This window comes from Oncorhynchus nerka, linkage group LG12, assembly GCF_034236695.1.
Source record: "Oncorhynchus nerka isolate Pitt River linkage group LG12, Oner_Uvic_2.0, whole genome shotgun sequence".
Taxonomy (NCBI): domain Eukaryota; kingdom Metazoa; phylum Chordata; class Actinopteri; order Salmoniformes; family Salmonidae; genus Oncorhynchus; species Oncorhynchus nerka.
The window spans coordinates 77,646,730-77,790,908 of record NC_088407.1 but is presented as its reverse complement, the minus strand read 5'-3'; the positions used below and the strand labels follow the sequence as shown (position 1 = coordinate 77,790,908).

The following is a 144,179-nucleotide window of genomic DNA, read 5'->3' as shown; positions in this document are numbered from 1 at the left end:
ACTACCCTCCAGCCCTGCCCTCATACCACCCTCCAGCCCTGCCCTCATACCACCCTCCAGCCCTGCCCTCACACTACCCTCCAGCCCTGACCTCATACCACCTCCCACCCCTGTTCTCATACCACCCTCCAGCCCTGCCCTCATACCACCTCCCACCCCTGTTCTTATACCACCCCCCACCCCTGTTCTCATACCACCCCCACCCCTGTTCTCATACCACCCCCACCCCTGTTCTCATACCACTTCCACCCCTGTTCTCATACCACCCACACCCCTGTTCTCATACCACCCCCCACCCCTGTTCTCATACCACCCCCACCCCTGTTCTCATACCACCCCCACCCCTATTCTCATACCACCCCCACCCCTGTTCTCATACCACCCCCACCCCTGTTCTCATACCACCCCCCACCCCTGTTCTCATACCACCCCCACCCCTGTTCTCATACCACCCCCCACCCCTGTTCTCATACCACCCCCACCCCTGCCCTCATACCACCTCCCACCCCTGTTCTTATACCACCCCCCACCCCTGTTCTCATACCACCCCCCACCCCTGTTCTCATACCATCCCCCACCCCTGTTCTCATACCACCCCCCACCCCTGTTCTCATACCACTCCCCACCCCTGTTCTCATACCACCCCCACCCCTGTTCTCATACCACTTCCACCCCTGTTCTCATACCACCCCCACCCCTGTTCTCATACCACCCCACCCCTGTTCTCATACCACCCCCACCCCTGTTCTCATACCACCCCCACCCCTGTTCTCATACCACCCCCCACCCCTGCCCTCATACCACCCCCACCCCTGTTCTCATACCACCCCCACCCCTATTCTCATACCACCCCCACCCCTGTTCTCATACCACTCCCACTCCTGCCCTCATACCACCCCCACCCCTGTTCTCATACCACTCCCACTCCTGCCCTCATACCACTCCCACCCCTGCCCTCATACCACCCCCACTCCTGTTCTCATACCACCCCCACTCCTGTTCTCATACCACCCCCACCCCTGTTCTCATACCACCCCCACCCCTGTTCTCATACCACCCCCACCCCTATTCTCATACCACCCCCATCCCTGCCCTCATACCACCCCCATCTCTGCCCTCATACCACTCCCACTCCTGCCCTCATACCACCCCCACCCCTGCCCTCATACCACTCCCACTCCTGCCCTTATACCACTCCCACCCCTGCCCTTATACCACCCCCCACCCCTGCCCTCATACCACCCTCCAGCCCTGCCCTCATACCACCCTCCAGCCCTGCCCTCATACCACCCTCCAGCCCTGCCCTCATACCACCCTCCAGCCCTGCCCTTATACCACCCCTCCAGCCTTGCCCTCATACCACCCTCCAGCCCTGCCCTCATACCACCCTCCAGCCCTGCCCTCATACCACCCTCCAGCCCTGCCCTCATACCACCTTCCAGCCCTGCCCTCATACCACCCTCCTAGCCCTGCCCTCATACCACCCTCCAGCCCTGCCCTCATACTACCCTCCAGCCCTGCCCTCATACCACCCTCCAGCCCTGCCCTCATACCACCCTCCAGCCCTGCCCTCATACCACCCTCCAGCCCTGCTTTCATACCACCCTCCAGCCCTCCCCTCATACCACCCCTCCAGCCCTGCCCTCATACCACCCTCCAGCCCTGCCCTCATACTACCCCTCCAGCCCTGCCCTCATACCACCCTCCAGCCCTGCCCTCATACCACCCTCCAGCCCTGCCCTCATACCACCCTCCAGCCCTGCCCTCATACTACCCTCCAGCCCTGCCCTCATACCACCCTCCAGCCCTGCCCTCATACTACCCTCCAGCCCTGCCCTCATACCACCCTCCAGCCCTGCCCTCATACCACCCTCCAGCCCTGCCCTCATACTACCCTCCAGCCCTGCCCTCATACTACCCTCCAGCCCTGCCCTCATACCACCCTCCAGCCCTGCCCTCGTTATGTTCATGCCTTTATAAACCACATGTAATGTGGGAAGGAGGTCTAGTGTTGCTGCGGCTGCTTCCTCCTCGATTCTTGGTTCAATTGAAAACTTGCCATGAATAACTCAAACCCAGAAGGTTTAAAGACAAATACAGTTGCTGCTGGGAAAGTGGATTCCATTAATACAGGTGGATAACACCCCCTTTCCATATTTGAGCTGGACTGTGGTTGGAGGAGAGCTGGTAAGGTAAGGTACAGGTGAAAGAGGGTGGGGCCTGATGTGTGTGTGTGTGTGTGTGTGTGTGTGTGTGTGTGTGTGTGTGTGTGTGTGTGTGTGTGTGTGTGTGTGTGTGTGTGTGTGTGTGTGTGTGTGTGTGTGTGTGTGTGTGTGTGTGTGCGTGCGTGCGTGCGTGCGTGCGTGCGTGCGTGCGTGCGTGCGTGCGTGCGTGCGTGCGTGCATGTCTTCAGGGGCAGAGAGGACACACCCTCTCTCACCTCACCTGTGATTCAAGTGAGCTCATATCTCTACTGGCAGGGCCGTGACTGAACTGAGGGCCAAGCCCTGAGCCCAGGGGCCAGCAACTTAAAGGATCTGTCTAGATAAGTAATAAACCTAGATCCAGGCTTTAAAAACACACACGTAAACACACACAGACACAGAAAAGGTGAGGGATGCAGTGTAAGGAGATGATGAAGAAATCCCTTCAAGGTCGCAATGTCATTGACAATTTAAAAACAGAGGAAAGTAAATTCCCATGAAGATGACGTGAAACAGGAAATTGTCTTAAAGGCCCGTCTGAACATGTGGTATGTATGGTAACTGATATTTCTGCTTGTGCTCAAGCCTAACATCCCTTTTAGAGTACTGCTGTTGCATTCCCCATTGTCTGTTATCTCTGTTAGTTGCCTCTTTTTTCATGCTCAGATGAGAGCTCGCATCTGTATTAGTTAGCGATATTGATTATTTATGTTCATGCTTAGACCGAGGCATCTCTTATTTTTCCTAAAAAAACGGTTTAATTTGTACCATTACTACCGCCATGTCTAGGCCTAGGACAGTGGTTGCCAACCTGTGGTTCCTCTTTTCTTTAAAGAACTCCATTTTGAAAGTTGTAATATTGTAATAAAGTTGTAAAGTTGTAATATTAGAATGCACAAGTGGAAATTGTAGACCATAGAGAGCTCTTTATACCTTGTCAGAAACGTCCAGATCAACGACCCCAAGTCAGCTAACGTTTGTTTTTATCTACGTGTTTAAGCCCATAGATTTTGTAGCAATGTTCGAGTCACTCAAATATCACACGAATACACATAAGACATGGCAAAATGTGTAGAATTCCAAGAAAGTTAGCTTTACAACTGCAAATTGTTCTCTGTACCCCATGACAAAATGTGTAGAATTGCAGGGAATAAACTTTAAACCTGCAAAATGTTCTCTCCACCAACAAGAGAGTTGTGAACAGTTTGTGTCATGAACAGTGCTTGTGCCCTTTGAAACAGACGTGGCGTTTGGGAGCCCCTGGCCTAGGCTACTCACCAGTTTGAGAATCTCATGTTCTAGAGAGCGCGCACTTCACCCACGTAGGCCTAGATCACCGCCCATTCTGAAATGTCAGTGACATAATATTACGTTTTGTACTATTTATTACTTTTTTAAATGTTAAATAAATGCTTATTGTAGCGTATCTAGTTCTAAGGTGATATTTAAGCCATTTGCTCTTGTTGGTCGGGTTGGTTGGTCTGGTATAGAGCTCTTGCTTGAGCTCATGTATCTGTGAGTGTTTAAGTTTTTGCCTCTGCCTACTTTGGATGATTTTTTAAAACTACAACCATTTTTGATGCCAAACTACAACTATTTTTGGAATTGAATTAGTGGGCCTACACTGTAGACCTAAATAAAACCATAAGCCCCCAAACTGTGTGTTCCGAAACCCAACATGCAACTGGCCTCTGACAAAACAACCCCGCTGATCTCATTATTTTGTAGTGAAAGAGTGACACCGTGTGGCAGAATAACATTAATGCACTGCAACACTGTGCAGCTTGAAGTGGGCGAGAATGAGAAATGTCAAATAAAATAAAATTTTATTGTCACATGCACCGAATACAACAGGTGTAGACCTTTCAGTGAAATGCTTACTTACAAGCCCTTAACCAACAATGTCGTTTTAAGAAAAATACCAAAAAATGTAAGATATAAAGTAACAAATAATTCAAGAGCAGCAGTAAAATAACAATAGCGAGGCTATATACAGGGGGTAACCGGTACAGAGTCGATGTGTGGGGGCACCGGTTAGTTGAGATAATTGAGGTAATATATACCTGTGGGTAGAGTGAATAAAGTGAAGTGACTCATGCATAGATAATAACAGAGAGTAGCAGCAGAGTAATGGGGGGGGCAATGCAAGTAGTCTGGGTAGCCATTTGATTAGATGTTCAGTAGTCTTAAGGCTTGGGGCTAGAAGCTGTTTAGAAGCCTCTTGGACCTAGACTTGGCGCTCCGGTACTGCTTGCCGTGTGGTTGTAGAGAGAACAGTCTATGACTGGGGTGGCTGGAGTCTTTGACCATTTTTACAGCCTTCTTCTGACACCGCCTGGTATAGAGGTCCTGGATGGCAGGAAGCTTGGCCCCAGTGATGTACTGGGCCATACGCACTACCCTCTGTAGAGCCTTGCGGTCAGAGGCCGAGCAGTTGCCATTACCAGGCAGTGATGCAACCAGTCAGGATGCTCTCAAACTTTTGATGATCTGAGGACCCATGCCAAATCTATTCAGTCTCTTGAGGGGGAATAGGTGTTGTTGTGCCCTCTTCACGACTGTCTTGGTGTGCTTGGACCATGTTAGTTTGTTGGTGATGTGGACACCAAGGAACTTGAAGCTCTCAACCTGCTCCACTACAGCCCCATCGATGAGAATGGGGGCGTGCTCGGTCCTCCTTTTCCTGTAGTTCACAATCATCCTCCTTGATCACATAAGGGAGAGGTTGTTGTTCTGGCACCACACGGCCAGGTCTCTGACTTTCTCCCTATATGCTGTCTTGTCGTTGTTGGTGATCAGGCCTACCACTGTTGTGTCATCGGCAAACTTAACGATGGTGTTGGAGTCGTGTCTGTCCGTTCAGTCATGAGAGAACAGAGAGTACAGGAGGGAAATGAGCACGCACCCCTGAGTGGCCCCCGTGTTAAGGATCAGCGTGGCGGATGTGTTGTTACATACCCTTACCACCTGGGGGGCGGCCCGTCAGGAAGTCCAGGATCCAGTTGCAGAGGGAGCTGTTTAGTCCCAGGGTCCTTAGCTTAGTGATGAGCTTTGAGGGCACTAGGGTGTTGAATGCTGAGCTGTAGTCAATGAATAGCATTCTCACATAGGTGTTCCTTTTGTCCATGTGGGATAGGGCATCGTGGAGTGCAACAGTGATTGCATCATCTGTGGATCTGTTGGGGCTGTATGCAAATTGGAGTGGGTCTAGGGTTTCTGGGATAATGGTGTTGATGTGAGCCATGACCAGCCATTCGAAGCACTTAATGGCTACATATTTGAGTGCTATGGGTCGGTATAGTGTTCTTGGGCACAGGGACTATTGTGGTTTGAAGACACTTGCCAGTTGGTCAGTGCATGTTCGGAGTACACGTCCTGGTAATCCGTCTGGCCCTGCGGCCTTGTGAATGTTGACCTGTTTAAAGGTCTTACTCACATCGGCTGTGGAGAGCGTGGTCACACAGTCGTCCGGAACAGCTGGTGCTCTCATGCATGTTTCAGTGTTACTTGCCTCGAAGCGAGCATAGAAGTAATTTACCTCATCTGGTAGGCTCATGTCACTGGGACCTCTCAGCTGTGCTTCACTTTGTAGTCTGTCATAGTTTGCAAGCCCTGCCACATCTGACGAGCGTCGCAGCCAATGTAGTACAGTACAATTCTATCTTAGTTCTGTATTGACGCTTTGCCTGTTTGATGGTTCGTCGGAGGGCATAGCAGGGTTTTCCTATAAGCTCCCGGGTTAGAGTCCCACTCCTTGAAAGCGGAAGCTCTACCCTTTAGCTCAGTGTAGATGTTGCCTGTAATCCATGGCTTCGGGTTGGGGTATGTACGTACAGTCACTGTGGGGACGACATCATCGATGCACTTATTGATGAAGTCAGTGACTGATGTGGTGTACTCCTCAATGCCATCGGAAAAGAATCCCGGAACATATGCCAGTCTGTGCAAAACAGTCCTGTAGCTTAGCATCTGCTTCATCTGACCACTTTTCTATTAACCGAGTCACTGGTGCTTCCTGCTTTAATTATTGCTTGTAAGCAGGAATCGGGAGGATAGAATTATGGTCCGATTTGCCAAATGGAGGGGGAGGGAGAGCTTTGTACGCATCTCTGTGTGTGGAGTAAATGTGGTCTACAGATTTTTCCCCCTCTGGTTGCACATTTAACATGCTGATAGATTTAAGTTCCCTGCATTAAAGTCCCTGTCCACTAGGAGCGCCGCCTCTGGATGAGCGTTTTCCTTTTTGCTTATGGCAAACGGAACAGATATAGCCCTTGGTTCTCCCCAGACCTGACTGCCCTTAACCAACACAAAAACATCCTATGGCGTTCTGCATTAGCATCGAACAGTCCCCGTGATATGCAGCTGTTCAGGGAAGCTAGAAACCATTATACACAGGCAGTTAGAAAAGCCAAGGCTAGCTTTTTCAAGCAGAACTTTGCTTCCTGCAACACTAACTCAAAAAAGTTCTGGGACACTGTAAAGTCCATGGAGAATAAGAACACCTCCTCCCAGCTGCCCACTGCACTGAAGATAGGAAACACTGTCACCACTGATAAATCCACCATAATTGAGAATTTCAATAAGCATTTTTCTACGGCTGGCCATGCTTTCCACCTGGCTACTCCTACCCCGGTCAACAGCACAGCACCCCCAACAGCAACTCACCCAAGCCTTCCCCATTTCTCCTTCTCCCAAATCCAAAGAGCTGCAAAATCTGGACCCCTACAAATCAGCCGGGCTAGACAATCTGGACCCTTTCTTTCTAAAATTATCTGCCGAAATTGTTGTCACCCCTATTACTAGCCTGTTCAACCTCTCTTTCGTGTCATCTGAGATTCCCAAAGATTGGAAAGCAGCTGCGGTCATCCCCCTCTTCAAATGGGGGGGACACTCTTGACCCAAACTGCTACAGACCTATATCTATCCTACCATGCCTTTCTAAGGTCTTCGAAAGCCAAGTCAACAAACAGATTTACCGACCATTTCAGCCACGCTCAAGGTCCTAAACAATATCTTAACCGCCATCGATAAGAAACATTACTGTGCAGCCGTATTCATTGATCTGGCCAAGGCTTTCGACTCTGTCAATCACCACATCCTCATCGGCAGACTCGACAGCCTTGGTTTCTCAAATGATTGCCTCGCCTGGTTCACCAACTACTTCTCTGATAGAGTTCAGTGTGTCAAATCGGAGGGTCTGCTGTCCGGACCTCTGGCAGTCTCTATGGGGTGCCACAAGGTTCAATTCTTGGACCAACTCTCTTCTATACATCTCTTGTATACATCAATGAGGTCGCTCTTGCTGCTGGTGAGTCTCTGATCTACCTCTACGCAGACGACACCATTCTGTATACTTCCGGCCCTTCTTTGGACACTGTGTTAACAACCCTCCAGGCAAGCTTCAATGCCATACAACTCTCCTTCCGTGGCCTCCAATTGCTCTTAAATACAAGTAAAACTAAATGCATGCTCTTCAACCGATCGCTACCTGCACCTACCCGCCTGTCCAACATCACTACTCTGGATGGCTCTGACTTAGAATACGTGGACAACTACAAATACTTAGGTGTCTGGTTAGACTGTAAACTCTCCTTCCAGACCCAACATCTCCAATCCAAAGTTAAATCTAGAATTGGCTTCCTATTTCGCAACAAAGCATCCTTCACTCATGCTGCCAAACATACCCTTGTAAAACTGACCATCCTACCAATCCTCGACTTTGGCGATGTCATTTACAAAATAGCCTCCAATACCATACTCAACAAATTGGATGCAGTATATCACAGTGCAATCCGTTTTGTCACCAAAGCCCCATATACTACCCACCATTGCGACCTGTACGCTCTCGTTGGCTGGCCCTCGCTTCATACTCGTCGCCAAACCCACTGGCTCCATATCATCTACAAGACCCTGCTAGGTGAAGTCCCCCCTTATCTCAGCTCGCTGGTCACCATAGCATCTCCCACCTGTAGCACACGCTCCAGCAGGTATATCTCTCTAGTCACCCCCAAAACCAATTCTTTCTTTGGCCGCCTCTCCTTCCAGTTCTCTGCTGCCAATGACTGGAACGAACTACAAAAATCTCTGAAACTGGAAACACTTATCTCCCTCACTAGCTTTAAGCACCAACTGTCAGAGCAGCTCACAGATTACTGCACCTGTACATAGCCCACCTATAATTTAGCCCAAACAACTACCTCTTTCCCAACTGTATTTTATTTATTTATTTATTTTGCTCCTTTGCACCCCATTATTTTTATTTCTACTTTGCACATTCTTCCATTGCAAAACTACCATTCCAGTGTTTTACTTGCTATATTGTATTTACTTTGCCACCATGGCCTTTTTTGCCTTTACCTCCCTTCTCACCTCATTTGCTCATATTGTATATAGACTTGTTTATACTGTATTATTGACTGTATGTTTGTTTTACTCCATGTGTAACTCTGTGTCGTTGTATCTGTCGAACTGCTTTGCTTTATCTTGGCCAGGTCGCAATTGTAAATGAGAACTTGTTCTCAATTTGCCTACCTGGTTAAATAAAGGTGAAATAAATGTATAAAATAAATGGCGGTATACAGCTCATTGAGTGCAATCTTAGTGCCAGCATCAGTCTGTGGTGGTACGTAGACAGCTACGAAAAATACAGATGAAAACTCTCTAGGTAGATAGTGTCGTCTACAGCTTATCATGAGATACTCTTCCTCAGGCGAGCAAAAGCTTGAGACTTCCTTAGATATCGTGCACCAGCTGTTGTTTACAAATATACATAGGCTAACACCCCTTGCCTTACCAGATGCTGCTGTTCTATCCTGCCGATGCAGTGTATAACACGCCAGCTATAGGTTATTCATGTCGTCGTTCTGCCATGACTCTGCGAAATGTCCAGTTGGTAGGATATACATTCTTTTAGATCGTCCAATTTATTTTCCAGCGATTATACGTTGGCCAGTAGTACTGATGGCAAGGGCAGATTAGCCACTCGTCGGCACCCCAATCTCTTTCCGCAATATCTTTTCCGTCTCTTTCTCCTGCGAATGACGGGGATGAGGGCCTGTTCGAGTAAATCCCTCTCGTCCAGAAGCTCTTTTCGGTCATAAGAGACGGTAGCAGCAACATTTATTTCAAAATAAATTACAAAAAATGCTAAAAAACGAACAAAACAATATGGTTGGTTAAAAGATCCCATGAAACGGCAGACTTCCTCTCCGGCGTCATCTTACACAAAGGCTCTTATTAGTCAAGTTCATCATATACTGTAGGTAGGATAACTGCATTGTTTACTTTCTAAATGACCACATGATTTGAGCCGAGGAAATATGACTTTCCCATTTATCCTGTTTCACATCTATCTTTTTTTTTTAATCGTTTTTTACTATTTTCACAAGTATGTGTTAAAATGTCCCAACTCATAGTACAAAACTCAAAACAGATCATCAAAATGCTTGATTTTTTTTCAAAACTTTAAGCACATTTTCAATTGACTAAGTACAACACACCAAATCACACAATAACTTTTTCACCAAAACTAATCAGTGTTTCATCTAGAAAAACTTTTCATATAATGTAATTGCCTTTCACAATGCAATGCTCACAATACTTTCCATATGATTCTCTTCTCATTTGTTAAAACACATTTCACTTAATCCAACTGTGCTTAATGGTTAATCACTTAAACGTTTGGTAAACCTATAGATTATAACCTGGTTTGTCTACTATATATAGATTTTAAACTGGTTTGTCTACTATATGGAGATAGATCCACAGACGACGCAATCGCAACCACACTGCACACTGCCCTAACCCATCTGGACAAGAGGAATACCTATGTGAGAATGTTGATCATCGACTACAGCTCAGTATTTAACACCATAGTACCCTCCAAACTCGACCCCGCCCTGTGCAACTGGGTACTAGACTTCCTGACGGGCCGCCCCCAGGTGGTGAGGGTAGGTAACAACATCTCCACCCCGCTGATCCTTAACACTGGGGCCCCACAAGGGTGCCCTCTCCTGTACTCCCTGTTCACCCACGACTGCGTGGCCATGCACGCCTCCAACTCAATCATCAAGTTTAGGACGACACTAAAGCGGTAGGCTTGATTACCAACAACGACGAGACGGCCTACAGGGAGGAGGTGAGGGCCCTCGGAGTGTGGTGTCAGGAAAATAACCTCACACTCAACGTCAACAAAACAAAGGAGATGATTGTGGACTTCAGGAAAAAGCAGAGGGAGCACCCCCTATCCACATAGACGGGACAGTAGTGGAGAGGGTAGCAAGTTTTAAGTTCCTCGGCGTACACATCACGGACAAACTGAATTGGTCCACCCACACAGACAGCGTCGTGAAGAAGGCGCAGCAGCGCCTCTTCAACCTCAGGAGGCTGAAGAAATTCGACATGTCACCAAAAGCACTCACAAACTTCTACAGATGCACAATCGAGAGCATCCTGTCGGGCTGTATCACCGTCTGGTACGGCAACTGCTCCGCCCACAACCGTAAGGCTCTCCAGATGGTAGTGAGGTCTGCACAACGCATCACCGGGGGCAAACTACCTGCCCTCCACGACACCTACACCACCTGATGCCACAGGAAGGCCATAAAGATCATCAAGGACAACAACCACCCAAGCCACTGCCTGTTCACCCCGCTATCATCCAGAAGGTGAGGTCAGTACAGGTGCATCAAAGCAGGGACCGAGAGACTGAAAAACATATCACAAGGCCATCAGACTGTTAAACAGCCACCACTAACATTGAGTGGCTGCTGCCAACACACTGACTCAACTCCAGCCACTTTAATAATGGAAAATGATGGAAAAATATATCACTAGCCAATTTAAACAATGCTTCTTAATATAATGTTTACATACCCTACATTACTCATCTCATATGTATATGTATATACTGTACTCTATACCATCTACTGCATCTTTATGTAATACATGTATCATTAGCCACTTTCAACTATGCCACTTTGTTTACATACCCTACATTACTCATCTCATATGTATATACTGTACTCGATACCATCTACTGCATCTTGCCTATGCCGTTCTGTACCATCACTCATTCATATATCTTTATGTACATATACTTTATCCCTTCACACTTGTGTGTATAAGGTAGTAGTTTTGGAATTGTTAGGTTAGATTACTCGTATTACTGCATTGTTGGAACTAGAAGCACAAGCATTTCGCTACACTCACATTAACATCTGCTAACCATGTGTATGTGACAAATACATTTGATTTGATCTGAGACTGTAGTGAAGCGAAGTGGTTATTTACCCAACTCACAAATGTATTTTATAAAGTTCTTTTGAAATCACCAGTTGTCATTGAGTGCTTTACAGATGTCCAGCCTAAAACCAAAGAGCAACAGATTTGATGGTCAAATAAATAAATTTATTCCACAAACTATACACAATACATTGTTAAACTGTGTGATATAATACAGTGCAGTATTTCATAATATTTGTTTTTTTTTGTCGAACCAAGAAAACTCAAGTTTGGAAATAAGTACACCTGACAATAACTTTGTTACACTAAGTCTTAGGTTTATGTGGTGAGAGATCAGCCTCTCCCCCACCATCACTAAACATGCAGACACACACACACACACTTTCCATTGCATATTTCATTTGTGTGGCTTGTAAATTCTCATTACTATAATTGTATCATCAAAGCAATGGATGTGTTGTATAAAGACATTAGCAGCACCCAATGTTCATACCGGTAGTTGTAAATGACACTCTAATAACCAGTTAGGACCTACATGTTTGAATACATTTTTAAATAAAAAAATTAAATACCTTTGGTGCAATTTTCACAAATATGTGGTACATTTTCACAACTGTTCAACAAAACTCAAAACAGATCATCAAAAAGGCAAGTTGTTTCAAAACTATAAGCTCATTTTGAATTGCCTAAGTACAACACACAGAATGACACAATCACTTTTTCACCAAACAATCTGTGTTTCATCTAGAACTACATATTTACGCATTGCAAGACATGCTCATATACGGGTAATTTCGTTTCACAATGCAATGCTCACATGACTTTTTATATCATGCTCGTCTAATTTGTTCAAATACATTATACTATTACTTAATCCGACTGCTCTTAATTGCTCATCACTGAACAGTTTGTTAAACCTATAGATTTGAAAGTGTTTTGTCTACCACAGATTTTGTACATAATGAAAATGTATGTCTGTAAACTAGAAACACATAAAGTATGATATACCGTATACTATAACGCACAATAATGATGACTAGGATTTGACTTCACAGTAAGTTTGAAAAAATCTGATATTAACAAGATCAGAGATGTGATAACTGCATCCCCTATACAGTAAATATGTGTTCAGAATGAAGTTGCTGGGGTCTTTTTGATGGGGGGGGGTCACACCGCTTAAATAAAATTGCATTGTAACTGTAATATATTCCATTTACATAGCATGCGTTTTTATCCAAAGTGACAACAGTGAGTCTGAAGATTTTCAACTGTGACCCCAATGGGAATTGAACCCACAACTCTGGTGTTGCTTGTGCCGTGCTCTTATGAACTGAGCCACGTACAGGACCACTATAATACATATAATTACAATTCAATACTGTAAAATACAATACATGATTACAATACAGATAGAAGATGTATGATTGCAATCCCCATGAGCGTACCACCCTCATTCAGGCCATGGATGAGGCATGCAGTGACATCAAGTCCAGAACTAAGGCTTGGATTCACCATGCCAAAATGTTTTTCTCCACGAGCATGAACAATGAGGACATTTACTGCCATGTCGATATGAGCCTATGGCCAAATTCTCAAGACAACCTTTAATGCAAACTAATGCCTGTTAAACATTTTTATTTTATTTTTTTACATTCCTTTCAATTGGTTACAATACACCTACAGTATGTTGTAATGATATTTGAACAATACATTACATTTCTGCATCAATGATTGTGAAAGATGAAAGATGTCTTCCATTTTCACACCTTTGATCACACATGGTATAGAAATGATGGACATTTGAGGTTCAGTACATTTGAATGGGTAGTGCAAGTGTAATGTGAAAACAGTGTAATGTACTGTAATTTATAGTACAGTAGCATGTTACTACATTCAAAGGGCAATTTTTAAACATGTATTTTTGTTATTTTTTACTATTGATTAACTGGTTGTTAAAATAACTAAATTGAGAAGATATCATTGTTGTGTTTTGGTGATTAAGTCAATGTTCTCATGGTATTTCACAGTAAACTGGGATCTTTGGATCAATGGTTGTGTGGTGAAAGATGTCTTCAAACAAAATGAATGCACAAAAAGTGCAGTACAGTTGGAGTTTTGTACGAAGAGTTTTGAAAATTCCCCACATACTTGTTGAAACAGCACCAAAGCGATTGAAAAAAAAAATACTATAATCGTCATCACTTTGCATTCTTGATCTACTGCTTTTGAATCCGCGTGGCTTGAGGTATCCTGGTTGTCCCACAAACAGAATGTAATTCTATCTCTAAGGTCCCACATCTGTTTGTGCTGTCTTGTCAAATCCTATGGTTGTTGTTGGTGCCAATATAATCTCTGAAGGAACCCAGAACCAAATCTCGCACCAACTACAGGATTTGGATGTTGGGAAAGATTTGTGGTAATACAGTATTCATATGACACTTCAGATCAAGCGTCCAGGTGCAGTATCTTATCAATTCCTAGAGCACTACTCTCCTGTAGGTTTTCACCCCAACCCTAATCTACCGCACCTGATAATCTAATAATTAGCTGGTTGCTAAACTGAACCAAGTTCAGCAGGTAGCCTCGTGGATATAGTGTTGGGCCAGTAACTGAAAGGTTGCTAGATCAAATCCCTGGGCCGACAAAGTGAAAATATGTAATTCTGTCCCTGAACAAGGCAGTTAACCCACTGTTCCTAGGCCGTCATTGTAAATAAGAATTTGTTCTTAACTGATTTGCCTAGTTAAATAAAGGTTAAATACAATGACAAGTGGGGTTAGAGTGCAAATCCACAGGAGGGTAACTCTAGTATTTACCAAGGTTCTGGTTCTGAACATAGAAATCCTGATTTCTTTCATTTGGAAGAACAGTAGATACAGCCCACAGTTAATGTAGGTACCTGAGACATCATTCATATAGCATGCTAGGGCATGTGCAATAAATACAGTACATTATAAGAGTACACCTAACTGAGTTGTAGACTAACCTAAATCAATTGCCTTTTGAAACAGACTGCAGTGCATACAGAACTCTATCACTAACGTTAGAAAAACATTCTCCAGATGACAATGAATTGAAGCTATTGCATTGCTTTAGGACCCAGTCAAATTTGATAGTCAATACAGAACTTACTTCAGTTTGCAACCTGAAGCTACATAACTACAGTACTTTGAATGTTGTTCAATAAAAATTCAATGTACATTTCCCAGAAGGAAGAGTTACGATTCAGGGACCGTTTTCTGGACCCAGATTAAGCCTAGTCCTGGACTAAAAAGCACTTTCAATAGAGATTATCCCTTGAGAAGGCTTTTTAGTCCACTATTAGGTTTATCAGTGTCTTTAAAACTGGACCTCAGTGTTCTCAGTCTACTTTCAGGAAACCATTGACCTCTGTACCTCCTTGTTCAACCCGTTGTCTCCTCCCCCCTCCTCCCCCATCTTCTCCCACGCCTGCATCAGACTTGACGTCCTCTGTTCCGTCTGTGTCCATCCTTAGCCGCAGTGTGTTGCGTATAACCAGTTGCTCCGTCATGAACGACGCACAGAACCATGGCAGGGCGTACTCTGCCGTGATCAACCCCATGAAGTTATACTGAAAATGGGAATAATCCCAGGGACATGCCCCGAACTGGGTCAACAACAGCCCTGTACTGAACTCCCAGATGTACGTCCATAGGGTATAGATGAGACATCGCAGCAGCAGGGGGCATTGGAGAGCTCGGAGGGCCAGGTACATGTGCTCCACAATGAGGATGCAGGTCCCGTAGATGAACAGAGCCCACACACTGGTAACACCAGGGAACTTCCAGTCGCGGTTGACCACAAACTCCCAGGCGGCAGTGAACATGACCTCACAGAAGTAGCCGTGGATGGCGTACAGGTACCAGCGACACAGGACAGTCAGAGGCACCGGCGTAGGGGCTGTCTTTGCCATTGTATTAGGGGTTATTTGGAATCGCCACGCCTTCGTGATGAGGTAGTCGTGCCTGAGAGTTTTATACCCAAATGTCACTTTGAGACCTGAAGGATTTTCTCTTGGTCTAATGGTTGGTTTGGTGTGTGAGAGGTCTCCTGTTCAATTACACCATTATGACCATCCCTCTCCTTTTATCCCGTGGACGAGAAATACAGGTCTGAGAGGGATAAAGGAGAGAAAAGTGAGTTAGGCAGTGTGGCGTTGTAAAACGAGACAGGAGTAACAGAGGTTCTCTGGCTCTCTAAAACCTACCTTGTGTCCTTGTGGTGATGGTGCACAGAGTATTACAAGGACTGTTTTAAGTACAGACAATAGGCCTATTGTGGAAAGTACACCGACTGCTAATGATTCAACTGTAGGTGGGTAGAGGACTCTGACCATTCCTTTCTAGTGTTGTTGGCTACCGGTCCTCAATCAACATCCGTTTGCATTTCAAACCATGTCAGTTTTCAATTCTAGAACCGTGAGAAGCAGTAAAACGAAGGATCATAAAGTTCAGAATAACCTTTATTCACCAAATACATTTACACATACTAAAAATGTTTATTGGTGATATGGTGCTGCTAGTGATAGACGACATTCAGAGAGAGAATACAGAGTTTACACAAAGTTTACATACAGTACCAGCCAAAAGTTTGGACACCTACTCAGTCAAGGGTTTTTCTTTATTTTGACTATTTTATGCATTGTTGAATAATAGTGAAGACATCAGAACTATGAAATAACACATATGGAATCATGTAGTAACCAAAAAAAGTGTTAAACAAATCCAAATATATTTTATATTTGAGATTCTTCACACCCTTTGCCTTGATGACAGCTTTGCACACTCTTGGCATTCTCTCAACCAGCTTCATGAGGTAGTCACCTGAAATGCATTTCAATTAACAGGTGTGCCTTGTTAAAAAGTACATTTGTGGAATTGATTTCCTTCTTAATGCGTTTGAGCCAATCAGTTGTGTTGTGACAAGGTAGGGGTGGTATACAGAAGATAGCCCTATTTGGTAAAAGACCAAGTCCATATTATTTATGGCAAGAAGGTCAGTCAATCTGGAACATTTCAAGAGCTTTGAACATTTCTTCAAGTGCAGTCACAAAAACCATCAAGCGCTATGATGAATCTGGCTCTCATGAGGACCGCCACAGGAAAGGAAGACCCAGAGTAACCTCTGCTGCACAGGATAAGTTCATTAGAGTTAACTGCACCTCAGATTGCAACCCAAATAAATGCTTCACAGAGATCAAGTAACAGACACATCTCAACATGAGCTGTTCAGAGGAGACTGTGAATCCGTCCTTCATGGTCAAGTTGCTGCAAAGAAACCACTACTAAAGGACACCAATAAGAAGAAGAGACTTGGTTGGGCCAAGAAACATGAGCAATTGACATTAAACTGGTGGAAATCTGTCCTTTGGTCTCATTAAGATTTTTGGTTCCAACTGCTGTGTCTTTGTGAGGTGCAGAGTACGTGAACGAATGATCTCCGAATGTGTGGTTCCCACCGTGAAGCATGGAGGAGGAGGTGTGATGGTATGGGGGTGCTTTGCTGGTGGCCATGTCAGGGATTTATTTACAATTCAAGGCACACTTAACCAGCAGGGCTACTACAACATTCTGCAACGACATACCATCCCATCTGGTTTGTGCTTAGTGGGACAATAATTTGTTTTTCAACAGGACAATGACCCAAAACACACCTCCAGGCTGTGTAAGGGCTATTTGACCAATGATAGTGATGGAGTGCTGCATCAGATGACCTGGCCTCCACAATCAGCCAACCTCAACCCAATTCAGATTGTTTGGGATGAGTTGGACCGCAGAGTGAGGGAAAAGGAACCAGCAAGTGCTCAGCATATGTGGGAACTCCTTCAAGACTGTTGAAAAAGCATTCCTCATTAAGCTGGTTGAGAGAATGCCAAGAGTGTGCAAAGCTGTCATCAGGGCAAAGGGTGGCTACTTTGAAGAATCTCAAATATAATGATTTTGATTTAATACTTTTTTGATTACTACATGATTCCATTGGGTTATTTCATAGTTTTGACATCTTCACTATTCTACAATGTAGAAAATAGTAAAATAAAGAAAAACCATTGAATGAGTAGGTGTGTCCAAACGTTTGATTGGTACTGTACATTTTATACAACTAAGTAGAGTGAGCATAGAGCTATAGTCCCAAAGTTGACAGTACAGGTCAGAGCATGAAACCAAGCCATGAGGTCGAAGGACTTCTCCATAGAACTCCAAGACAGGATTGTGTCGAGGCACATATCTAGGGAAGGGTACCAAACCATTTCTGCAGACCTGAAGGTCCCCAAGAACACAGTGGCCTTCATCATTCTTAAATGGAAGAAGTTTGGAACCACAAAGACTATTACTGGAGCTGGACGCCCAGCCAAACTGAGCAATCAGGGGAGAAGGGCCTTGGTCAGGGGGTTGACCAAGAATCTGATGGTCACTTTGACAGAGCTCCAAAGTTTCTCTGTGGAAATGGGAGAACCTTCCGGAAGGACAACCACCTTCCGGAAGGACAACCACCATCTGTCAGGCCAAAGTGTTCAATCTTGGTTTCATTAGACCAGAGAACAAGATTCTCTGGTCTAATGAAACCAAGATTGAACACTTTGAGAACAAGATTCTCTGGTCTAATGAAACCAAGATTGAACACTTTGAGAACAAGATTCTCTGGTCTAATGAAACCAAGATTGAACACTTTGAACTGACAGATGGTGGTTGTCCTTCCGGAAGGTGGTTGTCCTTCCGGAAGGTTCTCCAATTTGCTTACCGCCCCAATAGGTCCACAGATGACGCAATCACCATCACACTACCCTATCCCATCTGGACAAGAGGAATACCTATGTAAGAATGCTGTTTGTTGACTACAGCTCAGCATTCAACACCATAGTACCCTCCAAACTCCTCATTAAGCTTGAGACCCTGGGTCTCGACCCGGCCCTGTGCAACTGGGTCCTGGACTTCCTGATGGGCCGCTCCCAGGTGGTGAAGGTAGGAAACATCTCCACTCCACTGATCCACAACACTGGAGCCCCACAATGGTGTGTTCTCAGCACTCTCCTGTACTCCCATGACTGCGTGGCCATGCACGCCTCCAACTCAAATCACCAAGTTTGCAGACGACACTACAGTGGTAGGCTTGATTACCAACAATGACGAGATGGCCTACAGGGAGGAGGTCAGGGCCCTCGGAATGTGGTGTCAGGAAAATAACCTGTCACTCAATGTCAGCAAAACACAAGAGATGATCGTGGACTTCAGGAAACAGCGAAGGGAGCACCCCCCTATCCACATTGATGGGACAGCAGTGTAAAAGGTGGAAAGTTCCTCGGTATACATATCACCGACAAACTGAAATGGTCCACACACAGAGACAGTGTGGTGAAGAAGGCGCAACAGTGCTTCTTCAACCTCAGGAGGCTGAAAAAATGTGGCTTGTCACCGAAAACCCTCACTAACTTTTATCACCACCTGGTATGGCAACTGCACCACCCAAAACCACAGGGCTCTCCAATGGGTGGTGCGGTCTTCACAACGCATCACCAAGGGCAAACTACCTGCCCTCCAGGACACCTACAACATCCGATGTTACAGGAAGACCAAAAAGATCATCAAGGACAACAACCAACCGTGCCACTGCCTGTTTACCCCACTTCCATCCAGAAGGCGAGGTCAGTACAGGTGCATCAAAGCTGGGACAGAGAGGTTGAAAAACTATTTCTATTTCAAGGCCATCAGATTGTTAAACAGCCACCACTAGCACAGAGAGGCGGCTGCCTACCTACAGAATTGATATCATTGGCCACTTAAATAAATGGAACACAAGTCACTTTAATAATGTCACTTCAAGAATGTTTACATATCTCACATTACTCATCTCATATGTATATACTGTATCCATCACTATCTATTCTTTACTATCTATTACATCTTAGCCGCTCTGTCACTGCTCATCCATATATTTTATACTTATATATTCTCATCCCATTCCTTTACTAGATTGTGTGTATTAGGTTTTGTTGTGGAATTAGATATTACCTGTTAGATACTGCTGCACTGTCGGATTTAGAAGCATAAACATTTCGCTAGACTCACAATAACATCTGCTAACCATGTATATGTGACCAATAACATTTGATTTGAGTAACCCACATGATCTGTGTGCATCACGTGCCCTTGCTTTCTGTAGTGTAAATACCCAGGTCAGACCAGAGACTGTATAAATAAGGGATGCCAGGCCAGACACACATAGGCAGTAGGCACCACTAGTATCAGGTGTCTGGAGGCCCTATCATCCTTCAACCACTTTGTCAAAGAACCACTCTGTCATACAACCACATACAGGTACAGTGCCTTGCGAAAGTATTCGGCCCCCTTGAACTTTGCGACCTTTTGCCACATTTCAGGCTTCAAACATAAAGATATAAAACTGTATTTTTTTGTGAAGAATCAACAACAAGTGGGACACAATCATGAAGTGGAACGACATTTACTGGATATTGCAAACTTTTTTAACAAATCAAAAACTGAAAAATTGGGCGTGCAAAATTATTCAGCCCCCTTAAGTTAATACTTTGTAGCGCCACCTTTTGCTGCGATTACAGCTGTAAGTCGCTTGGGGTATGTCTCTATCAGTTTTGCACATCGAGAGACTGAAATTTTTTCCCATTCCTCCTTGCAAAACAGCTCAAGCTCAGTGAGGTTGGATGGAGAGCATTTGTGAACAGCAGTTTTCAGTTCTTTCCACAGATTCTCGATTAGATTCAGGTCTGGACTTTGACTTGGCCATTCTAACACCTGGATATGTTTATTTTTGAACCATTCCATTGTAGATGTTGCTTTATGTTTTGGATCATTGTCTTGTTGGAAGACAAATCTCCGTCCCAGTCTCAGGTCTTTTGCAGACTCCATCAGGTTTTCTTCCAGAATGGTCCTGTATTTGGCTCCATCCATCTTCCCATCAATTTTAACCATCTTCCCTGTCCCTGCTGTCCCTGCTGAAGAAAAGCAGGCCCAAACCATGATGCTGCCACCACCATGTTTGACAGTGGGGATGGTGTGTTCAGGGTGATGAGCTGTGTTGCTTTTACGCCAAACATAACGTTTTGCATTGTTGCCAAAAAGTTCAATTTTGGTTTCATCTGACCAGAGCACCTTCTTCCACATGTTTGGTGTGTCTCCCAGGTGGCTTGTGGCAAACTTTAAACGACACTTTTTATGGATATCTTTAAGAAATGGCTTTCTTCTTGCCACTCTTCCATAAAGGCCAGATTTGTGCACAGAGCTGTTGCAGTGACACTGCCACACTGAGAGTCATGTCATGACCGCAGTAAAATTCCACGTGCCCATTGAGTCACGGTAATGTCCTCTTATGCACTCTGGACTTGCACTGGTAGTATTCAATTCCCTAATGACAATCAGCCAGTCGAACTCTCCATGGACCAACCAGAGTGATGTCATCTGCAAACTTCAGTGGTTTGACAGATGCGATGTTGGAGATGCAGTCGTTGGTGTGGAGTGAGTAGAGTAGAGGTGAGAGCACACATCCTTGCGGCGCTCCGGTGCTGAGGGATAAAGAGTCTGAAAGGGATTTTCCAAGCGTCACGTGTTGCATCCTGTTGGTCAGGAAGTCAGTGATCAACTGACAGATTGAGCTGAACATGTTCAGCTGGGAGAGTTTATCTTGTAGCAGTTCTGGGATGATGGTGTTGAATGCAGAGTCCAATATCCTTGTATACTGTATGTCTTTGGGTTATCGAGGTGTTTGAGGATGTAGTAAAGGCCCATGTTGACAGCGTCGTCCAACAACCTGTTGGCTCTGTAGGCGAACTGCAGTGGGTCGAGGGAGTGCTGGTTTTGTGATGAGAGTACCAGGAGCTCAAAGGTTTTCATGATGAGCGAGGGGAGCGCTACAGGTCCGTAGTCGTTCTGGCAGGACATCTTTTGATTCTTCTGGACTGGAACAACGATGGAAGATTTGAAAAAGGCAAGAACAGTGCATTGCGCTAGTGTCTGGTTGAATACGTCTGTGGAAACCGGGGAGAGCTGGTCAGTGCAGCGCTTAAGTGTGGCTGCATGGAGATACCTTATCTGGGCCAGCAGCCTTCCTGCTGTTCTGTTTTTATAAAGAGTCTGTTGACATCCTGCTCTGTGATGACAAGTGGTTGGGGAAGGGGAGGGCGGCCTTGGACAGGCTGGGGGAGGGAGCGTGGGGGGTTCCTGAGATGGCAGAGAGCTAGAGGAGAGAGGAACCTGGAAAGGAATGGGGAGGTAGGGGTGGGGTAGATGTGTAAGAGGGGGAAGTGGCAAGGAGGGAGATGTGGGTGTTATTGTCTTTGTGATTGAAAAGCCTTTGTGAGTCAAATCTGCAATCTTTAAGCTGGTTTAGTTTATTTTGCAGTGAGGGTGTCTGCTGCCAGGGAAGCTTTTGGTTTATCAACTCAGCAAAAAAAGAAACATCCTCTCACTGTCAACTGTGTTTATTTTCAGCAAACTGAACATGTGTAAATGTTTGTATGAACATAACAAGATTCAACAACTGAGACATAAACTTAACAAGTTCCACAGACACGTGACTAACAGAAATTGAATAATGTGTCCCTGAACAAAGCGAGGGTAAAAATCAAAAGTAACAGTCAGTATCTGGTGTGGCCAGCAGCTGCATTAACTACTGCAGTGCATCTCCTCCTCATGGACTGCACCAGATTTGCCAGTTCTTGCTCTGAGATGTTACTCCATTCTTCCACCAAGGCACCTAAAAGTTCCCGGACATTTCTGGGGGGAATGGCCCTAGCCCTCACCCTCTGATCCAACAGGTCCCAGACGTGCTCAATGGGATTGAGATCCGGGTGCTTCGCTGGCTATAGCAGAACACTGACATTCCTGTCTTGCAGGAAATCACGCACAGAACGAGCAGTATGGCTGGTGGCATTGTCATACTGGAGGGTCATGTCAGGATGAGCCTGCAGGAAGGGTACCACATGAGGGAGGAGGATGTCTTCCCTGTAACGCACAGCGTTGAGATTGCCTGCAAAGACAACAAGCTGAGTCCGATGATGCTGTGACACACCGCCCCAGACCATGACAGACCCTCCACCTCCAAATCTCTCCTGCTCCAGTGTACAGGCGTCGGTGTAATGCTCATTCCTTCAACGATAAACGCAAATCTGACCATCACCCTTGGTGAGACAAAACCAGGACTCGTCAGTGAAGAGCACTTTTTGCCAGTCCTGTCTGGTCCAGCGATGGTGGGTTTGTGCCCATAGGCGACGTTGTTGCCAGTGATGTCTGGTGAGGACCTGCCTTACAACAGGCCTACGAGCCCTCAGTCCAGCCTCTCTCAGCCTATTGCAGACAGTCTGAGCACTGATGGAGGGATTGTGCGTTCCAAAAAAAGACAAAAAGTTGTTGTTGTCATCCTGTACCTGTCCCACAGGTGTGATGTTCGTATGTACAGATCCTGTGCAGGTGTTGTTACACGTGGTCTGCCACTGTGAAGACGATCAGCTGTCCATCCTGTCTCCCTGTAGTGCTGTCTTAGGTGTCTAACAGTACGGACATTGCAATTTATTGCCCTGGCCACATCTGCAGTCTTCATGCCTCCTTGCAGCATGCCTGAGGCACATTCACACAGATGATCAGGGACCCTGGGAATCATTCTTTTGGTGTGTTGTTCAGAGTCAGTAGAAAGGCCTGTTTAGTGTCCTAGGTTTTCATAACTGTGACCTTAATTGCCTACCGTCTGTAAGCTGTTAGTGTCTTAACGACCATTCCACAGGTACTGTACATGTTCAAGCATGGGAAACAGCGTTTAACCTCTCTAGGGTACGTGGGATGCTAACGTCTCACCTGACCAACATCCAGTGAAAGTGCAGGGAGCAAAATTCAAACAGAAATTCTCATAATTAAAATTCCTCAAACATACATGTATTATACACCATTTTCAAGATAAACTTGTTGTTAATCCCACCACAATGTCCGATTTCAAAAAGGCTTTACGACAAAAGCATACCATGCGATTATGTTAGGTCAGTACCTAGTCACAAAAAAACACAGCCATTTTTCCAGCCAAAGAGAGGAGTCACAAAAAGCAGAAATAGAGATTAATCACTAACCTTTGATGATCTTCATCAGATGGCACTCATAGGCCTTCATGTTACACAATACTTGTATGTTTTGTTCGATAAAGTTCATATTTATATCCAAAAATCTCTGTTTACATTGGCGCGTTGTTGTTTTGCCTCCAAAACTTCCGGTGAAAGTGCAGAGAGCCACGTCAATTTACAGAAATACTCATCATAAATATTGATGAAACTACAACTGTTATGCATGGAATTAAAGATATACTTCTCCTTAATGCAACAGCTGTGTCAGATTTCAAAAATGCTTTACGGAAAAAGCACACCATGGAATAATCTGAGTACAGAGACCAAAACAAGCAATACAGATGTTATGGAGTCAACAAAAGTCAGAAATAGCATTATAAATATTCACTTACCTTTGATGATCTTCATCAGAATGCACTCTCAGGAATCCCAGTTCCACAATAAATGTTAGTTTTGTTCAAGGATTTAGTACAGTAATCCAAATGCGCAGCCACAAGGTCCAGACAAAGTCAAAAAAGTTATATTACAGTTCGTAGAAACATGTCAAACGATGTATATAATCAATCTTTAGGATGTTTTATCATAAATCTTCAATAATGTTTCAACCGGAGAATTCCTTTGTCTTTAGAAATGAAAGGGAACGGAACTAACTCTCACGGGCGTGCGCCTGACTGAGCACATGGCCTTCTGGCAGACCTATGACTCAATCAGCTCTCATTCTCTCCCACTTCACAGTAGAAGCCTGAAACAAGGTTCTAAATACTGTTGACATCTAGTGGAAGTCTTAGGAAGTGCAATATGACCCCACAGACAGTGTATATTGGATAGGCTAAGACTTGAAAACCTACAAACCTCAGATTTCCCACTTCCTGGTTGGATTTTTTCTCAGGTTTTTGTCTGCCATGTGAGTTCTGTTATACTCACAGACATCATTCAAACAGTTTTAGAAACGTTAGTGTTTTCTATCCAAAACTACTAATACTATGCATATCCTAGCATATGGGCCTGAGTAGCAGGCAGTTTACTCTGGGAACGCTTTTCATCTGGACATGAAAATACTGCCCCCTACCCCAAAGAAGTTAAACCCTTTACAATGAAGAACTGTGAAGTTATTTGGATGTTTACGATTTATCTTTGAAAGACAGGGTCCTGAAAAAGGGACGTTTCTTTTCTTGCTGAGTTTAGTTGGTAATGTGTTTTAGTCCGAGGCAGTAGGCACCACTGGCAGTAGGCACCACTGGTATCAGGAGACTGGAGGCTCTGGCAGGGATGGCATCCTTCAACCACTCTGGCATACAGCCACTCTGTCATACAACCACTCTGTCATACAACCACTCTGTCATACAGGTACATAGGACTGTTGACACAGCAACACTGGCAGTCATGAGTCATGACCGCAGTCAAATTCCACGTGACCATTGAGTCACGGTAATATCCTCTTATGCATTCTGGACATGCGTTGGTAGTACCCACTCGCTAACGACCATCAGATAGCTAATGGCCTGGTACTCAGGGCTCTATTGTATTCGAAACTCACATCACTGTGATGATCAATTTCAAGAAAGAAGTTCAACAAGAAGTTGAAACTAAGTGGAATACATGGTCCTTGTGGATGTTGTTTCAAAGCCTAACACAAAGATAATGACAGCGCTTTCTACGGTGATGATTCATTCAAAACTCCCATATGCATATTAGCGCCTATATATGAGCCCAAGCCCCACAAAAAAATCTGAAATATAATAATGATTGTGCCATTATATAATACCAGATTGATTTATTTTGGCAGGGATGGCATCTTGTGAAGTTATTTGGATTTTTACGATTTATTACAGACTTTATTTTTTTCAACTGATTTTAAGATGTCTTTAGTACATAATTGGTCTAGCCTATACTCCAGAATTAAACAAATTCTAGTAATCACCTTTGAGTGTGGACTGTATTATTATGCATATTGGATGGACTGGTTACCTTCTGCTACTCTCCAAACGTTCTATTCATGAGTCTGAGGGAGAACTTATAGGCCTATGCTATGCTGTTGGTTCACCTACAATTACATATAATTTGTATTTGATTTTGTATAGCCTAGTAAAAAGGCATATTTCTATAATTAATAGGCTGACACATTACCTTTAGCTGCAGAATATCTATTCTTCGTGCATTTCCATCTCCTCCTCTCTCTCCTTCATTCCTTTCTCCAGCATGCAGAAAGAAGGGCTGTCAAACAGTTTAATGAAATATGTTTTGTAGTGAAAACATGTTACTATTGATGTTCCCAAACAGATTTCACTTGGTTTCCCAAATTAAGCACTGGTTAGTTGCATGAACAGGGTTGGGGAGCCCATGACATACCGAGCACTGGTTAGCTGCATGAACAGGGTTGGAGAGCCCATGACATACAGAACACTGGTTAGCTGCATGAACAGGGTTGGAGAGCCCATGACATACAGAGCACTGGTTAGCTGCATGAACAGGGTTGAAAAGCCCATGATATACAGAGCACTGGTTAGCTGCATGAACAGGGTTGGAAAGCCCATGACATACAGAGCACTGGTTAGCTGCATGAACAGGGTTGGAGAGCCCATGACATACAGAGCACTGGTTAGCTGCATGAACAGGGTTGGAAAGCCCATGACATAATACAGAGCACTGGTTAGCTGCATGAACAGGGTTGGAGAGCCCATGACATACAGAGCACTGGTTAGCTGCATGAACAGGGTTGGAGAGCCCATGACATACAGAGCACTGGTTAGCTGCATGAACAGGGTTGGAGAGCCCATGACATACAGAGCACTGGTTAGCTGCATGAACAGGGTTGGAGAGCCCATGGCATACAGAGCACTGGTTAGCTGCATGAACAGGGTTGGAGAGCCCATGGCATACAGAGCACTGGTTAGCTGCATGAACAGGGTTGGAGAGCTCATGGCATACAGAGTTTGGGGCGAAATATCCCAAGTCCCACAGCAAGAGGCTGCATGCACTTCGAACAGTGGTTGATGCAGGGAGTGAAACAGTAGCATAACTGCATTATTGAAAATGAACCATAGGAAAGTGGACTCCATTTTTCCTCTGCCCCTGTTCCTGCCCATTTGATAATGAGGCATTCTGAATCTAAACTAATTTGACATATTATAAAGACTAGATTAAATTGAGAATAGTCTGATGGGTGAAAATATGATCACTTGATGAGAGAACAGCGACTTTCTCAAATCATCAAGAGCCTATTGTCACATCATGCAGCCCATATATATTTTGATTTAAGACATTCCAGGTAGAATGGCCTTACTGAAGAGCTTAGTGACTTTCATTGTGGCACCATCATAGGATGCAACCTTTCCAACTAGTCACTTCATCAAGTTTCTGCCCTGCTAGAGCTGCCCCGGTCAACTGTAAGTGCTGTTATTGTGAAGTGGAAACGTCTAGGAGCAACAACGGCTCACCCGCGAAGTAGTAGGCCACACAAGCCCACAGAACGGGACCGTTGAGTGCTGAAGCAAGTAAAAATTGTCTGTCCGGTGTTGCAACACTCACTAGCACAAGAACTGTTCATCGGGAGCTTCATGAAATGGGTTTCTATGGCCGAGCAGCCTAACACAAGCCTAAGATCACCATGCACAATGCCAAGCGTTGACTGGAGTGGTGTAAAGCTCGCCGCCATTGGACTCTGGAGCAGTGACATTCTCTGGAGTGATGAATCACACTTCACCATCTGGCAGCAGTCCGGCAGACGAATCTGGGTTTGGTGAATGTCAGGAGAACGCTACCTGCCCGAATGCATAGTGCCAACTATAAAGTTTGGTAGAGGAGGAATAATGGTCTGGGGCTGTTTTTCATGTTTTGGGCGAAGGAAAATATTAATGCTACAACATGCAATGACATTCTAGATGATTCTGTGCTTCCAACTTTGTGACAACAGTTTGGGGATGGCCCTTTCCTGTTTCAGCATGACAATACCCCCATGCACAAAGCAAGCTCCATACAGAAATGGTTTGTCAAGATCAGTGTGGAAGACCTTGACTGGCTTGCACATAACCCTGACCTCAACTCCATCGAACACCTTTGGGATGAATTGGAATGCCAACTGTGAGCCAGGCCTAATCGCTCAACATCCGTGCCCGACCTCACTAATGCTCGTGGCTAAATGGAAGCAAGTCCCTGCAGCAATGTTCCAACATCTAGTGGAAAGCCTTCCCAGAAGAGTGGAGGGTGATATAGCAGCAACGCTGGGACCAACACCATGTTAGTCCATGATTTTGGAATGAGATGTTCAACAAGCAGGTGTCCACATACTGTACACTACATGACCAAAAGTATCTGTTGACTAGGTGAGAATCTTATGACTAAAGAGGCTTCACCTATAGCTTTTATTTTGACCCATAAGAGTAGGATTAGGTTTCTATTCTCAGCAGTTTCCTACTCTGAGACACGTTGTGGATACGCGGCCAAGGTAATGACCCCCGGCCAGTAACAGTTGTATGGCTTCCTAAGTCACTCTTTATTTATCCTGATTTTGGGATGCAGGTACTGGGTTCCTGTCATGTGCTGTATGCAGCAGCGGTTCACACACAGCAGCACAAAACGAAGTTGTTCGATTACTCCTGGACAGTCTCCTATGTGTTTTACAGTAGCTCTGATACAGTGAAGCCCTAGTGGAATACAGAAGGAATAGAAGAAATGAAACAGTGACCTTCCTGAGGTCACTGACTGTGAGAGTCATACCCACTGAGAGAGAATAGCATGGAGGATTATATAGAAAACAACAGAGCGATGCTGATGGAAGAGAGAGAGAGATTTGGAGTGCTTAAAAAACTCATGTAACACTCCAGTAGGCATCAGTGTACTCTCCTCAAGGTGAATCCTAAACAAACACAGAGAGAGAGAGAGAGAGAGAGAGAGAGAGAGAGAGAGAGAGAGAGGGAGGTAAGAGAGAATAGTTAGGTCTATATAATTTAGTCATTCTTTTCTTCATCAGGGGCGTGAGGCACACCATAATCATCACATAAAAATGTCTGCATATCTAAGTATACCTTTTGAGCCTCTGTATCCTCCTGACTGGCGATTCTTTAATTTTAAAGAAACTAAAGAAAAAAATAAAAACAATATATTGCTTCTCTGCATGTCTGCTAAAATCTGGGTAAAACATTGAAAGGAATGTGAGTCTTATTCAGCACATTTAGTTATTTCTTGCTTTTCTAAAGTCTACCAACCTTGCCAGCAGTCATGCCAGCTATGATAGAGTAGCCAGCTTGTCAAACTAACTTGATTGATAGGCTGAAATGTCTTCTTGGTATGTAGTTATGAGGTTGGGAACCTATCTAGACTAGCTAAAGCCAACTTCATAAAATAGGTGGCTAGTAGTATTACAGAGAAACAATATGTATTTAATAGGACAAATCTGAGGGGGAATGTGCCCCCCTTTGGACTTGACACCTCTGCTCTTCATGATGGGTATACAGTACATACATTGTTGCAGCGTGTTAGGGAGAGGTCCACATTTACATAATAGTTATCCGGGGGCAATGGGGCTCATTTCAGTCGGGGAGGTTTTAGTATCTGTTTTATTTTGTCCAGGGGAGGGTCATGTCATTTGTAATCAATTGAATGTCATATTGCTCAGGCTTTGAAAATGAGTTGCTTGTTACAATATCTCATGTGTGCCCAATGATGCCCCTCATCCATGATTTTCTGCTGGGCGTGCAATATGAAGTGCACCTGGTTTGGTCTCAGTAAAATGATCCATAGCCTATACCGGCCTTTCTCTAAACCCTGTGTCTGTGGAGGAATGCGTGTCTGACTGCAGCATATTTGTATTAAATATGATTTGGGTGGGGGGGTTTATGGTCTGCACCCTATCTGACTCAAATAAATACTTGCCATAGGCCTACCTTCGTAATGCACTGAACTATGCATGCCGCAATAAAATAATTGTGTTGCCATGACTAAGTCTAGCTACACCAAAACACACACACACACACACACACACTCTCTCTCTCTCTCTGGATTTGTTTCAAATAACAGCTGCCCACCAAAACCTGTGTGTTATATCATATTTGCCTCAGCAACGACGCCATCGAAAATGCGTTTAGAAACAAAGCATCCATATCCCAAGGATAAACCAGACCATTTAAAAAAATGATTATCAAAAGAGATTAACCAATCTATCAAAAAAGATGCACAATAGTTTCCCAGACAATGAGAGTTTACTGAAGACTTCATACATACTCTGAAAACCTTGTGAAGACTTACAGAAAACGTTTGACCTCTGTCGTTGCCAACAAAGGGTATATAACAAAGTATTGAGAGAAACTTTTGTTATTGACCAAATACTTATTTTCCACCATAATTTGCAAATAAATTCATTAAAAAATCCTACAATGTTGATTTTCTGGATAAAAAAATAAAAAAATGTCAGTCATAGTTGAAGTATACCTATGATGAAAATTACAGGCCTCTCTCATTTTTCTAAGTGGGAGAACTTGCACAATTGGTGGCTGACTAAATACTTTTTTGCCCCACTGTATATTCACTACATGAAGAATGTCTTTGTTTTAAAGAGTTGCCTCAGAATACAAATGCAGGTGAAATATGATGTGTTCTGAATGACTACATAATGGGACATGGATTATGATGGGACTGTTATATCGGGATCTGTAGACTGCGTCTCAACCTATCCATGCAGGGAAGCGCAAGTGACGTAAGTCTACCGACGAGACTGCGTCTCAACCTATCCATGCAGGGAAGCGCAAGTGACGTAAGTCTACCGACGAGACTGCGTCTCAACCTATCCATGCAGGGAAGCCGTAAGTCTACCGACGAGACTGCGTCTCATCCTATCCATGCAGGGAAGTGCAAGTGACGTAAAGTCTACCGACGAGACTGCGTCTCATCCTATCCATGCAGGGAAGCGCAAGTGACGTAAGTCTACCGACGAGACTGCGTCTCAACCTATCCATGAAGGGAAGCCGTAAGTCTACCGACGAGACTGCGTCTCAACCTATCCATGCAGGGAAGCCGTAAGTCTACCGACGAGACTGCGTCTCAACCTATCCATGCAGGGAAGCCGTAAGTCTACCGACGAGACTGCGTCTCAACCTATCCATGCAGGGAAGCCGTAAGTCTACCGACGAGACTGCATCTCAACCTATCCATGCAGGGAAGCCGTAAGTCTACCGACGAGACTGCGTCTCAACCTATCCATGCAGGGAAGCCGTAAGTCTACCGACGACGAGACTGCATCTCAACCTATCCATGCAGGGAAGCCGTAAGTCTACCGACGAGACTGCATCTCAACCTATCCATGCAGGGAAGCCGTAAGTCTACCGACGAGACTGCATCTCAACCTATCCATGCAGGGAAGCCGTAAGTCTACCGACGAGACTGCATCTCAACCTATCCATGCAGGGAAGCCGTAAGTCTACCGACGAGACTGCGTCTCAACCTATCCATGCAGGGAAGCGCAAGTGACAACTTCCCAGCAAACAATAAAAATGCTGATTTCAAGCAAAAAAACTGGGCATCTAGAGAGACCGAGAGGATAGAATCATTTTCGATATGCTCCCCCTATTCTCAATTCTGGCTGACATGGGTTATGTAGAAATGGATCACATTTGTAAATTGATGAGGTCACATCTGAGCCAAACTCTGCTCAAATTCGAGGATTACTTCCCTTCACAATCTGATCTAAGCCCGGGAAAGCAGTGGATGTGTAATCCCTTCACCCACACTTAAGCATGTCACTGGTTCTTGATGATAAACTATTGGAGCTGTCCAGACCAAGTCCTGCGCACTTGTTTTAATGAGATTCGCCTGTCGACATTCTGGCTGTTCAGAAGCAGAGAATACCCGCAACTCAGAGAGATGGCTGTGAAGACGTTAATCCTTTTTCATTCTACCTACTTACAGTGCATTTGGAAAGTATTCAGACCCCTTCTCCTTCTCTACATTTTGTTACGTTACAGCCTTATTCTAAAATGGATTGGACATGATTTGGAAAGGCACACACCTGCCTATATAAAGGTCCCACAGTTGACAGCTCTGGGTTGGCGCCCCCCCTTGGGTTGTGCCGTGGCCGAGATCTTTGTGGGCTTTACTCGGCCTTGTCTCGGGATGATAAGTTGGTGGTTGAAGATATCCCTCTAGTGGTGTGGGGGCTGTGCTTTAGCAAAGTAGGTGGGGTTATATCCTCCCTGTTTGGCCCTGTCCAGGGGTATCGTCGGACGGGGCCACAGTGTCTCCCGACCCCGCCTGCCTTAGCCTCCAGTATTTACGCTGCAGTAGTTTATGTGTCGGGGGGTAGGTTGAGTCTGTTATATCTGGAATATTTCTCCTGTCTTATCCGGTGTCCTGTGTGAGGTTGTATGCTCTCTCTAATTCTCTCTCTCTTTTTCTTTCTTTCTTTCTTTCTTTCTTTCTTTCTTTCTTTCTTTCTTTCTTTCTTTCTTTCTTTCTCTCTCTCTCTGAGGACCATGCCTCAGGACTACCTGGCCTGATGACTCCTTGCTGTCCCCAGTCCATGTGGCCGTGCTGCTGCTCCAGTTTCAACTGTTCTGCCTGCGGCTATGGAACTCTGACCTGTTCACCGGACGTGCCACCTTGTCCCAGACCTGCTGTTTTCAACTCTCTAGAGACAGCAGGAGCGGTAGAGATACTCTAAATGATCGGCTATAAAAAGCCAACTGACATTTACTCCTGAGGTGCTGACCTGTTGCACCCTCGACAACCACTGTGATTATTATTATTTGACCCTGCTGGTCATCTATGAACATTTGAACATCTTGGCCATGTTCTGTTATAATCTTCACTCGGCACAGCCAGAAGAGGACTGGCCACCCCTCATAGCCTGTTTCCTCTCTAGGTTTCTTCCTAGGTTCTGGCCTTTCTAGGGAGTTTTTCCTAGCCACCGTGCTTCTACACCTGTATTGCTTGCTGTTCAGGGTTTTAGGCTGGGTTTCTGTACAGCACTTTGTGACATCAGCTGATGTAAGAAGGGCTTTAAAAATAGATTTGATGATTTGATTTGACAGTGCATGTCAGAGCAAACACCAAACCAATTGTCCGTAGACAGTTCCAAGACAGGATTATGTTGAGACACAGATCTGGGGAAGGTTACCAAACAATTTCTGCAGCATTGAAGGTCCCCTAGAACACATTGGCCTCCATCATTTTTACATGGAAGAAGTTTGGAACCATCAATGAAAATGAAAATAGCTCCCCAAATACAGGTGTGCCAAGCTTGTAGCGTCATACCCAAGAAGACTCAAGGCTGTACATGCTGCCAAAGGTGCTTCAAAAAAGTACTGAGTAAAGGGTTTGAATGGCATGCCCTGCTCTTGCTGATGTAAACCCTTTTTGTGCTGCCTAACCAATGACTGTGCTGTGTATCGTGGCACTTCAGGAGGCGAGTCAATATGTCACCAAAAAAAATGCAATATCTGTGTTCAATGATTAAGCCTACTAATGTCCTGTTCAGCTTGAGAGGGAGAGCGTGAAGAGGAGAAAGAGGACCGGAGGTAAGCTTACTATTGGTAGAATTTATTTTAATAAAAAATATGTTTCATTGCCCATAATGAAGCTATTTATCAGAGTTATTGAACTCACAAATAAACCATATTCAAGTAATTTACATACATTACTATGAAGCGGAAGCCGCAGAGATGGACAGCACATGGGTGCTGAAAGTAGGCTAATTCGAGAAGACCTAATTCATTTAAAACAGTCTAATTTTAATTAGACTTTAGGCTACTAACAACTAGAGTACTTTGTGTTGGCGCCTATTTCTTCCTATTAAATAAAAGGTAGACCGACCTGTTTGACAGAATAAATTATATTCTACTATCCATAGATTTTGTCAGCCTATTCCTTCAGTCACCATGAACTCCTTAAATATCTCAGTGTCAGTTAAGGGCTTAAGGTGTTAAGTTCAAACCAGGGCTCTATTTGAGTGGGTATGTGAGGGTATTGTGGCTTTTGTTTAGGAAAATCGCTAAAAGCATAGGTCTACCCTTTGTTAACTTAAGATTTTAAAAAATGTTTTAACTGATTATATAAAGTGATCTATAACGATGCTGGATGGAAAATGCCGGGGAATGACTTGACTCCGATGCATATCAACAACAGCACTTTGGTTTGCCTCTGTGACATTCAGAGGCTGCGCTACAACCTTCTGTAGCTGAGGAGGAGACAACAAAAAAAAACTTTACTAGGGAAGTAAGGATTTTGTCACTATCAATTGAGGTTCGCCATCTCAACAGGCTATTAAACAACATGCTTGTCAGAAGCAAGCAAGGTAGCCTAAAATTAATTATTTAGGCTATATTATTATTTCAATGATATTGCCTGCCATTTAAGAATTCAATTGTGAAACATTTGTGACACGCTATAGGCTGTCAGGAGCACTCAGCATTTCAACAACACATCAACAACAACACATCAACAACAGCACTTCAACAACAGCACTTCAACAACACATCAACAACAACACATCAACAACAGCACTTCAACAGACGTGCTCAATGGGATTGAGATCCGGGTGCTTCGCTGGCTATGGCAGAACACTGACATTCCTGTCTTGCAGGAAATCACGCACAGAACGAGCAGTATGGCTGGTGGCATTGTCATACTGGAGGGTCATGTCAGGATGAGCCTGCAGGAAGGGTACCACATGAGGGAGGAGGATGTCTTCCCTGTAACGCACAGCGTTGAGATTGCCTGCAAAGACAACAAGCTGAGTCCGATGATGCTGTGACACTCCGCCCCAGACCATGACAGACCCTCCACCTCCAAATCTCTCCTGCTCCAGTGTACAGGCGTCGGTGTAATGCTCATTCCTTCAACGATAAACGCAAATCTGACCATCACCCTTGGTGAGACAAAACCAGGACTCGTCAGTGAAGAGCACTTTTTGCCAGTCCTGTCTGGTCCAGCGATGGTGGGTTTGTGCCCATAGGCGACGTTGTTGCCAGTGATGTCTGGTGAGGACCTGCCTTACAACAGGCCTACGAGCCCTCAGTCCAGCCTCTCTCAGCCTATTGTAGACAGTCTGAGCACTGATGGAGGGATTGTGCGTTCCAAAAAAAGACAAAAAGTTGTTGTTGTCATCCTGTACCTGTCCCACAGGTGTGATGTTCGTATGTACAGATCCTGTGCAAGTGTTGTTACACGTGGTCTGCCACTGTGAAGACGATCAGCTGTCCATCCTGTCTCCCTGTAGTGCTGTCTTAGGTGTCTAACAGTACGGACATTGCAATTTATTGCCCTGGCCACATCTGCAGTCTTCATGCCTCCTTGCAGCATGCCTGAGGCACATTCACACAGATGATCAGGGACCCTGGGAATCATTCTTTTGGTGTGTTGTTCAGAGTCAGTAGAAAGGCCTGTTTAGTGTCCTAGGTTTTCATAACTGTGACCTTAATTGCCTACCGTCTGTAAGCTGTTAGTGTCTTAACGACCATTCCACAGGTACTGTACATGTTCAAGCATGGGAAACAGCGTTTAACCTCTCTAGGGTACGTGGGATGCTAAAGTCTCACCTGACCAACATCCAGTGAAAGTGCAGGGAGCAAAATTCAAACAGAAATTCTCATAATTAAAATTCCTCAAACATACATGTATTATACACCATTTTCAAGATAAACTTGTTGTTAATCCCACCACAATGTCCGATTTCAAAAAGGCTTTACGACAAAAGCATACCATGCGATTATGTTAGGTCAGTACCTAGTCACAAAAAAACACAGCCATTTTTCCAGCCAAAGAGAGGAGTCACAAAAAGCAGAAATAGAGATTAATCACTAACCTTTGATGATCTTCATCAGATGGCACTCATAGGCCTTCATGTTACACAATACTTGTATGTTTTGTTCGATAAAGTTCATATTTATATCCAAAAATCTCTGTTTACATTGGCGCGTTGTTGTTTTGCCTCCAAAACTTCCGGTGAAAGTGCAGAGAGCCACGTCAATTTACAGAAATACTCATCATAAATATTGATGAAAATACAACTGTTATGCATGGAATTAAAGATATACTTCTCCTTAATGCAACAGCTGTGTCAGATTTCAAAAATGCTTTACGGAAAAAGCACACCATGGAATAATCTGAGTACAGAGACCAAAACAAGCAATACAGATGTTATGGAGTCAACAAAAGTCAGAAATAGCATTATAAATATTCACTTACCTTTGATGATCTTCATCAGAATGCACTCTCAGGAATCCCAGTTCCACAATAAATGTTAGTTTTGTTCAAGGATTTAGTACAGTAATCCAAATGCGCAGCCACAAGGTCCAGACAAAGTCAAAAAAGTTATATTACAGTTCGTAGAAACATGTCAAACGATGTATATAATCAATCTTTAGGATGTTTTATCATAAATCTTCAATAATGTTTCAACCGGAGAATTCCTTTGTCTTTAGAAATGAAAGGGAACGGAACTAACTCTCACGGGCGTGCGCCTGACTGAGCACATGGCCTTCTGGCAGACCTATGACTCAATCAGCTCTCATTCTCTCCCACTTCACAGTAGAAGCCTGAAACAAGGTTCTAAATACTGTTGACATCTAGTGGAAGTCTTAGGAAGTGCAATATGACCCCACAGACAGTGTATATTGGATAGGCTAAGACTTGAAAACCTACAAACCTCAGATTTCCCACTTCCTGGTTGGATTTTTTCTCAGGTTTTTGTCTGCCATGTGAGTTCTGTTATACTCACAGACATCATTCAAACAGTTTTAGAAATGTTAGTGTTTTCTATCCAAAGCTACTAATACTATGCATATCCTAGCATATGGGCCTGAGTAGCAGGCAGTTTACTCTGGGAACGCTTTTCATCTGGACATGAAAATACTGCCCCCTACCCCAAAGAAGTTAAACCCTTTACAATGAAGAACTGTGAAGTTATTTGGATGTTTACGATTTATCTTTGAAAGACAGGGTCCTGAAAAAGGGACGTTTCTTTTCTTGCTGAGTTTAGTTGGTAATGTGTTTTAGTCCGAGGCAGTAGGCACCACTGGCAGTAGGCACCACTGGTATCAGGAGACTGGAGGCTCTGGCAGGGATGGCATCCTTCAACCACTCTGGCATACAGCCACTCTGTCATACAACCACTCTGTCATACAACCACTCTGTCATACAGGTACATAGGACTGTTGACACAGCAACACTGGCAGTCATGAGTCATGACCGCAGTCAAATTCCACGTGACCATTGAGTCACGGTAATATCCTCTTATGCATTCTGGACATGCGTTGGTAGTACCCACTCGCTAACGACCATCAGATAGCTAATGGCCTGGTACTCAGGGCTCTATTGTATTCGAAACTCACATCACTGTGATGATCAATTTCAAGAAAGAAGTTCAACAACAAGTTGAAACTAAGTGGAATACATGGTCCTTGTGGATGTTGTTTCAAAGCCTAACACAAAGATAATGACAGCGCTTTCTACGGTGATGATTCATTCAAAACTCCCATATGCATATTAGCGCCTATTTATGAGCCCAAGCCCCACAAAAAAATCTGAAATATAATAATGATTGTGCCATTATATAATACCAGATTGATTTATTTTGGCAGGGATGGCATCTTGTGAAGTTATTTGGATTTTTACGATTTATTACAGACTTTATTTTTTTCAACTGATTTTAAGATGTCTTTAGTACATAATTGGTCTAGCCTATACTCCAGAATTAAACAAATTCTAGTAATCACCTTTGAGTGTGGACTGTATTATTATGCATACTGGATGGACTGGTTACCTTCTGCTACTCTCCAAACGTTCTATTCATGAGTCTGAGGGAGAACTTATAGGCCTATGCTATGCTGTTGGTTCACCTACAATTACATAGAATTTGTATTTGATTTTGTATAGCCTAGTAAAAAGGCATATTTCTATAATTAATAGGCTGACACATTACCTTTAGCTGCAGAATATCTATTCTTCGTGCATTTCCATCTCCTCCTCTCTCTCCTTCATTCCTTTCTCCAGCATGCAGAAAGAAGGGCTGTCAAACAGTTTAATGAAATATGTTTTGTAGTGAAAACATGTTACTATTGATGTTCCCAAACAGATTTCACTTGGTTTCCCAAATTAAGCACTGGTTAGCTGCATGAACAGGGTTGGAGAGCCCATGACATACCGAGCACTGGTTAGCTGCATGAACAGGGTTGGAGAGCCCATGACATACAGAACACTGGTTAGCTGCATGAACAGGGTTGGAGAGCCCATGACATACAGAGCACTGGTTAGCTGCATGAACAGGGTTGAAAAGCCCATGATATACAGAGCACTGGTTAGCTGCATGAACAGGGTTGGAGAGGCCATGGCATACAGAGCACTGGTTAGCTGCATGAACAGGGTTGGAGAGCTCATGGCATACAGAGCACTGGTTAGCTGCATGAACAGGGTTGGAGAGCCCATGACATACAGAGCACTGGTTAGCTGCATGAACAGGGTTGGAGAGCTCATGGCATACAGAGTTTGGGGCGAAATATCCCAAGTCCCACAGCAAGAGGCTTCATGCACTTCGAACAGTGGTTGATGCAGGGAGTGAAACAGTAGCCTACCTGCATTATTGAAAAACAAACCGTAGGAAAGTGGACTCCATTTTTCCTCTGCCCCTGTTCCTGCCCATTTGATAATGGAGCATTCTGAATCTAAACTAATTTGACATATTAGTAAAGACAAGATTAAATTGAGAATAGTCTGATGGGTGAAAATATGATCACTTGATGAGAGAACAGCGACTTTCTCAAATCATCAAGAGCCTATAGTCACATCATGGTGCCCATATATATTTTGATTTAAGACATTTCAGGTAGAATGGCCTTACTGAAGAGCTTAGTGACTTTCAACGTGGCACCGTCATAGGATGCAACCTTTCCAACAAGTCAGTTCATCAAGTTTCTGCCCTGCTAGAGCTGCCCCGGTCAACTGTAAGTGCTGTTATTGTGAAGTGGAAACGTCTAGGAGCAACAACGGCTCACCCGCGAAGTAGTAGGCCACACAAGCCCACAGAACGGGACCGTTGAGTGCTGAAGCAAGTAAAAATTGTCTGTCCGGTGTTGCAACACTCACTACCGAATTCCAAACTGCCTCTGGGAGCAACGTCAGCACAAGAATTGTTCATCTGGAGCTTCATGAAATGGGTTTCTATGGCCGAGCAGCCTAACACAAGCCTAAGATCACCATGCACAATGCCAAGCATCGACTGGAGTGGTGTAAAGCTCGCCGCCATTGGACTCTGGAGCAGTGGAAACACATTCTCTGGAGTGATGAATCACACTTCACCATCTGGCAGCAGTCCGGCAGACGAATCTGGGTTTGGTGAATGTCAGGAGAACGCTACCTGCCCGAACTATAAAGTTTGGTAGAGGAGGAATAATGGTCTAGGGCTGTTTTTCATGTTTTGGGTGAAGGAAAATCTTAATGCTACAACATACAATGACATTCTAGATGATTCTGTGCTTCCAACTTTGTGACAACAGTTTGGGGATGGCCCTTTCCTGTTTCAGCATGACAATACCCCCATGCACAAAGCAAGCTCCATACAGAAATGGTTTGTCAAGATCAGTGTGGAAGACCTTGACTGGCTTGCACATAACCCTGACCTCAACTCCATCGAACACCTTTGGGATGAATTGGAATGCCAACTGTGAACCAGGCCTAATCGCTCAACATCCGTGCCCGACCTCACTAATGCTCGTGGCTAAATGGAAGCAAGTCCCTGCAGCAATGTTCCAACATCTAGTGGAAAGCCTTCCCAGAAAAATTAATTATTTAGGCTATATTATTATTTCAATGATATTGCCTGCCATTTAAGAATTCAATTGTGAAACATTTGTGACACACTATAGGCTGTCAGGAGCACTCAGCATTTCAACAACACATCAACAACAACACATCAACAACAGCACTTCAACAACAGCACTTCAACAACACATCAACAACAGCACTTCAACAACAACACATCAACAACAGCACTTCAACAACACATCAACAACAGCACTTCAACAACAACACATCAACAACACATCAACAACAACACTTCAACAACAATAGCACTTCAACAACACATCAACAACAGCACTTCAACAACAATAGCACTTCAACAACAACACATCAACAACAACACATCAACAACAGCACTTCAACAACACATCAACAACACATCAACAACACATCAGCAACAACACATCAACAACAGCACTTCAACAACACATCAACAACACATCAACAACAGCACGTCAACAACAGCACTTCAACAACACATCAACAACAACACATCAACAACAACAGCACTTCAACAACACATCAACAACAACAACACTTCAACAACAGCACTTCAACAACATGCCCTTCATTTTGCATTTAGGCTGTATTTTTGTTTTTTACAAAATAACCACTTAGAGTTAAATAACAATGAAACGAAAAATGTCTTATTTGCCTTTGAATTGACTTGAAGAAACATGTGTCTGGCCAGTGTTTGGTTTGAGGATCATGTGGTGAGCTAGCTATACATGCCTAGCTTGTTCATTTAGCCTCGCAGATGCTCTTATTGAACCACAGTCAACACAAATCAGTTTTTTAACAACAATAAAATAGAATGAATTAGAAAATGATAGTTGCCAAATGAAAAATAAATTACAAGTGAATACCTGATGATATGTGTCTGCTGTGTTAATCAATTAATGGATTTTTCTCCAATTCATTGACGATCAGATACTTCAGTTGTAACTGGTTCTGTTGCTCTACATTTTTACACTTGATGGACAAATTTTCCAAACTTAGCCTATCCTCTTTTTGAACATTAGCCTGTATAGAAACCACCACGTGTCTGGTGTTGCAGCATGCACTCATTAGTTTTCATGCTCTGTTGTGGTATTAAAAAAGCTTGTCTCCAGTCAGGTAAATGGATGTATAATTACATGAAATGCATGAATAAAAGGTCATTATTTTCTCGGACCGCAAATAAGATGATAGATTCATGCAGTGCTTTTATTATAATGGATATCTTTCTACCCTTGTCGTCTGTGGTCTGCGAATCCACAACCTTCTGGCTACTTTGCCATGTGATGCTTACAAAACCAAGAACAGTTCGTAAAACGGCATACCCAAGGCTCTGGTCTGTCCCAGGAGGAGTGAGGGTAAACCGTAGGCATGTTCTCTGCTATCCACTTCGTTTTAATTGAGGGAGGATCATTTTTTCTCTCCAATTGTTCAGGAAGGGTCGGGAAAATATATATTGTATTTTACTGAAGGGAGGGCCATCCATTATAATTTCCCCCATTATAAAGGGTATCCCTCATTATAAATAATGTACAGTCCCTTAGCAGTCTATCATTTTGCATCTATTTTAGCAGAATTGTTGTTGTTTTTTTAAATGCAAACAAAAAAAATGTATATGACTAAAATAGTATGCAAAGTTTGATGTGAAAATGTGGATGCGATTTGGTTATTTGGTAGGCTACTTTGCTGTGTGGAAATTAATTCAGTAAAATGATTTACTAGCATGTGGCCCCGCCCCCCTCTCTCTCGCTCTCTTCCTCTCTCTGTGTCATTAAGTTCAGGGACCCTGAAAGACCCTGATATGTGGAGTTAAATAACTAAACCATCCAACCTGTGACGTGGTTTATATCCATGGGATTAGGAATCGTGGACACTCAAATTAAAAGAGGAAGAAGAAGGGTTGGCCACGACACCTTGACCAGGCTTGTGAACGAGGGGGAGGGGAGACCGCAGCATTACTGCGCGGATGCAAGATTCTCCATCTCCCCTGTCCCGGTTCTAAATGCTGCATTGGCAAACTCACAAAGCCTAGCTGATAGTGGAGGAAATGTCGATGACATTACACAAATAGGCTACGGTGGCCTACCCTACTGAGTACTCCCCCAAATCAAAATATTGATTGCTGATGATGGCTTTGTGTGCATTCATTTTAGGCTACACTACATAATGCCAATGCGACAAACTGTTCATATAAAATCAGTGTGAGAATAAACATGTGCGAATGTTATCTGGAGAAACTGTAAATATCGGGGAAAACGCTGGTTATAATCCTTATAGATAAACCTGAATAGTCTTGTTCCGTGATGATTGCAGTTTTGTAAAATAAATTGGACAGAGTAAAAAAAAATGACAGCGAACCGCGGACACAAGCTGGCCCATATTTTATTTGGCTACATTTCATTCCATTGGTTCAATATGTCACTGCTGCATACCCATATTATCCTCGGGTCGTTTTGCAAGAGGAGATTTCAGTTAAATAAATATTAATTACTGTAGTGATGAAAAAAGTAGTCTTGCACAATGTCCTGTCCATTAATTTAAAGTGGGACAAAAATGATACAAACCTAAACATCTTACCGTAATATTGTCGCTGCGGTGGTCCCACCGGATGCAGCACAGCCAATAATTGATGTGATATATGGACCAACAGTCCATGCGAAGTCTCACCGTCCTGCTACCGGCGCACCGTTCCCGGTCCCCCCACTGTCCGATCCTTCACCGACTGCAGTAGTAGCCACTAGCCAGGACAGCGGCACATGTTTAGAGACGGCTCGAGCACCGGCTCCACTCACGCGGTTCTTGCATCTTAACTCTTTCGTCACCTAAACGAACAGTGCCTTAAACACTGATTAGCACTCAGAGCTGGGTCTTGTTCAGTAAGGGAGAAACATTTTGAAACTGAGTGAGAGTGGAAAGGGGGGATACCTAGTCTGTTGCACAACGGAATGCCTTCAACAGAAATGGGTCTTCCACATTTAACCCAACCCCTCTGAATCATAGAGATGTGGGGGCTGCTTTAATCGATATCCAAGTTATTGGCTCCCGGGGAGCACTTATTGTTGGCGGTTAACTGCCTTGCTCATGGGAAGAACGGCAGATTTTTCCAACTTGCCGGTTCGGGGATTCGAACCAGTGACATTTCGGTTACTGGCCCGACTCTCTTAACCGCTAAAGTGCTACCGAAACTTGTCCAATTAGAACAAGTGTAGTTTCAATCTCCCGTTGTGAAACGTTTTGCTCCAGTGTGCCCTACTGAACAGGATCCAGGCCTTTCTACCCCAGGTAACCAATTTGTCATGGGATAATTAGAGGACAGAGCAGATCCTTTTTATGGCCACTAACCTCCAGGGACCCTGACCTGAGGTATTATTGATTGATATGATTTATTTAAGTGTCATACACCTACTACTAAACATAGTACCAATTTCCTTGTACTCAAAACATGTTTTTTGTTTTTTACAAATTGTGTAAATATATAATAATTGTACAGCCAAAAACAGTACATTTCTCCTTCTCCTCCAGTCATTGTGAACAAACGGTGCAATCTCAAACACTGAAACAAAAGTTACACCTCTGCTCTTCCCTTAACCAGAATAATTTAGGGTTAGCACCAGAAATGAACAAAAAAAGAATGTCTCAGATCGCCATACAGAGGGCAATAAAACACTAGATCACACCGTAGGAAAATTGTCGCCTCTTCAGGCACTCTGTTGAATGTACCCGTATCTATAGCCAGAGGGAGGGTGACGGATCTGAGTTGTGCACAAACTGACCCATTGGCTTTTTGTTAGGTTCAGTTTGTTAGGTAAACCCATCTAGTACAAGGTCGGTCCCCCCTTCACCTCCAGAACAGCCTGAATGGCACCTGGCCAGCAACAATGTTCAGATACGCTGTGGCGTTCAATAATTGCTCAATTTTTATCAAGTGTCCTAACGTGTACCAGAAAAACATTTACCACACCAGAAGGCTACACCACTGCCACGGATCAATGGACTCCTGCTGGATTCATTGCGGTTTACGCCAAACCCTGACTCTGCCATCAGCATGACGCAACAGGAACCGGGATTCGTCGGACCAGGAGATATTTTTCCACTCAGCCTGTCTAAAAATACAACACCGCCCATTTAAGACAAAAAAAAAGCTCTTTATCTGACAAGCTTTTCAAAGATGTCTAGAAATGTATGTCACTCCCCTACTGCTGACTACAAATGATTTATAACATGGGGCTAACAACTCACATAAACAGCAAAGGATAGGAACAACATGTGCAGGCGTGGCTACATGAAGCTCTCACATTGATCTCAAAACACAAAGGGAAAGGGGGATACCTTGGTTGTGGTCCAAACACTGAAAAGACACACCCTCGTCTTATGCCCCATCACAATCCTTTTTATTTCACCTTTATTTAACCAGGTAGGCCAGGTAGTTGAGAAACAAGTTCTCATTTACAACTGCGACCTGGCCAAGATAAAGCAAAGCAGTGCAACACAAACAACACAGAGTTACACATGGAATAAACAAACATACAGTCAAAAACACAATAGAAAAGTCTATATGCAGTGTGTGCAAATGAAGTAAGATTAGGGAGGTAAGGCAATAAATAGGCCATAGAGGCAAAATAATTACAATTTAGCAATTAAACACCGGAGTGATAGATGTGCAGAAGATGAATGTGCAAGTAGAGATACTGGGGTGCAACGGAGAAAAAAAACAATATGGGGATGAGGTAGTTGGGTGGGCTATTTACAGGTGCAATGATCTGTAAGATGCTCTGACAGCTGATGCTTAAAGTTAGTGAAGGAGATATGAGTCTCCAGCTTCAGTGATTTTTGCAATTCGTTCCAGTCATTGGCAGCAGAGAACTGGAAGGAAAGTGGCCAAAGAGGAGTTGGCTTTGGGGGTGACCAGTGAAATATACTTGCTGGAGCGTGTGCTATGGTGACAAGTGAGCTGAGATAAGGCGGGGCTTTACCTAGCAAAGACTTATAGATGACCTGGAGCCAATGGGTTTGGCGATGAATATGAAGCGAGGGCCAGCCGACGAGAGTATACAGGTCGCAGTGGTGGGTAGTATATGGGGCTTTGGTGACAAAGCGTATGGCACTGTGATAGACTGCATCCAATTGGCTGAGTAGAGTGTTGGAGGCTATTTTGTATATGACATCGCCGAAGTCAAGAATCGGTAGGATAGTCAGTTTTATGAGGGTATGTTTGACAGCATGATTGAAGGATGCTTTGTTGTGAAATAGGAAGCTGATTCTAGATTTAATTTTGGATTGGAGATGCTTAATGTAAGTCTGGAAGGAGAGTTTACAGTCTAACCAGACACCTAGGTATTTGTAGTTGCCCACATATTCTAAGTCAGAACCGTCCAGAGTAGTGATGCTAAACGGGCAGGCAGGTGTGGGCAGCGATTGGTTAAAGAGCATGCATTTAGTTTTACTTGCATTTAAGAGCAGTTGGAGGCCACGGAAGGAGAGTTGTATGGCATTGAAGCTTGTCTGGAGGTTTGTTAACACAGTGTCCAAAGAAGGGCCAGAAGTATACAGAATGTTGTTGTCTGCGTAGAGGTGGATCAGAGAATCACCAGCAGCAAGAGTGACATCATTGATGTATACAGAGAAAATAGTCGGCCCGAGAATTGAACACTGTGACAGCTACATAGAGACTGCCAGAGGTCCGTACAACAGGCCCTCCGATTTGACACACTGAACTCTGTCTGAGAAGTAGTTGATGAACCAGGCGAGGCAGTCATTTGAGAAACCAAGGCTGTTGAGTCTGCCGATAAGAATGCGGTGATTGACAGAGTCAAAAGCCTTGGCCAGGTCGATGAATACGTCTGCACAGTATTGTCTTTTATCGATGGTTATGATATTGTTTAGGACCTTGAGCGTGGCTGAGGTGCACCCGTGACCACCTCGGTTTCATCTCTGGAGGCATCAGTTAACCTAGGTGTGGTCTCTGCATGTGTGGGGGGTGGGACGAAAGAGCTATCTAAGGCATTTTGAGCGGGACTGAGGGCTCTACAGTGAATTTAAACAAAAACTAGCCAAGACAGCAGTAGACAAGGCATATTGGCATTTGAGAGAGGCATAAAGCAATCGCAGGTGTTGATCAGGAGAGTTAAGACAACAACGGGTAAATGGCGATGAATGGGCAGGGCGGGTCAGTTAGGTACATACAGGACCTGAGTTCGAGGCTAGAGCCGACGGGTAAATGGCGATGAATGGGCAGGGCGGATCAGTTAGGTACATACAGGACCTGAGTTCGAGGCTGGAGCCGACGGGTAAATGGCGATGAATGGGCAGGGCGGATCAGTTAGCTACATACAGGACCTGAGTTCGAGGCTGGAGCCGACGGGTAAATGGCGATGAATGGGCAGGGCGGATCAGTTAGGTACATACAGGACCTGAGTTCGAGGCTGGGGCTGGCAGGTAAACAAAACAAGTTACAGTGTATTGAAACAGTCCAGGGGGCATCAGCTGTGTAGCCGACTGATCATGGGGTCAAAAGAGCAGCAATAGGTGAGTCAGGGTGCTGTTCGGTAGTCACTACTACGCTAGGCAAGCAGGGGACACAACGTTCAGAAAAGCTAGCGGGCCGGGGCTAGTAGATGGTTCTTCGGCGATATCGTAACAGAATAGCCTGTTGAGACCACATCGGGCGATCACTTCAGTGGTCCAGTTGTGATGGATCGGCGGGGCTCCGTGTTGACAATACAGGAATCCGGTGATATGGTAGAGAGAAGCAGTCCGAGATGCTCTGGGTTAATATCGCGCCGTGCAGACTGGCAGGTCATTGTCCGAGCTAAGGCTGGCTGATGCCGGGGAAAAGGTGAGGACTGCTAGCCGTGGCTAACAAAGACTAGCAGCTCGTTAGCTGGCTAGCTCCTGATTGAAGTTCCAGTTATAAGGAATAAAAATAGCAGATCCGTACCACATTGGGTGAGGCAGGTTGCAGGAAAGAATATTTAGTTCGTAGATAGAAAGTGAGATTAAGCTATATAGGAAAAAGACAGGCTATTTACATGGGATAAGACAAAGCTGGTCGTCCAAATGATAAGCCAAGCAAGGGAAGTTTGCAACGTAAGGCCCTCAGCCCTAATTTTTAGTCGGCTTTGCGAGTGTATAAGTATGTTCACTCTGGGGCCTGAGACTCCTCATAATTAAAATCGTAACGATTGTAAATCCGCTAAGAAAAGTCAGTGAAAATTTAAAAACAACATAAATGGAGAAGTCAACATACAAGTCAAAAAGAAGGGAAATAAGTTAGACATTGTGCTACTTATGCACATGATGGCACAACCCCATCTAAGTAGACATGCAATCATATATATATATTTTTAAGCTTTATTTAAATAGGCAAGTCAGTTAAGAACAAATTCTTATTTTCAATGACGCCTAGGAACAGTGGGTTAACTGCCTGTTCAGGGGAAGAACAACAGATTTGTACTTTGTCAGCTCAGGGATTCGAACTTGCAACCTTTTGGCTACTAGTCCAACGCTCTAACCATTAGGCTACCATGCCGCCTGTAGCGCATATAAAGCACCCACAAATTACCGGTGGCTGAAAACACAGTCATCACCGGATGAACGAGTGATGCATTTCCGGCTAATGGTGGTCCATTTAAAAATTATTCCTGCCGCCCTTGCCCTGCAAGTGTATACGCGTTACAAGAGTCATCAGAAGTGTCCACTTAAATTGAGGGAATAGGGTGTGCATTTTAAGTGTTTGGACCGTAGCCTCGTCAGTTGTACAACTGAATGCCTTCAACTGAAATGTGTATTCCACATTTAACCCAACCCCTCTGAATCAGAGAGGTGCGGATGGCTGCCTTAATCGATATCCACGTCTTCTGCCCCTCTGTTCTCCTTGTGCGGAAGACATGGATGTCGATTAAGGCAGCCCCTCGCACCTCTCTGATTCAGAGGGTTGGGTTAAATGCGGAAGCGCTTCTACTCACGACCGCTAAAGCTGTAAACACAGGCCAGTGTAAAGTAAATGGCACAGATCATATATAGGAATGGTCTATTTGCATATAGGCCTGCTGCAGCTCTGATTGGTTATGCTGCACCAGTCTGTGTAGAGTACTGGCTGAGTAGTTCGTGTCAATGCAATAGAATCCTTCTCCGATGCGTTCTGCCTACAACCAAATTCTGTTGCATAGTTTGTTTGGTTTCGGTATGTTGTATTTAAAGTGGCTAATATTGAGTGTTACGATAGGCAGAATAAAGGATAACGTTGAGTGTTAACAGGGAAAACTATAGAACAGTGGTCACCAACCTTTTCTGAGTCAAGATCTCTGAGTCAAAATGCAAGCCGAGATCTACCGCTCAGATTATTTTTTAACATTACTTAAAAAACGTAAACCTACGCAACATTAACCAATTAAAACAGTACTGTAACAATGAGGAATGTGCAGGAAACTATAGGTCCAATACATTACCACCGCATATCGGCTTTGCTTGAATTGCCCTGCCAATGCATTGTTGTTCGTGCCATAATTATTATTTTGTCTATATTAAATCTAAATTTGATGCAGACTGTATGATCACACCGGTAATATATCAGTTATTGTATTACTTATGAAGCACAGCTGAGTGAGCATACATTTACATAATTAGCTTTGTATTTTTATTTTACTAGGCTGATGGTGCCTGTATCTGATCGGTCGGTATCAGCGAAGGGAGAGAGCAGCAGACTGAGGGTCAGCCTCTCGACATCCCTCTGCTCTCTTTCCTCAACGGACCAAAAAGGGAGTCTTTCAGCTCATGGCGAAACTGGAGTCGTTATTTCTGCCTCGTGTACAAATGACTGGTGTTACTCCTATGAGCAGAGAAAGTGAAATATTCCTCGACACTCATAAAAAACAGCATCTCTTTGCTGTATTTGTTGACAGTCACTCTCTAGTCGTGGTTTTAAACGTTTTCAAATCTCACAGTATCAACTTTGCTTAATGCCTGCTACTTTATTGCAGACACCGTCATCTGTGCCATCCGATTGGCCAGCGGTAACAATATAATGCACTTGATTTGCTCTCTGGGCCCGCCCGGAAAACAGCGTTTGTGCCTTCTTCAGACACATGAAATGGTTCAAAATAGCAACATTTCGCCAACCCGCGCGCAGAGCAGCTGAATCGGGTGCACCTACATACAACGGACATAGACAAAAAAATAGGAACACAAGGCTTTATCGTTGTTGTTTTTTTACAGAAATGTTTGGCGATGTACTGGGAACGCTTTGGAGATCGACCAGTCGATCGCGATTGACGGGTTGGTGACCACTGCTCTAGAAAGTTGAGTGAAGTTACAATCTCGTGCTTCTCTCTGTGGCCTTATATTTCTGCGCTGCAGTCCCGGGGGAGCTGCACGGCAGCCTCGGTACCACTGCGCGCGCCTGCAGTTTGGCTGTAAGGTCCCAGTCGAACACTTTAGTTTGTCATTCTGTGTTCAGGCATATTTAAAATATGAATATTTTAGTTGTCTGCTGTGTGAACAGTATAGGAATACCAGGTGTTAAAAGCAGAGGTACCCCATCCACAAATTATAGTCACTTTACAAGAGAATGCAGAGTTTAGCTGTTCATTTCATTTCAGAGAAACTTGAATTACAACCTCATCTCTACAACTGTCAAAGACAGAACAGAACCTCTGTCTTTCTCCTTCACACAGACAAATTAGATATTAGGTGACCGCCAAGGCAACATTGATTTTGGAGGGGGCAGGGCTAGACTTCTGGAAGTACTATATTCCAGCAGCATACCAATGCTGGCTTGCTTCTGAAGCTAAGCAGTGTTGGTCCTGGTCAGTCCCTGGATGGAAGACCAGATGCTGCTGGAAGTGGTGTTGGAGGGCCAGTAGGAGGCACTATTTTCACTGGTCTAAAAAATGCCCCAGGGCAGTGATTGGGGATACTGCCCTGTGTAGGGTGCTGTCTTTCGGATGGGATGTTAAACGGGTGTCCTGACTCTCTGAGGTTATTAAAGATCCCATGGCACTTATGGTGAGAGTAGGGGTGTTAACCTAGGTGACCCAAGGTCACCTAACAATCCCCAGTTTACAATAGGCTCATTCATCCCCCTCCTCTCCCCTGTAACTATTCCCCAGGTCGTTGCTGTACATGATAATGTGTTCTCAGTCAACTTACCTGGTAAAAGAATGGATACCTTAAAAAATATATATACAGTTGAAGTCGGAAGTTTACATACACTTTGGTTGGAGTCATTAAAACTACTTTTTCAACCACTCCACAAACTATAGTTTTGGCAAGTTGGTCAAGACAACTACTTTGTGCATGACAAGTAATTTTTCCAACAATTGTTTACAGATTATTAAAATTATTATTCACTGTATCCCAATTCCAGTGGATCAGAAGTTTCCATACACTAAGTTGACTGTGCCTTTAAACAGCTTGGAAAATTCCCAAAAATTATTTCATGGCTTTAGAAGCTTCTGATGGGCCAATTGACATCATTTGAGTCAATTGGAGGTGTACCTGTGGATACATTTCAAGGCCTACCTTCAAACCCAGTGCCTCTTTGCTTGACATCATGGGAAAATCAAAAGTAATCAGCCAAGACCTCAGAAAAAAAATTGTAGACCACAAGTCTGGTTCATCCTTGGGAGCAATTTCCAAATGCCTGAAGGTACCACGTTCATCTGTACAAACAATAGTACGGAAGTATAAACACCATGGGACCACGCAGCCATCATACCGCTCAGGAAGGAGATGCGTTCTGTCTCCTAGAGATCAAATCAAAATCAAATCAAGTTTATTAATATAGCCCTTCGTACCTCAGCTGATATCTCAAAGTGCTGTACAGAAACCCAGCCTAAAACCCCAAACAGCAAGCAATGCAGGTGTTGAAGCACATTGGCTAGGAAAAACTCCCTAGAAAGGCCAAAACCTAGGAAGAAACCTAGAGAGGAACCAGGCTATGAGGGGTGGCCAGTCCTCTTCTGGCTGTGCCGGGTGGAGATTATAACAGAACATGGCCAAGATGTTCAAAAATGACCAGCATGGTCAAATAATAGGTCTGGGATAGGTAGCACGTCCGGTGAACAGGTCAGGAATCCATAGCCGCAGGCAGAACAGTTGAAACTGGAGCAGCAGCACGGCCAGGTGGACTGGGGACAGCAAGGAGTCATCATGCCAGATAGTCCTGAGGCATGGTCCTAGGGCTCAGGTCCTCAGTCAGAGAGAGAGAAAGAAAGAGAGAATTATAGAGAGCATACTTAAATTCACACAGGACACCGGATAAGACAGGAGAAGTACTCCAGATATAACAAACTACTGCAGCATAAATACTGGAGGCTGAGACAGGAGACTGTGGCCCCATCTGATGATACCCCCGGACAGGGCCAAACAGGAAGGATATAACCCCACCAACTTTGCCAAAGCACAGCCCCCACACCACTAGAGGGATATCTTCAACCACCAACATACCATCCTTAGACGAGGCCGAGTATAGCCCACAAAGATCTCCGCCACCGCACAACCCAAGGGGAGATGAACGTACTTTGGTGTGAAAAGTGCAAATCAATCCCAGAACAGCAAAGGACCTTGTGAAATGCTGGAGGAAACATGTACAAAATGATCTATATCCACAGTAAAACAAGTCCTATATCGACATAACCTGAAAGGCCGCTCAGCAAGGAATAAGCCACTGCTCCAAAACCACCATTAAAAAGCCAGACTACGGTTTGCAACTGCACATGTGGACAAAGATCATACTTTTTGGAGAAATGTCCTCTGGTCTGATGAAACAAAAATAGAACTGTTTGGCCATAATGACCATCGTTATGTTTGGAGGAACAAGGGGGAGGCTTGCAAGCTGAAGAACACCATCCCAACCGTGAAGCATGGGGGTGGCATCATCATGTTGTGGGGGTGCTTTGCTGCAGGAGGGACTGGTGCACTTCACAAAATAGATGGCATCGTGAGGGAAGAACAATTATGTGGATATATTGAAGCAACATCTCAAAACATCAGTCAGGAAGTTAAAGCTTGGTCGCAAATGGGTTTTCCAAATGGACAATGACGGCAAGCATACTTCCAATGTTGTGGTAAAATCGCTTAAGGACAACAAAGTCAAGGTATTGGAGTGGCCATCAAAAAGCCCTGACCTCAATCCTATAGAACATTTCTGGGCAGAACTGAAAAAGCATGTGGGAGCAAAGAGGCCTACAAACCTGACTCAGTTACACCAGCTCTGTCAGGAGGAATAGGCCAAAATTCACCCAACTTATTGTGGGAAGGATGTGGAAGGCTAACCGAAACGTTTGACCCAAGTTAAACAATTTAAAGACAATGCTACCAAAAACGAATTGAGTGTATGTAAACTTCTGACCCACTGAAAATGTGATGAAATAAATAAAAGCTGAAATAAATCATTCTCTCTACTATTATCCTGACATTTCAAATTCCTAAAATAAAGTGGTGACCCTAACTGACATAAGACAGGGAATTTTTGCAAGGATTAAATGTCAGGAATTGTGAAAAACTGAGTTTAAATGTATTTGGCTAAGGTGCATGTAAACTTCCGACTTCAACTGTATTCCACGTTTGGCTCCTGAGTGGCGCAGCGATCTAAGGCACTGCATCTCAGTGCTAGAGGCTTAACTACAGACCCTGGTTCGATTCCAGGCTGTATCACAACCGGACGTGATTGGGAGTCCCATACGGCGGCACACAATTGGCCCAACGTCATCCGGGTTATGGTTTGGCCGGGGTAGGTCGTCATTGTAAATAACAATTTCTTCTTAACTTGCCTAGTTAAATAAAGGTTTTTAAAAAAGTAAACTTGGACTCGGCCTTAGCATTGATTTGACTTCACCAGGTAAAAACAGCTCTTATGGAATTGACCCATACCCTGAACCTGACATACAGCCTGGTCTCTAAAAAATCTGTCATCAACAGAACCTGCGTGACCTGGAAGTGGTTTAGGAGAGAGGGGGCAGGGCAAAACCTCTAGCTGTTGTATTTCTGTTAACACAAGCATTGACATCACCACCACTCATAGCACCTCATATAGGGATGCGTCCCAAATGTCATCATATTCCATATATAGTACACTACTTTTGACCAGAACCCTGTGAGCCCTATATAGTGCACTACTTTTGACCAGAGCCATGGTCAAAACGAGTGCACTATATAGGGTGCCATTTGGGACGCCATATAGCAGTTCCAGAACCAGAACAGTAATCCCACACAAGGCAAAAAAAATCTATTATCATTTTAATTACATCATTGAAGCATAGATGCATTACTTGTGAAAAAGGTAGAAAAAACAGCATGTTTCAGTTTTTCTCAATAAGTTAAACCTCTCTGGTCAAATAGGGTCGGGCCTGCTCACAAAACAGAATCAGAATCCTCTTGAAGATTTCAAAATAATAATGAAAATAACCAAGGAAGTATACTTATGTCATTGAAATTAATGTTCATCTCCTTGCCATATGTTTAATAAACCTGTTAAAAAAAGATGCAAGTGGCTTATATTACAATACAGACGGTCCTTCTTTCACCCTTTTCCACAGGGGTTTTCCACGCAACAACGAAAGCAGTTTTCATGAAACTAAGTTTAATCTTTATTTTTATTTTTATTATCAACAATTAAACTTAAGCTTCGGGTTATAGTTGGTAAAAAAAATTAAACAAAAAATAAACAAAATAATAACGATAATAATAATTACAGTAATGACAGTAATAACAAGAAAGGTTAAGTAATAAACACAGTCCTGTACAGTCAGGCAGTCTTCTGATAGGCCACAGCCTTAGTTCTATTCCTTCCATTCCAAAAGACAATTGGTTGGTTGGTCTTTGACAGTTTGCAGGCTCATGCTGATTGTGTGAGATGGTGGCCAATCATTGATGGTGCTGCGGCCTCCAGCCCTGCTCCACTCAAATCCCCCCCAACTCCATCTTTGGATGTGGAAAAATGCCTTCCCATTTCATTTACCTGGGGTAAGAAAACACAAGAAGAGGGTTGAGACTTAATAATCCACTATATGATTGTAGTGCACAATACTGTATTATTTAACACACTGTTAATTGAATACTTTTGGAATATCTAGTATTTTATAAGCCCATATGGACAAATGCATCTTAATATATAATATATTATACAACGGGTGGTTCTAATCCTGAATGATGGTTAAAACCGCATTCCAGCCGGTGTCTATTCCACAAGTTACCACCGGCTAAATCTATGACGTTAAAATGCCTATTTACTCTGTTCCATCTGACTGCGCAATCCACTGTCTCATCAGCCCAGCCAGGCAATTTATAAACTTGATCTCGACTATAACCCTAGACATTATCTCTAATTTATTTTAGACTAACATGTAGTTTTCAACAGCAGAGATTTGTATGAACCTTGCTGTCTGTCTCTCCGACATTTGCAAAATTGTTTCAATGTTCAAATTTGATCTCCAGTTGCCCCATAGTAATGAACGTGTCTGGACGAGACACACAGGCAGGCAGCATTTCTCAGCCAGTCAAAATCATGAATCAGCTGGCATCATTTTTATGGATATAAACAAAGAAATGTCAATTGAAAAAAGGTTAAAAAAACAAGGTGCAGCTAGTTTGCAGTTTTTCTAGCTTCAGTTTGAAGTGTTTGTGTTAGCTGTGTTGTTGGATAGCTCCTCTGAACAACAGCGTCCTAATGAGAGAGCACATTTTCTATGCCAGGCAAAATCGCACCTCATTAGGTCATTATTATGGATGTATCCAAATAAATGTCACTAGAAAACAGCTTAAACAAATGAAAATGTATTAATTTTATTTTTTATTTCACCTTTATTTAACCATGTAGGCCAGTTGAGAACAAGTTCTCATTTACAACTGCGACCTGGCCAAGATAAAGCAAAGCAGTGCGACAAAAACAACAACATAGAGTTACACATTAAAAAAAGTAGTCAATAACAAAAAAGAAAAGAAAAATAGAAAGATATATGTACAGTGTGTGCAAATGTAGAAGAGTAGGGAGGTAGGCAATAAATAGGCCATAGAGGTCGAAAATAATTACAATTTAGCATTAATACTGGAGTGATATGTGTGCATATGGGGGTGAGGTAGTTGGGTGTGCTATTTACAGATTGGCAGTGTACAGGTACAGTGATCAGTAAGCTGCTCTGACAGCTGATGTTTAAAGTTAGAGAGGGAGATATAAGACTCCAGCTTCAGAGATTTTTGCAATTCGTTCCAGTCATTGGCAACAGAACTGGAAGGAAAGGCGGCCAAAGAAAGTGTTGGCTGTGGGGATGACCAGTGCAATATACCTGCTGGAGCGTGTGCTACGGGTGGGTGTTGTTATGGTGACCAGTGAGCTGAGATAAGGCGGAGCTTTACCTAGCAAAGCATATAGATGACCTGGAGCCAGTGGGTTTGGCGACGGATATGTAGTGAGGGCCAGCCGACGAGAGCATAAAGGTCACAGTGGTGGGTAGTATATGGGGCTTGGTGATAAAACGGATGGCACTGTGATAGGCTACATCCAGTTTGCTGAGTAGAGTTTTGGGGTATATTTTGTAAATGACGTCGCCAAAGTTAAGGATCGGTAGGATAGTCAGTTTTACGAGGGTATGTTTGGCGGCATGAGTGAAGGAGGCTTTGTTGCGAAATAGGAAGCCAATTCTAGATTTAATTTTGGATTGGACATGCTTAATGTGAGTCTGGAAGGAGAGTTTACAGTCTAACCAGACACCTAGGTATTTGTAGTGCAGCTGCAAATGCAGCTACTTTGCTGTTATTCTGGCTGAACTTTTTGACGTGACTGTAAGTTAGCCGTAGTTGGCTAGCTAGCAAACAAGGGATAAGAATGTAGCCAGTATGGCAATGGAAACATTTAGAACAAACAACAGGGTCGCGTCCATAGATACAGAACAAAAAGACTGAACGACTGCGTCTCTGGCAACCGAACCGATAGATCGAACGACCAGCCGGCTTGGGTATCGACCCTAGATATCGGGACTGTATCTTGTGGAAGGATGAAATAGTATGACTAAATTCATTTAAATAAATAAATAAAAATATGTCAATCATTATTTAAATATGTTGGTAACCCGTTGTATAAAGTGATAATGCCCTCGTCTCGGGCCTAACAACACCCAAAACGTTATATGCTCTGGTATTATCACTTCATTACACCACAGATCGTCATCCTGTCAACGGGACAGTTGTAAATCATGCAGCGCGTTGTGTCAAGATCTCAGATTTTAGAGAAACAACAAATTATCGGCTGAAAGATTATATATATGTTAATATAACTGCACTGTCCAATTTACAGTAGCTATTACTGAGAAAAAAATGCCATGCTATTGTTTGAGAAGGACTCCTAACAACAAAACAATTTTTTCACCGCGATAGTTTTGATAAATTCACCTCTGAAGGTGAAATGTGTACTTACATTCTGAAATCTTGCTCTGATTTATCATCCAAATGGCCCCAGAGATAACATAAAGTGTCGTTTTGTTAAATAAAATCCTTTTTCATATCCTAAAAAGGTCCATATAGCACGCACGATTGATTTTGTATTTCAAAGGAATCTGTGAAAATCTCACTCTAAACGTTGTTTGAATGAGTCTAATCACATTCGTTGTCTATTCCTCAGAGATCCTAGAAGGTAGCAAGACTTCACTATTTCATTAGGGGTGTAGTATATCCTATAGGACACCATATTTGGTCAGAGAGCGACGCCTTCATGGCACACCGATGACGCGGACGGCCATCTCTTGAACGACTGTATCTTTGTGAAATAAACAACAATCGGGGTCAAACAAAGCTTTACGGGAGTATCCTAAAACCGTGTACATGTCGTAAAATGTAGCTTCTAACCTTCTAACAGCATGCCTTTTCATTTTGGACAAAAATTATAAGGATATTCAGAGTTATGAAGTTATGAAAACTGGTTGTTTTGCAAATGTTGAACTTATAATATGGCTACTAATACTTGGAAAGCTAAATCAAAGTCCAAGTATACAGATTTGATGATATTCTTGCAGAAAAATGGAATATGAATGTGAATGTTTTCTTTACAATTTGCCCAAATGTACCTGGGGACTTCACACTAAAAGTCTTGTGGATCAGTCATACTCCAAGTTATCCATCTGAAACGTTGCACATACACTGCTGTCATCTTGTGGACACTATTAGAATTACATTCAGAGTGATGGCTATAACAGTGGCCTTTCTCTTGCATTTCAAAGATGGTGGTAAAAAAAAACACTGGTTGGTTTTTTCTTTGTATTTTCTTCTATCAGATCTATTGTGTTATATTCTCCAACATTCAATTCACATATACACAAACTTCAAAGTGTTTCCTTTCAAATGGTACCAAGAATATGCATATCCTTGCTTCAGGGCCTGAGCTAGAGGCAAGTTAGATTTGGGTATGTCATTTCGGCGAAAATTGAAAAAAATGGGGCTATCCCTAAGATTGATTGAAAACAGGATGCATGTTTTGGAATATTTTTATTCTGTACAGGCTTCCTTCTTTTCACTCTGTCATTTAGGTTCATATTTTATTACCTTTATTTAACTAGGCAAGTCAGTTAACCTGTTGCTTCTACCCTCTACTTTTTTGAACATTCTGTTAAAAATCGCGCAACATTTCAGCGCCCTGCTACTCATGCCAGGAATATAGTATATGCATTTGCTTAGTCTGTGTGGATAGAAAACACTCAGACGTTTATAAAACTGGTTAAATCACTGCTGTGGCTTTACCAGAACGGCATTTACATCGAAAAGCACAGGAAAAACTGATCACTGAAAATGGGAAAATATATCCATGCGCTACTTGAACCCATTGATAAAGGTGAACCACAATTAATTGACTGAGGTTGCAGTACCTACAGCTTCCACACGGTGTCTAGAGTCTTGTCATTTCCCTTCAAGTTTTTTCTTGGTCAAACACATGCAAGGCACCGTATTTCTTCAGGTCTAGGACCGGATATTTTCGTTGAGTTTCTAGCCGGACATTTTTCCAGACGGACAGCTAATGATCTTTACATCGCCTCCTGATGAATTTTATCGCTTATTAACGTTTACTAATACCTAAAGTTGCATTACAAACGTATTTCGAAGTGTTTTGTGAAAGTTTATCGTCGACTTTTTGAATTAAAAAAAATGACGTTACGTTTTGAAAACGCTGTTTTTTTCGTTTATCACACAGTCTACATATAACGATATCTTGGCTTTATATGGACCGATTTAATCGAAATAAAGACCCAATAGTGTTTATGGGACATCTAGGAGTGCCAACAAAGAAGATGGTGAAAGGTAATGACTGTTTTCTATTTTATTGTGCGGTTTGTGTAACGCCGAAATGCTAATTATTTTGTTTACGTCCCCTGCGTGGCTTTTGTGTTGTAGTGTATTGGTGCATGCTATCAGATAATAGCTTCTCATGCTTTCGCCGAAAAGCATTTCAAAAAATCTGACTTGTTGCCTGGATTCACAACGAGTGTAGCTTTAATTCGATACCCTGCATGTGTATTTTAATGAACGTTTGAGTTTTAACTAATACTATTAGCATTTAGCGTAGCGCATTTGCATTTCCAGAGCTCTAGTTGGGACGCAAGCGTCTCAGGTAGAAGCAAGAGGTTAAGAACAAATTCTAATTTTCAATGACGGCATAGGAACAATGGGTTAACTGCCTTGTTCAGGGGCAGAACGACAGATTTTTACCTTGTCAGCTCAGGGATTCGATCTTGCAACCTTCCATTTACTAGTCCAAAGCTCTAACCACTAGGCTATTGTGGAGTAACTACAATGTTGATCCATCCTGTTTTCTCCTATCACAGCCATTAAACTCTGTAAACGTTTTAAAATCACTATTGGCCTCATGTTGTAATCCCTGAGCGGTTTCCTTCCTCTCCAGCAACTGAGTCAGGAAGGACGCCTGTATCTTTGTAGTAACTGTATTGAACATATAGAACGAACAACTGGGTCGCATTCATAAATATCGAACCAATCAAACTAACATCTCTAGCAACCAAAAGATGAGAAAGTATGAGTTATCTTATTAAAAAAATATATTTAAAAAAAAATCCCTACTGGTAAATGTGTGCTTTAGTATTGTTTTCTTTGGCAACTGTGTTGGATAAACACCTCAGTTCTGTACATTACCTTGGAACAATTAACTCTGCAAAGGGATGAAGCGCCGTTCATTATTTCCAAGGTAATCTACAGAACGTCGCCGTTTATGCCTTACATAATATACCATATAGCAGACGGTTTTATCCAAAGCGACTTACAGTCATGCGTGAGTGTCCATTTTACGTCAAATCAATCAGCAATCAATCAATTCGTCCTTGAATGAGAGGTTTCCTACCTTATATGAAGGTTGTAGTGAGGTGCCTGCTGTGGTCAGTCAGTCCAGTTCATGTACCTCGTCCTGCTGCATGGGGGCAGAAGCGGTCCTGCCTGGCTCAGCTGTTCTCTTGGCCATGATGTCCCACTGTGGGGCTTTGGGCTTTGTTCCTAGCAGAGGACAGAGGGATATTAATTCACACACAAACACACGCATGGCAAATGCACACAGCCACACTATGTAGTCTATCCTTAAGCCTTTGCCGCATTCATCACTTTGTGACTTATGCTGATGGAGCAGCAGCAATAAAATATGACCTCTCCTGCCCCCTGGTGGTCTATGTAGAACTGCATGTTCATGTCTGCCATGTCTCTGCCCTGCACTGCAGGAGAGCCATTCTACCCAGTGACACACCTCTTGTCCCAAACCCCAACCCCGAGGACAGAAAGACATTGCTACAAACAGACAATTACAGACTCAGACTAAACAGGACTCTAATCCAACTGCTCTGTTCATACAACATATCAATGAGATTGACCCGAAACTTGCAGTAGCCTATACATGTTATTCATGTAGTAGTGCAGTCTGTGATGTGTAGCACATTTCTTTAAGCTCAGAGGATGTTTCCAAAACGAAGGAGAGAAAGACATGGAGTGCCAGTCAGACAGCACATTTCCATGGAGACTTGGCTCACGTCCAAACTCCAAACCCAGAGAAGATGTCTGTAGCTACTAGCTAGTCTGCACTGCAGAACTAAAACAACGACTCAGTGTAGGTAGCCTATTGACTTATCTCCCCCTCCACATATCACTCTCTCTCTGCAGGACATATTAACACACATGTTTTATTATTTTTTATATGTGCTCTTCCTTTCTGAACAGAGCATGGACATAGTCCCTAATGAGTGTGGTCTGGTCCAGGAGAGGACCAAACTACCCCTCTAGTCTCAGATAGTTCCTGGCTACCTTCCGTTACCATGACAACACCCACCATATAGCCTGGAGCTATATAAACCACAGGGAGAGAAACCAGCATTCACTACAACCTACTGAGATGGATATACAGAGACAAAGAGAGAGACAGAGAGAGAGAGGAGATATGGAGATGAGAGAGCGAGATGGGGAGAAAGAGCGAGAGATATGGAGGGAGAGCGTGAGAGAGAGGAAGATGGAGGGAGAGAGATGGAGAGATGGATAGAGAGAGATGGATAGAGGGGGAGAGATGGAGATGGAGGGGGTGATGGAGAGACAGAGAGATGGGTGGGAGAGAGAGATGGGGGGGGAGAGAGATGGAGAGGGATGAGAGAGAGAGATGGGGGAAAGAGAGAGATGGGGGATGGGAGAGAGAGAGAGAGAGAGAAGAGAGCAGGGAGGGGGAAAAGAAACTGGAGAGGAAGAAGGTTGGGTAAGGAGAGTAAGAGAAAGAGAGTGAAAGGTGAAGAGTTGGTGAGAGAAAAAAAGTAGACATCTGTAACCACAATTACAGTAGGGGTGGAGTAAGGTAGAGGTGGAGTAAGGTAGTGGTGGAGGGGTGGAGTAAGGTAGAGGTGGGGGAGGGGTGGAAAAAGGTAGTGGTGGGGGGAGGGGTGGAGAAAGGTAGTGGTGGAGGGGTGGAAAAAGGTAGAGGTGGGGGAGGGGTGGAGAAAGGTAGAGGTGGGGGAGGGGTGGAGAAAGGTTGAGGTGAGGGAGGGGTGGAGTAAGGTAGTGGTGGAGGGGTGGAGAAAGGTAGTGGGGGAGGGGTGGAGAAAGGGTGGTGGAGAAAGGTAGTGGGGGGAGGGGTGGAGAAAGGTTGAGGTGGGGGAGGGGTGGAGAAAGGGTGGTGGAGAAAGGTAGTGGTGGAGGGGTGGAGAAAGGTTGAGGTGGTGGAGGGGTGGAGAAAGGTAGAGGTGGGGGAGGGGTGGAGAAAGGTTGAGGTGGGGGAGGGGTGGAGAAAGGTTGAGGTGGTGGAGGGGTGGAGAAAGGTTGGGGTGGTGGAGGGGTGGAGAAAGGTAGAGGTGGAGGAGGGGTGGAGAAAGGTTGAGGTGGTGTAGGGGTGGAGAAAGGTTGAGGTGGTGGAGGGGTGGAGAAAGGTAGAGGTGGGGGAGGGGTGGAGAAAGGTAGAGGTGGGGGAGGGGTGGAGAAAGGGGTGGTGGTGGAGAAAGGAGGGGGATGGAGAAAGGGGTGGGGAGGGGGTGGAGAAAAGGGCGGGGAGGGGTGGAGAAAAGGGGGGTTGGATGTTGTGGGAAAAGAGAGGCAACAAAAAAGTAGAGGGAGACAAATACAAAAGATACAAGATGTTGGGGAGCAGATTAAAACCAGAGGAGGGTTAGGGTTAGCCAAGATCTAGGGCTGTGGCAGTCACAAAATTTTGTCAGCCGATGATTGTCAAGCAAATAACTGTCGGTCTCACGGTAATTGACAGTTAATTAGCATAAACACATTTAGCATCTCCTGGTTTCCACACACAGCCTACAAGTCATTTTTAAAAGTCTTAATAAATCCATGTAATATAGCCTACACCTTCACAATGAATCCATTATTTATTTTAGACCGGTCTAAAGAAACATGATATGAAGAAAATGTAGTCTATTTCAGAAGAACAGAATAGCATACTCTGAGTTGTCCTTATGTTAGGTCCTGATGTGGCAATGTCAAATGGGATACACTAGTTCATTTAGCAGTTTACTGACACTGGCCATATTCAACGGGTGTTGTACACACGTCATGTAACGTTAGCTAACGAGCCAGCCAACCAATGTTAGCCATGGCATTATTTTAAATTATTTCAGTGTATGAAGAATTCAATTGAACAAAGCTGAATAAATGTAAATATTTTCTACAAACGATCTGAGGGAGTACGCACATGCGGCTATTCTGTGTTGAGCGGTTAACAAAGAAATAAGTACTAGAGGTCGACCGATTATGATTTTTCCACGCCGATGCCGATTATTGGAGGACCAAAAAAAGCCGATACCGATTAATCGGACAATTTTTAAAATGTATTTGTAATAATGACAATTACAACAATACTGAATGAACACTTATTTTAACTTAATATAATACATCAATAAAATCAATTTAGCCTCAAATAAATAATGAAACATGTTCAATTTGGTTTAAATAATGCAAAAACAAAGTGTTGGAGAAGAAAGTAAAAGTGCAATATGTGCCAGCCTAATCCGGGAGTTGATAGGCTTGAAGTCATAAACAGCGCATGCAGCGCACGCTTGAACCATTGCGAAGAGCTGCTGGCAAAACGCATGAAAGTGCTGTTTGAATGAATGCTTACGAGCCTGCTGGTGCCTACCATCGCTCAGTCAGACTGTTCTATCAAATCATAGACTTAATTATAACATAATAAAACACAGAAATACGAGCCTTAGGTCATTAACCCACCGTTCCTAGGCCATCATTGAAAATAAGAATGTGTTCTTAACTAGTTGCTCCTACCCTCTACTTTTTTGAACATTTTGTTAAAAATCGCGCAACATTTCAGCGCCCTGCTACTCATGCCAGGAATATAGTACGTTCATATGGTTAGAATGTGTGTATAGGAAACCCTCGGACGTTTTTAAAACTGGTTAAATCACGACTGTGGCTATTACATAACGTGCGTTACATCGGAAAGCGCAGGAAAACCTGATCACAGAAAATGGAAATAAATATCCTTGCGCCACTTCCAGCAATTGTTAACAGTGAGCCGAATTAGATAAGACCGAGCATTCAACTCCCACAGCATCCCCATGCAGTCGAGTATCTTGTGAATTTAATCCTCTTTGATTCTTGGTTGAACCGAAAGAGGGGCACGACGTACCTCCGGTCTCCGCCCAGATCATTCCGGAAGAGCTCTCTCCTGAAATTTTTTCCAAGACGACAGCTAATGATATGTACATAGCCTACGGATGATTTTTATCGCTTATTAACGTTTACTAATACATAAAGTAGCATTACAAACGTATTTCGAAGTGTTTTGTGAAAGTTTATCGTCTACTTTTTGAATTTTAAAAAATGACGTTACGTTGTGAAATCGCTGTTTTTTTCGTTTATCACACAGTCTACATATAACGATATCTTGGCTTTATATGGCCCGATTTAATCGAAATAAAGACCCAATAGTGTTTATGGGACATCTAGGAGTGCCAACAAAGAAGATGGTGAAAGGTAATGACTGTTTTCTATTTTATTGTGCGGTTTGTGTAACGCCGAAATGCTAATTATTTTGTTTACGTCCCCTGCTGTGCTTTTGTGTTGTAGTGTATTGGTGCATGCTATCAGATAATAGCTTCTCATGCTGTCGCCGAAAAGCATTTTAAAAATCTGACTTGTTGCCTGGATTCACAACGAGTGTAGCTTTAATTTGATACCCTGCATGTGTATTTTAATGAACTTTTGAGTTTTAACTAATACTATTAGCATTTAGCGTAGCGCATTTGCATTTCCAGAGCTCTAGTTGGGACGCAAGCGTCCCAGGTAGAGGTCAGAGGTTAACTGACTTGCCTAGTTAAATAAAGGTGTAAAAAAAATAATACTTTTTTAAAAAATGGGCCAAATCGGTGTCCAAAAATACAGATTTCCGATTGTTATGAAAACTTGAAACCGGCCCTAATTTAATCGCCCATTCCGATTAATCGGTCGACCTCTAATAAGTACTCCTATATGCTTAATTTAGAGTTATTAATGTAACTTTAATTGTTCTACAAACGTTGAGCTATATGTAACTCACCACCTGGATTCGGTCTTATGTAGCAACATTTGAAATTGTGTTTTTTACATTATATAAAAGTAGAGACTCAGAGCTACAAAATGGTATATAATACACTGTATTTGAAGAACAATGGGAAAGTAATTCTGATTTGAAAGTTGATCAACTTGTAAACTCACTTTTGAGAAAATCGCCTTTGAATGTTCTGCTAAAGAGCCATCTACACCCGTTCAGCATTGTTCACACCCTCACCCTAACCTTTAGCCCCACCCATCTCGTTTCGCTCTCTAAGTGCACACTTGACGCTCTGGCCGATGATTTGTTTACCTCTAGATAACATGAAAACAGCCTAACCAGCTCTGCTGTCAACAATTTCATTAAGCTTTTTTGTAGAAGTTTACTGACACCGGCCATATTCAACAGGTGTTGTACACACGTCACTTAACGTTAGCTAACGAGCCAGCCAGCCAACGTTAGCTAGTTAAACAATAAACAGTGCCAACAACGCCACAGTTCTGGGAGCTAACCAACCATGTTCAATGTTAGCTAGCTAACATTAGTCTCTAACTAGAACAGCATACGGCTCTGGGAAACGAATAATAATGTCAGCTAGGGAGCCTGCCAGCTAACGTTAGCTAGCTAGATAACAGTACACTTTAGTTTAAGACATATAGCTTGCTAGCTAGGTAAACAAAGTGTAAGTTCACACACGTCACATAACGTTAGCTAACGAGCCAGCCAGCTAACGTTAGCTAGTCAAACAACAATGAACAGTGCCAACAATGCCATAGTGCTGGGATCTAACCAACCATGTTCAATGTTAGCTAGCTAACATTAGGCTCTAAATAGAACAGCAAATGGCTCTGGGAAACGAATAATAACAGCCAGCCAGCCAGCTAATGTTAGCTTGAAACAACTTTCTGACAAAATTACAAAACGTGTAATATCTGAAAAGGTAACGTTAGCTAGCTAACGCTAGACTATCTTACCTGTATACATCATTGTGCATGGACGGGTCTCCCTGTCAGTAATGCCATGCCACGGTTTGAAGATGAAATCCAGAGACAGGTGTTTCCTCCATCTCATTAGCTATCATACTCTAATTCGACTGATTTCAAAACTTGATCCTCCAGAAAGTGGACAGCCACACTTATGCAGCTCCATTACACAATATATTAAAAAAAAAGCTGTGTTCGACAGGATTACCAACACAGACTGACCAGCTTCTATGGCAGACCAATCTGAACACCGCTTTCGGGATGTCCAGCCCACTCATTATCTCAGCCAATCATAGCTAATGGGAAGGTTGCTGACTTTTTCTGTGGCTTTAATCAACAAGGCTCGTAATTTAACAATTGTATTCATATTTACAGATGGCATACCAGTTTGTTATCAAGGCACATGAAAGTTCACATGTTCAAGAAGGCATTTCTGCCTTCTGATAAAAAAATATTTTTCACATTCAAACGGCTCTCCTGTTAAGTCGTGACTTGCGACAAATGCCTAGTTTCCTGAATCGGGTCACATATGTTTTGATTTTTAATACATTGTAAGACTGTATGATGAGACTAATGATGATTAGTTGCTTGAAAGGCATGAGCTCTGCTTGTTTTTTTTGCGCAGACTGTACACACTCCAATAGTCTCTCATTCATAATTTGACAAGCACTTGATAATGCCTTGAATTTCCCGGCGGCATCCCCTTTGTGGCAGTAATGCACCCTAAAAAATCCATGCCTATTGCCCTTCTCCCTGAGTGTGATGCGCAATCCGAAGCGTCTCTCATGGCTCTCCGTCACGTGATCAGGTCTTTCTCACAGGCTACAAGACAGACACATCGGGTCTGTGCATGTCCTTATCCAATTCCGAGGTGCATATTGAAGATATTGGATGAGCTGTCCACATTTACTTTTCGTCAGCCAACAAGATGAGTAGGCCTAACGAACAGGAAAAGAACTAGCCTATGTCAATCTACTATCACCATAGTACAGAATTTGACCTATGCTATGCGAGAAATAACGCAATTTAATAAAGCCCCTTAAATTTTAATTGAATTGAAATAAATATTCCAAACAGTCTGGGACAGTTGTGGGATGCGATAGATCCCAAATTACTACAACCACTAGCATCAACAAAAACTTTTTTACGCAATGTGGCTGACGCAAACAGATCAGAACCATTAGCTTAAAATGTTGATCAACCATTAGGCTATTTCATCACATTATAAGCGCAGCAATGCACACATGTACAAATGTTCCATTAGCCCGAAAACACCATTATCAAAAGTGACCGCACGTGCAATTATCCATGTAATTCTTTATTATTAAGGTGCATTTTATGGTGAAAATGATCTTCCCCAAACTTAAAACTCTCACGCTGCATACAGTATACCCGTTAGGCCCTACACCCCTTGTAAAGAAAATTAATGTGCTTCATTTTAAGAAGTTATTTGGCCACTTTAGTTGTGATACAAACCTTTTTAAAACATATAGGCCTATGGATTACGCTACATGAGGTGTGAGACTATGATTAGAAAAAGTCACACAAAAAAAGGTATTGTTTCTTATGTTGGGCATCATTCACAAGTGATAGGATAATATTGTCACCCATCACACTAGTCTTGATTTAATCTTGTCTTTACATATACTAAATAATATATGTGTGACATTTGTTATGATTTAGAATTGACCATAATCACGTACCTGTATCGAAACAGGGACAGCTGGAAAAAATACATGTCATCTATGCACATAAATAGCCAATGGAGGATGTTTTTCCCTGTGGTTTATTTTCATGCCAGCCAGGTAGGCTATACTCCTGTTGTAAAGAGAAGCAATGTGCTTAACATCAGGAAAGTTGAGAAATAAAGATAGTAGGCCTAACCTATAGAAAGCTGATAGGATCCTCCTCTTTTTAATAGAGGCCATCACTCTGTTTTCTGCCACAATTGCATAGCCTATAGAAATGTGGTGCAACATGAGCTCATGGGCTCTCATGAAGTGTTTGATTAGATTTTCGAAAACTTTTGCATTGATGTCAGAATGATTAGAGGGACAATAGAGTGCTGAGTACCAGACAGTTATCAAGTTTGGTAGGCTACTAATGACCAGCAGCAGCATCAGAGCTTGGAGAAGCCTAATTACCGTGATTAAACGGTCATGTGGAATTTGACTGCCTTCATGACTCGTGACCGCCGGTGTGGCGGTAATATGGTCATCGCAACAGCCTTAGCCATGACCACACTGTCTTCCATCTACGTCATCCTCCTCCAGCCCCTCTCTACCTCTGACCCTCTCCTCGGTCTCTCACCGTCCATGCCGTTGTGCTGCTCGTAGGTGCGTTTTCCCAGGATGGTGGGTGATCCGTTGTTGAGGATGTTAGGCGTCGACTTGATGGGTGTCAGGCTGCCCGTGGTTACGGTCTGGCCGCGCGGGAGGTCAGGTTTGGGTGGGCACGGGTGGGCCTCTGGCCATGGAGAGAGGGAGGGGAGAGAGAGAGAGAGAGGAAGGGAGGGAGGGAGAAAGAGGAAGGAGAGAGGGAGAGAGAGATGTTTGAGTTTAATCAGCAAAGTTATGAATTTAAAATCAACACTGGCTAAAACAGACTATTATATTTAATATATGCCATTTAGCAGACTGAAAATTAGAGACTTCTCTATAGATGGGTGAGAATGAGATTCCCACCAAGATATCGGACCACTGACTCCAGAGGCTTCCTGTCAACCGGCTTCAACGGCAATGGCTTTTTGGGCTCGTCTGGCAACCGCAGTGCACCTAGAAAACACCACAGCACAGGGTTAGTATGTGTAGCTGTTACATAAGACCTTAAAAAAAAAAATAATAATACAACAGAAAAGGAAAATGGCATTTCTTATTGGACAATTACAGTCTCTCCCTGTTTTACTCAGTCTCCTTTGTGTGGTGCTTTAATGAACAGGACCCAGGTCTACTCTCAATAGGCCTTGATTTGACCTGTGTTGAGGGGGAGGTAGGAGTGGAGAGGGAAGGGAAGGTAAAGGTGGATTTTTTTTGTGGAGGATAGGGGTGGAGGATTCGACAATAGGGGTGGAGGATAGGGGTGGAGGAGCGGAGGATAGCTGTGGAGGAGCAGAGGATAGGGGTGGAGGAGTGGAGGATATGGGTAGAGGAGCAGAGGATAGGGGTGGAGGAGCAGAGGATAGGGGTGGAGGAGCAGAGGATAGGGGTGGAGGAGCAGAGGATAGGGGTGGAGGATAGGAGTGGAGGATAGGAGTGGAGGAGCAGAGGATAGGGGTGGAGGAGCAGAGGATAGGGGTGGAGGAGCAGAGGATAGGGGTGGAGGAGCGAAGGATAGGATGGAGGAGCAGAGGATGGAGGAGCAGAGTGGAGGAGCGGAGGATAGGAGGTGGAGGAGCAGAGGAGGGGTAGGAGGGGTGGAGGATAGGGGTGGAGGAGCGGAGGATAGGAGTGGAGGAGCAGCGGAGGATAGGAGGTGGAGGATAGTGGAGGATAGGAGTGGAGGGGTGGAGGAGCGGAGGATAGGAGTGGAGGATAGGGGTGGAGGATAGGAGCGGAGGATAGGAGTGGAGGATAGGGGTGGAGGAGCGGAGGATAGGAGTGGAGGATAGGAGGATAGGGGTGGAGGAGGATAGGGTGGAGGATAGGAGGAGCGGAGGATAGGGGTGGAGGAGCGGAGGATAGGAGTGGAGGAGCGGAGGATAGGAGTGGAGGAGCGGAGGATAGGAGTGGAGGATAGGGGTGGAGGTAGAGGTGTAGTAGGTTACTCACATTCCTGTTTGATTTGGGCTGTGTTGAGGGGGAGGTAGGGGTGCCTGGCGAGGAAGCGTGGTCTGATGATGTCCTGACAGACGCGTCGGGCGGCGCGCGTCACCTGAGTGGTCATCAGGTAGAAGGCCTGTTTCGTCTTTACAGCAAACTTGGGGCTCCCGCTGTGACGCATTGGAACCCCGTGGGGAGACTGGATAGGAGGGGAGGGGGTGGGAGAGAGAAGCCAGAGAGATAGAGTGAGAGGGAGGGGAGGGGGTGGGAGAGAGAAGCCAGAGAGACAGAGTGAGAGGGAGGGGAGGGAGGTGGGAGAGAGAAGCCAGAGAGACAGAGTGAGAGGGAGGGGAGGGGGTGGGAGAGAGAAGCCAGAGAGACAAAGTGAGAGGGAGGGGAGGGGGTGGGAGAGAGAAGCCAGAGAGACAGAGTGAGAGGGGGGGAGGGGTGGGAGAGAGAAGCCAGAGAGGGAGGGGAGGGGGTGGGAGAGAGAAGCCAGAGAGACAGAGTGAGAGGGAGGGGAGGGGAGGGAGAGAGAAGCCAGAGAGACAGAGTGAGAGGGAGGGGGTGGGAGAGAGAAGCCAGAGAGACAGAGTGAGAGGGAGGGAGGGAGAGAGAAGCCAGAGAGACAGAGTGAGAGGGAGGGGAGGGGGTGGGAGAGAGAAGCCAGAGAGACAGAGTGAGGGAGGGAGTGGGGAGAGAAGCCAGAGAGACAGAGTGAGAGGGAGGAGAGTGAGAGAGACAGAGGAGGGGGGGTGGGTGGGAGAGAGAAGCCAGAGAGACAGAGTGAGAGGGAGGGGAGGGGTGGGAGAGAGAAGCCAGAGAGACAGAGTGAGAGGGAGGGGGTGGGAGAGAGAAGCCAGAGAGACAGAGTGAGAGGAGGGGAGGGGGTGGGAGAGAGAAGACAGAGAGAGACAGAGTGAGAGCCAGAGAGACAGAGGAGAGGGGGGAGGGGGGGAGAGAGAAGCCAGAGAGACAGAGTGAGAGGGAGGGGAGGGGGTGGGAGAGAGAAGCCAGAGAGACAGAGTGAGAGGGAGGGGAGGGGGTGGGAGAGAGAAGCCAGAGAGACAGAGTGAGAGGGAGGGGAGTGGGGAGAGAAGCCAGAGAGACAGAGTGAGAGGGAGGGGAGGGGGTGGAGAGAGAAGCCAGAGAGACAGAGTGAGAGGGAGGGGAGGAGAGAGAAGCCAGAGAGACAGAGTGAGAGGGAGGGGAGGGGGGTGGGAGAGAGAAGCCAGAGAGACAGAGTGAGAGGGAGAGGGAGAAGAGAGAGTTAGAGAATGGACAATCAGACAAGAGGAGTCCAACACAAAGAGTTGTAGGTTGACATTAAGGAGGGCCAGGAGTTTCTCCTGCTCAGTTTACATTACTTGGGAAAACCTTCTCATCCTAATCATGATCTCAGTTTGTGTTGTTTAGATGTTGTTTACCATGTTGTTGCGGTTGGGTCCAGGCCTCTCTCCTTCCAGTCTTGTTGGCATCTTCAGTCCTCCATACTTCTTCCAGTAGGTCCAGCAGGAGGCACACAGACGACACTGCATGTTGGGGGGACCCCACGAGTACCACTGATACGAACTGATGGCTACACACACAGAGAGAGACAGAGACACATGGGGACGGACACACACACACACAGACAGACACATACGCAGAGACACGTGCACACACACACAGAGTTAGTGACATTCTTTAATCATTTAAGACTGAATTAATTAACACTAAAATAGCTCTGACTAGATTACACTGAGCTCACTCTCTCGCTCGCTCTCACGCACTCTCTCTAACTCACTCCATTGTTAAAGGAGAGCCATAGAGGCAATGGTTTGGAGCCTTACTACAGTATGGAATGAATCACTCATTTCCATGCGGTCTAAATGAAGCAAAAACACTGAGTGTGGGTGGAGGGGAGTGGTACTCACTGTAGCAGCTCTCACAAGCACGGCCCAGTCCTGGGGTCTGTCCTGGGGGCACTGGTAGCACCCCGGGGACACCCCCAGCTCCGACTGTGGCTCCAGCTGCAGCCCCGGAGCCGTTCACTAGGCCTCCCACAATGCCAGGCTTCACACTGTTAGCACTCAGCTGGTTGGGGTTGGGTTTGTTGCTATGAGGAAGTGGGCAGAGGATCAGAGTCTCAGAAATGCAACATACTGCAGCCAGTCCCATTTTGCTCCCTGTAAAGTATAAGCAATATGGTAGAAGCTCCACCACTACATGGCTTATGCCCATACAGAGCCTTCCGACCTGCAGACTTCATAAGAGTTAACGTTGGGGGTTTGGGAAGAGCTCATTAGGACCTGTTGTCTCAGTCTGTAGATACTCACTAGTTGGGGATGTAGACTTGCTTCAACTTGCTCTCTGCCTCTGCTGCTTTTAACCGTTTCTGCTGTACGTATCTGTCTGTGGTCTTCCACATGTAGTAATACTCTATGATACTGGTCAGGGACTTCCAGGGCAGCTGCACGGGAAAACAAGAGAGACAACATTCTCAGCATAACATCTTCGTCATCATGCTTTAAAAAGGCACCACCTTTTGTATTTTCTCTACATTTTTTCTATTCAATACAATCTTTGTAAAGTGATATTTTACAGTTGAATTAAGACCGCTCTCTTTAAAAAGTTTCAAAGAGGTAACTGAATTGTCAGAATACCAGAGCTGGCAGGCCCCACCCCTAATGGCAGCACGTGGTTTGCTGTGGCTGTGGGCTTGAGTAGAACAGAGAACTACACTGACTGTAACTGACCACCAGGTGGCAGAGTGAGACACAGTGTAAAGACAGCAGAACCCTAATGTATTCCTTCCTCTCAGGGTAACAGCAGCATAGATACTGTATGGCTATATATTGCTCAGCCAGTTGTATCTATCTCTATGGCTGAGAGAGATACACTACATGACCAAAAGTATGTGGACACCTGCTCGTCAAACATCTAATTCCCGAGTGGCGCAGCGGTCTAAGGCACTGCATCTCAGTGCAAGAGGCATCACTGCAATCCCTGGTTTTCGAATCCAGGCTGTATCACATCCGGCCGTGATTGGGAATCCCATAGGGCGGCGCACAATTGGCCCAGCGTTGTCCGGATTTGGCCAGGGTAAGCAGTCATTGTAAATAAGAATTGGTTCCTAACTGATTTGCCTATTTAAATAAAAAATGTAATCCTAAATCATGGGCATTAATATGAAGTTGCTCCCCCTTCGATTCAATAACAGCCTCCACTCTTCTGGGAAGGCTTTCCACTAGATGTTGGAACATTGCTGCAGGGACTTGCTTCCATCAGCCACAAGAGCATTAGTGAGGTCGGGCACTGATGTTGGGCGATTAGGTCTGGCTCACAGTCGGCGCTCCAATTCATCCCAAAGGTGTTCGATGGGGTTGAAGAAAGTTCTTCCACACTGATCTCGACCAACCATTTCTGTGTGGATCTCGCTTTGTGCACAGGGGCATTGTCATGCTGAAACAGGAAAGGGCCTTCTCTATGGCTGAGAGAGATATGACCATACAGTATCTATCTCTATGGCTGAGAGAGATATGACCATACAGTATCTATCTCTATGGCTGAGAGAGATATGACCATACAGTATCTATCTCTATGGCTAAGAGAGATATGACCATACAGTATCTATCTCTATTGCTAAGAGAGATATGACCATACAGTATCTATCTCTATGGCTAAGAGAGATATGACCATACAGTATCTATCTCTATGGCTGAGAGAGATATGACCATACAGTATCTATCTCTATTGCTGAGAGAGATATGACCATACAGTATCTATCTCTATGGCTGAGAGATATATTCAGTGGTGGAGGGTATACGCCGTATACCCCTTGTGTTTCAGTGGGCATTGTGTATACTCACTTTTTAATCCCCATGATAGGTATCAAAGTAGTGTAGTTGAGGTTAACAAGGCTGATGGAACAGATCAGATTGCTGAACAAGTTGATCAACTATTATTTCTTGACATTTTATGGGCAGCAATGTGCAAACTGTGGTAGGCCTACGTGCAAATGTTAGAAAATGCTCACCGCACATATGAGCGGTTTCTTGGACAGAGATGGAATTGTATCCGTTAGAAATGTAGAAAGAGGGGAGATCTAAAGAGGCAACAACTATCATGGGCTGCTGATATAACTAGGATAATGCCTTTGGCTGCTAGACAATGAAAGAAAGTTGAAAGAAAACCAATAGAACAGGAGAACACATATGAGGAAGTCTTTATAAAATAATTGCCTCCACATTTCTATGGTGGGAAATTGGCTATAGGCTACTTTGAAGCAAGGTAAAACGTCCAGGTTTCAAACAATTAAGGAACAGGAAAAATATAGCGATACTATATACTATATATTATTATTAGTATTGGATAGAAAACACTATGACGTTTCTAAAACTGTTTGAATGATGTCTGTGAGTATAACAGAACTCATATGGCAGGCAAAAACCTGAGAAGAAATCCAAACAGGAAGTGAGAAATCTGAGGTTGGTCGATTTTCAACCCAGCCCCTATTGAATTCACAGTGGAATATGGAGGAAGTTGCACTTCCTAGGGCTTCCACTAGATGTCAACCGTGTTTAGAAACTTCAATGAGGCTTCTACTGTGTGGTGGGGCTGAATGGGAACTGAATGAGCCAGGTGTCTGGCAGAGAGCCAAGGGCTGGTCATACGCAATTCACATGATACCGACCTGTGTTCCATGGCTTCTCCACAGACAAAGGAATTCTCCGGTTGGAACGTTATTGAAGATTTATGATAAAAACATCCTAAAGATTGATTCTATACTTAGATTGAAATGTTTCTAAGACCTGTAATATAACTTTGTGAAGTTTTTGTCCGACGTTATGCTGGACCTGCATGAGCGTTTAGATTTGTATACCTAAGTCCTAACAAAAGTAGCTACTTGGAAATAAATAATGGACATTATCGAACAAATCAAGCATTTATTGTGGAACTAGGATTCCTGGGAGTGCATTCTGATGAAGATCATTAAAGGTAAGAGAATATTTATAATTTTATTTCTGATTTCTGTTGAATCCAACATGGCGGATATTTCTTTTTCTGAGCGCCATCTCAGATTATTGCATGGTTTTCTTTTTCCGTAAAGTTTTTTTGAAATCTGACACAGCGGTTGCATTAAGGAGAGGTATATCTATAATTCCATGTGTATTTTCATCTATATTTATGATGAGTATTTCTGTTGAATTGATGTGGCTATGCAAAATCACTGGATGTTTTTGGAACTAGTGAACGTAACACGCCAATGTAAACTCAGATTTTTTTATATAAATATGAACTTTATCAAACAAAACATACATGTATTGTGTAACATGAAGTCCTAGGAGTGTCATCTGATGAAGATCATCAAAGGTTAGTGATTCATTTTATCTCTATTTGTGCTTTTTGTGACTCCTCTCTTTGACTGGAAAAATGGCTGTGTTTTTCTGTGAGTTGTTGGTCACCTAACATAATAGTTTGTGGTGCTTTCGCTGTAAAGCCTATTTGAAATCGGACACCGTGGTGGGATTAACAACAAGATTACCTTTAAAACGGTATAAGATACATGTATGTTTGAGGAATTTTAATTATGAGATTTCTGTTGTTTTGAATTTGGCGCCCTGCACTTTCACTGGCTGTTGTCATATCGATCCCGTTAACGGGATTGCAGCCATAAGAAGTTTTAATCCATTTTAGAATAAGGCTGTAACGTAACAAAATTTAGAAAAAGTCAAGCGGTTTGAATACTTTCTGAATGCACTATATAGCCATACCGTATCTATCTATATGGCTGAGAGAGATATAGCCATACACTATTTATATCTATGGCTGAGAGAGATATAACCAAACTCTCTATATCTACGGCTGAGAGAGATATACACAAACTATCTATACCTGTTGTTGAGAGAAATATCACCATACAGTATATATTTATATGGCTGAGAGAGAGATAAAGCCATACAGTTTCTACAGTCGTGGCCAAACATTTTGAGAATGACACAAATATAAATTTTCACAAAGTCTGCTCCCTCAGTTTGTATGATGGCAATTTGCATATACTCCAGAATGTTATGAAGAGTGATCGGATGAATTGCAATTAATTGCAAAGTCCCTCTTTGCCATGCAAATGAACTGAATCCCCAAAAAACATTTCCACTGCATTTCAGCCCTGCCACAAAAAGACCAGCTGACATCATGTCAGTGATTCTCTCGTTAACACAGGTGTGAGTGTTGACGAGGACAAGACTGGAGATCACTCTGTCATGGTGATTGAGTTCGAATAACAGACTGGAAGCTTCAAAAGGAGGATGGTGCTTGGAATCATTGTTCTTCCTCTGTCAGCCATGGTTACCTGCAAGGAAACATGTGCCGTCATCATTGCTTTGCACAAAAAGGGCTTCACAGGCAAGGATATTGCTGCCAGTAAGATTGCACTGAAATCAACCATTTATCAGATCATCAAGAACTTCAAGGAGAGCGGTTCAATTGTTGTGAAGAAGGCTTCAGGGCGTCCAAGAAAGTCAAGCGCCAGGAGCGTCTCCTAAAGTTTATTCAGCTGTGGGATCAGGGCACCACCAGTACAGAGCTTGCTCAGGAATGGCAGCAGGCAGGTGTGAGTGCATCTGCACGCACAATGAGGCGAAGACTTTTGGAGGATGGCCTGGTGTCAAGAAGGGCAGCAAAGAAGCCACTTCTCTCCAGGAAAAACATCGGGGACAAACTGATATTCTGCAAAAGGTACAGGGATTGGACTGCTGAGGACTAGATTAAAGTAATTGTCCCTGATGAATCCCATTTCCGATTGTTTGGGGCATCCGGAAAAAAGCGCGACCATCAGTCCTGTGTCATGCCAACAGTAAAGCATCCTGAGACCATTCACGTGTGGGGTTGCATCTCAGCCAAGGGAGTGGGCTCACTCACAATTTTGCCTAAGAACACAGCCATGAATAAAGAATGGTACCAACACATCCTCCGAGAGCAACTTCTCCCAACTATCCAGGAACAGTTTGCTGACGAACAATGCCTTTTCCAGTATGATGGAGCACCTTGCCATAAGGCAAAAGTCATAACTAAGTGCCTCAGGGAACAAAACATAGATATTTTGGGTCCATGGCCAGAAACTCCCCAGACCTTAATCCCATTGAGAACTTGTTGTCAATCCTCAAGAGGCAGGTGGACAAACAAAAACCGACAAATTCTGACAAACTCCAAGCATTGATTATGCAAGAATGGGCTGCCATCAGTCAGGATGTGGCCCAGAAGTTAATTGACCCCATGCCAGGGCGGATTGCAGAGGTCTTGAAAAAGAAGGGTCAGCACTGCAAATATTGACTCTTTGCATCAACTTCATGAAATTGTCAATAAAAGCTTTTGACACTTATATAAAATGCTTGTAATGATACTTCAGTATTCCATAGTAACATCTGACAAAAATATCTAAAGACACTGAAGCAGCAAACTTTGTGAAAATTAATATTTGTGTCATTCTCAAAACTTTTGGCCACGACTGTACAGTTGAAGTCGGAAGTTTACATACACTTAGGTTGGAGTCTTTAAAACTCGTTTTTCAACCACTCCACAAATTTCTTGTTCACAAACTATAGTTTTGGCAAGTTGGTTAGGACATCTACTTTGTGCGTGACACAAGTAATTTTTCCAACAACCGTTTACAGACAGATTATTTCACTTATAATGCTTCTGATAGGCTAACTGACATCATTTGAGTCAATTTGATGTGTACCTGTGGATGTATTTCAAGGCCTACCTTCAAACTCAGTGCCTCTTTGCTTGACATCATTGGAAAAGCAAAAGAAAATCAGATTTGTGAAGATGCTGGAGGAAACAGGTGCAAAAGTATCTATATATATATATCCACAGTAAAATGTGTCCTATATAGACATAACCTGAAAGGCCGCTCAGTAAGAAAGAAGCCACTGTTCAAAAACCGCCATAAAAAAGCCAGTCTACAGTTTGCAACTGCACATGGGGACAAAGATCATACTTTTTGGAGAAATGTCCTCTGGTCTGATGAAACAAAAATAGGACTGTTTGGCCATAATGACCATTGTTATGTTTGGAGGAAAAAGGGGGAGGCTTGCAAGCTGAAGAATACCATCCCAACCGGGAAGCACGGGGGTGGCAGCATCATGTTGTGGGGGTGCTTTGCTGCAGGAGGGACTGGTGCACTTCACAAAATAGATGGCATCATGAGGGAGGACAATTATGTGGATATATTGAAGCAACATCTCAAGACATTAGTCAGGAAGTTAAAGCTTGGTCACAAATGGGTCTTCCAAATGGACAATAACCCCAAACATACTTTCAAAGTGTGTGGCTAAATGGCTTAAGGACAACAAAGTCAAGGTATTGGAGTGGCCATCACAATGCCCTGACCTCAATCCTGTAGGAAATTTGAGGGCAGAACTGAAAAAGCGTGTGCAAGCAAGGAGGCCTACAACCTGACTCAGTTACACCAGCTCTGTCATGAGGAATGGGCCAAAATTCCCCCAACCTATTGTGAGAAGCTTGTGGAAGGTTACCCGAACCGTTTGACCCAAGTTAAACAATTTAAAGGCAATGTTACCAAATACTAATTGAGTGTATGTAAACTTCTGACCCACTGGGAATGTGGTGAAAGAAATAAAAGCTGAAATAAATCATTCTCTACTATTATTCTGACATTTCACATTCTTAAAATAAAGTGGTGATCTTAACAGACCCAAGACAGGGAATTTTTACTAGGATTAAAAGTCAGGAATTGTGAAAAACTGAGTTTAAATGTATTTGGCTAAGGTGTATGTAAACTTCCGACTTCAACTGTATCTATGGCTGAGAGAAATATAGCCATACACTATTTATATCTATGGCTGAGAGAAATATAGCCATACACTATTTATATCTATGGCTGAGAGAAATATAGCCATACACTATTTATATCTATGGCTGAGAGAAATATAGCCATACACTATTTATATCTATGGCTGGAGTAGACATGCAGTATTATCTTTTCTGCTCTCAATAGATGCCTGCCTGATCATCTCTGAGTTGAGTCTCACCAATAGTTACATTATTATGAGCCTTTAACAGTTCCTCTCAGTCTAAGCATCGTTTCCTTTACATTTGTGAGAGTAGTTCTAGAAATAAATAATGCAATCTGATTGGTCCCTAGTGGTGGACCAGGCTGGCAAGCTGTAGCCCGACAATTCCCCTGACGATTTGGTGATATGCACATCAGAGTTTCCTTGTGGAGGGTAGTCCAAGCCAAGGCAGCAAAACCGTACCTGTCTGTCTGTCTGAAACCTGTCTGTCTGCCCGTTGTCCGTCTGTACTCACAAAGTCCTGTTGTATGTCTGTCTGCCCGTTGTCCGTCTGTACTCACAAAGTCCTGTTGTATGTCTGTCTGCCCGTTGTCCGTCTGTACTCACAAAGTCCTGTTGTATGTCTGTGAAGTCTTTTCCGTATTTCTCCAGGGCCTCTTCAAACAGGTTGGCCTCGGAGGCGCTCCACTCCTCCATCTCGTCCCGGCAGAGAATAGGTCCTCCCTGGGGAACCAGGGCTGCGATGGCGCGCGTCATGTCATAACCCGTCTTATCCAAGGTGTCCATGGCATGGAACTAGGGAGAAGATGGGGGGGTATTGTGTTGTGGTCAGTAGGCAGAAAACATGAAGAAACAGGGTGGTACCATCTGTATTTGTCCAATAAGAAACACTTCCGTGGGGTTTACTGTGTGCCCTAATGAACATGTATGCCCCTGGATTTCACCTATACCCAGCCAATAAAACACACCCTTGTAACAAACAAACCAAGCAAAAGGTCCCTATTTTTCTGTCTGTCAAAGCCACCAAGGTTAATGGTGCTGCATAGTCTATTATGGATGTGCTATTATCTTGTCACTTGTCTTAGTCAGTGTGAGGGTCTCTCTATTCATGAGTGTAAGAGTTGATTTGTGTGCTGTGTGCATGTTGTTTTCTTGTAAATGTATGTGTGCTGTGCGCATGTTGTTTTCATGTATATGTACGTGTGCTGTGTGCATGTTGTTTTAATGTATATGTACGTGTGCTGTGTGCATGTTGTTTTAATGTATATGTACGTGTGCTGTGAGCATGTTGTTTTCATGTATATGTACGTGTGCTGTGTGCATGTTGTTTTCATGTATATGTATGTGTGCTGTGCGCATGTGCTTTTCATGTATATGTACGTGTGCTGTGTGCATGTGCTTTTCATGTACAGTACCAGTCAAAAGTTTGGACACCTACTCATTACCGACCATTTCGAATCCCACCGTACTTTCTCCGCTATGCAATCTGGTTTCAGATCTGGTCATGGGTGCACCTCAGCCACGCTCAAGGTCCTAAATGATATCATAACCGCCATCAATAAGAGACATTACTGTGCAGCTGTATTCATCGACCTGGCCAAGGCTTTCGACTCTGTCAATCACCACATTCTTATCGGCAGACTCAACACCCTTGATTTCTCAAATGACTGCCTCACCTGGTTCACCATCTACTTCTCAGACAAGAGTTCAGTGTGTCAAATCAGGGAGCCTGTTGTCCGGACCTCTGGCAGTCTCTATGGGAGTGCCACACGGTTCAATTCTCGGGCAGACTCTCTTCTCTGTATATATGAATGATGTCGTTCTTGCTAATGGTGATTCTCTGATCCACCTCTACACAGACAACACCATTCTCGATACATCTGGCCCTTCTTTGGACGCTGTGTTAACTAACCTCCAAGACGAGCTTCAACGTCATACAACTCTCCTTCCGTGGCCTCCAACTGCTCTTAAATGCAAGTAAAACTAAATGCATGCTCTTTAACCGATCGCTGCCCACACCTGCCCGCCCGTCCAGCATCACTACTCTGGACTAGAGGTCGACCGATTAATCGGAATGGCCGATTAATTAGGTCCGAGTTTTCATAACGATCGGAAATGGGTATTTTTGGGCGCCGATAAAAATAAAATAAAAATGTACACCTTTATTTAATCTTTATTTAACTAGGCAAGTCAGTTAAGAACACATTCTTATTTTCAATGACGGCCTAGGAACAGTGGGTTAACTGCCTCGTACAGGGGCAGAAAGACAGATTTTCACCTTGTCAGCTCGGGGGATCCAATCTTGCAACCTTAAAGTTAACTAGTCCAACGCAATAATGACTGCCTGTTACGCCAATGCAGTAAGACAAGGTAAGTTGCTAGCTAGCATTAAACTTATCTTACAAAAAACAATCAATCATAATCACTAGTTAACTACACATGGTGGATGATATTACTAGATATTATCTAGTGTGTCCTGTGTTGCATATAATCTGACTGAGCATACAAGCACACAAGTATCTAAGTATCTGACTGAGCGGTGGTAGGCAGAAGCAGGCGCGTAAACATTCATTCAAACAGCACTTTTGTGCGTTTTGCCAGCAGCTCTTCGTTGTGCGTCAAGCATTGCGCTGTTTATGACTTCAAACCTATCAACTCCCGAGATGAGGCTGGTGTGACCGAAGTGAAATGGCTGGCTAGTTAGCGCGCGTTAATAGCATTTCAAACTTCACTCGCTCTGAGCCTTGGAGTGGTTGTTCCCCTTGCTCTGCATTGGTAACGCTGCTTCGATGGGGTGGCTGTTGTCGTTGTGTTGCTGGTTCGAGCCCAGGGAGGAGCGAGGAGAGGGACGGAGGCTATAATGTTACACTGGCAATACTAAAATGCCTATAAGAATATCCAATAGTCAAAGGTTAATGAAATACAAATAGTATAGAGGGAAATAGTCCTATAATAACTACAACCTAAAACTTCTTACCTGGGAATATTGAAGACTCATGTTAAAAGGAACCACCAACTTTCATATGTTCTCATGTTCTGAGCAAGGAACTGAAACGTTAGCCCTCTTACATAGCACATATTGCACTTTTACGTTCTTCTCTAACACTTTGTTTTTGCATTATTTAAACCAAATGGAACATGTTTCATTATCTACTTGAGGCTAAATTGATTTTATTGATGAATTATATTAAGTTTAAATAAGTGTTAATTCAGTATTGTTGTAATTGTCATGATTACAAATACATTTTTTTAAATCGGCTGATTAATCAGTAGAGGCTTTTTTGACCCTCCAATAATCGGTATCGGCATTGAAAAATCATAATCGGTCGACCTCTACTCTGGACGGTTCTGACTTAGAATATGTGGACAACTACAAATACCTAGGTGTCTGGTTAGACTGTAAACTCTGCTTCCAGACTCACATTAAACATCTCCAATCCAAAATTAAACCCAGAATAGGCTTCCTATTTCACAACAAAGCATCCTTCACTCATGCAGCAAAACATACCCTCGTAAAACTGACCATCCTACCGATCCTCGATGATGTCATTTACAAAATAGCCTCCAACACTCAACTCAAAAATTGGATGCAGTCTATCACAGTGCCATCCGTTTTGTCACCAAAGCCCCATATACTACCCACCACTGCGACCTGTACGCTCTCGTTGGCTGGACCTCGCTTCATACTCGTCACCAAACCCACTGGCTCCAGGTCATCTACAAGTCTCTGCTAGGTAAAGCCCCACCTTATCTCAGCTCACTGGTCACCATAGCAGCATCCACCCGTAGCACGCGCTCCAGCAGGTATATCTCACTGGTCACCCCCAAAGCCAATTCTTCAGTTGGACCACCTTTCCTTCCAGTTCTGTTTCCAATGACTGGAACAAACTGCAAAAATCACTGAAGCTGGAGACACATATCACCCTCACTAGCTTTAAGCACCAGCTGTCAGAGCAGCTCAAGGATCACTGTATCTGTAAATAGCCCATCTATAATTTAGCCCAAACAACTACCTCATCCCCATACTATATTTATTTATCTTGCTCCTTTGCATCCCAGTATCTCTACTTGCATATTCATCTTCTGCACACCTACCATCCCAGTTTTAATTTGCTATATTTTAATTACTTCGCCACCATGGCCTATTTATTGCCTTTACCTCCCTTATCCTAACTCATTTGCACACACTGTATATAGACTTTTTCTACTGTATTATTGACTGTACGTTTGTTTATTCCATGTCTAACTCTGTGTTGTTGTATATGTCGAACAGCTTTTCTTTATCTTGGCCAGGTCGCAGTTGTAAATGAGAACTTGTTCTTAACTAGCCTTCCTGGTTAAATAAAGGTGAATTTTTCTTTATTTTTACTATTTTATACATTGTAGAATAACAGTGAAGACATCAAAACTATGAAATAACACATATGGAATCATATAGTAACCAAAAAGTGTTAAACAAATGAAAATATATTTTATATTTGAGATTCTCCAAAGTACCTAGATGCTTGTTCTAGATCCCAAGAAACAACAGATTCTGTTGAATCTGACAATTAATATTGAGGGTTGCACAGTCGTCTCAAATAAAACTGAAGGACCTCGGCGCTACTCTGGACCCTGATCTCTCTTTTGAGGAACATATCAAGACTGTTTCAAGGACAGCTTTTTTTCCATCTACGTAACATTGCAAAAATCTGAAACTTTCTGTCCAAAAATGATGCATAAAAATTAATCCATACTTTTGTTACTTCTAGGTTAGACTACTGCAATGGTCTACTTTCCGGCTACCCGGATAAAGCACTAAATAAACTTCAGTGAGTGCTAAATACGGCTGCTAGAATCCTGACTAGAACCCAAAAAATGTATCATATTACTCCAGTGCTAGCCTCCCTACACTGGCTTCCTGTTAAGGCAAGGGCTGATTTCCAGGTTTTACTGCTAAACTAAAAAGCATTACATGGACTTGCTCCTACCTATCTTTCCGATTTGGTCCTGCCATACATACCTACATGTACATTACGGTCAGAAGAAGCAGGCCTCCTAATTGTCCCTATAATTTCTCAGAAAACGGCTGGAGGCAGGGCTTTCTCCTATAGAGCTCCATTTTGATGGAATGGTCTGCCTACCCATGTGAGAGACGCAGACTCGGTCTCAACCTTTAAGTCTTTACTGAAGACTCATCTCTTCAGTAGGTCATATGATTGAGTGTTGTCTGGCCCAGGAGTGTGAAGGTGAAGGGAAAGGCTCTGGAGCAACGAACCGCCCTTGCTGTCTCTGCCTGGCCGGATCCCCTCTCTCCACTGGGATTCTCTGCCTCTAACCCTATTACAGGGGCTGAGTTACTGGCTTACTGGTGCTCTTCTATGCCGTCCCTAGGAGGGGTGCGTCACTTGAGTGGGTTGAGTCACTGACGTGATCTTCCTGTCTGGGTTGGCGCCCCCCCTTGAGTTGTGCCGTGGCGGAGATCTTTGTGGGCTATACTCGGCCTTGTCTCAGGATGATAAGTTGATGGTTGAATATATCTCTCTAGTGGTGTGGGGGCTGTGCTTTTACAAAGTGGGTGGGGTTATATCCTGCCTGTTTGCCCTGTCCAGGGGTATCATCGGATAGGGCCACAGTGTCTCCTGACCTCTCCTGTCTCCGCCTCCAGTATTTATGCTGCAGTAGTTTATGTGTCGGGGGGCTAGGGTCAGTCTGTTATATCTGGAGGACTTCTCCTGTCTTATCCGGTGTCCTGTGTAAACTTAAGAATGCTCTATCTCTCTCTTCTCTCTCTCTCTCTCTCTCTCTCTCTCAGGACCTTAGCCCTAGGACCATGCCTCAGGACTACCTGGCATGATGACTCCTTGCTGTCCCCAGTCCACCTGGCCGTGCTGCTGCTCCAGTTTCAACTGTTCTGCCTGCGGCTATGGAACCCTGACCTGTTCACCGGACGTGCTACTTGTCACAGACCTGCTGTTTTAAACTCTCTAGAGACAGAAGGAGCGGTAGAGATACTCTTAATGATCGGCTATGAAAAGCCAACTGACATTTACTCCTGAGGTGCTGACCTGTTGCACCCTCGGCAACTACTGTGATTATTATTATTTGACCATGCTGGTCATTTATGAACATTTGAACATCTTGGCCATGTTCTGTTATAATCTCCACCCGGCACAGCCAGAAGAGGACTGGCCATCCCTCATACCCTGGTTCCTCTCTAGGTTTCTTCCTAGGTTTTGGCCTTTCTAGGGAGTTTTTCCTAGCCACCGTGCTTCTACACCTGTATTGCTTGCTGTTCAGTGTTTTAGGCTGGGTTTCTGTACAGCACTTTGAGATATCAGCTGATGTAAGAAGGGCTATATAAATACATTTTATTTGTTTAATTTTTTTGCCACCCTTTGCCTTGTTGACAGCTTTGCACACTCTTGGCATTCTCTCAACCAGCTTCATGAGGTAGACACCTGGAATGCATTTCAATGAACAGGTGTGCCTTGTTAAAAGTACATTTGTGGAATTTCTTTCCTTCTTAATGCGTTTGAGCCAATCAGTTGTGTTGTGACAAGGTAGGGGTGGTATACAGAAGATATCCCTATTTGGTAAAAGACCAAGTCCATATTGGACTAGTAACCGGAAGGTTGCAAGTTCAAACCCCTGAACAGGCAGTTAACCCACTGTTCCTAGGCCGTCATTGAAAATAAGAATTTGTTCTTAACTGACTTGCCTAGTTAAATAAAGGTAAAAAAAAATATATATATATATATTATGGCAAGAAGGTCAGTCAATCTGGAACATTTCAAGAGCTTTGAACGTTTCTTCAAGTGCAGTTAAAAAAAACATCAAGCGCTATGATGAATTTGGCTCTCATGAGGACCGCCACAGGAAAGGAAGACCCAGAGTTACCTCTGCTGCAGAGGATACGTTCATTAGAGTTAACTGCACCTCAGATTGCAGCCCAAATAAATGCTTCACAGAGTTCAAGAAACAGACACATCTCAACATCAACTGTTCAGAGGAGACTGTGTGAATCAGGCCATCATGGACTAAAGGACACCAATAAGAAGAAGAGACTTGCTTCGGGGGAAAAAACACGAGCAATGGACACTAGACCAGTGGAAATCTGTCCTTTGGTCTGATGAGTCCAAATTTGAGATTTTTGGTTCCAACCGCCATGTCTTTGTGAGACGCAGAGTAGGTGAACGGATGATCTCGGCATGTGTGGTTCCCACTGTGAAGCATGGAGGAGGAGGTGTGATGGTCCTTTGCAGGAGACACTGTGATTTATATAGAATTCATGGCACACTTAACCAGCATGGCTACCACAGCATCCTGCAGCGATATGCCATCCCATCTGGTTTGTGCTTAGTGGGACTATCATTTGTTTTTCAACAGGACAATGACCCAAAAACCCACCTCCAGGCTGTGTAAGGGCTATTTGACCAAGAAGGATAGTGATGGAGTGCTGCATCAGATGACCTGGCCTCCACAATCAGCCAACCTCAACCCAATTCAGATTGTTTGGGATGAGTTGGACTGAAGAGTGAATGAAAGCAGCCAACAAGGGCTCAGCATATGTGGGAACTCCTTCAAGACTGTTGGAAAAGCATTCCTCATGAAGCTGGTTGAGAGAATGCCAAGAGTGTGAAAAGCTGTCATCAAGGCAAAGGGTGGCTACTTTGAAGAATCTAAAATATATTTTGATTTGTTTTACACTTTTTTGGTTACCACATGATTCCATATGTGTTATTTCATAGTTTTGATGTCTTCACTATTATTCTACAATGTAGAAAATAGTCTAAATAAAGAAAACCCCTTGAATGAGTAGGTGTGTCCAAACTTTTGACTGGTACTGTATATGGATGTGTGTTGTGAGCATGTTGTTTTCATGTATATTGATGTGTGTGTTTGTGTGTACGCTGTAGCTCGGAGGCCTGTTTTCCATGTTTTATGTATGAGGTGCAGAATTGGGCCGGAACATGGCCACATGGGTTGTCTGGGGCCGCTGAAGCCTGCTCGTTACTGATACTCAGACACACACACGCAATATCACACACACGCTCAGTCACACAGAGATGCCCCATACACGCACACAGACACACATGCGCACAAATGCACCCACGCACACCCACTCACACCCGCTACTGAAGCTCCCAGCATACCCCTGGGCTAATAGCAATCCTGCCGAGCACTCACCTCTGGCCTGACCCTGACCTTACCTAGGGCAGTGGGCAATGTGTGTATGTGTGTGTGTCTTACCAGGGTGATGTCTCTAGAGGCAGCAGCAGCACTCATGTGAAGACTGGGCTGCCGGACAGAACTACTGCAGTCTAGAGCCCGCGCAAAGGTACCCACTGACCTGAGAGACAGAGGAATGGAGAAAGGAAGGGGGAGAGAGGGAGGGATGACAGAGAGGGAGGGGGAAGGATGAGAGAGACAATCGGGGGCGAGACAAGGAGGAAAAGAGATGGGGGAGAGAGACAAGGAGGGAAAGAGATGGGGAGAGAGAGAAACAAGGAGGGAAAGAAATGGGGGAGAGAGAGAGAAGAGGAGGGAGAGACAAGGAGGGAAAGAGAGAGACAAGGAGGGAAAGAGATGGGGGAGAAGAGAGAGATAAGCAAGAGGAGTTTGTGTTAACCCTCCAGATTTAGAGGTATGACAACATAGTGCAGAGCTAAGAGGAAGAGGTGGCAATAAACCTCTCCACCTCCCACCAGACCAGTCTTCTAACCCCTCCACCAGACCAGTCTTCTAACCCCTCCACCTCCCACCAGACCAGTCTTCTAACGCCTCCACCAGACCAGTCTTCTAACCCCCTCCACCTTCCATCAGACCAGTCTTCTAACCCTCCACCTCCCACCAGACCAGTCTTCTAACCCCTCCATCAGACCAGTCTTCTAACCCCTCCACCTCCCACCGGACCAGTCTTCTAACCCCTCCACCTCCCACCAGACCAGTCTTCTAACCCCTCCACCAGACCAGTCTTCTAACCCCTCCACCAGACCAGTCTTCTAACTCCTCCACCAGACCAGTCTTCTAACCCACCAGACCAGTCTTCTAACCCCTCCACCAGACCTCTAACCCTCCACCAGACCAGTCTTCTAACACCTCCACCAGACCAGTCTTCTAACCCCTCCACCAGACCAGTCTTCTAACCCCTCCACCAGACCAGTCTTCTCAGACCACCAGACCAGTCTTCTAACCCCTCCACCAGACCAGTCTTCTAACCCCTCCACCAGACCAGTCTTCTAACCCCTCCACCAGACCAGTCTTCTAACCCCTCCACCAGACCAGTCTTCTAACCCCTCCACCAGACCAGTCTTCTAACACCTCCACCAGACCGGTCTTCTAACCCCTCCACCAGACCTGTCTTCTAATCCCTCCACCAGACCAGTCTTCTAACCCCTCCACCAGGCCAGTCTTCTAACCCCTCCACCAGACCAGTCTTCTAACCCCTCCACCAGGCCAGTCTTCTAACCCGTCCACCAGACCAGTCTTCTAACCCCTCCTCCCTTATACCACAACAGAGTCTATCTTACCAACGACTACACCAAAAACCCTTCTCCATCTCCTCCTAGTCCCACCAGAGCATTTTACATTTCCTATCCATCTCACAGCAGTCTTACCAAGCTACTAGCACCTCCCACCACAGTAGAGCCACAACCCTTCCACCATAGCCCACCGAACCGGACCCACTTACCGAGCCACAACCAGGAACTGGTCGATCTGTTTCTCTGTGAGGGGACTGCTGGGGTCCCACACCTTCTCCTCCAGCTTGGCCAGGTCCCTGCCATCCTCCTCACCTGAAGGTCCAGTTAATACAATTACGCATTAGAAACCAGTTAGCACAGTTACCCCATACAAACCAGTTAACACAGTCACTGTTAGAAACCAGTTAGCAGTTACCCCATACAAACCAGTTTACAAAGTCACAGTTAGAAACCAGTTAGCATTTACCCCATACAAACCAGTTAACACAGTCACTGTTAGAAACCAGTTAACAGTTACCCTATACAAACCAGTTAACACAGTCACTGTTAGAAACCAGTTAGCACAGTTACCTCATACAAACCAGTTAACACAGTCACTGTTAGAAACCAGTTAGCACAGTCACCCCTTACAAACCAGTTCGCATAGTCACCCCTTATAAACCAGTTACACAGACACCCCTTATAAACCAGTTACACAGTCACCCGTTATAAACCAGTTAACAGTCACCCAGTCTGCTACACTACACCAACCTGACTAAACCGCCCTGTGGGTATTTAAACTAAACTTATGACGGTGCAGCTAAGTGAGGAGACAGACATGCCCTCTGGCTCTCCATCAGTCTTGGGGTGATGTGATTCTGGTTCCTCATAAAACTTGCTTGTAGACACATCCACACACTTTGACATAACATATATCCTGCCCTCTGGCCCTCTCAAACACTATTGGGGTGACATGGCTCCTCACTAAAACTCACACTCTGATTCACACACTTTGACATAACATATATCCTGCCCTCTGGCCCTCTCAAACACTATTGGGGTGACATGGCTCCTCACTAAAACTCACACTCTGATTCACACACTTTGACATAACATATATCCTGCCCTCTGGCCCTCTCAAACACTATTGGGGTGACATGGCTCCTCACTAAAACTCACACTCTGATTCACACACTTTGACATAACATATATCCTGCCCTCTGGCCCTCTCAAACACTATTGGGGTGACATGGCTCCTCACTAAAACTCACACTCTGATTCACACTCTTTGACATAACGTTGCATAATAGCGTCCAGTGGAGTGTGATAGACGCCCATGCCCTCCCACTGACTGCACCCTGAGATGAGATAGGACCCTGCTTGCAGTACCAAAGAGAATACTAGCCAAGAGGCTAATCTACAGGTTGGCGTGACACATTTTGCTATGGGATATGCTAACAGTTCAATCTTTCATATGAGTGTCTTTGGCGTACGTACCCTAATTGCTCCTGTAAGTCACTCTGGATAAGAGCGTCTGATAAATGACTCAAATATAAATGTACCCTCTTTGAGGAAGTCTGTGATGTCCGCCTGGTACTTGTTCCCCACCCTGATCTCCCCTTTATCAGCCAGAAGAGTCTTCTGCTGGGGGTCGTAGACCAGGGAGTAGAAGAACGCATCCTGAAAAGAGGGATGGAGAGAGGGAGGACAAGAGAGAGGGACAGATAGGGAGGAGAGAGGGATGGAGAGAGAGATGGAGAGGGAGGGAGGACAAGAGAGAGAGACAGATGGGATGGAGAGAGAGATGGAGAGGGAGGACAAGAGAGAGAGACAGATAGGGAGGAGAGAGGGATGGAGAGAGAGATGGAGAGGGAGGACAAGAGAGAGAGACAGATGGGATGGAGAGAGAGATGGAGAGGGAGGACAAGAGAGAGGGACAGATAGGGAGGAGAGAGGGATGGAGAGAGAGATGGCGAGAGGGAGGACAAGAGAGAGGGACAGATATAGGGAGGAGAGAGGGATGGGAGAGAGAGATGGAGAGGGAGGACAAGAGAGAGAGACAGATGGGATGGAGAGAGAGATGGAGAGGGAGGACAAGAGAGAGAGACAGATAGGGAGGAGAGAGGGATGGAGAGAGAGATTGAGAGGGAGGACAAGAGAGAGAGAGACAGATGGGATGGAGAGAGAGATGGATGGAGGGAGGACAAGAGAGAGAGACAGATAGGACAAGGGAGAGACAGATGGGAGGGATGGAGAGGGAGGAGAGAGATGGAGAGGGAGGACAAGAGAGAGAGACAGATGGGATGGAGAGAGAGATGGAGAGGGAGGACAAGAGAGAGGGACAGATAGGGAGGAGAGAGGGATGGAGAGAGAGATGGCGAGAGGGAGGACAAGAGAGAGGGACAGATATAGGGAGGAGAGAGGGATGGAGAGAGAGATGGAGAGGGAGGACAAGAGAGAGAGACAGATGGGATGGAGAGAGAGATGGAGAGGGAGGACAAGAGAGAGAGACAGATAGGGAGGAGAGAGGGATGGAGAGAGAGATTGAGAGGGAGGACAAGAGAGAGAGAGACAGATGGGATGGAGAGAGAGATGGCGAGAGGGAGGACAAGAGAGAGGGACAGATAGGGAGGAGAGAGGGATGGAGAGAGAGATGGAGAGGGAGGACAAGAGAGAGAGAGACAGATGGGATGGAGAGAGAGATGGAGAGGGAGGACAAGAGAGAGGACAGATAGGGATGGAGAGGGAGAGGGAGGACAAGAGAGAGATAGGGAGGAGAGAGGGATGGAGAGAGATGGAGAGGGAGAGAGACAGATAGAGGGGATGGAGAGAGAGGGATGGAGAGACAGAGATGAGATGGGAGGGAGGACAAGAGAGAGAGACAGATAGGGAGGGGAGGGAGAGAGAGATGGAGAGGGAGGACAAGAGAGAGAGACAGATAGGGAGGAGAGAGGGATGGAGAGAGAGATGGAGAGGGAGGACAAGAGAGAGAGACAGATAGGGAGGAGAGAGGGATGGAGAGAGAGATGGAGAGGGAGGACAAGAGAGAGAGACAGATAGGGAGGAGAGAGGGATGGAGAGAGAGATTGAGAGGGAGGTGAAAGGGATGGAGAGGGGGGACAAGCAAGAAGGACAGATAGGGAGGAGAGAGGGATGGAGAGAGAGATGGAGAAGGAGGACAAGAGAGAGAGACAGATAGGGAGGAGAGAGGGATGGAGAGAGAGATTGAGAGGGAGGTGAAAGGGATGGAGAGGGAGGACAAGAGAGAGGGACAGAGAGGGAGGAGAGAGGGATGGAGAGAGAGATGGAGAGGGAGAACAAGAGAGAGAGACAGATAGGGAGGAGAGAGGGATGGAGAGGAGAGAGTAAGAGACAAAGGATTGAAGAGGTTGAGTGGGGTTGTGTGTGTGTGTGTGTGTGTGTGTGTGTGTGTGTGTGTGTGTGTGTGTGTGTGTGTGTGTGTGTGTGTGTGTGTGTAGCAGCTAGTCTCTCGTCTTCTCATTACTGACTGTGAAAAGAACATTCTGGTTCAACACACTGAATTATTCATCCAGCATCAAGACACACACACATTAATTTAATATGGAGTACATTTAGACAGTACATCCCATTCTCCATCCAGCAGTTCTATGTGAGGACAGTGTGTGTGTGTGTGAGTGAGAGATTGAGAGTCAGTGAGAGAGAGAAGGGCAGTGTTTGAGAGGCGAGCCACCTACCTCTCGGTCCAGATAGGACTTCAGAGCCTCCGTCTCGTTCAGCAGAGTGACACAACACTTCCCCCTGAGAGAGAGAGAGAGAGAGAGAGAGAGAGAGAGAGAGAGAGAGAGAAAGAGAGACACAGAAAGTCAGAAACAACCCCTTACTAATATTATATAATGAAGCACAGTACAGCCTATATTAGGGGTGTAACGGTTCACCAAACCCATGGTTCGGTACATATTACGGTTTTGGGGTCATGGTTCGCCTTCGGTACACAAGTTTCCCACTAGTAATTACCAGTTTGAGGGCCGGAATTTACCAGTCGTATGTGGTAAATTCCCACTTGCTTACACTGCCTAGTTCAGTGCAAGATTCGTACTTGTGCCTCTCATAAAGGGGGCGTATCTGTAGCACAGTACATCTCCCACTCTGGGGTAATGTGATGGACTGTCACTGATAAGCAAGCACAACTCATTGGAACCTTCGGCTTTGGTTTACTTATATAAAGTGAGTACTACCTGTTTGCTGAATTGGGTGCAAAAGGGAAGTTCTAAAAGGTGGCTCAAAATCTTTCATGAGGGCCTGAAAGCCCCTATTCTCACCCACCGAGAATGGATGCATATCCGCAGCAATAAACCAAAGGTTGTTAGAAATAAAAATATAGCCTACCTGTCGCTGTTGTAATTTCTTTGGCCCGTTCAGAATCAGCTGCCCAGGGCTAATCTACTGGTGAGCCAAAATGGAGATTTAAACGAAGCCGGAGGATCCTCCAACTCTGGTTTATCGACCCCACCACTAGCCATCATAAAGAACTAGTTCCTGGCTGCGCCTCACACAAGGACAGTGTGAAATGTGTCAGTTAAGATGAAAATGTTGATTACGTGTGCATAGGCTGTTAGTTGTTTTACCGGAATAGCCTGAAAAAAAAAATTCACCTCAGATTTACTTAAGAGGCATAGGCCTACAACACAGAGTAGGCATAGCTTATCTAAAAGTATGTATTCATTAGGATTCACAGTGCGGATCAATCAGAGGTCCCCAAACGGTTCGGTACGAATATGTGTACCGTTACACACCCAGCCTATATGTGTTCCCAGCCGTGAGAGGAAGAGTCGTCTATTTTCCAGGCTGCGTTAACACAAAAAAGGGAATAGAGCATACCTAAAGTGTGTAGCTAGCTGGTATAAAGGTGTATCTGATGTGTGACTAACAGGTCCAGTAAGAGGTATATCATGTAAATGGTAGTGACTCTAGCTGGTCTAGTAGTAGGTATATAATGTAGTGGGTAGTGACTCTGGCTGCTCTAGTAGTAGGTATATAATGTAGTGGGTAGTGACTCTGGCTGCTCTAGTAGTAGGTATATAATGTAGTGGGTAGTGACTCTAGCTGGTCTAGTAGTAGGTATATAATGTAGTGGGTAGTGACTCTAGCTGGTCTAGTAGTAGATATATAATGTAGAGGGCAGTGACTCTAGCTGCTCTAGTAGTAGATATATAATGTAGTGGGTAGTGACTCTAGCTGCTCTAGTAGTAGGTATATAATGTAGTGGGTAGTGACTCTAGCTGCTCTAGTAGTAGATATATAATGTAGTGGGTAGTGACTCTGGCTGCTCTAGTAGTACTGAGACTGCACTTGTGAAGGTGGTAAATTACATTTTAATGGCATCGGACCGAGGCTCTGCATCTGTCCTCGTGCTCCTAGACCTTAGTGCAGCTTTTGATACCATCGATCACCACATTCTTTTGGAGAGATTGGAAACCCAAATTGGTCTACACGGACAAGTTCTGGCCTGGTTTAGATCTTATCTGTCGGAAAGATATCAGTTTGTCTCTGTGAATGGTTTGTCCTCTGACAAATCAACTGTAAATTTTGGTGTTCCTCAAGGATCCGTTTTAGGACCACTATTGTTTTCACTATATATTTTACCTCTTGGGGATGTTATTCGAAAACATAATGTTAACTTTCACTGCTATGCGGATGACACACAGCTGTACATTTCAATGAAACATGGTGAAGCCCCAAAATTGCCCTTGCTAGAAGCATGTGTTTCAGACATAAGGAAGTGGATGGCTGCAAACTTTCTACTTTTAAACTCGGACAAAACAGAGATGCTTGTTCTAGGTCCCAAGAAACAAAGAGATCTTCTGTTGAATCTGACAATTAATCTTAATGGTTGTACAGTCGTCTCAAATAAAACTGTGAAGGACCTCGGCGTTACTCTGGACCCTGATCTCTCTTTTGAAGAACATATCAAGACCATTTCAAGGACAGCTTTTTCCATCTACGTAACATTGCAAAAATCAGAAACTTTCTGTCCAAAAATGATGCAGAAAAATTAATCCATGCTTTTGTCACTTCTAGGTTAGACTACTGCAATGCTCTACTTTCCGGCTACCCGGATAAAGCACTAAATAAACTTCAGTTGGTGCTAAATACGGCTGCTAGAATCCTGACTAGAACCAAAAAATTTGATCATATTACTCCAGTGCTAGCCTCTCTACACTGGCTTCCTGTCAAAGCAAGGGCTGATTTCAAGGTTTTACTGCTAACCTACAAAGCATTACATGGGCTTGCTCCTACCTATCTCTCTGATTTGGTCCTGCCGTACATACCTACACGTACGCTACGGTCACAAGACGCAGGCCTCCTAATTGTCCCTAGAATTTCTAAGCAAACAGCCGGAGGCAGGGCTTTCTCCTATAGAGCTCCATTTTTATGGAACGGTCTGCCTACCCATGTCAGAAACGCAAACTCGGTCTCAACCTTTAAGTCTTTACTGAAGACTCATCTCTTCAGTGGGTCATATGATTGAGTGTAGTCTGGCCCAGGAGTGGGAAGGTGAACGGAAAGGCTCTGGAGCAACGAACCGCCCTTGCTGTCTCTGCCTGGCCGGTTCCCCTCTTTCCACTGGGATTCTCTGCCTCTAACCCTATTACAGGGGCTGAGTCACTGGCTTACTGGGGCTCTCTCATGCCGTCCATGGAAGGGGTGCGTCACCTGAGTGGGTTGATTCACTGATGTGGTCATCCTGTCTGGGTTTGGCGCCCCCCCTTGGGTTGTGCCATGGCGGAGATCTTTGTGGGCTATACTCAGCATTGTCTCAGAATGGTAAGATGGTGGTTGAAGATATCCCTCTAGTGGTGTGGGGGCTGTGCTTTGGCAAAGTGGGTGGGATTATATCCTTCCTGTTTGGCCCTGTCCGGGGGTGTCCTCGGATGGGGCCACAGTGTCTCCTGACCCCTCCTGTCTCAGCCTCCAGTATTTATGCTGCAATAGTTTATGTGTCGGGGGGCTAGGGTCAGTTTGTTATATCTGGAGTACTTCTCCTGTCCTATTCGGTGTCCTGTGTGAATCTAAGTGTGTGTTCTCTAATTCTATCCTTCTCTCTTTCTTTCTCTCAACTGTTCTGCCTTATTATTATTCGACCATGCTGGTCATTTATGAACATTTGAACATCTTGGCCATGTTCTGTTATAATCTCCACCCGGCACAGACAGAAGAGGACTGGCCACCCCACATATGCTCTCTCTAATTCTCTCTTTCTTTCTCTCTCTCGGAGGACCTGAGCCCAGGACCATGCCCCAGGACTACCTGACATGATGACTCCTTGCTGTCCCCAGTCCACCTGACCGTGCTGCTTCTCCAGTTTCAACTGTTCTGCCTTATTGTTATTCGACCATGCTGGTCATTTATGAACATTTGAACATCTTGGCCATGTTCTGTTATAATCTCCACCCGGCACAGCCAGAAGAGGACTGGCCACCCCACATAGCCTGGTTCCTCTCTAGGTTTCTTCCTAGGTTTTGGCCTTTCTAGGGAGTTTTTCCTAGCCACCGTGCTTCTACACCTGCATTGCTTGCTGTTTGGGGTTTTAGGCTGGGTTTCTGTACAGCACTTTGAGATATCAGCTGATGTACGAAGGGCTATATAAATACATTTGATTTGATTTGATTGGATTAGTAGGTATATAATGTAGTGGGTAGTGACTCTAGCTGGTCTAGTAGTAGGTATATAATGTAGTGGGTAGTGACTCTAGCTGGTCTAGTAGTAGGTATATAATGTAGTGGGTAGTGACTCTACCTGGTCTAGTAGTAGGTATATAATGTAGTGGGTAGTGACTCTAGCTGGTCTAGTAGTAGGTATATAATGTAGTGGGTAGTGACTCTAGCTGGTCTAGTAGTAGGTATATAATGTAGTGGGTAGTGACTCTACCTGGTCTAGTAGTAGGTATATAATGTAGTGGGTAGTGACTCTAGCTGGTCTAGTAGTAGGTATATAATGTAGTGGGTAGTGACTCTACCTGGTCTAGTAGTAGGTATATAATGTAGTGGGTAGTGACTCTAGCTGGTCTAGTAGTAGGTATATAATGTAGTGGGTAGTGACTCTAGCTGGTCTAGTAGTAGGTATATAATGTAGTGGGTAGTGACTCTAGCTGCTCTAGTAGTAGATATATAATGTACTGGGTAGTGACTCTAGCTGGTCTAGTAGTAGGTATATAATGTAGCGGGTAGTGACTCTAGCTGGTCTAGTAGTAGGTATATAATGTAGTGGGTAGTGACTCTGGCTAGTCTAGTAGTAGGTATATAATGTAGCGGGTAGAACAGCTCTCGGTGTCTCAGCTGGTGTTTCTGTTTCTCTGATGTGTGTGTAGCAGGTATATAAGGTGTGATGGATTAAGGGTAAGGTTAGGTGTGACAGTGTCATGGTGTATCTGATGTGTGTAGCAGGTATATAAAGTGTGATGGATTATGGGTAAGGTTAGGTGTGACAGTGTCATGGTGTACCTGATGTGTGTAGCAGGTATATAAGGTGTGATGGATTAAGGGTAAGGTAAGGTGTGACAGTGTCATGGTGTACCTGATGTGTGTGTAGCAGGTATATAAGGTGTGATGGATTAAGGGTAAGGTAAGGTGTGACAGTGTCATGGTGTATCTGATGTGTGTAGCAGGTATATAAAGTGTGATGGATTAAGGGTAAGGTTAGGTGTGACAGTGTCATGGTGTATCTGATGTGTGTAGCAGGTATATAAGGTGTGATGGATTAAGGGTAAGGTTAGGTGTGACAGTGTCATGGTGTACCTGATGTGTGTAGCAGGTATATAAGGTGTGATGGATTAAGGGTAAGGTAAGGTGTGACAGTGTCATGGTGTATCTGATGTGTGTGTAGCAGGTATATAAGGTGTGATGGATTAAGGGTAAGGTAAGGTGTGACAGTGTCATGGTGTATCTGATGTGTGTGTAGCAGGTATATAAAGTGTGATGGATTGAGGTAAGGTGTGTGTCATGGTGTACCTGATGTGTGGTATATATAAGTGTGATGGATTAAGGGTAAGGTAAGGTGTGACAGTGTCATGGTGTACCTGATGTGTGTGTAGCAGGTATATAAGGTGTGATGGATTAAGGGTAAGGTAAGGTGTGACAGTGTCATGGTGTACCTGATGTGTGTAGCAGGTATATAAGGTGTGATGGATTAAGGGTAAGGTTAGGTGTGACAGTGTCATGGTGTATCTGATGTGTGTAGCAGGTATATAAGGTGTGATGGATTAAGGGTAAGGTAAGGTGTGACAGTGTCATGGTGTACCTGATGTGTGTGTAGCAGGTATATAAAGTGTGATGGATTAAGGGTAAGTTTAGGTGTGACAGTGTCTTGGTGTACCTGATGTGTGTAGCGGGTAGTGACTCTAGCTGGCGGGACAGGAACAGCTCTCGGTGTCTCAGCTGGTGTTTCTGTTTCTCTGGCAGGTCAACTGGATTCAACTCTGGGTTCTCCATCTCCTCCTCCATCTCTCCTGGATAGGGGTCAGAAGTCAAACACACTAACGTTAGTTAGGCGTGCGCACACACACACACAACGGGTGCACACACAGAGACACAGACACACACACAGTTCAGCATCTCCTCCATCTCTCCTGATATGGGTCAAAAGTAAATACTCACATCTGGTTAGCTCAACGGAGTTTTCACTAAACCAGTGGAATCTTGCCACACATGAAAAATATATGTTTTTTTTAAAATAATAATATGGTTAATGTGTTAGAACAGTTAAGTCCCATCTACACAGAACAAAAATATAAACACATGTAAACTGTTGGTCTCATGTTTCATGAGCTGAAATTTAAAAAAATCCCATATGCACAAAAAGCTTACTTCTCAAGAAAGAAAAAAATGCTACAAATTGGTTTCTATCCCTGTTTAGTGAGCATTTCTCCTTTGCCAAGATAATCCATCCACCTGACAGGTGTATTATATCAAGAATCTGCTTAACCAGCAGGATGATTACACAGGCATCAAGCACCCCAGAAAAGTGAAAGAAATTGCCCACGTTAAGAAACAAGGTTCATGAAGTCAATAACTTGCTAGTAACACATGATATTCATATTCTGACTCTCTCTGAAACTCACTTAGATAATACCTTTGATGATACAGTGGAAGCAATACATGGTTATAACATCTACAGAAAAGACAAATGCCAATGGGGGCGGTGTTGCCATTTATATTGAGAACCACATTCCCAGCAAAGCTTAGAGAGGGGCTCATGTTAAATACTGTTGAAGTAATATGGCTACAGGTTCATCTGCCTCACCTAAAGCCCATTCTGGTGGGAAGCTGCTATAGACCACCAAATGCTAACAGTCAGTATTTGGATATTGTGTGAGAAATGCTTGATAATGTATGAGATAAACAGAAGTAATTTTCTGGGTGATGTCCATATTGACTGGCTTTCATCAAGCTGCCCACTCAAGAAAAAGTTTCAAACAGTAACCAGTGCCTGCAACCTGGTTCAGGTTATCAGTCAACCTACCAGGGTAGTTACAACTAGCATAGGAATGAAATCATCAACATGTATTGATTAGAGGTCGACCGATTAATCGGAATGCCAGAATAATTAGGGCCGATTTCAAGTTTTCATAACAATCGGAAAACTGTACTTTTGGACAATGATTTGGCCAATAAATTTTTAAAAAACTACACCTTTATTTAATCTTTATTTAACTAGGCAAGTCAGTTAAGAACACATTCTTATTTTCAATGATGGCCTTGGAACGGTGGGTTTAACTGCCTCGTTCAGGGGCAGAACGACAGATTTTTAACTTGTCAGCTCGGGGGATTCAATCTTGCAAACTTACAGTTAACTAGTCCAACGCTCTAACCACCTGATTACATTGTACTCCACGAGGAGACTGCCTGTTACCCGAATGCAGTAAGCCAAGGTAAGTTGCTAGCTAGCATTAAACTTATCTTATAAAAAACAATCAATCAAATGATAATCACTAGTTAACTACACATGGTTAATGATATTACTAGTTTATCTAGCGTGTCCTGCGTTGCATATAATCGATGCGGTGCGTATCGTTGCTCCAATGTGTACCTAACCATAAACATCAATGCCTTTCTTAAAATCAATACACAGAAGTATATATTTTTAAACCTGCATATTTAGCTAAAAGAAATCCAGGTTAGCAGGCAATATTAACCAGGTGAAATTGTGTCACTTCTCTTGCGTTCATTGCACGCAGAGTCAGTGTATATGCAACAGTTTGGGCTGCCTAATTTGCAAAAATGTTACGTAATTATGACATAACATTGAAGGTTGTGCAATGTAACAGGAATATTTAGACTTATGGATGCCACCCGTTAGATAAAATACAGAACGGTTCCGTATTTCACTGAAAGAATAAAAGTCTCGTTTTCGAGATGATGGTTTCCGGATTCGGCCATATGAATGACCTCCGGCTCGTATTTCTGTGTGTTATCAGGTTATAACTAAGTCTATGATTTGATAAAGCAGTCTGACTGAGCGATGGTAGGCCCCAGCAGGCTCGTAAGCATTTATTGAAACAGCACTTTCGTGCTTTTGCCAGCAGCTGTTTATGACTTCAAGCCTATCAACTCCCGAGATTAGGCTGGTGTAACCGATGTGAAACGGCTAGCTAGTTAGCCGGGTGCGCGCTAATAGCGTTTCAAACGCCACTCGCTCTGAGACTTGGAGTGGTTGTTCCCCTTGCTCTGCATGGGTAACGCTGCTTCTAGGGTGGCTGTTGTCGATGTGTTCCTGGTTCGAGCCCAGGTAGGAGCGAGGAGAGGGACGGAAGCTATACTGTTACACTGACAATACTAAAGTTCCTATAAGAACATAGTCAAAGGTATATAAAATACAAATGGTATAGAGGGAAATAGTCCTATAATAACTACAACCTAAAACATCTTACCTGGGAATATTGAAGACTCATGTTAAAAGGAACTACCAGCTTTCATATGTTCTCATGTTCTGAGCAAGGAACTTAAACATTAGCTTTCTTACATGGCACATATTGCACTTTTACTTTCTTCTCCAACACTTTGTTTTTGCATTATTTAAACCAAATTGAACATGTTTCATTATTTATTTGAGGCTAAATTGATTTTATTTATGTATTATATTAAGTTAAAATAAGTGTTCATTCAGTATTGTTGTAATTGTCATTATTACAAATAAATTTCAAAAACGGCCGATTAATCGGATCAACCTTTTTTGGTCCTCCAATAATCGGTATCGGCTCTGAAAAATCATAATCGGTCGACCTCTAGTATTGATCACATCTTTACAAATGCTGCAGAAATGTCCTTTAAAACAGTATCCACATCCATCGGATGTAGTGATCACAATATAGTAGCCATATCTAGGAAAACCAAAGTTCCAAAGGCTGGGCCTAATATAGTGTATAAGAGGTCATACAATAAGTTGTGTAGTGATTCTTATGTTGATGATATAAATAATATTTGTTGGTCTGTGGCGTGTAATGAGGAGCAGTCAGATGCTGCACATGACACATTTATGAAACGACTTATTCCAATTACTGATAAGCATGCACCCATTATGAAAAGTACTGTAAAAACTGTTAAATCCCCTTGGATTGGTGTTTGAGCAGATACAATGCTATTTTACTGTAAACAAATTGACAACAGACTTTGAGCACGCTTATAGGGAAGGACATTCAACAAGCACAGCAAACAAGTACAAATTACTGATGATTGGCTGAGAGATATTGATGATAAAAAGATTGTGGGGGCTGTTTTGTTAGACTTCAGTGTGGCTTTTGACATTACCGATCATAGTCAGCTGCTGGAAAAACATATGTGTTATGGCTTTACACCCTCTGCTAAATTGTGGATAAAGAGTTACCTGTCTAACAGAACACAGAGGGTGTTCTTAAATGGAAGCCTCTCCAACATAATCCATGTACAATCAGGAATTCCCCAGGGCAGCTGTTTAGGCCCATTACTTTTTTCAATCTTTACTAACGACATGCCACTACTACAGCAAAGAGCTGCAAATGATTTCAGAATGGGTGGTAAGGAATAAGTTAGTCCTAAATATTTCAAAAACTAAAAGCATTGTATTTGGGACAAATCATTCACTAAACCCTAAACCTCAACTAAATCTTGTAATGAATCATGTGGAAATTGAGCAGGTTGAGGAGACTAAACTGCTTGGAGTAACCCTGGATCGTAAACTGTCATTGTCAAAACATATTGATATAACAGAAACTAAAATGGGGAGAAGTCCGTTCATAATAAAGCGCTGTTCGACAATCTTAACAGCACTATCAACAAGGCAGGTCCTACAGGCCCTAGTTTTGTCACACCTGGACATCTGTTCAGATGTGTGGTCAGGTACCACAAAGAGGGAGTTTATGCATGTCAATCTCTCCTGACTCAAAGTGGAGGAGAGATTGACTTAATCACTACTTGTATTTGTGAGAGGTATTGACATGTTGAATGCACCGAGCTGTCTGTCTAAACTACTGGCACACAGCTCGGACACCCATGCATACCCCACAAGATATGCCACCAGAGATCTCTTCACAGTCCCCAAGTCCAGAACAGACTATGGGAGGTGCACAGTACTACAGTCGTGGCCAAAAGTTTTGAGAATGACACAAATATTAATTTCCACAAAGTTTGCTGCTTCAGTGTCTTTAGATATTTTTGTCAGATGTTACTATGGAATACTGAAGTATAATTACAAACATTTCATACGTGTCAAAGGCTTTTATTGACAATTACATGAAGTTGATGCAAAGAGTCAATATTTGCAGTGTTGACCCTTCTTTTTCAAGACCTCTGCAATCCACCCTGACATGATGTCAATTAAGTTCTGGGTCACACCCTGACTGATGGCAGCCCATTCTTGCATAATCAATGCTTGGAGTTTGTCAGAATTTGTGGGTTTTTGTTTGTCCACCTGCCTCTTGAGGATTGACCACAAGTTCTCAATGGGTTTAAGGTCTGGGGAGTTTCTGGCCATGGAACTAAAATATTGATGTTTTATTCCCCGAGCCACTTAGTTATCACTTTTGCCTTATGGCAAGGTACTCCATCATGCCGGAAAAGGAATTGTTCGTCAGCAAACTGTTCCTGGATGGTAGGGAGAAGTTACTCTCGGAGGATGTGTTGGTACCATTCTTTATTCATGGCTGTGTTCTTAGGCAAAATTGTGAGTGAGCCCACTCCCTTGGCTGAGAAGCAACCCCACACATGAATGGTCTCAGGATGCTTTACTGTTGGCATGACACAGGACTGATGGTAGCGCTCACCTCGTCTTCTACGGACAAGCTTTTTTCAGGATGCCCCAAACAATCAGAAAGGGGATTCAGCAGTCCAATCCCTGTACCTTTTGCAGAATATCAGTTTGTCCCTTTTGATTTTCCTGGAGAGAAGTGGCTTCTTTGCTGCCCTTCTTGACACCAGGCCATCCTCCAAAGTCCTTCGCCTCACTGTGCGTGCAGATGCACTCACACCTGCCTGCTGCCATTCCTGAGCAAGCTCTGTACTGGTGGTGCCCCGATCCTGCAGCTGAATCAACTTTAGGAGACGGTCCTGGCGCTTGCTTGCTGGACTTTCTTGGGCGCCCTGAAGCCTTCTTCACAACTATTGAACCGCTCTCGAGGTTCTTGATGATCTGATAAATGGTTGATTTTGGTGCAATCTTACTGGCAGCAATATCCTTACCTGTGAAGCCCTTTTTGTGCAAAGCAATGATGATACACGTGTTTCCTTGCAGGTAACCATGGGAGACAGAGGAAGAACAATGATTCCAAGCACCACCCCCCTTTTGAAGCTTCCAGTCTGTTATTCGAACTCAATCACCATGACAGAGTGATCTCCAGCCTTGTCCTCGTCAACACTGTGTTAACGAGAGAATCACTGACATGATGTCAGCTGATCCTTTTGTGGCAGGGCTGAAATGCAGTGGAAATATTTTGGGGGGGGATTCAGTTCATTTGCATGGCAAAGAGGAACTTTGCAATTAATTGCAATTCATCTGATCACTCTTCATAACATTCTTGAGTATATGCAAATTGGCATCATACAAACTGAGGCAGCAGACTTTGTGAAAATGAATATTGGAGGTGTAGCGGAGACTGTGAAGAGACAGGCACAGACACATGCACACACACGATAACATACGCACTATACACATGTATTTTATGTTGTAGATATGTGGTAGTAGACTGGCCTGAGGGGACACAGTGCTGAGGAGTATTTCGGTCTGTAAGAAAACCCTTGTGGGGGAAAACTCATTCTGATTGGCTGGACCTGTCTCCCCAGTGGGTGTGCCTGGCTACCAAGTGGGTTGGCCAATGCCCTGCCAGGCCCACCCATGGCTGCACCCCTGCCCAGTCGTGTGAAATCCATAGATTTGGTGCCTAAATCATTTATTTCAATTGACTGATTTCCTTATATGTTGTGTATTGCGTGTATGTATTTGTTCAGTATAATACAACTATTGCAAGCTCGCTCCCGCTCGGTTTCCACTAGCATCCACAGCCACAAAGCATCCACAGCCCACAGTAAGGACAGAACCTCACCGGTGGAGAGGCCCACAGTGAGGACAGAACCTCACCGGTGGAGAGGCCCACAGTGAGGACAGAACCTCACCGGTGGAGAGGCCCACAGTGAGGACAGAACCTCACCGGTGGAGAGGCCCACAGTGAGGACAGAACCCCACCTGTGGAGGGGCCCACAGTGAGGACAGAACCTCACCGGTGGAGAGGCCCACAGTGAGGACAGAACCTCACCGGTGGAGAGGCCCACAGTGAGGACAGAACCCCACCAGTTAGTGCACCATAGGAGAAAATAAAAGGCCCAGGAAGTCTTTGTGGAGCTTTTTCAAGGGAAGCGTCACTGCAGCTTCAACATCTGTCCCCGCTGTGTCACTACGGGAAGCAGAGATGAATAGCTACATGTTTACTCCTTTGGTAGACAGCCAAGAGGATCCACTAGCTTGGTGGAAGTTGCATCATATCCACTTTGGCTGTTGTAGTTTTGGTTCAAATAAAACGGTATAGATTTAAGTGTCTTTTTCTATGCCGTTTTGCTTTCATATATGCCGTGCCGCTCTGTAGCCTATTGCTTAATGCACAAATGAATATTGTGTAGGCTTATCACCAAAAATGACCTACATATGCAAAATTGCTTTGGTATGATGTCGGTGTCTGTAATTTTCTACTTTGTGGCTGTGTTAACTAGTGATGACCCCCTCCCGCCTCGATTTAGAGCCACGCCTCATAGTTGTGACACCTGTGTTTCGCTCAGAATTTAGGGTGAGGTTAGGGCACGACATATTAAACCAGAGAATCGAGACAAACAAGAGGATTAGATACTACAGGGATTGGTTTTCCAGGAAAACATTGAAGACACCTTGTGACACTGCAGGTACCTGGCTCACTTAGGAATAAATAGGGATATAGATCCCTGCCTGGACTGGTGTGTTTCTCTATAACCCTCTTCTCTATAACACCCTCTCTCCCCACTCCCCTCTTTTCTATAACCCCCGCTCTCCCTCTCTCTATAACCCCCCTGAAGGAAAGAGAGACTGAGGGGGACAGAGAGGGGTGGGGACCAGAAACCAGTTGAAGCATGATCCAGCTCATTTGGAGTTTCATTAGAGAAGGTGAGAGACAGAGAGCAGAGCAGAAGCAATCAAAAGGGATTTTCAGGAGAAGGGATATAGGGCCAAAATCAATAAGTTCTCTCTCACTCACACTCATAGACTATTGAACACACACACCATCACAGAATGAACATGCACCCCAATCCAAGAGCCCCAGAGCCGATTCAATCTTACAGGCAGCCAGGCAATCCAAATCTGATATCAATTCAGTACAATAGATTCATAGTCACCATTGATGTCTATTGTTTAGTGAAACTAAGGGCCCAGAGTTCTAGACTAAATAATTTATTTCAATTGACTGATTTCCTTATATGTTGTGTATTGCGTGTATGTATTTAAGAGAGGCTAAAGGCGGCCACATGCTTCCCAGCCGAAACAGTTCAGAAGAGTTCAGAAGAGTTTGTGCATATTTTCTGACAACATTTTCTGACATTTTTGTTCGTTTTGGAGATCGGTTAGGGTTTTTTCGGCTGTTCGGGCACACACATTTTTGATCGTTTTGGAGATCGGTTAGGGGTTTTTCGGCTGTTCGGACACACACATTTTTGCTCAAGGGCCAGTCAAAGTTCGGGAAGCCGAAGTCTACGCCCCTTCATCCGTGATTGGTGAACTGTTGGGGGTGACGCGAGTTTTGTTGATTCAGCCCGACATTCAGTGTGGGTTCAACATGTGGAACGACAACTTGGAGCATCGATTGACCGAGGAGGTACAAAAGTACCTTCACCAGTACGATTCTAGCCATGCATTATATAAAAACATGCATGTAAATGCCAATTCATGGAAAGAGATTGCAGAGAAGTTGGGGTCCGACCCAACCACTTATTCTAAAAATGGGGTAGGATTCGCAACAAGTTCGTCAAGGCAAAGAAAATACATAAAGGCTACAGTGGAAAGGCTACTCCACAGTGGAGATGCCGGTAGAAAGGTTACTCCACAGTGGAGATGCCGGTAGAAAGGCTACTCCACAGTGGAGATGCCGGTAGAAAGGCTACTCCACAGTGGAGATGCTGGTAGAAAGGTTACTCCACAGTGGAAATGCCGGTAGAAAGGCTACTCCACAGTGGAGATCCCCCCTCTTCTCATCCTCTCTCCAGACACTCCTAACCCCCCCTTCTCATCCTCTCTCCAGACACTCCTAACCCCCCTTCTCATCCTCTCTCCAGACACTCCTAACCCCCCCTTCTCATCCTCACTCCAGACACTCCTAACCCCCTTCTCATCCCTCTCTCCAGACTAACATCCTAACACCCCCCCTTCTCATCCTCTCCACACCCTAACCCCTTCTCATCCTCTCCAGACACTCTTAAACCCCCTTCTCATCCTTTCTCCAGACACCCCTAACCCCCTTCTCATCCTCACTCCAGACACTCCTAACCCCCCTTCTCATCCTTTCTCCAGACACCCCTAACCCCCCTTCTCATCCTCTCTCCAGACACTCTTAACCCCCTTCTCATCCTTTCTCCAGACACCCCTAACCCCTCTTCTCATCTCTCCAGACTTAAACCCCCTTTTCATCCTTTCTCCTGAACCCCTTCTCATCCTCTCTCCAGACACTCCTAACCCCCCTTCTCATCCTCACTCGACACTCCTAACCCCCCTTCTCATCCTCTCTCCAGACACCCCTAACCCCCCGTCTCATCCTCTCTCCAGACACTCTTAAACCCCCCCCGTCTCATCCCTCTCCAGACACTCCCTAACCCCCCTTCTCATCCTCTCTCCAGACACTCCTAACCCCCCTTCCTCATCCTTTATCCTCCAGACACCCTAACCCCCTTCTCATCTCTCCAGACACCCCTAACCCCCCCCTTCTCATCCTCTCTCCAGACACTCTTATACCCCCTTCTCATCCTTTCTCCAGGCACTCCTAACCCCCTTCTCATCCTCTCTCCTGACACTCCTAACCCCCCTTCTCATCCTCTCTCCAGACACTCCTAATCCCCCCTCCTCTTCTCATCCTCTCCAGAGGGTCCTGGCACCTATAGCTGATTTCATGGATGAACACTGGCCAAAACTCTAGAACTCGATCCCCAGCTGCATGACTTCAAGAGGACATAGAACGCACGACTGAGACCACAGTGAAATTAACAACTTGTTCTGTTGTTCAGACATCTCACGAGTCAGAAACTAGACACTTTCATTTTATTCCAAAGACACTTGTTATTTACATGTCTTTTCATAGACATTTCTATTGTTCCGAAATATTTATATTCAGAAATGTGTAACTACACTGACACTTTATTCACTTGTTTTCATGTCGGTCATCAGCAGACACTTTTATTGTGGTTTACTTCAAGAAGTAAGAATAAAGGTTTATTTGTGTGCTGAAAAAGCTCTGTTGGCATTTATTCAAGGTGTTTCAATGCATTCTATTTGAATATCAAGTGCTGACAATGTACAGAAGAGCTGTGCCACAGGCTTTCTACCTGTGGTGTAGTTCAATCTAAATGACTGCACACAGACCTCCCAGAATCAGGTTAAAACTCTACTGGCTCACAAAGAACTGAGTCTGTGCGGCCATCAAGAATCCTCATCCTTGCAGCCATGATGCCGAACGCTTTTTTATTTTTTTTATTTCACCTTTATTTAACCAGGTAGGCTAGTTGAGAACACCTTTATTTAACCAGGTAGGCTAGTTGAGAACACCTTTATTTAACCAGGTAGGCTAGTTGAGAACAAGTTCTCATTTGCAACTGCGACCTGGCCAAGATAAAGCATAGCAGTGTGAACAGACAACACAGAGTTACACATGGAATAAACAATTAACAAGTCAATAACACAGTAGAAAAAAAAATGGGCATGGCTTGCAGCCATGATGCCGAACGCTTGCAGCCATGATGCCGAACGCTTTCTCTTGACTCTCCGTCAACGAGAGTGAAGTTCCAGGTATGCCCAGGTTTATTGAGATGGACACCTGTGAATGAGAGGTAAAAATTGAATGTCAGATAGTGTGTATATATATATATTATATAGTGTATATTTCGGTAAACCCCCCCCCATATTCCAAACGCCTTGATAAAAATGACATTTCTCAGAGGTTCATTCATGTATACAGTAACAAGGGAAATTAGAACCAGAAAAAGTTAAATTGATTCCAACATTCTATTATCAACATACCTGGATAAGGGCGCATGATGTTCTCATGTTGGGGAAAGCTGCATCTCCCAGGAAAACATGAGGAGTTGGAGTTGTGCTACCTGGCAGGACAGCTCGCGGTGGTAAATGCAGCAGTTTGGACCCAAAAGAACTCTTGTAACACTCCACCATAGCGCTCTGGGCCGTATGCCCCCACATCCACCATTGTGAGCGTGTAGCGGGCATCTTCTGTCTCCGGCTCTCGCCCATTATACAGTGCATTCAAAGTGTTAAGACCCCTTCCCTTTAACATGTTGATGTAAAAAAATAAAATTAAAATAAAAAAAATCTACACAAAATACCCCATAATGACAAAGCGAAAACTGGTTTTAGCACATTTTAAAATAAAAGTTACGTTATTTACATAAATAAAAAATACTTGACCTTTATTTAACTAGGCAAGTCAGTTAAAAACACATTCTTATTTACAATGACAGCCGAGGAACAGTTAACTGCCTTGTTCAGGGGCAGAAGGACAGATTTTTATCTTGTCAGCTCGGGATTCAATCCAGCAACCTTTCAGTTACTGGCCCAATGCGCTAACCACTAGACTTGCTGCTGCCCCAAAGGGTATTCAGACCCTTTGCTATGACACTCGAAATGGAGCTCAGGTGCATCCTGTTTCCATTGATCATCCTTGAGATGTTTCTACAACTTGGATCCCACCTGTGGTAACATCAATTGATTGGACATGATTTGGAAAAGGCACACACACACACACCTGGCGAGATTAAGGTCCCACGTGTCATAGCATGTCAGAGCAAAAACCAAGCGGAGGTCGAAGGAATTGTCCGTAGAGCTCCGAGACAAGATTGTGTCGAGGCACATATCTTGGGAAGTCTACCAAAAAAATGTCTGCAGCATTGAAGGTCCCCAAGAACACAGTGGAGTTCATCATTCTTAAATGGAAGAAGTGTGGAACCACCAAGACTCTTCTTAGAGCTGGCCGCCCGGCCTAACTTAGCAATCGGAGTAGAAGCACCTTGGTCAGGAAGGTGACCAAGAACCCGATTGTCACTGACAGGGCTCCAGAGTTCCTCTAGAGATGGGAGAACCTTCCAGAAGGACAACCATCTCTGCAGCACTCCACAAATCAGGCCTTTATGGTAGAGTAGCCAGAAGGAAGCCACTCCTCAGTAAAAGTTACATGACAGCCAGCTTGGAGTTTGCCAAAAGACACCTAAAGGACTCTCGGACCATGAGAAACAAGATTCTCAGGTTTGATGAAACCAAGATTGAACCCTTTGGCAAAGCGTCACGTATGGAGGAAACCAGGCACCACTCATCATCTAGCCATTATTATCCCTTCGGTGAAGCATGGTGGTGGAAGCATCATGCTATGGGGATGCGTTTCAGTGGCAGGGACTGGAAGACTAGTCAGGATCGATGGAAAGATGAACAGAGCAAAGTACAGAGAGATCCTTGGTGAAGTCCTGAGTGCTCTGGAGCAGGTTCTCAGACTGGGGCAAAGGTTCACCTTCCAACAGGACAACGACCCTAAGCACACAGCCAAGACAACGCAGGATGGGCTTCGGGACAAGTCTCTGAATGACCTTGAGTGGCCCAGCCAGAGCCCGAACCCAATCGAACATCTATGGAGAGACCAGAAAATAGCTGTGCAGCAACGCTCCCCATCCAACCTGACAGAGCTTGAGAGGATCTGCAGAGAAGAAATGTGAGAAACTCCCCAAACACAGATGTGCTTGAAAGCTTGTAGCGTCATACCCAATAAAACTTGAGGCTGTAATCGCTGCCAAAATGTGCTTCAAGAAAGTACTGAGTAAAGGGTCTGAATACATATGTACATGTAATATTTCAGTTCTAAAAAATTACTTTAGAAAATGTATGAAGGCCTGTTTTTGCTTTGTCATTTTGGGGTGTGTCAATAGATTAGGTTTTTTTTAAATCCATTTTAGAATAAGGCTGTAACGTAACAAAATGTGGAAAAAGTGAAGGAGTCTGAATACTTTCCCGAACGCATGCATGTCTGTTGCTAGGTACAGCAAATCTAGCAGATCCCAGGAATTTCGCACAAATTAAATTCGCCAGTCAAGTGTCTCTGGGGAAACTATTTCATTCTCCCGCGCATGTATTCCTTGTTTGGGAGTGTCGTCCCATCCTTGTTTGGGCGTAGATGGCTAGTACCAGCTCACCATCCTCTACTGTCACGGGGTAATATCCCGTTTTATTTTTCTTCAAGGGAATGTCTTTTGAGGGAGCCGATAGCCGAACTGAAGCATGCTGACGCCTAGCGTTGCACATTTTGGGGAATATTCAGAGGTGGAAACTTTCCGTGGGAAATAACGGGAATATATGCAAATGTATATTAATACCATTTAAATGTAGATTTCTTTTGCATTGGATATATTACCATATGAAACAAACACCTTTTATGTTATAAGTAGACAATTGCAAATGATTAAATCCTTCCAATAGCAATAAAAAACAGTTACGAACTAGTTTAATTAAATGAGTTGACTCGTCACATGATGATTTCACTGAACAAAAGAAAGGGAATATTGAATGATCCATCGCATATCCCAAAAACGTTTTCAACATACATCTGTAAAATGATAGTCTAGAAACTAAAGCTTTGGTTGTCTTCCTCTCAAGCTTCCATGTCTTCTCCCTGGACCTCCTCAATGTCCATCTCTTGAACATCAGACTGAGGCCTGATCTTCACGGTCACTTTCCAACCTTTTTGAGGATGGCTCGTTGTCAGGCTCAAAAAGCCTCAAATTTGTCCGGATGGCCCCCAATTTTTCAACCCTTGTATTGGTCAGCCTGTTGCGTGCTTTGGTGTGTGTGTTCCCAAACAAGGACCTGTTGCACTGAGGCGGCTGATGTTGGTGGGATTTGGAGGATGGAGGCAACAGGGGAAAGAGCCTCAGATCCACAAAGTCCCTTCCACCAGGTGGCTGTTGAGATATGTCGTCACGACTGCCATATTGAATATCCATCCCAAAGCCCTAACTTGGATGTGTACTTCACCAGACTGCCAAGAACCTTGCCCTCATCCAGGCCAAGGTGGCAAGACACGGTAGTGATGACACCATAGGCCTTGTTGATCTCTGCACCAGACAGGATGCTCTTGCCAGAATACTTGGGGTCAAACATGTACGCTGCGGTGTGTATGGGCTTCAGGCAGGTGTGTATGGGCTTCAGGCAGGTGTGTATGGGCTTCAGGCAGGTGTGTATGGGCTTCAGGCAGGTGTGTATGGGCTTCAGGCTTCAGGGCTTTTTTGATGTATTTCAGAACTGCAGTTTCCTCTGCTTGGAGCAACAGTGAAGTGGGCAGGGCAGTACATATTTATTATCTTACAAGCAGAATCTGAACATCAGGCAGGATGGCATTGTCTCCCTCAATCCGTGCAATGGCTACTGCTATAGGTTTCAGGAGTTTCAGGCTGCTTACCACTCTCTCCCAATATACATAATCCAGGAGGATCCTCTTGATGGGGCTGTCCATATCAGCAGACTGTGATATGGACATTTCTTGGAGAGACTCCTTCCCCTCCAGGAGACTGTCAAACATGATGACAACACCACCCCAACAGATGATGCTGGGCAGCTTCAATGTGGTGCTCTTAATTCTTCTCACTTTGCTTGGTGAGGTAGATTGCTGCTATAACTTGATGTCCTTTTACATATCTAATCATTTCCTTGACTCTCTTGTAGAGTGTATCCATTGTTTTCAGTGCCATGATGTCCTTGAGGAGCAGAATAAATGCATGAGCAGCACAGCCAATGGGTGTGATGTGAGGGTAGGACTCCTCCACTTTAGACCAAGCAGCCAACATGTTTGCAGCATTGTCTGTCACCAGTGCAAATACCTTATGTGGTCCAAGGTCATAGATGACTGCCTTCAGCTCAACTGCAAAGTAGAAACCGGTGTGTCTGTTGTCCCTTGTGTCTGTGCTCTTGTAGAATACTAGTTGAGGGGTGGAGATGTAGTTAATTATTCCTTGCCCACGAACATTTGTCCATCCATCAGAGATTATTGCAATACAGTCTGCTTTGCTATGATTTGTTTGACCTTCAGTTGAACTCTGTTAAACTGCATCCAGCAAATGAGTAGATTAAAGCATGTCTGGTTGGAGGGGTGTATGCTGGGTGAAGAACATTCAGAAATCTCTTCGAACACACATTGCCTGTGAGCATCAGACGTGAACCAGTTGAATATCTTGCTCGAGCTGTGTATGCGTCAGCATTTCTCTGACTACGTTCCATTGAATCAAAAAAACTTCTGATTCCAGGAAGACCATGAGCTGTTGCTATCGATAAGGTGTCTGATTCATCATTTATGCACTTGGCCAGATGATTCTGCATCATTGTCGCATTCTTCACATATGATTTGGCACAGTATTTGCAAATGTACACAGCTTTTCCTTCTACATTAGCTGCAGTGAAAGGTCTCCACACATCAGATAGTGCCCGTGGCTTTTTCCTGTAAATATTAGAAGAAAACAGTAATAATAATACAATTCCATGTCCAGATAAATAGTTAAGCAGTTAGATTAAAACAACTCCTTTGTAAGATAAATGTTTTTAAATGAAACATGTATGGAAACAGGTGAATTAACACTCAGGCTCAAGCAAGCTAAAAACCCACATGATAGCAACTAGCAGAAATTGTTAAGTTAAATTATTTTAAAACACACTTTGCTGTAGGATACTATTTACAAATTAACAAAAAATAATGTCATAAAATATATTCACCCTACCCAGTATTTTGTATCAAAACTTACCAGAAAGCATGTAGTCCTTGGCTCAGACAGTGCAGTAGTGTGGGCTCAGTAGCATCTCATTAGTAGCATCTCATTAGTAGCATCTCATTAGTGGGCTCAATAGCATCTCATTTAGATATTGAGAATCAGCTATAAATGTGATGGAAGAATGCACTGTGCATGCAGAGGGTCGCAATTCCAATGAATTTGGGATAGTTTAACCAAAATATGTCACAATACCTAGAATTGCCTTTATGTGCATCCCACAAAAAAGGTTCACTGTTAAGCTAACTTTTTGAGGAATTTAAGCAAAATTCCCGGGCTTAACTTGTCATGGAACATTTCTGGAAAGTTTTTGACCCTTTGCAACCCTACTGACGCCTTAAGTCATATGACTGGAGGGAAGGGCCAGAGGAGCCAAAGGCTATGTCAATCACTGGGACCGACCACTCAGGAGGCATCTCTGCCGGCAAGGGTGGGGCTAAGACACGTAGGGGCCCTCTGAGTTAAGGCTCTAACCAAATCATAGCAAGGAAAATATTTGATCTATGACTCACAGCACACACAGACAAAGACAAGCACACAAACAGACGAGAATACACACACACAGCCATTCTGAAATGATCCAGTCCAGCAAGGAGAAAGAAAGCCATCCAGTACTACACAAGGACAATATTCCACAGCCCCCCCCCTCAATATTTTCCCAGTATTTTCCAAATGTTCCATTCTGAAAATAAATAACTATTCTCCCAGGTAACCCGGTAATTCCAGCCAAAACCAGAAGAGTCATTCTAAAGCATATAAAACCAATGGTACAGAATCATATGCCATTCCAATGTTATTATACATCAAATCTAAAATGTTCCAATGGCATTCGTATCATTTGTTAGCCTAGCATAACAGTAATTCTAAAGTATCATTCGTATCATTGTTAGCCTAACAGTAATTCTAAAGTATCATTTGTATCATTCGTTAGCATAACAGTAATTCTAAAGTATCATTCGTTAGCCTAACAGTAATTCTAAAGTATCATTCGTATCATTCGTTAGCCTAACAGTAATTCTAAAGTATCATTTGTATCATTCGTTAGCATAACAGTAATTCTAAAGTATCATTTGTATCATTCGTTAGCATAACAGTAATTCTAAAGTATCATTTGTATCATTCGTTAGCATAACAGTAATTCTAAAGTATCATTTGTATCATTCGTTAGCCTAACAGTAATTCTAAAGTATCATTCGTTAGCCTAACAGTAATTCTAAAGTATCATTCGTTAGCCTAACAGTAATTCTAAAGTATAATTTGTATAATTCGTTAGCAAAACAGTAATTCTGAAGTATCATTTGTATCATTCGTTAGCATAACAGTAATTCTAAAGTATCATTTGTATCATTCGTTAGCCTAACAGTAATTCTAAAGTATCATTCGTTAGCCTAACAGTAATTCTAAAGTATCATTCGTTAGCCTAACAGTAATTCTAAAGTATAATTTGTATCATTCGTTAGCAAAACAGTAATTCTGAAGTATCATTTGTATCATTCGTTAGCATAACAGTAATTCTAAAGCAATGAAGACATTGATAATCTCGCAAGGTGTTATTTGTTAACAAAGGCATAGGCTATTCATAGGAATGTTATGATAATTAAATAAATCAATAAACATCCGACATCCATAAAATAAATACATTTGGGATTTTCATCAGATATGCTAAATTAGGGTTGGACCGAAAACCTACAGGACAGTAGATCTCCAGGAAGAGGGTTGGGCAGCCCTGCCATAGGCCTACCAACTGCAGTTCAAGGTGGCGTGTAAAGTTTCAGCATAAAAAATATGCTTAAACAACATAGTAAATACGATAGGCAAGTACAACAGCACACACACACACTCAGACACACACTGAGCGTTGATGATTGATCATGCAGTTAGTAAAGAAACCTGTGAGAAGCCAGATTTAGACATTGCATATAACGGTTCCATTTCACCCCATGCTGTTCATAGAAATAAATTATAATAATATACCGGTTTCTCCAAGTTATTTTACCCGGTTGCCGCTATTAAACACACAGAAAGTTTGGACAAGATACCAGGTCCTCTGATCATCCCCTCTTCGCTCTCGCAGGTCCTTGGTGTCGGTCTGGGCAGCTGGCTCCAGGATACAGCAGCAGCCCACCAGCACACCATGTACACACACACACACAACCCAGCCCACCATGTACACACACACACACAACCCAGCCCACCATGTACACACACACACACACACACACCATGTACACACACACAACCCAGCCCACCATGTACACACACACAACCCAGCCAACCATGTACACATTCACACACACAACCCAGCCCACCATGTATACACACAAACACACCCCAGCCCACCATGTACACACACACACCAGCCCACCATGTACACACACACACCAGCCCACCATGTACACACACACACAACACAGCCCACCATGTACACACACACACACACACAACCCAGCCCACCATGTACACACACACACACACAACCCAGCCCACCATGTACACACACACACACACAACCCAGCCCACCATGTATACACACAAACACACCCCAGCCCACCATGTACACACACACACCAGCCCACCATGTACACACACACACCAGCCCACCATGTACACACACACACACACACACACCAGCCCACCATGTACACACACACACAAGCCCACCATGTACACACACGTACACACACACACACCAGCCCACCATGTACACACACACGTACACACACCAGCCCACCATGTACACACACACACCAGCCCACCATGTACACACACACACACACACACACACACACACACACACACACCAGCCCACCATGTACACACACACACACACACACACCAGCCCACCATGTACACACACACACACACACACCAGCCCACCATGTACACACACACACACACACACCAGCCCACCATGTACACACACACACACACACCAGCCCACCATGTACACACACACACACACCAGCCCACCATGTACACACACACACACACACCAGCCCACCATGTACACACACACACACACACACACACCAGCCCACCATGTACACACACACACACCACCATGTACACACACCCCAGCCCACCATGTATACAGCCACACCCTCAGCCCACCATAACCACACCCCAGCCCACCATGTACACACACACCCCAGCCCACCATGTACACACACACCAGCCCACCATGTACACACACACCAGCCCACCATGTACACACACACACACACCCACCAGCCCACCATGTACACAGCCACACCCCCAACCCACCATAACCACACCCCAGCCCACCATGTACACACACACACACACACCCCAACCCACCATGTACACACACACACCAACCCACCATATACACACACCCCAGCCCACCATGTACACACACACACACCCCAGCCCACCATGTACACACGCACACCCCAACCCACCATGTGCACACGCACACACAACCCACCATATACACACACCCCAGCCCACCATGTGCACACGCACACACACCCCAGCCCACCATGTACACACGCACACACACCCCAGCCCACCATGTACACACGCACACACACCCCAAGCCCACCCATGCGGTGAGGAACCATTCCGTACATGCATACTTCACATATTGTAAATGTCTGTCTGGGTCTTGCATCCCAAATGGCACCCTATTCCCTACATAGTGCACTAAGAAGCAGTGTGTAATTTGTGACGCAGTTTGGGAGTAGGTGGAAGTACCCAGGTTGGGAGAAGGTGGAAGGACCCAGGTTTGGAGTAGGTGGAAGGACCCAGGTTTAGAGTAGGTGGAAGGACCCAGGTTTAGAGTAGGTGGAAGGACCCAGGTTTAGAGTAGGTGGAAGGACCCAGGTTTAGAGTAGGTGGAAGGACCCAGGTTTAGAGTAGGTGGAAGGACCCAGGTTTAGAGTAGGTGGAAGGACCCAGGTTTAGAGTAGGTGGAAGGACTCAGGTTTAGAGTAGGTGGAAGGACCCAGGTTTAGAGTAGGTGGAAGGACCCAGGTTTAGAGTAGGTGGAAGGACCCAGGTTTGGAGTAGGTGGAAGGACCCAGGTTTGGAGTAGGTGGAAGGACCCAGGTTTGGAGTAGGTGGAAGGACCCAGGTTTGGAGTAGGTGGAAGGACCCAGGTTGGGAGTAGGTGGAAGGACCCAGGTTGGGAGTAGGTGGAAGGACCCAGGTTTAGAGTAGGTGGAAGGACCCAGGTTTAGAGGAGGTGGAAGGACCCAGGTTTGGAGTAGGTGGAAGGACCCAGGTTGGGAGTAGGTGGAAGGACCCAGGTTGGGAGTAGGTGGAAGGACCCAGGTTGGGAGTAGGTGGAAGGACCCAGGTTGGGAGTAGGTGGAAGGACCCAGGTTGGGAGTAGGTGGAAGGACCCAGGTTTGGAGTAGGTGGAAGGACGCAGGTTGGGAGTAGGTGGAAGGACGCAGGTTGGGAGTAGGTGGAAGGACGAGGTTGGGAGTAGGTGGAAGGACGCAGGTTGGGAGTAGGTGGAAGGACGCAGGTTGGGAGTAGGTGGAAGGACGCAGGTTGGGAGTAGGTGGAAGGACGCAGGTTGGGAGTAGGTGGAAGGACGCAGGTTGGGAGTAGGTGGAAGGACGCAGGTTGGGAGTAGGTGGAAGGACGCAGGTTGGGAGTAGGTGGAAGGACGCAGGTTGGGAGTAGGTGGAAGGACGCAGGTTGGGAGTAGGTGGAAGGATGCAGGTTGGGAGTAGGTGGAAGGACGCAGGTTGGGAGTAGGTGACTGGAAGGACTTTGGTTCTAGCAGCATAGAGTAGGACAGAACAGAGGGCAACTGCTCTAGAAGGATTCACTTTTTTCCAGTCAGGCCCTCACAGCTACAGACAGCCCTCACAGCTACAGTCTACTGCACTCTGATAGAACAGATACAAGCAGCCCAAAACAGCAACAGCTCGAAGATACAGTACACAGCTAGCTACAGCCGCTAACACTGCAGAGCCAGCTCTCTCACACACATGGATGAGTACACAGTTACGCTGGCCTGAAAATAGTCATTCACACACAGTTCTGCTTAGATGAGCAACCGTAAACAAACACTGACATTTGCCTAGACTAGTCTAGGACTAATACTGAGATATTAGCTGTGTTCGAATACCCATACTAACATCCTGTATACTACATACTATTAGTTCATTTTAGTATGCTGTAAACTAACGGTATCCTTTCAGTTGAGCATACTAGCGCTTCACCTAGTCTACCGGAAGTTGATGCTGTTGCTATGCAACCTCTTGCTAGCATAACAAATTACTAGCTAGACTTCGGGTGTGTTCGTAAATTCAATCTGAAGTGCCAGGGTGCGCTCTGGGCGTTTGTATATTCAGGGAGTTGTTAGATTGTCCGTTTATAAATTCAGAGCCTCGGCAGTAAAGCACCCAAACTAACTGGCTAAAGTTGGCTAGCTATTCCCAGACACAAATGAGAGAACACATCACTCTGACCATTTTACTCACCCTAGCAGGGCTGGTTAAACTGTTTTCATGTTATCTAGAGCCGTTGGTGACTGTAACCGTTCTGCTGGCAACAATTTAATTACACTTTTTACCAACGTTTACTGACACCGGCCACATTCAACGGGTGTTGAGCGTTTGTCAATTCATCAGTTATTCTGAGCTTTGCCTCTGGCAGTCCAACGAGAATGCTATGTAATTGGAGTAGATAGCCAGAGCGAATTTACGAGCAAATCCAAAAACTACTATGGCAAGCTATGACTGACGTGAATAATCAAGTCAATAAACATTGGTTAGTTAGTTAGATAGCATAAAGTAAATATACTGGCAAGTTCGATGTACTAGTAGCCAACTAACGTTACAGTAGGTAGCCAACATAGCATATCATTAACATAAAATCTCCCCATTCTGTACAATGCGCAACCGCAACATTCAAACGAGTCTACAAAGAAAACTAATGGGACTGTAGCGACTGTGTTGACGTCAAATTCGGGGGCGTGAACTAGGTTTCTATTCAAGCGTTGATCGACATGGTAACGGCTCTATAGTGTTGGAGAAAAGTTGAAAAAAACTGACCCTCCGTTACATCTTGACGTGTCATGTCGTAACATACAGCATGCATAAAGCAACTATTTCTGTCTTACAATCTCTCTGTAGCACTTCTCTCATCCTTTAAAAACAAGAAATGGACAGTGACGGGGGTAAGGGTGGATACCTAATCATTTTTTGCGTCATCATTGCATGCGATCATCGTTCTCAAAGCCGCTGTTTACTTCTAAGATCACTTTAGCACCGCCCTAAAAACCCTATTCAAATTCGACACAAACCTTCAAATAGGTATGTAATGACACGTTATATAAACTCTTTATAGTGTTTTATTTACATTTTAATAAGGTGATAAGTTGGACAGATCGAGTGAAAAAAAGCAATTTTCCCACAACATCCGTTCTTGTCACCCCCACGCATTAGTTTCCCTTCCCCACCCGCCATTTTTAAAAAGACCCGACGGGGATCATTGCCTGCTTGAATTATACAGAAACGAGCAGCGTTTAGGTCATGTAATTGATTCTGTTGGAAAGGGGAGAAATTGTGCTTTACAATGGTATTGACATTACAGTTGATCTGGAAGTATTACATTTTTGGGGCGCTAAAATAAGGGCAATTGTACGGACCAAGGCGATGTACGAGTTTACGTTACAGCAGTATGTACCGGGTATGCGGTTTGTAAGCTAACAAATTGTCAGCCAACATAACGTGTAATGTAACTTATTTGAAAAGTAATTTGTTTATTACATTACTCAACATTTTATTTACATTTGTTATAATTGGTTAAAGTAATAAAGATTAAATACAGTTAAATTAATATATAAAGCAATGAATTTGTATACCCTCTCATCGGACTTCGGCTGCATATTTTTCGCCATTTTCTTCAAATCTGAAAACATTGAAGCCACGCCCATTTTCTGAAGAATTGCATTATGGGCCTTAAAAGCACAGAAAGTGTCCACTGCGTGTATACTTCGTATTTTGGTGAATTTAGTAAGACTTCCAGGAACTTTTGGCATACTAACTATATCCTCAATTCACATCACAAATAGTAGTTAGTATGAGTATTTGAACACAGCTATTGTCTTTCACTATACATGACAGAACTCAGATTTAAATGTGCTATTTCATTTTTTTATTTGACCTTTATTTAACTAGGCAAGTCGGTTAATTAACTTGTTAGAGAAGCGGGTCCGCCTTGGGGATCAAATCAGCGGTAATTTCAAGTGCGCCACGTATAGTTTTTGATAAAACTCAAACTTTCATTAATACACACATACAACGTATTGAATTAAAGCTACACTCGTTGTGAATCTATCAACCAAGTCAGATTTGTAAAATGCTTTTCGGGGAATGCATGAGAGGTTTTTATCTGATACCATGCACCCTCAAATACAGCAACGTCACCAAAAACAACAGATTTTGCGTTATCAGTCGCTACCCAAAACGCTGGAATAAAATATAAAACATTCATTACCGTTGACGAGCTTCTTTCTTGGCACTCCTATATATCCCATAAACATCCCAGTTGGGTCTTTTTCCCGATTAAATCCGTCATTGTATAGCCAAAATGTCATTTTCTGAAGACCGGTCTGATGCAGGAATATTCTGTTTTCCAAGACGCAACGTCACTTTTTAAAATGACAAAAGGTGCCTATCTACTTTTACAAAACACTTCAAATTACTTTTCTAACCCAACTTTAGGTATTAATAAAAGTTCATTAGCTATACAATTCATGACGGGGCGATTTGTATTCGATAGGAGTGAGTCTGGAAATCACCGGCCATCTTGGTAATTTTAATAACTTCCTGTTGACAAACTGAAACCGGAAAGGCTAAAACATCATAGAAAAAAGGATTTAGTCTGCTCAAAACAACAGCACTGGCGACATCGTGTGGAAGCTGTAGGCGTTTACATTACGGCTGGATATATTTTCGTTCGTCTTTAACAATACATTGACTGGCGTAGTAATATATTTTTTGTGTTTTTGGAGAACAGTTTTTCGAGGGATTTTTACTGCTAAACACGTTGTGTTATAGCCACAGACACGATTTAACCAGTTTTGGAAACCTCTGAGTGTTTTCTATCCACAGATACTATCCATATGCATGTACTATATTCCTGGCATGAATAGCAGGGCGCTGAAATGTTGCGCGATTTTTAACAAAAAGCTAAGAAAATTCGCAACATCCTTAACAAGTTTTAAGAACAAATTCTTATTTTCAATGATGGCCTTGGAACAGTGGGTTAACTGCCTGTTCAGGGGCAGAACAACAGATTTGTACCTTGTCAGCTCGGGGTTGCAACCTTTCGGTTACTAGTCCAACGCTCTAACCACTAGGCTACCCTGCCGCCCCAACAGTTCAGTCCAACCATCTCTCTGTGAACTAGCCTATACAAGGGAATGAAGTGGCATTGGATGCTGAATAGTGCTTAGTCAATCAGTGTAGAGGGAACTGGTCTCTCTTGCAAGAGGTTTAATCTGAATGACAATAGCTTAACCTGTATAAATAAAGGGGATTTGAACGCTGACATTCAATGTTGAACAGTCACAGTGGTTAGCTGGTGAAGAAATAGTGGATTCTGACTGAACAGTGAACCGTGCGTGTCACTCACGTGCGTGTTTGTCAGCGAGGGCGATGAGCGTTGAGGAGATGTCTCTGCGTCGGTAGAAACAGACCACTTTAGCCTCCACGTTTCCATTGGCCGTCTGTAAACAATACGGGACAGAGAGAGAGAACTGAAAACGGAGGGTTGCCATGGTAACTGACCACAAGCCGTGCGCCTGCCACACCGTCATTGGTCACACACACAGAGAGTGTCGAGTTGGAGTTCAGGTTTGCTTACGATACCAGAACGAACAGAAACTCTGGTGAAGTCTGGTGAGCAACAGTAGAATTAGGCTAGGTTATATAATAACTATGCTACAAGAAGTAATTTACATGCCAGTGTTGATTGATCAAAGTGGGGTGACTAATGATTTATGGTGTTAAACCTCGTCACCTTCTCAAACCATATTGGAGAAGATCCAAGGGCCCTCCCTTCTGACCTTCTCTTCCAATGCATTTTTTTTTAGGAGTGGCAGAAAGAGGAAGCAAGGGAGACTATTTGAGACTATTTGGGAAAGAGCCACTGCTATGCCGGTCTGGGCAGACTGACAGTGGCGTGAGTGAGTACAGCAGTTTAGCTAGGCCTAGGGTCAGGTCTGTGTCCATCTATTAAAGAGACACTACGGATTTTGGCAATGATTGGCACTTTATCTACTTCCTCAGAGTCAGATGAACTCGTGGATACCATTTCAAATCAAATTTTATTTGTCACATACACATGGTTAGCAGATGTTAATGCGAGTGTAGCGAAATGCTTGTGCTTCTAGTTCCGACAATGCAGTAATAACCAACAAGTAATCTAACTAACAATTCCAAAACTACTGTCTTATACACAGTGTAAGGGGATAAAGAATATGTACATAAGGATATATGAATGAGTGATGGTACAGAGCAGCATACAGTAGATGGTATCGAGTACAGTATATACATATGAGATGAGTATGTAAACAAAGTGGCATAGTTAAAGTGGCTAGTGATACATGTATTACATAAGGATGCAGTCGATGATATAGAGTACAGTATATACGTATGCATATGAGATGAATAATGTAGGGTAAGTAACATTATATAAGGTAGCATTGTTTAAAGTGGCTAGTGATATATTTACATCATTTCCCATCAATTCCCATTATTAAAGTGGCTGGAGTTGGGTCAGTGTCAATGACAGTGTGTTGGCAGCAGCCACTCAATGTTAGTGGTGGCTGTTTAACCTCTTGCTTCTACTCGGCACGCTTGCGTCCCAACTAGAGCTCTGGAAATGCAAATGCGCTACGCTAAATGCTAATAGTATTAGTTAAAACTCAAAAGTTCATTAAAATACACATGCAGGGTATCGAATTAAAGCTACACTCGTTGTGAATCCAGGCAACAAGTCAGATTTTTAAAATGCTTTTCGGCGAAAGCATGAGAAGCTATTATCTGATAGCATGAAACAATACACTACAACACAAAAGATCCGCAGGGGACGTAAACAAAATAATTAGCATTTCGGCGTTACACAAACCGCACAATAAAATAGAAAACATTCATTACCTTTCACCATCTTCTTTGTTGGCACTCCTAGATGTCCCATAAACACTATTGGGTCTTTATTTCGATTAAATCGGTCCATATAAAGCCTAGATATCGTTATATGTAGACTGTGTGATAAACGAAAAAAACATTGTTTCAAAACGTAACGTCATTTTTTTAAATTCAAAAAGTCGACGATAAACTTTCACAAAACACTTCGAAATACTTTTGTAATGCAACTTTAGGTATTAGTAAACGTTAATAAGCGATAAAATTCATCAGGAGGCGATGTAAAGATCATTAGCTGTCCGTCTGGAAAAATGTCCGGCTAGAAACTCAACGAAAATATCCGGTCCTAGACCTGAAGAAATACGGTGCCTTGCATGTGTTTGACCAAGAAAAAACTCGAAGGCAAATGACAAGACTCTAGACACCGTGTGGAAGCTGTAGGTACTGCAACCTCAGTCAATTAATTGTGGTTCACCTTTATCAATGGGTTCAAGTAGCGCATGGATATATTTTCCCATTTTCAGTGATCAGTTTTTCCTGTGCTTTTCGATGTAAATGCCGTTCTGGTAAAGCCACAGCAGTGATTTAACCAGTTTTATAAACGTCTGAGTGTTTTCTATCCACACAGACTAAGCAAATGCATATACTATATTCCTGGCATGAGTAGCAGGGCGCTGAAATGTTGCGCGATTTTTAACAGAATGTTCAAAAAAGTAGAGGGTAGAGGGAAGAGGTTAACAGTCTGATGGCCTTGAGATAGAAGCTGTTTTCAGTCTCTCGGTCCCAGCTTTGATGCACCTGTACTGACCTCGCCTTCTGGATGATAGTGGGGTGAACAGGCAGTGGCTCGGGTGGTTGATGTCCTTGATGATCTTTATGGCCTTCCTGTAACATCGGGTGGTGTAGGTGTCCTGGAGGGCAGGTAGTTTGCCCCCGGTGATGCGTTGTGCAGACCTCACTACCCTCTGGAGAGCCTTACGGTTGAGGGCGGAGCAGTTGCCGTACCAGGCGGTGATACAGCCCGCCAGGATGCTCTCGATTGTGCATCTGTAGAAGTTTGTGAGTGCTGCTGCGCCTTCTTCACGATACGGTCTGTGTGAGTGGACCAATTCAGTTTGTCTGTGATGTGTATGCCGAGGAACTTAAAACTTACTACCCTCTCCACTACTGTTCCATCGATGTGGATAGGGGGGTGTTCCCTCTGCTGTTTCCTGAAGTCCACAATCATCTCCTTAGTTTTGTTGACGTTGAGTGTGAGGTTATTTTCCTGACACCACACTCCGAGGGCCCTCACCTCCTCCCTGTAGGCCGTCTCGTCGTTGTTGGTAATCAAGCCTACCACTGTTGTGTCGTCCGCAAACTTGATGATTGAGTTGGAGGCGTGCGTGGCCACGCAGTCGTGGGTGAACAGGGAGTACAGGAGAGGGCTCAGAACGAACCCTTGTGGGGCCCCAGTGTTGAGGATCAGCGGGGAGGAGATGTTGTTGCCTACCCTCACCACCTGGGGGCGGCCCGTCAGGAAGTCCAGTACCCAGTTGCACAGGGCGGGGTCGAGACCCAGGGTCTCGAGCTTGATGACGAGCTTGGAGGGTACTATGGTGTTGAATGCCGAGCTGTAGTCGATGAACAGCATTCTCACATAGGTATTCCTCTTGTCCAGATGGGTTAGGGCAGTGTGCAGTGTGGTTGAGATTGCATCGTCTGTGGACCTATTTGTGCGGTAAGCAAATTGGAGTGGGTCTAGGGTGTCAGGTAGGGTGGAGGTGATATGGTCCTTGACTAGTCTCTCAAAGCACTTCATGATGACAGAAGTGAGTGCTACGGGGCGGTAGTCGTTTAGCTCAGTTACCTTAGCTTTCTTGGGAACAGGAACAATGGTGGCCCTCTTGAAGCATGTGGGAACAGCAGACTGGTATAGGGATTGATTGAATATGTCCGTAAACACACCGGCCAGCTGGTCTGCGCATGCTCTGAGGGCGCGGCTGGGGATGCCGTCTGGGCCTGCAGCCTTGCGAGGGTTAACACGTTTAAATGTCTTACTCACCTCGGCTGCAGTGAAGGAGAGACCGCATGTTTTCGTTGCAGGCCGTGTCAGTGGCATTGTATTGTCCTCAAAGCGGGCAAAAAAAGTTAATTAGTCTGCCTGGGAGCAAGACATCCTGGTCCGTGACTGGGCTGGATTTCTTCTTGTAGTCCGTGATTGACTGTAGACCCTGCCACATGCCTCTTGTGTCTGAGCCGTTGAATTGAGATTCTACTTTGTCTCTGTACTGACGCTTAGCTTGTTTGATAGCCTTGCGGAGGGAATAGCTGCACTGTTTGTATTTGGTCATGTTACCAGACACCTTGCCCTGATTAAAAGCAGTGGTTCGCGCTTTCAGTTTCACGCGAATGCTGCCATCAATCCACGGTTTCTGGTTAGGGAATATTTTAATCGTTGCTATGGGAACGACATCTTCAACGCACGTTCTAATGAACTCGCACACCGAATCAGCGTATTCGTCAATATTGTTATCTGATGCAATACGAAACATATCCCAGTCCACGTGATGGAAGCAGTCTTGGAGTGTGGAGTCAGCTTGGTCGGACCAGCGTTGGACAGACCTCAGCGTGGGAGCCTCTTGTTTTAGTTTCTGTCTGTAGGCAGGGATCAACAAAATGGAGTCGTGGTCAGCTTTTCCGAAAGGGGGGCGGGGCAGGGCCTTATATGCGTCGCGGAAGTTAGAGTAACAATGATCCAAGGTTTTTCCACCCCTGGTTGGGCAATCGATATGCTGATAAAATTTAGGGAGTCTTGTTTTCAGATTAGCTGTGCTGCCATCCTGTTAGAAGGTAACAGATTATTTTATTACAATGGTTAAATTGGATTTTCATTGTGTTCAATGGTGTTATTTGCCCCCTAGTGGCGCTTTCTGGTACTTAGAAAGACAACGCAAACGGGAAGTAGAATTTGTTTTGCACGCATAGAAGCAGCTACAAACAACGCTACGGTGCAGGTCTTTCAATGTAGTTATTTCTTGTCACGCTTCAGCCTTGGAAAAATATTTGTTTGTAAGTTCGATTCAAGCATTTAGCTAATGATGATAATCTTGTTATTGATAGAGTTTCTTACATATCAATGTTGGTTGCATTTACTCACAAATTGCAATGCCTTTTGTGTATGTCGTTAGCTGTATTACTTTGCTCATGCGTCATGCAAACGAATTGTAAAATATACAATACTGTAGTTTTGTTACTGTTTCTAGTGTAATATGCTTTGTTATTCTAAATAGATGGTTATACATTAGAGTAATGAAAGGAGCAATTATCATATGGTTAACAATTAGCTATATGGTTTGGCATCATGCCAGATGCATGGTACCTTAGCGCGTGCTTTGTATTTATGCAACTTCAAATGTTTAATGTACAGCTACAGTATGTCGGTGTGAATTGAACACTAAAGTATATTCTTTTCTGTATTTTGCAGTTTCACAACATAAACGTTTTCAATATATTCATTCAAGAAAAGTCACGCCTTGGGAGTTTTATTGAAGACTTAGTTGTTAGCTATCTGTCTAGTTTTGCATGGGAACGCAACTCAAGGGCAGAATATTAGCCTTGTTAAAATCCCCAGCTACAATGAATGCAGCCTCCGGATAAATGGTTTCCAGTTTGCAAAGAGTTAAATAAAGTTCGTTCAGAGCCATCGATGTGTCTGCTTGGGGGGGAATATATACGGCTGTGATTATAATCGAAGAGAATTCTCTTGGTAGATAATGCGGTCTACATTTGATTGTGAGGAATTCTAAATCAGGTGAACAGAAGGATTTGAGTTCCTGTATGTTTCTTTCATCACACCATGTCTCGTTAGCCATGAGGCATACGCCCCCGCCCCTCTTCTTACCAGAAAGATGTTTGTTTCTGTCGGCGCGATGCGTGGAGAAACCCGTTGGCTGCACCGCCTCGGATAGCGTCTCTCCAGTGAGCCATGTTTCCGAGCAAAGAACGTTACAGTCTCTGATGTCCCTCTGGAATGCTACCCTTGCTCGGATTTCATCAACCTTGTTGTCAAGAGACTGGACATTGGCAAGAAGAATGCTAGGGAGTGGTGCACGGTGTGCCCGTCTCCGGAGTCTGACCAGAAGACCGCCTCGTTTCCCTCTTTTTCGGAGTCGTTTTTTTGGGTCGCTGCATGGGATCCATTCCGTTGTCCTGTTTGTAACGCAGAACACAGGATCCGCGTCGCGAAAAACATATTCTTGGTCGTACTGATGGTGAGTTGACGCTGATCTTATATTCAGTAGTTCTTCTCGACTGTATTTAATGAAACCTAAGATGACCTGGGGTACTAATGTAAGAAATAACACGTAAAAAAACAAAAAACTGCATAGTTTCCTAGGAACGCGAAGCGAGGCGGCCATCTCTGTCGGCGCCGGAATATGTATGTCTGTGTCCAGTATGAAGGAAGTAAGACGTAGTTTTGTGAGTCAATGCTAACTATTATTAGCACAATGACTGGAAGTCTATGGGTATCTGCTAGCAAATGCGCTAGCGCTAGTTTGCAACTTCCTTCAAATGGCACACAGAAACATAAAAATGGTATCCACGAGGTCATCTGACTCTTGGGAAGTAGATAAAAGGGCCAAAATCCCGAAGTGTCCCTTTAATCACAGCAGACAGACACTAGTCTCCAGTACCTTCAAACAGCCAAACATTGAGGACAGTTGGCACCTGTCTGGACTCGAGACTTTGCGCGCACGCACACACACACACCACGGTCTCACCTTGTTGAGCTCTTCTATCCGCCGAATCAGCAGTGGGTTACTGGATGAGTTTTCAAAATAAACATAATCTGTGGAGGAAGAAGGAAGAAAGGAGGGAGAGAGAACGTCAGTACAGTGTCTTAACAAAGTTACTCTGTATATCCAACTGACAGACAGTGGCAACTGGATTCTCACTGAGTGGTTTAGCCCCTCTGACCAATGGATGACTTCAATAGCTTGTTGTACAGTAAATCAAAACATGTGCCGACCCACAATTCAATATTTTTTTCCTTTTTCCATTACCAGCTCCCTCTACCTCAGTCTGTGCTCTTGACCCAGTTCCTTCTCTCCCCTCTCCCATTGCTCTCCTATCCCATTCCTTCCCCTCCCATTGCTCTCCTCCCCTCTCCTCCTCCTCCTCTCCCATCCATCCCCTGCTCTCCCATCCCATCCCCCCTGCTCTCCCCTCTTGCTCTGCTCTCCCATCCCCTCCATCCCTGCTCTCCCATCCCCCTGCTCTCCCTCCCATTGCTCTCCCTCCCTCCCTCTCCCCCTGCTCTCCTATCCCCTCCACCCTGCTCTCCTACCCCAATGCTCTCCCCTCTCCCCCTGCTTTCCGTCCCCTCCCATTCCTCTCCCCTATCCCTTCTCCCCTGCTCTCCTATCCCCTCCACCCTGCTCTCCTACCCCAATGCTCTCCCTTCTCCCCTGCTCTCCCATCCCTCCATCCCCTGCTCTCCCATCCCCCTCCAATCCCCCTGCTCTCCCACCCCCCCACTTCTCTCCCATCCCCTCCAATCCCCCTCTCATTGCCCCCCCTCCCCCTGCTCTCCTATCCCCTCCACCCTGCTCTCCTACCACAATGCTCTCCCATCCCCCACTCCTCTCTCCCCGATCTTGGCCCAGCTCCAGGCCCATAGCAGCCTCAGTACTCAGCCTGACATCCCTTTAGGCCCTGGGCTTGGTAGGGTGCCTAGTCTTAACCCTGCATGCGTCTTGGCTAACGTCAGATTATCACACCGCACACTTGGTAGGCTGCCTGGAGCTAAACCCTCCCTCGTCTCCTCCTCTATTCTCCTCCACCCCCCCAACCTCCACAGTCTACTCCCACCCCTCAACCCTCCGTAGTCCCCTACTCTCTCACCTCCACAGTCTACTCCCACCCCTCAACCCTCCACACTACCTAGACTAAGCCCTCCAACGTCCCACCTCCACACTACCTAGACTAAGCCCTCCAACGTCCCCCCTCCACTACCTAGACTAAGCCCTCCAACGTCCCACCTCCCACTACCTAGACTAAGCCCTCCAACGTCCCCCTCCACACTACCTAGACTAAGCCCTCCAACGTCCCCCTCCACACTACCTAGACTAAGCCCTCCAACGTCCCCCTCCACACTACCTAGACTAAGCCCTCCAACGTCCCACCTCCACACTACCTAGACTAAGCCCTCCAACGTCCCCCCTCCACACTACCTAGACTAAGCCCTCCAACGTCCCCCCTCCACACTACCTAGTCGACCCCTATCCAGGCCTCCCATTTTCATGCCTTGCAGCAAAAGTGGCTGTTGTGCCATGAACATAATAATTATAATTCCATTCTCCCGTCTGCCAATCACCCTGTTCCGAAGCACCTCTCACTCACATGGCTCTTTCAGATATCTCAATTCTTATTAGCCAATGCCCGTCACATGATCGGGTCCTTCTCACAGGCATCGCAGCTGCGAAGTAGGCTACTAGTGAAGACAGATCGGGGAGGAAACGGAGCACATCCTTATCAAATTCGAAGACGGTAGAAGAACTGTCCACATTTGACTTTTCGTAAGCAAACAAGATGAGTAACAAACAACAAAAGCACTAGCCTGTCAATCGACTGTCCCCCATAGTACAAAAGTTGACCAATTCTATTAGTCAGCTTGTCATTCCGGGCGAGAAATAAATACACCAAAAAGACTGGGACAGTTGTGTGACGATAGATTCCAAATGAATAAACCCACTGTACATCAAAAACATTTTAAAAAACAATTACGCTGATGCAACAGATCAGAACATTTAGCTTAAAATGTTGATAAGCTATTAGGCTATTTCTTCACATTATAAGCGCAGCAACGCGCACAAGCCAGTAAGCCATGTCTATAAGCACGAATGTTCCAAAATGCAATTAGCGGGAATACACCGGTTCTCCAAATTGTGCCGCAAATGAGAGCGGTTTCATAAAAGCGAGATGAAAATCTCCTTTAGAAATGTAGAAAGAGAGAAGATGTAGAAAGAGAGAAGATGTAGAAATGCAACAACTAGCACAGGGTTGTTAATATCACTAGGAGTGTGTCTTTGGCTGCTGGACAACAAAGGAAAATTGAGAACATGAGAGAAATGCTGGTTTAAATGGCATATGAGGAAGTGTTTATAAAACAATCCTCTTAACATTCCTATGGTCAGAACATGGTAAAACATATATAAATATATAAAAGTCCAGGTTTTGAACAATTGCATTTATGGTTAAATAGTTTTTAAAAATGATAAGTGCCTCTGCTCAGATTGCAAGGTGGGTAATGTGGTGCGGAACAGGCCCATCTCTGCTATCTGAAAACAGTGGCGCTAGTACTACAGAATCAAGCCTTAAATGTCCATGTTCATTATCCTGCATTCTAATTGTTAAACAAGACTGCTGTGTGTGTGTGTGTGTGTGTATCTGTAAATACATTTTAAAAAGTCTCATTAAAGTTTGGCTACATTTTCAGGCACCTTCCTCCTGCCAGTGTCAGTGTAGACATGACAAACTGTAACCAATTCCCATAGGCTATCACCTACCCTTTGACCTGTAGGCTAATTACTTATGTACACTTACATACATTTGTGTTTTTCGTAACAGAACAGCTAGTCTTTTTTTAGGTTTTCAAATCTATTTAAAATTGTCAATTTGCCCCTGAAAATCACATAATTCCAGGCCTGCCCCATTCCCTCCAGTCCGAGTCTTCGTCTCGTCTGAGTAGGTCTCCACTCTCCCAGGAAGGGAGGAACACACACACACATACTTCAGGGTCCATGTAAACAAAGAGCGAGAGAAAGATGGGATGGGAGAGAGAAACAGAGAGGGGCTCCTAGAAAACCAACAACATACAAGCAGAAAACTGTTATACAGCCAAAACACAGAACATGCTCCATGCAGACCAAACTGTCTGTCTGCCTACCCTCCTGCCATCTCAGCCTACATGTGCCCACAGCCAGAGTCTGCTACAACCACCCCTCCCCCACTGCCAGCCTCAGCCAATCACGGGCCCTCATCAACCGCTACGTCACAGTGCAGTCAAATATCCTCTGAGCCAATCATACCATGTTGCTGAGCTGAGACCCAAAGAGACAGTCAGCCCGCTCTGAGTGGAACCAAACCAGGCCAGAGTCAGACGTGTAGAGAGACAGACAAACAGAGAAGGAATGAGAAAGAGCCAGACAGACATCGACTGACAGATAAGCAGAAATAAGTAAATAAGTAAGCAATTAAAAACAGACAAAGACATGGGCATAGGGACTAGCGGGAGAAACAGACGAGAGGTAGAGAACATCCTCCCACGCAAGTCCAGTCCACACTTACACAGCGGTATGTTCTTGTGGAGAGGAGCAGACACCACAGGCCATATCAGGGTCAGTCTCAGTGTGCAGGGATATGGTATGGGGGTTACTATGGCAATGGCAGTCAGGTAATTCAATCCCCCACTGAACCTATCACACTCTTCTTTTCCCACTTACTCTCCAACTCTCATATACACTCGGTCCATCCATCTCACTAAAATAGGTCCTGCGTTTCCTCTTATGAACAACAGCCAAACATACTATGATAACCTGTGCTGTCCGTGACTGTTGGGAAATAGGTGGAGGCGATGCCTTCTATCAGACACACGGTGTCATGTTCTCTCTCTCTCTCTCTAGAACCTGCAGCAATCCTGCTGACAATCTATGCTGTGTGTTTACCACCTGTGTGATGGAGTCTGTTCGGCTCCATGGAGACGCAGTGTGTGTGTGTGTGTGTGTGTACAGTTGTGCCCACCTCTGTGTGGCCGCAGGTCATTTGTTTGTCACCTAACCATCACACAATATGTTACTGATCTGCTGAGGAAATGTTTTACAGTTGTTTCTGCTGTTATATATCACATCTCTATCACAGTGACTGGCCGTCGGGGGACTTGTCACTGAAGACAGTGATGCTCTTTGTCCTAACAGTGTTCTTCATAGAAACATCGATCCCACCATGGGCTATCTCTGCATGACATGAAGCCTATTCTGATGAGCCAATCCCATTTGTCAGGAAGATGCCATGTGACCGTGCCATGGGTTTTTTTTTTGTTTCACAGGAGAGCCAATCCAACTAAACACTTAGTAGAGCTTGTTCAAGCAACTAGCTGGATCCTCTCCTGGCCTTTGATCCCAAGGCCTGAGACTACACGCCTACAGGGAAAGTAGGTATGATGGCAATTAGGTGATAATTTAGTGTGAGCCAAGAAAATAAGCTGAAGATGCCAGGTAGATAATGCTGATCAAGCAACAGACGCTCTGGATAAGAGCGTCTGCTAAATGACTTAAATGTAAATGTAAATGTTAACTCTCCTCTGATGTAAGGAGGAAGGGTACACTGGATTTTGTTAAGGGTAATGTTCAGGGACACTCAATGCCAGGACAACTCATCTGTGTTGGATATTATGATGGTACAGGTAACTGTCAAAATAATGGAAACATTTAAGTAAATGAGGGATACAAAGTATATTGAAAGCAGGTGCTCCCACACAGGTATGGTTCCTAAGTTAATGAAGCAATTAACATCCAAACATGCTTTAGGATCATCTATAAATATGATGGGGAGGCCATTATTTTGACTACCATGGCTATGCCCCCATAGGATGACAATGTCCCCATCCACAGGGCACGAGTCGTCACTGAATGGTTTGATGAGCATGAAAACGATGTAAACCATTCGCAATGGCCGTCTCAGTCACCAGATCTCAACGCAATTTAACACTTACGGGAGATTCTGGAATGGCGTCTGAGACAGCGGTTTCCACCACCATCAACAAAAACACACACAAAAAATGAAATTTCTCGTGAAGAAGTGTCGCATCCTTCCAATAGAGTTGAAGCTGTTCTGGCTCTTTGTGGCCAAATGCCCTACTTATATATATATATATATATATGTTGGCGTTTTCTTTATTTTGGCAGTTACCTGTAGTTCACAATAATGATGTGTGACTAACATCCAATAACGACCATCCAGACTCTTGTTTTAAAAATGTTCCTTGGGTTTTGGAGGATAAAATGTTCAGGGTACCTAAATGCCAGAGGTGGCTCTCTCTCTCTGGAAGAGTGATGTACTAGAAAAGACAAATGATCTATTGGATGAGGGCCTCCCGGGTGGCGCAGTGGTCTAAGGCCTGATCTAATGGGGGAACCAAAGACATTAGGGCCTGGCGAGCGTACTGTGTTCATACTTCAGCCACAAGGAAAGTCCTCAGTGCCTCTGATGATCTAGCATTGTCTTGCTAAGTGTTAGCCATCTTTGAGAGGAGCCAGGTTTGTTTTGATGCCAGCCAAGCCAAGGCCTTAGACTGGAGGAGGGGACAAGGCAGCCACAGAGGCATCTGTTTTATCCTGGATCCTTGCACAGAGCTTCAAAGCGTGTCATGGGTGCTTCTTCTGACAATGGTTCACTAACATGTGGGACTCTCTTCAGAACCCTAATTGTGAGCAAAGCCATTTCTGAACATCAGTGTACTGCCATTTTACCGAAGAGCTAAGGCAATGACTGGGGCGGCAGGTCCAAACAGGGGACCTATGGTGAATGTAGAGGGTCAGAAGAGAACCGTCCACCACTTGGTGCCTGGTTCCTCCCTAGTTTCCAGCCTTCTAGGGAGTTATTCCTGGCCACCGTGCTTCTGCATTGCTTGCTCTTTTGGGTTCTAGGCTGGGTAACTGCTGATGTAAAAAGAGTTTTATAAATGTTATTGACATGGAAATTAAAAAACATTTCCCTCCTTAAAATCTATGCCTACTTTTACTATCTTGGTACTGATTGATTGGCCATAAATCAGAGCTTCTTGAGAAGCGGTCAAACAGTTCCATCATTCCTAAAATGAGTGTAAAGCAAGTGAATCTACTGTCAAAAGTTGCATTTCCAGCTATCAATTAAAATGATCTGCTGGAAACAGGGGGAAAAATGTAGCTCGTCTCAGTGTGCACCGAGTGACTGTTTAACACAGAAGAAGAGTGGCTTCAATTCACCGGTTTCCACAACAACTCATGGGTCTCTTCTATACAGCAGCATGGGCCTGATTGCATGCAGACAGGCACAACTACACACACACAATCCTCACCATTTCAACACAGTGCCTGAACCAAACCGTAGGCTATTTTTTTTATGAAAGCTAGCTATCTTAACAGTGAGTTGTCTCACTTGTCTGAAAAACAACTTGTTCAGAACAGCCGACAGCCAGTTGACATGTATGAATAATAAGAGTGGGAAGACTAGGCTGTGTTGTTATAAAGTATTGTCTCCTCCATGACTGGTCCCATTGACCCCATCTGTCACATTCACAATCTACAACTGGTGCTGCTGACACTGTTGTTGAGGTTATGGAATTTTGGTTGATGGTTATTGGTCAGCAAAATGACCGTGGTCACCGTTAACAATTGTTTGAAAACATTTTTAAAAAACAGAACAAAAATATAAAAACGCAACATGTAAAGTGTTTGTCCAATGTTTTATGAGCTGAAATAAAAGACCCCAGAAATGTTACAGACGCACAAAGCTTATTTCTCTCAAAATGTTGTGCACAAATGTGTTTGCATTCCTGTTAGTGAGCATTTCTCCAATGCCAAGATAATCCATCCACCTGACAGGTGTGGCATATCAAGAAGATGATTAAACAGGATGATCATTACACACGTGCACCTTGTGCTGGGGACAATAAAAGGTCACTAAAATGTGCAGTTGTGTCACAACACAATGCCACAGATGTCTCAAGTTGAGGGGAGTGTGCAATTGGCCTGCTGACTGCAGGAATGTCCACTAGAGCTGTTGCCAGAGAATGTAATGTTAATTTCTCTACTCTAATCCGCCTCCATTGTAATTTTTGAGAATTTGGAAGTATGTCCAACCGGCCTCACAACCGCAGACCACATGTAACCAGCCCAGGACCTCCACATCCAGTTTTCACCTGCGGGATCATCTGAGACCAGCCACCCGGACATCTGATGAAACTGAGGAGTATTTCTGTCTGTAATAAAGCACTTTTGTGGGGGAAAAACTCCTGATTGGCTCGGCATGGATCCCATGTGGGTGGGCCTATGTCCTCCCAGGCCCCACCCATGACTGCGTCCCTGTCCAGTCAAGTGAAATTCATGGATTAGGCCCTAATGAATTTATTTAAATTGACTGATTTCCTTATATGAACTGTAACTCAGTAAAAGCAGACTTTTGAGTTTTTATTCAGTGTAAATTTTGTATATATATATAGTGGGACAAAAAAAGTATTTAGTCAGCCACAAGTTCTCCCACTTAAAAAGATGAGGCCTGTAATTTTCATCATAAGTACACTTCATCATAGGTACACTACAGACAAAATGAGAAAAAAAAATCCAGAAAATCATATTGTAGGATTTTTAATGAATTTATTTGCAAATTATGGTGGAAAATAAGTATTTGGCCAATAACAAAAGTTTGTCAATACTTTGTTATATACCCTTTGTTGGCAATGACAGAGGTCAAACATTTTCTGTAAGTCTTCACAAGGTTTTTACACACTGTTACTGGTATTTTGGCCCATTCCTCCATGCAGATCTCCTCTAGAGCAGTGATGTTTTGGGGCTGTTGCTGGGAAACAGACTTTCAACTCCCTCCAAAGATTTTCTATGGTGTTGAGATCTGGAGACTGGCTAGGCCACTCCAGGACCTTGAAATGCTTCTTACGAAGCCACTCCTTCGTTGCCTGGGCGGTGTGTTTGGGATCATTGTCATGCTGAAAGACCCAGCCACGTTTCATATTCAATGCCCTTGCTGATGGAAGGAGGTTTTCACTCAAAATCTCACGATACATGGCCCCATTCATTCTTTCCTTTACACGGATTAGTCGTCCTGGTCAATTTGCAGAAAAACAGCCCCAAATCATGATGTTTCCACCCCCATGCTTCACAGTAGGTATGGTGTTCTTTGGATGCAACTCAGCATTCTTTGTCCTCCAAACACGACGAGTTGAGTTTTAACCAAAAACTTATATTTTGGTTTCATCTGACCATATGACATTCTCCCAATCTTCTTCTGGATCATCCAAATGCTCTCTAGCAAACTTCAGACGGGCTTGGACATGTACTGGCTTAAGCAGGGGGACATGTCTGGCACTGCAGGATTTGAGTCCCTGGCGGCGTAGTGTGTTACTGATGGTAGGCTTTATTACTTTGGTCCCAGCTCTCTGCAGGTCATTCACTAGGTCCTCCCGTGTGGTTCTGGGATTTTTGCTCACAGTTCTTTTGATCAATTTTACCCCACAGGGTGAGATCTTGCGTGGAGCCCCAGATCGAGGGAGATTATCAGTGGTCTTGTATGTCTTCCATTTCCTAATAATTGCTCCCACAGTTGATTTCTTCAAACCATGCTGCTTACCTATTGCAGATTCAGTCTTCCCAGCCTGGTGCAGGTCTACAATTTTGTTTCTGGTGTCCTTTGACAGCTCTTTGGTCTTGGCCATAGTGGAGTTTGGAGTGTGACTGTTTGAGGTTGTGGACAGGTGTCTTTTATAATGGTAACAAGTTCAAGCAGGTGCCATTAACACAGGTAACGAGTGGAGGACAGAGGAGCCTCTTAAAGAAGACGTTACAGGTCTGAGAGAGCCAGAAATCTTGCTTGTTTGTAGGTGACCAAATACTTATTTTCCACCATCATTTGCAAATAAATTCATTAAAAATCCTACAATGTGATTTCCTGGCTTTTTTTTCTCATTTTGTCTGTCATAGTTGAAGTGTACCTATGATGAAAATTATAGGCCTCTCATTTTTTTAAGTGGGAGAACTTGCACAATTGGTGGCTGACTAAATACTTTTTTGCCCCACTGTATGTATGTATGTATATGCAACAATTTCACTGAGTTACAGTTCATAAGAAATCAGTCAATTGAAATAAATTAATTAGGCCTTAATCTATTGATTTCACGACAGGGAATACAGATATGCATCTGATACCTAAAAAAAAAGGCCTTAGGATCTCATTGCGATATTTTAGAGCATTCTAATTGCCATCGATAAAATGTAATTGTATTTGTTGTCCGTAGCTTATGCCTGCCCGCCCGTACCACAACCCCACCCGTGGGGCACTCTGTTCATGACGTCGACATCAGAAAAACACTCACCCATGACCCCATACATGTGCCAAATTCTCTAAAACGAAGTTGGAGGTGGCTTATGGTAGAGAAATTCACATCAAATTATCTGGCAACAGCTCTGATGGACATTCCTGCAGTCAGCATGCCAATTGCACACTCCCTCAAAACTTGAGACATCTATTGTGTTGTGTGACAAAACTGCATATTTTAGAGTGGCCTTTTATTGTCCCCAACACAAGATGCACCTGTGTACTGACCATGCTGTTTAATCAGCTTCTTGATATGCCATACCTGTCAGGTGGATGAATTATCTTGGTAAAGGAGAAATGTAAACACATTTGTTGACAAAATTTGAGAGAAATACACTGTTTGTGCATATGGAACATTTCTGGGATATTTTATTTCCATTTATGAAACCAACACTTTACACACAGTTGTGGTCCAACAAAATGTTCACACTAGCTAACAAGCTTGGTTTAAAAGCTGTGGCTTGACTAACGTTTGCCTACTAGATACAGTCACCAATTTGTTGTCAGACTCCTGTTCAAATGTATTGCAGGAGAGTGAAACACCTGACCCCAGTCTTCTAACTATAATCAATCCCCCAACACTAAAATATCCAGGTGAGTTGGATAGCTAGACTCAGGTAAATTAACTCAACCTGAACCTGAGTAGACTAAATTGTAATTTATTATAATTCTGAAAGGCACCTTATTTAAGTTAGCTAACTTCAGAGACCAGCAGTAGTCATCCTGCCCTGCCTCATAACGCTCGTACCAGAGATAGTATTAAATTAGTTTAATACTAATTCCTTTAATTCTGACTCACTCTATCCAGAGCCAAATAACATGTTAGCAACCTAGCTAGCTAACGTTTGGTAGCTGACTGGCAAGCCAAACTTTACTTTTAAAAGCGAATCGCGGTTGAACTATTTTAGTGAAAACAAATGCTGTTAGGCCTACCAAAGACGATCATATTGGTTTGTGTAACAACAATAGCGATACGGGATGGAAACAACAACAATAAAAACCCGGGGTCGATCCCTAGCGCTACGAGACTCCCCTTCATCACCATCCTCCTCCTCACACAGTCACCATCGTCTTCATCACTCTGACTGAAACACAAGGCGCTTTAGGAAATAAAAGGAAGGGTAAAAACATGCTGCAAATCCTGCGACGAACCGGACGAGCGCAACATAAAGGATACAAAATTGTCCCAAAATGTGTTCCCCCCTTACCTCCAACCCGGTACATGTTCGCTGCCATGACTGCCCCGGGTCCTGGCGTCTCCAGGTAGGGTTAGCTGTCGCTGTGTTACCACTGCCGCCGCTGTGTGTTGGAAAATGGTGGATTGATCAATACGAAGCAAACTAGCCAAGAGATCTTAAAGAGACAGTACACGTTATTTCTCAAAAACCTACTTCTCTGGGGCTACTGTATTTTAATTGAGTCGGACTTGGGTAACCCGCGTAAAATTTGGATACGGTTGGTAACAAAGCGGTTTCCCTTGGAGGTCGGTGCAGGAACGAGGAGTGGGCAGACGCTAAATCGGCGGAATTGGGAAGGGGAGGAGGGCACTATTCAGCGTCACTGCCCTCTCACTACCCGCCTCCCTCACACAACACAACAATGCTGTTGCTGGTGTGACCTTGCTGGTTACTTACCTCAGACTCACTACTAGATGGAAAATGTATAAAGTATTCAACTGTTTAGCTGTTTGATTGAATTAAACTTTCATATGAGTAGACTACAATGGTTTTGTGTGGTCAATTCCTTTTAAATGTCTGTTAATCTCCCTTGGCCTCATTGCCCCATCATGTTCAAACGGAAGACAGAGGCGGAGATGGATAATGTTGTAGTCTTAGGCTACATTAACTATATATAACAACCTCTGTTTTCAATGTGTTTTTTATTACTATCAGACAAAGGAGAGTTTCAAATCACATTAATTCTCTTCATCATTCATTTGTTTTCTAAAGGATAAGAGTAAAACAGAATTAGGCAACACGTCCTGAACTGTCCTGAACTGCTAGGCCAACATTGACATCACACAACAGCTAATTCTGAACAGAATTGGGTAAAACGTCATTAGGAGATGTGCTGTTTAGGATAGTTTGATAAAATAGTTAGGTACCCACTACCCACACAGTAGTCTTTCTGGTTTGGACAGCTTCAATGATGCCTCATCTAGAGAGCTGTGTTGTGTGATATGTCTGGGTCCAAGCAAGGAGATTATTACTATGAAAACATGTCAGAGGCCAGGGAGATAGACAGGCAGGAGGGAAGGCAGACCGAGACAGACACAGAGATGGACAGAAACAGTAACAGACAGGCAAGCAGACAGACAGAGAGACAGAGGTAGACAGACAGACAGACAGGCAGGCAGACTGACAGACCAACACAACAGCAGAGAGGCAGAGAGAGCCAGACAGACAAAAAGACAGATGGACACAGAGAGACAGACCGACAGAGACACAGATAGATAGGGCATTTTATTGCAGAGATTGTCTCCTAGGTCTCTGGTTCTTCCTCTGATGGTGTACTGAATCTGTACTGTGTTTGGCGAGGTGGTTTTAAATATAAATGGAGGCTTGGAGGAAGTCTGTGGTTAACATCTGATCTATATCATATGGAAACCTCAATTACTAAGCCAAGTGTATAGGGACCAAAATCTGCAGTCATGTGACCATGGTAAGCCAATCACAGGTCTCTATATATTTTTTTACCTCAAATGCACTCACAGTGAAGTAGTTCTATGTAACAGGTATAGTATTGTCTACTTGCACATTCAATATTAAGTAACATTGTGTGTTAGTGTGTTAGTGCGCGCTTGTGTATGTGTGTGCTGTAGGGTGGCACTTCTATACATTTACTGACATTGTTGTCCAGTTTATTGGATTTACAACCAGACAGCATCCTCTTGTGACTACACTATCCTAGCCTGCATTCATCAACAGGATCTAATCCAAGACAATCTGCTCTCACATTCTTCGTTAACAACAGGTGTAGACTAACAATGAAATGCTTGCAGGCCCTTCCCAACAATGCAGCGATATAGAAATAATAGAAAATTAATAACAAGTAATAATAAATACACAATGAGTAATGCTATATACACGGTGCACCAGTACCGAGGTGATGTGCAGGGGTATGAGGTAATTGAAGTATACAGTATATGTACTTATAGGTAGGTTTAAAGTGACTAGGCAACAGGATAGATACTAAACAGTAGCAGCAGCGTATGTGATGAGTAAAAATGGTTAACTAACAACTATTTAGTAGTCTTATGGCTTGTTGGTTCCAGACTTGGTGCATTGGTACCTCTTGCCGTGCAGTGGCTGGAGTCTTTGACCATTTTAGGGCCTTCGTCTGACACTGCCTGGTATAGAGGTCCTGGATTTCAGGGAGCTCAGCCCCAGTGATGTACTGGGCTTTACACAGTTGCCATCCCAAATGGTGATGCAGCCAGTCAAGATGCTCTCAATGGTGCAGCTGTAGAACTTTGAGGATCTGAGGGCCCATGCCAAAACTTTTCAGCCTCCTGAGAGGGAAGAGCCGTTTTCATGCCCTCTTCACGACTCTGTTGGTTTGTGTGGACTGTAATAGATCCTTAGGGATGTGGACACAGAGGAAGTCTCCACCCGCTCCAACACAGCCCTGTCGATGTGACTGGGGGCATGCTCGGCCCTCTGTTTCCTGTAGTCCACGATCAGCTCCTTTTGTCTTCCTGACGTTTAGGGAGAGGTTGTTGTCCTGGCCAGGTCACTGACCTCCTCCCTATAGGCTGTCTCGTCATCGTCGGTGATCAGGCCTAACACCGTTGTGTCGTCAGCAAACTTAAGGATGGTTTTGGAGTCATGTGTTGTCACGCAGTCGTGGGTGTACAGGGAGGGGACTAAGCACATACCCCTGAGGGGACCCCTCAACGTGGCGGATGTGTTGTTGCCTCCACTTACCACCTGGGGGTGGCCCATCAGGAATTCCAGAATTCAGTTGCAGAGAGAGGTGTTCAGTCCCAGGGTCCCTAGCTTAGTGATGAGCTTGAAGGACACTATGGTGTTGAACATTGAGCTGTAGTCAATGAACAGCATTCTCACATACAGTATATCACAAAAGTGAGTACACCCCTCACATTTTTGTAAATATTTGAGTGTATCTTTTCATGTGACAACACTGAAGAAATGACACTTTGCTACAATGTAAAGTAGTGAGTGTACAGCTTGTATAACAGTGTAAATGTGTTGTCCCCTCAAAATAACTCAACACACAGCCATTAATGTCTAAACCGCTGGCAACAAAAGTGAGTACACCCCTAAGTGAAAATGTCATTTCTTCAGTGTTGTCACATGAAAAGATATACTCAAATATTTACAAAAATGTGAGGGGTGTACTCACTTTTGTGATATACTGTAGGTGTTCCTCTTGTCCAGTTGGGATAGGGCAGTGTGGAGTGCAATAGAGAATGCATAATCTGTGGATCTGTTGGGGCAGTATGTGAGTTGGAGTGGGTCCAGGGTGTCTGTGATGAGGGTGTTGATGTGAGCCATGACCAGCATTTCAAAGCCTTTAATGGCTACAGATGTGTGCTATTGGGCGATAGTCAATGCTATTGGGCGATAGTCAATGGAAAAGGCTGATTTTTATGGAATATCTACATAGATATTGGAAAGAGGAGTGGGAGGCCCCCGTGCACAACTGAGCAAGAGGACAAGGGCATTAGAGTGTTTAGTTTGAGAAACAGACAACTCACAAGTTCTCAACCGGCAGCTTCATTAATTAAATAGTACCCGCAAAACACCAGTCTCAACGTCAACAGTGAAGAGGCGACTCCGGGATGCTGGCCTTCTAGGCAGAGTTGCAAAGAAAAAGCCATATCTCAGAATGGCCAATAAAAATAAAAGATTAAGATGGGCAAAATAACACAGACACTGGACAGAGGAACTCCCGAGTCGTCTCTTCACTGTTGATGTTGAGATTCGTGTTTTGCGGGTACTATTTAATGAAGCTGCCAGTTGAGGACTGTTTAATTGCTGTGCTAGCTGTGCTAACATAATTGCAAAAGGGTTTTCTAATGATCAATTATCCTTTTAAAATGATAAACTTGGATTAGCTAACACAATGTGCCATTGGAACACAGGAGTGATGGATGCTGATAATAGGCCTTTTGAACAGTATTGTAGGTATTACAGAGTGGTTCAGAGAGAGGTTGAATATGTGAAGGAAGACACTTGCCAGCTGGCCAGCGCATGCTCTGGTAATCCGTCTGGCCCTGCTGCCTTGTGAATGTTAACCTGTTTAAAGTTTTACTCTCATCGACTATGGAGAGCTTGATCACACAGTCGCCCTGAACAGCTGGTGCTCTCATGCATGGTTCAGTGTTGCTTGCCTCGAAGTTAGCATAGAAGGCATTAAGCTCATCTGGTAGGCTCACGTCACTGGGCAGTTTGCGGCTGGGTTTCCTTTTATAATCCGTGATAGTTTGCAAGCCCTGCCACATCCGACGAGCGTCCGAGCCGGCGTAGTAGGATTCGATCTTAGACCTGTTTTGACGCTTTGCCTGTTTGATGGCTTGTCTGAGGTCGTAGCGGGAATTCTAATAAGCGTCTGGATTAGTGTCCCGCCCTTTGAAAGCGGCAGCTCTAGCCTATAACTCAGTTTGGATGTTGCCTGTAATCCATTGCTTCTGGTTGGGATATGTTCAGTCTGTGGGGATGACTTTGTCAATGTACTGATGTGGTAAACGCCTCAATGCAGTCTGTGCCTGTGAAACAGTCCTGTAGGCAATTTGAACAAGAAGAAAGTTTGTGTACATGTTTTGTGGGGAACTGGGAACTGTGAATATGAGTTCCTGCATCATGCTGTTTGTTTGCTTGGCTGCTCTCTGGCAGCTGTACAGATGCGGTCTTTGATTGCCTGGCTTCTCATCCAGATTTTTGTGATGTCAGAGCTCTGTACAATCCAGCTGTTTTCCCTAATGAACCACACTGAGTCAGGCAGTGACGTTTGATTGGCCAGAAAGATACTGCCCCCATTCCAGGTTGACTATATAACAGTCACTTTGTGCTCATCAACCAATGATTACATGCCACACACGCTTCACAGTTTATATGTTTTGAGATCTGGCAGGTGACTGTAAGATAGTCAGCCTGGAACTCAGCCTTGATGACCTCTCCCCTATCTCTCCTCTCCCCATAACCTTGTCTGTGACACGCTCATAGTCAGACAACTGCGAGAGACATAGGAGAAACAGAAGAAACATTCCAGTTGTCTGAGGATGAGGTTTTCTCTTTAACTTCCCGAGCCACAGCCTGTTCCCCCCCGCGCCTGTATAGCGGAATCCCTACATCCAGATTATTGTTCCTACACCATGCCTCACTCCATTCCTGTACTGGTGTGTGTATGTATGTATGTGTGTGTGTGTGTGTGTGTGTGTGTGTGTGTGTGTGTGTGTGTGTGTGTGTGTGTGTGTGTGTGTGTGTGTGTGTGTGTGTGTGTGTGTGTGTGTGTGTGCTCTGACTCACGTAGAGGAAATGTATCATTAAATTACTCATGCCAAATCTGTGGAATATCTCAGTGGGCGACATATCTGTGGAATATCTCAGTGGGCGACAGATCTGTGGAATATCTCAGTGGGCGACGGATCTGTGGAATATCTCAGTGGGCGACAAATCTGTGGAATATCTCAGTGGGCGACAGATCTGTGGAATATCTCAGTGGGCGACAGATCTGTGGAATATCTCAGTGGGCGACAGATCTGTGTAATGTCTCTGTGGGCGACAGGAAATGTAGCAATAATACAGCTGCATTTCCCAACATTATTTTGAGCATGATAAAAATCAATAGAAACCTCTTAGGGCCCCAATTTCCCCATCAGTTATTATTCTACAGATACAATCCTATACCAAGGACACATGATACAGTCTATGGTGTGTGCTATTACTAAGTATACACAGCAGTTATTGAGTAAGCCACCTAAAGTACAGAAGAAGCTCAATGGTACTGCCATATTGTTGCAATGAAGTGCATTGTATGCAACTACATATATCAGACAGCAGAGGGGACTATTGTCCCATTCTTCATTACTTCCATACGATATGATATACTGTACTTTATTTTTCCAGTTACATGGAAATTAATTCTGTGACGTCAGCATACAAATACACAAACACAACACACTATAATAGATGCAGTACAGAAAACTGGAAAGTTAGTAAACAAGTTACACTTACATTTACACATATTCAAAGTGTGTGCAGCCTCCTGACCGTATATTGGGCCTGAATCTCGGTGTTATGTCCCACTGTTCAGCAGCCCGATGGCTGATGGAATGAAGCTAGCCTTGCTCCTATTCTTACTGAAGTGAGACCCTTAAGTGGGACCCTACAGTGGGACCCTTAAACTCCTACCGGAGGGCAGCAGCTCAAATCATTGGGCAAGATTACGTGTGGGGTCCTCTATGATGTGTTTGGCCTTGTCCCTTGCCCATTTATCATAGAGATCTTGAAGCCCCCTGCACTGCAGCCCGCAAAGCTTGGACCCCAAGTTCACAGTCCGACTGAGGGTACCCTTATTAGCCACCATACCAGGCCAATGACTTCCCACCATACCAGGCCACTGACTGCTCACCGTACCAGGCCACTGACTGCTCTCCGTACCAGGCCACTGACTGCTCACCGTACCAGGCCACTGACTGCTCACCGTACCAGGCCACTGACTGCTCACCGTACCAGGTCACTGACTGCTCACCGTACCAGGCCACTGACTGCCCACCGTACCAGGCCACTGACTGCTCACCGTACCAGGCCACTGACTGCTCTCCGTACCAGGCCACTGACTGCTCTCCGTACCAGGCCACTGACTGCTCACCGTACCAGGCTACTGACTGCTCACCGTACCAGGCCACTGACTGCTCACCGTACCAGGCCACTGACTGCCCACCGTACCAGGCCACTGACTGCCCACCGTACCAAGCCAGTAAACAGAAAGTCAGCACACTCTCTATATATCTGGTGCAGTAGTTGGACAGTATCCTGGTGTTGACATTCAGTTGTCTCAGTCTGGTGCAGTAGTTGGACAGAACCTCAGGTCATTGGTGTATATGGAGAATAGCCCTGGAGAGATGACAGTTCCTTGGGGGGAACTGGTAGACGTACACAGAGGAAGGGATGTTGTGTTGTTGAACTTGACATACTTCCCCCTGTAAAGCAGGAAGTCCAGCACCCGCAAGGTAATGCTGGGGTCCACCTGTAGGTGGGAGAGTTTGTGGTGAGGCTGTTAAAAGCAAAGAAGGACTCCAGCAAAAAGATGCACACATAATGGTGAGGCCTCCCCACGTGTGTCACGGCACTGTGGATGACCGTCAAGACTGCATCCTTCACTGATCTGTTCTTCCTGCATGCATACTGCATTGGGTCAAGGGCTCCACCCACGTGAGACCTGAGACGTGTGAGTATCATGACTACCATGAAGCACTAAGGTGCAGGTTCCTCTCTTCGCCAACAGAGGTCACAGCAAACACATTTTTCTCAATTGTCCTCATATGCTCCGTTCACAGCAGTGTTGAGTGGACAGCAGACAGGCAAGGCTGCAATCCCTGATGATACGGATATGACACTTCTGTCATTTATTTATGATGTTCTTTTTAGGCTGTTTGAGTCACACAGTCAGCGCTGTTTATCCTGAGGCCCAGGGCAGGCCAGCTAACAAGAGCTGGAGCCTCAGCTGACCTCCATTAACTCTGACATCATCTTATTCTTATTTATTGAGGCACTGAGTGTTTATTTCCACCATTTTTGCCCTTGCCTTCCTGTTCATTTTCCTGTTGGTCTGTTAGATTAGGAGGAACAAAGAGTTGTGTGTACGTGCGTGCCTGCGTGAGAGAGTGCGTGTGAATGGTGAAGATTTGTATGGGTGTGGAGAGAGAGACCATGGCAAGATAAGGGCAATGCCATGAAGGAGGGTGGTTATGTTAGGGTATGGCTAGTGGAGATCTCACTCACCACCAGAACAAGCATCTGGGTGATTCTCACAAACTTGGTATTACTCTTGGTAAATGTAGAAAATATTTATTTTTTTGTAATGGATAAAATAG

At 44.3% G+C, this 144,179-nt stretch overlaps 3 protein-coding genes across 3 annotated transcripts in view; 1 reads left to right on the top strand and 2 right to left on the bottom strand.

Annotated features, from left to right (window-relative positions):
* LOC135574131 (uncharacterized) overlaps positions 1-2,511 on the top strand; it is a 13,239-nt gene extending 10,728 nt beyond the window's left edge. The window contains exons 3-4 of the mRNA XM_065025018.1: positions 1-1,959; positions 2,481-2,511. The exon at positions 1-1,959 is cut by the window's left edge and continues 420 nt beyond it. Coding sequence (XP_064881090.1) covers positions 1-1,959; positions 2,481-2,511 — 1,990 coding nt within the window. The remainder of the gene's footprint in view (positions 1,960-2,480) is intronic.
* A 9,090-nt stretch (positions 2,512-11,601) lies between these two features.
* On the bottom strand, positions 11,602-15,576 carry LOC115138737 (transmembrane protein 229B-like). The gene has a single exon (XM_065025813.1). It carries the CDS (start codon positions 15,382-15,384, stop codon positions 14,812-14,814), a length of 573 nt encoding a protein of 190 aa, XP_064881885.1. The 5' UTR covers positions 15,385-15,576; the 3' UTR covers positions 11,602-14,811.
* Positions 15,577-52,544: 36,968 nt separating this feature from the next.
* Positions 52,545-136,632, bottom strand: LOC115138835 (metastasis-associated protein MTA1-like). Its single transcript, XM_065025812.1, has 18 exons — positions 136,510-136,632; positions 136,327-136,417; positions 125,755-125,822; positions 119,478-119,571; positions 95,671-95,803; positions 90,033-90,096; positions 87,879-87,996; positions 86,547-86,649; positions 85,106-85,205; positions 77,480-77,668; positions 70,391-70,524; positions 69,989-70,170; positions 69,500-69,651; positions 68,082-68,271; positions 66,999-67,088; positions 66,625-66,780; positions 58,658-58,806; positions 52,545-53,281 (listed from the first exon to the last, which is right to left on the bottom strand). The coding sequence occupies exons 2-17, from the start codon at positions 136,352-136,354 to the stop codon at positions 58,697-58,699; spliced, it is 1,911 nt and encodes a 636-aa protein (XP_064881884.1). The 5' UTR covers positions 136,355-136,417; positions 136,510-136,632; the 3' UTR covers positions 52,545-53,281; positions 58,658-58,696.
* Between the last annotated feature and the right edge of the window lie 7,547 nt (positions 136,633-144,179).

What these genes read in the sequence shown, in the direction of transcription:
- LOC115138737 (XM_065025813.1), bottom strand. Translation starts at nt 15,384, where the DNA reads ATGGCAAAGACAGCCCCTACGCCGGTGCCTCTGACTGTCCTGTGTCGC.
- LOC115138835 (XM_065025812.1), bottom strand. Translation starts at nt 136,354, where the DNA reads ATGGCAGCGAACATGTACCGGGTTGGAG. An exon ending in CTACCCGCTACACACATCAG is followed by an intron (nt 90,097 to 95,670) that starts GTACACCAAGAC and finishes TCTCTCTCTCAG; the next exon opens with GGGGAAGTGTTGTGTCACTC. An exon ending in GACCCAACCGCAACAACATG is followed by an intron (nt 68,272 to 69,499) that starts GTAAACAACATC and finishes CCTCCTATCCAG; the next exon opens with TCTCCCCACGGGGTTCCAAT.